The sequence below is a fragment of the Dipodomys spectabilis genome, unplaced genomic scaffold, assembly GCF_019054845.1.
Source record: "Dipodomys spectabilis isolate Male_0828 unplaced genomic scaffold, ASM1905484v1 ptg000296l, whole genome shotgun sequence".
Lineage (NCBI taxonomy): Eukaryota > Metazoa > Chordata > Mammalia > Rodentia > Heteromyidae > Dipodomys > Dipodomys spectabilis.
This window is the reverse complement of record NW_024870973.1, coordinates 1-107,500: the sequence shown is the minus strand read 5'-3', so window position 1 is coordinate 107,500 and position 107,500 is coordinate 1. Positions and strand designations below refer to the sequence as shown.

At 54.9% G+C, this 107,500-nt stretch overlaps 4 protein-coding genes across 6 annotated transcripts in view; 2 read left to right on the top strand and 2 right to left on the bottom strand.

Annotated features, from left to right (window-relative positions):
- Positions 1-9,021, bottom strand: part of Mfap5 (microfibril associated protein 5) — a 13,091-nt gene extending 4,070 nt beyond the window's left edge. The window contains exons 1-9 of the mRNA XM_042701544.1: positions 9,001-9,021; positions 7,897-7,956; positions 6,024-6,062; positions 4,406-4,441; positions 3,964-3,996; positions 3,024-3,059; positions 2,249-2,278; positions 903-990; positions 57-130 (exon numbers count right to left, since the gene is read on the bottom strand). Coding sequence (XP_042557478.1) covers positions 57-130; positions 903-990; positions 2,249-2,278; positions 3,024-3,059; positions 3,964-3,996; positions 4,406-4,441; positions 6,024-6,062; positions 7,897-7,954 — 394 coding nt within the window. The 5' untranslated portion in view covers positions 7,955-7,956; positions 9,001-9,021. The remainder of the gene's footprint in view (positions 1-56; positions 131-902; positions 991-2,248; positions 2,279-3,023; positions 3,060-3,963; positions 3,997-4,405; positions 4,442-6,023; positions 6,063-7,896; positions 7,957-9,000) is intronic.
- A 42,810-nt stretch (positions 9,022-51,831) lies between these two features.
- On the top strand, positions 51,832-63,826 carry Rimklb (ribosomal modification protein rimK like family member B). Its single transcript, XM_042701529.1, has 5 exons — positions 51,832-52,034; positions 57,352-57,582; positions 60,429-60,515; positions 61,962-62,165; positions 63,294-63,826. The coding sequence occupies exons 1-5, from the start codon at positions 51,860-51,862 to the stop codon at positions 63,764-63,766; spliced, it is 1,170 nt and encodes a 389-aa protein (XP_042557463.1). The 5' UTR covers positions 51,832-51,859; the 3' UTR covers positions 63,767-63,826.
- Positions 63,827-82,474: 18,648 nt separating this feature from the next.
- Positions 82,475-99,016, top strand: Phc1 (polyhomeotic homolog 1). The gene is made up of 15 exons (XM_042701521.1): positions 82,475-82,509; positions 84,710-84,867; positions 86,199-86,309; positions 88,528-88,611; positions 88,957-89,106; positions 89,846-90,010; positions 90,776-91,268; positions 93,244-93,962; positions 95,527-95,641; positions 95,725-95,945; positions 96,467-96,581; positions 97,092-97,200; positions 97,540-97,690; positions 98,199-98,427; positions 98,705-99,016. Exons 2-15 carry the CDS (start codon positions 84,754-84,756, stop codon positions 98,857-98,859), a joined length of 2,931 nt encoding a protein of 976 aa, XP_042557455.1. The 5' UTR covers positions 82,475-82,509; positions 84,710-84,753; the 3' UTR covers positions 98,860-99,016.
- A 677-nt stretch (positions 99,017-99,693) lies between these two features.
- M6pr (mannose-6-phosphate receptor, cation dependent) lies at positions 99,694-106,467 on the bottom strand. Of its 3 annotated transcripts, XR_006151066.1 has the most exons (10): positions 106,390-106,466; positions 104,633-104,700; positions 104,338-104,484; positions 102,694-102,876; positions 102,326-102,492; positions 101,872-101,981; positions 101,539-101,669; positions 100,829-100,955; positions 100,285-100,478; positions 99,694-100,230 (listed from the first exon to the last, which is right to left on the bottom strand). XR_006151066.1 is itself a non-coding variant. In XM_042701523.1 (9 exons), the coding sequence occupies exons 4-9, from the start codon at positions 102,870-102,872 to the stop codon at positions 100,356-100,358; spliced, it is 837 nt and encodes a 278-aa protein (XP_042557457.1). In that variant the 5' UTR covers position 102,873; positions 104,338-104,484; positions 104,633-104,700; positions 106,390-106,467; the 3' UTR covers positions 99,694-100,355. The 3 variants fall into 3 exon arrangements, 2 of the variants coding, with proteins under 2 accessions (XP_042557457.1, XP_042557456.1); XM_042701523.1 differs by having other exon boundaries at positions 99,694-100,478; positions 102,694-102,873; positions 106,390-106,467; XM_042701522.1 differs by having other exon boundaries at positions 99,694-100,478.
- Between the last annotated feature and the right edge of the window lie 1,033 nt (positions 106,468-107,500).

The following is a 107,500-nucleotide window of genomic DNA, read 5'->3' as shown; positions in this document are numbered from 1 at the left end:
GTCATTGTGCGGGAACCGACCATCCATCCCTCCTTTAATCCCGGACACCAACTCACCTTTCATCGCTTCATGTTCTTTACACACCAGGCGGGAGCAGATCTCGTTGTTGATGATGTACATGCGACGCAGACTGCCCGGGCCCCGAGGTCACCACAAAGACAGAGACAGGAAAAAGTCTTTCTTTGTCGTTGTTGTTGCTTGTGGTGGGGCTTGAACTCAGGGCCTGGGCACTCTGCCTGAGCTCTTCTGCTCAAGGCTGGTGCTCTACCGCTTGAGCCACAGCGCCACGTCCATCTTTTTCCATGGCTCATTGGAGATAAGAGCCTCATGGACTTTTCTGCCCCGGATGGGTTTCGAACCACTATCTTCAGATCTCAACTTTGTGACCAGCTGGGGTTACAGGCGTGAGCCACTGGAGCCTGGCTGGCGACTCTTCCTGGCAATTTATGCATTCCAGGGAGAGTCACGCTGCTGTGACTTTCCAGCACTTTCTGCCTGAAGAGCTGAATCTGTTGCTTCAGACTCGTGAGCATAGCAGTCAGGCGCTGGTGGCTCCTGCCTGTCATCCCAGCTACTCAGGAGGCTGAGATCTGAGGATCATGGTTCAAAGCCAGCCTGGGCAGGCTAGTCTGTGAGACTCTGATCTCCAATGAACCACAAAAAAGCCAGAGGTAGAACAGTGGCTTACGTGGTAGAGAGTTAGCTTTGAGCGGTAGAGAGCTAGCCTCGAGCACAAGAGCGGTAGAGAGCTAGCCTTGGATGTAAAAAAAAATGGTAGAGAGCTAGCCTTGAGCACAAAAGCTCAGGGACAGTGCCCAGGTCCTGAGGTAAAGCTTAGTGTACACACACACACACACACACACACACACAACCTTGGTCCTTGTGTGTCTTGGATCGCTTACCTGGTAAAGCAAACCTGGTGGACACATTGCTTGACTGGCCGATGGACCGAATAGAGTCTTGTGCAAGCAAATTTCTCGTCTCTGCACTCTAGAGAGCCCAACACAAAAATCAGAGAGGCCCAGAGAGAAGGGAATGAACACAGGATTTCAGGGCAAGCGAAGGAGGATAGAATAGAAAAAAAAATATCTATATCTATATATACAGAAGCTGGGCACCGTGGCTCACGCCTGTAATCCTAGCAACTCAAGAGGCTGAGATCTGAGGATTGCAGTTCAAAGCCAGCCCAGGCTGGAAAGTTTGGTGAGACTTTAGTTTTTTAAATCTCTAATGAGTCGGCAAAAAGCCAGAATTGTGGCTCAAGTGGTAGAGCACCAGACCGTGAGCAAAATAGCACCCAGGTCCTGAGTTCAAGCTGCAGGATGGGTGCACACACGCACAACACACACACACACACACACACACACACACACACACACACACACACACATCAATAAAACCCTGAAAATACAGAGTAGTCTTTTCAGGACATGGTTTTTCTGCTTTCTAAATACAGAGCTGGGGAAACTGACTCATGTAAACTTTAGGTGCTTTCCAACCCAGAAGCAGAAATAGAGACATTAATCTCCAAAGACGCTCCGATAATGACTTTCTAGGACTCTGGGTGTTGATATGAAATATCGCATTGACACACTGGTAGAGAATACAAAGGTCTCGTTTTCTCTATTCTAGGTCAGAATCGCCAGTACGATTGGGAAAGGTGTGTGTGTGCACGTGTGTGTGTGTGTGTGTGTGTGTGTGTGTGTGTGTGTGTGTGTATAATTGAGGCTTGAACTCAGGTCCACCCATTTTCTTGCTTAGCCTTTTCTGCTCAAGGCTGGTGCTCTACCACTTGAGCCACGCCTCCACCTCTGACTTTTTGGTGAACTCGAGACCACAGTCTCCCAGCCTGGGCTGGCTTTGAACCTTAGCGCCCATCTGGGAAAGCGATTTTAATGCTGAGGTCTAGGCTGGTATGGATTCCTGTAGTCCCGATTCAAACAGCCTGAACCCAGCCAGGTGGCCAGTAGTGCACACCTGTAATCCCAGCTACTCAGGAGGCTGGGATCTGAGGATCACAGCTCAAAGCCAGCCCAGGCAGGAAAGTCTGTGAGACTCTTTATCTCCAGTGAACCACCAAAAAGCCAAAATCTAGCCGTGGCTCAAGTGGTAGAGCACTAGCTTGGAGCAAAAGAAGCTAAAGGTCAGCACCCAGGCCCTGAGTTCAAGCCTCAGGACCAGCATATAAAAAAAGAAAAACAAAAATGGGAAACAGCTTAAGGAGAAGATATAGAGGAAGTAGCCATACCTGCTGTGGTGTTTCGGTCATTGGTTGAGGCTGGAAGAGAGAAATTATTATTATTGTTATTATTATTGTTATTATTTGGCCAGTCCTGGGACTTGAACTCAGGACCTGGGCGCTGTCCCTGAGCTTCATTTTGCTCAAGGCTTGCGCTCTACCACTTGAGCTACAGCACCACTTCCGGTTTTCTGGTGGTTTATTGGAGATCAGAGTCTCACGGACTTTCCTGCCCGGGCTGGCTTTGAACTGCGATCCTCAGATCTCAGCCTCCTGAGTAGCTATGATGACAGATGTGAGCCACTGGTGCCTGGCTTGGTTGTATCGTGTGTGTGTGTGTGTGTGTGTGTGTGTGTGTGTGTGTGTGTGTGTGTGTGTGTTAGTGATCAAAGCTAAAACAAACAGGCTGAGCCCCAGTGGCTCCTGTCTGTCATCCCAGCTCCTCAGGAGGCTGAGATCTGAGGATCGCAGTTCAAAGCCAGCCCGGGCAGGAAAGTCCGTGAGACTCTGATCTCCAATGAACCAGCAAAATGCCAGAAGTGGAGCTGGGACTAAGTGGTAGAGCACCACTTTGGCCTAGGACAGCGCCCAGGCCCTGAGTTCCAGCCCTAGGACTGGTGCATGTGTGTGTGTGTGTGTGTGCGTGTGCATGCACATGCGTGCACATGCGTGCACGTACACACCGTTCACATGGAACTATTGGAGGAAGGTGCCCCTCATCCGTAACCCTGTCTACTTGGGGTATTGCAACAGCTGGCCACCTGCATTCCAGATGTGAACTCACCCAGCTCGTCCACAGAAGGCTGGATATCTGCCAGAACTGAAAGGCACAAAGTGTTAGCATGAGGATGTGTGTGTGTGTGTGCATTTCAGGTTAATGCTCTACCACTTGAGTCACAACTGCACATCTAGCTTAGTTTGGCTTTGGCTTTGATTCTCAGGAGATAAATGTCTCTTGAAAACTTTCCTTCCCCAGGCTGGCTTTGAAATCCTCCGATTTCAGCCTCCTGAGTAGCTGGCATTACAGGCGTGAGCCACAGAGCCCAGCTCCTGAGCAGGGATGTGAATTCCAAGTAGGACTAGGGGTAACATCTTTGTCAGAAAAGGTCAAGACTACTGGTGGCTGATCCTGAAATCCCAGCTACTCAGGAGGCGGAGATCTGAGTACAAGAACTCAGACGCAGCGCCCAGGCCTTGAGTTCAAGTCCCACAACCAACCAACCAACAAAAAGACCTGTTGTTTAAGGCCATCAGATGGCCTAGAAAATTGGGAATATGGTTCTTTTTTTTTTCTTGGTACTGGTCCCAGGACTTGAACTCAGGGCCCGGGCGTGTTACTGAGCATTTATTGTTCAAAGGTGGTGTGTTCTAACATTTGAGCCATCCATGTCTTTTTGGTGGTTCATTGGAGATAAGAGGCTCATGGAGCTGGGAGCCAGTAGTTCACACTTGTCATCCCAGCTACCCAGGAGGCTGAGACGTGAGGATCTCAGTTCAAAGCCAACCAGGGCAGGAAAGTCCCTGAGACTCTGATCTCCCATGAACCAGCAAAAAGCTGGAGTGGGGGTGTGGCTCAAGTGGTAGAGCACCAGCCTTGAGTCAAAAAGCCAAGGAAGAGTGTGACATTCTGAGTTCAGTTCTCAGTACTGGCACACACACACACACACACACACACACACAGAAAACCCCAAAAGCCCAAACACCAAAGTTTCTGGAAAACCTACCAGTGTCATCTGTATTAAGTTCACTGAACAGATCTGCAAAGAGGCAAAATATGGAATGAAAATTCAGGTGGGAAAGCCGGGCGCCGTGGCTCCCACCTGTCATCCCAGCTACTCAGGAGGCTGAGATCAGAGGATCACGGTTCAAAGCCAGCCCAGGCAGGAAAGGCCATGGGTCTGATCTCCCATGAATCACTCGAAAACCAGAAGTGGCGCTGTGGCTCAAGGGGTAGAGCACCCGCCTTGAGCTGAAGAGCTGAGGGACAGCGCCCAGGCCCTGAGTTCAAGCCCCAGCATCAAGATAATAGAAGGTGAGCTGTATATCCATCAAAGATGGACAAATAGACTCAATGGGAATTCACTGCCCACCCTTTCCCCATCTGTACCGATAGCCGGCCTCTAAATGACCATTAAACAAAGAAACAACAGCAGATAAACAGCTTACTCGGGTCATCTGTGAACGTTTCTTGGCTCATGTCATCTGGAAGAATGAGAAAACACATGGTCAGTATTCACCGCCTCACCCCACCCCTGCACACCTCCTCATGAGCCCGGACAGCCCTGCAGACAATGACGCTGAAGAGCTACCTGGCCTGTCTGCGATCATTCACACACACTTGTTGCACTAGCCACGTCTTAGTATTTAAATCAACTTACGCCTTTCATCCCAGACTCAGGAGGCTGAGATCGGAGGATCGTGGTTGAAGGCCAGCCTGGGCAGGAAAGTCTGAGAGACTCTTTTTTTTTTTTTGGTTGGTGGTGGGGCTTGAACTCATGGCCTGGGCATTGTCCCTGAGCTCTTCAGCTCAAGGTGAGCGCTCTACCACTTGAGCTAAAGCGCCACTGGTTTTCTGAGTGGTTTATTGGAGATCAGAGTCTCAGGCGGGAGCTATTGATGCCCGGCTCCAAGAGACTCATCTCCGATGAACCACCAAAAAGCCAGAAGTGGAGTGTGTGGCTCAAGTGGTAGAGCGCCAGCCTTGAGGAAGAAGGCTACGAGAAAGTGCTTAGGGTCGAGTTCGAGCCCTGGGACTGGCATAATAAAAGTTAGATTGCCTTTCTTGGCTAAGAACATTTAATACTCCCTGTCATGACCCAGGGCGACCAGTAGAGGGCAGCGCACTCACAGTTTGCTTTGACATTACTATGACTGTCATTGCTGTGGTCGTTGAGATTGTTATTGTAAAAGCTGATTCCCAGTTGCAGCTGGAATCAGTGCGTTTCTAAAGCACCTCTGGAGTTGTCCGTGGTTGTGAAGGAAGAAGCATTGCATGCATTTTGTAGGCGTGTTCTGTTCTTCTCTACCTCTCAATTCCAATGGAACAAACAGAGCAAATCCCAAAGATTCCTATGTCCAATGACCCAGTAAAAAGGCAGAGGCCCGGAGGCGTGGCTCAGGTGTTTGCGGGCCGCTCTGGAGTCCAAGGCCAAGCATTGAGCGTAAACAGGATCCTGAGTTCAAGTCCTCCCCCTCCCCAACCCATGCGCAAAGTAGTAGCTAACTTTTTCTTCTACCAGTCGATCCACACCCCTCACTTCCTGCCTTTTGCTGGAAGTGAGACTTCCCTGCTGGCGGGGCTGGCCTTGAACCTCGATCCTCCGAGCTCGGCCTCCCGAGTAGCTGGGCCGACGGGCCGTGAGCCACCAGTCCCTGGGCCTTCTTGAGAACTTTGGTGTCCCGGCTGGCCTCCAATCTCGATCCCCCCACCTCTGCCTCCCAGGGGCAGGCTGGATCCCCTGCTCCCAGCTCAGGGGCCCGCTGGGCGACCGGGCCTCCACGTCCCCCCTCCCAGCCTCCTGGGCGAAATCCAGGAATGGTTTCAGGCGGGTGGGGAGGGTGGAGGAGGGATCTGCCCTCCCTCCTGAGACCCGGCTGCATTCCTGGGCAGCCACGCCAGCCAGGCAGGGGTGACGTCAGCCCGAGGACACCCCAGGGCCTGGGGCTGTGTGGGGAGGATCTGCTCAGAACCCGTGTGCGTGTGCATGTGCGTGTGCGTGTGCGTGTGTGTTTTCCTGCTCCCGTGTGCCACGCGCAGACCGCAGCGGGAAGACCCCTCGCTCACCTCCGCGCTGGCCCTCGACCCTTCCCAGGGTGATCCAGTCTGTAGCAAAGGAAAAAAAAAAGAACATGAGTGACCCGGGCCGGGCGCCGGTGCGCACGCCTGTCATCCCAGCGACGCGGGAGGCTGAGGCCTGAGGATCGCAGTTCGAGGCCAGCCCAGGCAGGAACGTCGGTGAGACTCTGACCTCCAATGACCCAACCCAAAAGCCAGACGTGGAGCTGTGGCTCAAGTGGTAAAGCACCAGCTTTGAGATAAAAACAAACCTTCAGGCCGGGGCCTAGGCCCGGGGTGGGGGGGAAGGGGGGGTGCGCCGGGGGGGGGGGACACCTCTCCCCTCCCCCAGCAGAAATGGGGGCCACCCACAGAGGGGACCAGGCAGAGCGAGTCTTCTCTGTATTCACGAGAGAGGCGGGGGGAGGAGGGACAGAGACACAGACATATAGAGATAGGCAAATAGATGGCAGAGACAGACAGACAGACAGAGACACAGACAGACAAAGAAAGACAGAGACACAGAGATACAGAGACAGACACACAGAGACAGACAGAGACACAGACATATAGAGATAGGCAAATAGATGGCAGAGACAGACAGACAAAGACAGACAGACATACAAACAGAGACAGAGACATAGGCAGAGACAGACAGAGACAGACAGAGATACAGAGACAGACAGACAGACAGACAGACAGACAGATAGATAGATAGATGGATAGATAGATAGACTGGGATAGAGTCAGAGAGACAGAGACACACAGAAACACAGGGTTATAGAGAGACAGGCAACTAGATGGCAGAGACAGACAGACAGACAGACAGATGAAACTGGGGAGAGTCAGAGAGAGAGAGACAGAAAGACACAGAGACAGACACAAAAAGACAGACAGGAAGACACACACCCAGACACAGATATAGAGATAGACAGCTAGATAGACAGACAGACAAGACTGGGAATCAGAGAGACAGACTGACAGAAAAGTAGAGTCAGAGACAGAGAGACAGACAGAGACAGAGAGAGACAGACAGAGACAGAGAGAGACAGACAGAGAGACATAGAGAGAGAGACAGACAGACAGAGAGACAGAGAGAGACAGACAGAGAGACAGAGACAGACAGAGAGAGAGACAGAGAGAGAGACATAGAGAGAGAGACAGACAGACAGAGAGACAGAGAGAGACAGACAGAGACAGAGAGAGAGCGCAGGATTTCTTTAAGGTTCTGTGGCCAGCGCTCTAGGTAGATTCTGTGTGATCCGGAGATTCGCTTTCCGTGCGTGGGGTGGGCGTGTATTTCTTGCACACACGTGAGCATGCTTGTGGGTGCACTTGTGCAAGCCTTTGTTGGTTGTGTTTATTTTCCCACCGTGTTCCTTCAGGACTGAAATTTGGTCCCGTCTCCTATTACGCGGCCTCTGTTTGCAGCGATGTATGCCCATTAACCTCTTCTACCTTTAGTTTTAAATTAGAAAATATATATACATTTTTTTTGGGGGGGGGGTCAGTCCTGGGGCTTGAACTCAGGGCCTGGGCACTGTCCCTGAGCTTCTTTTGCTCAAGGCTGGTGCTCTACCACTTGAGCCACAGCTCCACTTCCAGCTTTTTATGTCTACTGGTTGGTTTGAGAGTTAAAAAGTCTCATGGCCTTTTCCACTTGAGGCTGGAAACCTCCAACCTAGATCCTCCAAACCCTCAGCCTCCCGAATAGCTAGGATGGCGGGCAAGGGCCACCAACCTTCCCCCGCCCCCCAATCCCCTTGGCTTGCATCTTGATCTTCTTTCCTTGCCCGTACCCTCCTGTGGCCCACTCCCAACACAACCTACAGCTGAAGTACTATACAGGAGAGAAAAAGGATCCCGGGAGGATCGCACTCACCGGAGGAGATGATCACAGCAGCAAGGCACAGCACGGTCTGGGGTGTCAGGAACGGCATCGCTAACGGGCAGAGCGACAGAGGGTGAGAGCTCAGTGTACGTCTCCACAGCCCTGGGGTGGGAGGGGAGGGGAGGCGGCTTATTCCCGGGCAATGGCCCCCGCCCCTCTTTCCCCCAGGAGCTTCCCCTTAAAGCTCCAGCCCTTGCTTTTCTTCTGAGCCACCTATTCCCGTATTTCTCATTTGTTTTCCTTCCAAGTCAGATTGTGAGTGTGTATGTGTGTGTGTGTGTGTGTGCGTGTGTGTGTGTGTGTGTGTGTGACAGAGACAGACAGACAGAGTGTGTCCTGGGGCTTGAGCTCCGGGCCTGGGTAGCTTTTTGGTGGCTCATTGCAGAGAAGAGTCTCTTGGACTTTCCTGCCCGGCCTGGCCTCCAACCTCGATCCTCCGATCCCAGCCTCCTGACCCGGGAGAGGGTGACAGCCGTGAGCCACAGCCCCTGGCAAAGGCAGTTTTTTTCTTTTTGGAGCCTGTGGTCTTAGGCTGCTTCTTAGACTGCAGACAGGCACCACCGAGCCTGATTTGGGAGCACACTCTGAATTCTAACTAGCGCGTAGCTGGCCCTGCCCTGTGACCCCTTTCATCCCTAATATCTCCTCCTAGTCCTCCTCTTCTTCCTCTTTCTCCTTCTTCCTCCTGGGTCTTTTTATTTTTTGGTCGGTTGTGGGGCCTGGCCGCTGTCCCTGAGCTCTTCAGCTCCAGGCGGGCGCTCTACCCCTTGAGCCACAGTGCCACTTCTGGTTTTCTGGTGGTTCCTTGGAGATCAGAGTCTCACGGACTTTCCTGCCCGGGCTGGCTTTGAACCGCGATCCTCAGATCTCAGCCTCCCGAGTAGCTGGGATGGCAGGCGTGAGCACCGGCGCCCGGCCCTCCTGTGTCTTTCAAGGTCTGATCATGTCTCCTTTGAGTCCCGCAGGTCACAAAGAGATCCGCTCAACTCTGAAGTTGAGGGACATTGCCCATCACTCCCCTCCACCCCTCTAGCACACACGCACACACACATGCACATGCACACGCGTGTGCAGCGTCACAATCAAACCACTCACTGTGGACCGGGCACGCGCACGTCCTTCACTGTGGCGTCCGCCGCTTGGTGTGGGGAAAAGAGAGGCTGAGCCACACCCTGGAGGGAATGGAGATCTAGCCAGAGAGAGGGAGGGGGGAGAGGGAGAGAGAGAGGGAGAGAGAGGGAGAGGGAGAGGGAGAGTGTGCTGTCCTCTTGGCTGCTCCCCCCGATTTCTCCCACACTGTCTGGCCTAGCTTTTCCTTTGGAATAGTTTTAATTTTGCCTAGGGTTTGGAACTATTCAACTTGGAATATTCAGATATTCAAATCAACACCACCCTATTCTTTGGCATGCCTGTCTCTCCCTGATCCTTCCCTCCCTCCCTCCCTCCCTCCTTTCCTTCCTTCCTTCCTTCCTTCCTTCCTTCCTTCCTTCCTTCCTTCCTTCCTTCCTTCCTTCCTCCCTCCCTCCTTTCTTTCCTTCCTTCCTTCCTTTGTTCTTCTTCTTCCTTCCTTCCTTTTTTTTGGGGGGGTATAGTTGGTCATTGGACTTGAACTCAGGGCCTGGGCGCTGTCCCTCAGCTCCTCAGCTCAAGGCTGGTGCTCTACCACTTGAACCACAGCGCCACTTCTGGCTTTTTGGTGGTGCATGGGAGAGAAGAGTCTCATGGATTTTCTTGTTCAAATCCGGGATGGATTTGAACCTCGATCCTCAGATCTCAGCCCCCCGAGGAGCTGGGATGACAGGCGTGAGCGACCTTACCCGGCTGGATGGAGGGACTCTAAACTTTGCTTTTGCGTTTCTTCACGGAGTTGTCGGGCTATGAAAACACCTCCATGTGGCAGTCAGTGAAGTTTGATCACAGACAGTCAAGAGAGCGAAGGTTTTGGCCTTCAGTGCCATAGAAATGGATGAGTCTCCTGTCATCTGCTTGCTCCTGTAATCTCTTCTGGGCATGTCCATACTTGATACTCTAAACTACAAAAGGAAAGCCAGGACTGGTGGCTCACGCCTGTCATCCTAGCTACACAAGAGGCTGAAATCTGAGAATCACGGTTCAAAGCCAGCCCAGGCAGGAACGTTGATGGTCCTATTTCCAAGGAACCACCAGAAAGCCAGAAGTGGAGTTGTGGCTCAAGTGGTAGAGCACCAGCCTTGAGCATAAAAGCTCAGGGATGGCTGGGCAGGTGGCTCAGTGGTAGAGTGCTTGCCTTGCATGCATGAGGCCCTGGGTTCAATTCCTCAGCACCACATCTGCAGAAAAAGCCAGATGTGGCGCTGTGGCTGAAGGGGTAGAGCACCAGCCTGGAGCCAAGTGAAGCTCACGGACAGCGCCCAGGTCCTGAGTTCAAGCCCCAGGACTGACACAAAACAAAGAGAGAGAGAGGGAAACATAAAGAAAGAAAGAGGGAGAGAGAGAAAGCAGAGAGAGAGAAAGAAGAGAGGGAAAGAGAAAAAGAAAGACAAAGAGAGAAAGAAGCAAACAGAGAGGGAGAGAGAGGAGAGAGAAGAAATAGAGAGAGGAGAAAGAGAGAGAGAAGAAAGAGAGAGAGAAGAAAGAAAGAGACAGAAAGGGCAGGAGAGGGGGGAGAAAGAGAGGAAGAGACACAAGGAGAGAAAGAAGAGAGAAAGAGAGAGGGAGAGAGAGAGAGTGAACTAGAGAGAGCTGGAGCGAGCTGGAGCGAGCTGGAGAGAGCTGGAGAGAGCCGGAGAGAGCCGGAGAGAGCCGGAGAGAGCCGGAGAGAGCCGGAGAGAGCTGGAGAGACCTGGAGAGAGCTGGAGAGAGCTAGAGCGAGCTGGAGAGAGCTGGAGAGAGCTGGAGAGAGGTGGAGAGAGCCGGAGAGAGCCGGAGAGAGCCGGAGAGAGCCGGAGAGAGCTGGAGAGAGCTGGAGCGAGCTGGAGAGAGGTGGAGAGAGCTGGAGAGAGGTGGAGAGAGCTGGAGCGAGCTGGAGAGAGCTGGAGAGAGCTGGAGAGAGCTAGAGAGAGCTGGAGCGAGCTGGAGAGAGGTGGAGAGAGCTGGAGAGAGCTGGAGAGAGCTGGAGAGAGCTGGAGAGAGCTGGAGAGAGCTGGAGAGAGCTGGAGAGAGGTGGAGAGAGGTGGAGAGAGCTGGAGAGAGGTGGAGAGAGCTAGAGAGAGCTGGAGAGAGCTGGAGAGAGCTGGAGAGAGCTGGAGAGAGAGCTGGAGAGAGGTGGAGAGAGCTGGAGAGAGCTGGAGAGAGCTGGAGAGAGCTAGAGAGAGCTGGAGAGAGCTGGAGAGAGCTGGAGAGAGCTGGAGAGAGGTGGAGAGAGGTGGAGAGAGCTGGAGAGAGGTGGAGAGAGCTGGAGAGTGCTGGAGAGAGCTGGAGAGAGCTAGAGAGAGCTGGAGCGAGCTGGAGAGAGCTGGAGAGAGCTGGAGAGAGCTAGAGAGAGCTGGAGAGAGTAGGAGAGAGCTGGAGAGAGCTGCAGAGAGCTGGAGAGAGCTGGAGAGAGCTGGAGAGAGCTGGAGAGAGCTAGAGTGAACTAGAGAGAGCTGGAGAGAGCTGGAGAGAGGTGGAGAGAGCTGGAGCGAGCTGGAGAGAGCTGGAGAGAGCTGGAGAGAGAGCTGGAGAGAGCTGGAGCAAGCTGGAGAGAGAGCTGGAGAGAGCTGGAGAGAGCTGGAGAGAGCTAGAGAGAGCTGGAGCGAGCTGGAGAGAGCTGGAGAGAGCCGGAGAGAGCCGGAGAGAGCCGGAGAGAGCCGGAGAGAGCTAGAGAGAGCTGGAGAGAGCTGGAGAGAGCTAGAGCGAGCTGGAGAGAGCTGGAGAGAGCTGGAGAGAGCTGGAGAGAGCTGGAGAGAGCTAGAGAGAGCTGGAGAGAGCTGGAGAGAGCTAGAGCGAGCTGGAGAGAGCTGGAGAGAGCTGGAGAGAGCTGGAGAGAGCTGGAGCGAGCTGGAGAGAGCTAGAGAGAGCTGGAGAGAGCTGGAGAGAGCTGGAGAGAGCTGGAGAGAGCTGGAGCGAGCTGGAGAGAGCTAGAGAGAGCTGGAGAGAGCTGGAGCGAGCTGGAGCGAGCTGGAGAGAGCTGGAGAGAGCTGGAGAGAGCTGGAGAGAGCTGGAGAGAGCTGGAGAGAGCTGGAGAGAGAGCTGGAGAGAGCTGGAGAGAGCTGGAGAGAGCTGGAGAGAGCTGGAGCGAGCTGGAGAGAGCTGGAGAGAGCTGCAGAGAGCTAGAGAGAGCTGGAGAGAGCTGGAGAGAGAGCTGGAGAGAGCTGGAGAGAGCTAGAGAGAGCTGGAGAGAGCTGGAGAGAGCTGGAGAGAGCTGGAGAGAGGTGGAGAGAGGTGGAGAGAGGTGGAGAGAGCTGGAGAGTGCTGGAGAGAGCTGGAGAGAGCTAGAGAGAGCTGGAGCGAGCTGGAGAGAGCTGGAGAGAGCTGGAGAGAGCTAGAGAGAGCTGGAGAGAGCAGGAGAGAGCTGGAGAGAGCTGCAGAGAGCTGGAGAGAGCTGGAGAGAGCTGGAGAGAGCTGGAGAGAGCTAGAGTGAACTAGAGAGAGCTGGAGAGAGCTGGAGAGAGGTGGAGAGAGCTGGAGCGAGCTGGAGAGAGCTGGAGAGAGCTGGAGAGAGAGCTGGAGAGAGCTGGAGCGAGCTGGAGAGAGAGCTGGAGAGAGCTGGAGAGAGCTGGAGAGAGCTAGAGAGAGCTGGAGCGAGCTGGAGAGAGCTGGAGAGAGCCGGAGAGAGCCGGAGAGAGCCGGAGAGAGCCGGAGAGAGCTAGAGAGAGCTGGAGAGAGCTGGAGAGAGCTAGAGCGAGCTGGAGAGAGCTGGAGAGAGCTGGAGAGAGCTGGAGAGAGCTGGAGAGAGCTGGAGAGAGCTAGAGAGAGCTGGAGAGAGCTGGAGAGAGCTGGAGAGAGCTGGAGCGAGCTGGAGAGAGCTGGAGAGAGCTGGAGAGAGCTGGAGAGAGCTGGAGAGAGCTGGAGAGAGCTGGAGCGAGCTGGAGAGAGCTGGAGAGAGCTGGAGAGAGCTGGAGCGAGCTGGAGCGAGCTGGAGAGAGCTGGAGAGAGCTGGAGAGAGCTGGAGAGAGCTGGAGAGAGAGCTGGAGAGAGCTGGAGAGAGCTGGAGAGAGCTGGAGAGAGCTGGAGCGAGCTGGAGAGAGCTGGAGAGAGCTGCAGAGAGCTAGAGAGAGCTGGAGAGAGCTGGAGAGAGAGCTGGAGAGAGCTGGAGAGAGCTAGAGAGAGCTGGAGAGAGCTGGAGAGAGCTGGAGAGAGCTGGAGAGAGGTGGAGAGAGGTGGAGAGAGCTGGAGAGAGGTGGAGAGAGCTGGAGAGTGCTGGAGAGAGCTGGAGAGAGCTAGAGAGAGCTGGAGCGAGCTGGAGAGAGCTGGAGAGAGCTGGAGAGAGCTAGAGAGAGCTGGAGAGAGCAGGAGAGAGCTGGAGAGAGCTGCAGAGAGCTGGAGAGAGCTGGAGAGAGCTGGAGAGAGCTGGAGAGAGCTAGAGTGAACTAGAGAGAGCTGGAGAGAGCTGGAGAGAGGTGGAGAGAGCTGGAGCGAGCTGGAGAGAGCTGGAGAGAGCTGGAGAGAGAGCTGGAGAGAGCTGGAGAGAGCTGGAGAGAGAGCTGGAGAGAGCTGGAGAGAGCTGGAGAGAGCTAGAGAGAGCTGGAGCGAGCTGGAGAGAGCTGGAGAGAGCCGGAGAGAGCCGGAGAGAGCCGGAGAGAGCCGGAGAGAGCTAGAGAGAGCTGGAGAGAGCTGGAGAGAGCTAGAGCGAGCTGGAGAGAGCTGGAGAGAGCTGGAGAGAGCTGGAGAGAGCTAGAGAGAGCTGGAGAGAGCTGGAGAGAGCTAGAGCGAGCTGGAGAGAGCTGGAGAGAGCTGGAGAGAGCTGGAGCGAGCTGGAGAGAGCTAGAGAGAGCTGGAGAGAGCTAGAGTGAACTAGAGAGAGCTGGAGAGAGCTGGAGAGAGCTGCAGAGAGCTAGAGAGAGCTGGAGAGAGCTGGAGAGAGAGCTGGAGAGAGCTGGAGAGAGCTAGAGAGAGCTGGAGAGAGCTGGAGAGAGCTGGAGAGAGCTGGAGAGAGCTAGAGAGAGCTGGAGAGAGCTGGAGAGAGGTGGAGAGAGGTGGAGCGAGCTGGAGAGAGCTGGAGAGAGCTGGAGAGAGCTGGAGAGAGCTGGAGAGAGCTGCAGAGAGCTGGAGAGAGCTAGAGTGAACTAGAGAGAGCTGGAGCGAGCTGGAGAGAGCTGGAGCGAGCTGGAGAGAGTTGGAGAGAGCTGGAGAGAGCTGGAGAGAGCTGGAGAGAGCTGGAGAGAGCTGGAGAGAGCTAGAGTGAACTAGAGAGAGCTGGAGAGAGCTAGAGAGAGCTGGAGAGAGCTGGAGAGAGCTGGAGCGAGCTAGAGAGAGCCGGAGAGAGCCGGAGAGAGCCGGAGAGAGCCGGAGAGAGCCGGAGAGAGCTGGAGAGAGCTGGAGAGAGCTGGAGAGAGCTGGAGAGAGCTGGAGAGAGCCGGAGAGAGCTGGAGAGAGCCGGAGAGAGCTGGAGAGAGCCGGAGCGAGCTGGAGCGAGCCGGAGCGAGCTGGGGGTGCTGGGCAGGGCAGAGCAGCCCAGCAGCTGTGGCGTGTGCAGTGCTATGCAGTTGTGTGGTTCACACAGATGGGAATCTGAACCCCAGCCAGGGCCTGGCCGGGGCTGCGGTGAGCTCAGGGCTGGCTGCAAGGCCGGCGGCGGGCGGGGGGCCTCCTGGGGTCTTGGGAAGGGAAAGAGTTTGCAGAGGGTAGAGGATTTGAGAACAGAATGTTCATTTCGTGGCCAAGGGAGCGGCCAGCCCGGGGCAGACACAGCGCTGTGGGTTCTCTGGCCTTTCCAGAGTTCCTGCGTAGCCAGCCAGGTGTGGTCGTGCAGCTCTGTAGTCCCAGCTACTCGGGCGGTGGAAAGAGGAGGATCGTGGTTTGCGGGAATGAAGACCCTTTGTCCAAAACCAACGACGTGCTGGGTGCAGATGGCTCACACCTGGATGCAACCCTAACTGCTCAAGAGGCCGACATCTGGAGGACTGTGGTTTTGGGGTGTCCTGGGTAGAAAAGTCTGAGGACCTCGGTCTCCAATTAACCATCAAAATGCCAGACTGGAAGTGTGGCTCAAGTGGTAGAGTGCCAGCCATGAATGAGCACAAAGGAGAGGAGAAAGGGAGAGGCCCTGAGTTCAAGTCTCAGTACTGGCACAGAAAAAGAAGGAGGAGGAGGAGGAGGAGGAGGAAGAGGGGGAAGAGGAGGAGGAGGAGGAGGAGGAGGAGGGGAGGAAGAGGAGGGGGAGGAGGGGGAGGGAGAGGGGGAGGAGGAGGAGGAGGAGGGGGGGAGGAGGAGGAGGAGGAGGGGGAGGAGGAGGGGGAGGGGGAGGAGGGGGAGAAGGAGGAGGGGGAGGGAGAGGAGGGGGAGGGGGAGGAAGAGGGAGGGGGAGGAGGAGGAGGGGGAGGAGGAGGAGGGGGAGGAAGAGGGAGGGGGAGGAAAAGAAGGGGGAGGGGGAGGGGGAGGGGGAGGGGGAGGAGGGGGAGAAGGAGGAGGGGGAGGGAGAGGAGGGGGAGGGGGAGGAAGAGGGAGGGGGAGGAGGAGGAGGGGGAGGAGGAGGAGGGGGAGGAAGAGGGAGGGGGAGGAAAAGAAGGGGGAGGGGGAGGGGGAGGGGGAGGGGGAGGGGGAGGAGGAGGAGGGGGGAGGGGGAGGAAGAGGGAGGGGGAGGAGGAGGAGGGGGAGGAGGAGGAGGGGGAGGGGGAGGGGGAGGAGGAGGAGGAGGAGGAGGAAGAGGGGGAAGAGGAGGAGGAGGGGGAGGAGGAGGAGGAGGGGGAGGGGAAGGAGGGGAAGGAGGGGGAGGAAAAGGAGGAGGAGGAGGAGGAGGGGGAGGGGAAGGAGGGGGAGGGGGAGGAGGGGGAGGGGGGAGGAGGAGGGGGAGGAGGAGGAGGAGGGGGAGGGGGAGGAGGGGGAGGGGGAGGAGGAGGGGGAGGAGGAGGAGGGGGAGGAGGAGGAGGAAGAAGAGGAGGAGAGGGAGGAGGAGAGGGAGGAGGAGGCCAAAACAAAAACAAATCAACAAAACACACTAAAACACAGCTATTGAAATGGCTCACGTAGAGCCACTCAGCAAAACCCTGGAGTTCAAATCCCAGTCCTACCCAAACCCAAACCCAAACCAGTCAGGTGCTGGTGGCTCCCACCTGTCATCCCAGCTACTCAGGAGGCTGAGATCTGAGGATTGTGGTTCGAAGCCAACCCTGGCAGGAAAGTCCGTGAGACTCTGATCTTCTAAGAACCAACAAAAAGCCAAAAGTTAAAGCCGTGGCTCAAGTGGTAGAGCTCCAGCCTTGAACAAAAGGAGTCTAGGGGCAGCTCCCAGGCCCTGAGTTCAAGCCCTAGGACAGGCAAAAGGAAAAACAAAACAAAAAGCATCCCCCCAATCCCCCCCAACAACAACAACAAAATCCTCAAAACAAAAGGTCTGGCTTGTGAGCTTTGAGTTCGAATTCTAGTACTGAAAACAAACACACCACCACCAAACGAGACTACATGGACATTCTCCCTGTCTCTGTCTCTGTGTCTGTCTGACTGTCTATCTGTCTGTCTGTCTGTCTCTCTCTCTCTCTCTCACACACACACACACACACACACACACACACACACGTGTTTGAAGGCACTTTGGCTATTTTCTCCTGGCACACTTCCTCTTTGGCCTTTAAAGGTTTCCAAGCCCGGGCAGTAATAAAGTGGTTTTATTACAGGAGAGGCTGTTCCGGTCACAATGAATTTATCGCTTTAGGACATCAAGCGCACACACTCCACTCCAATGGCCACAAACGACCACAAGCTCAGCAGAGATCAACCCTGACCTTTCCTTCCCTTGGGGGCTGCCTTTTAACCTGAGCACCCCAGGCTGATTATCACAAAGGCCTCCTCCGATCCCACGGATGACCTTCGGGTGGGGTTTTGGTGGGAACAGCGGCCTGGGCTTTGTCTGCTGGTGCAGGGATCACGGGGTCTGTGGGCTGCAGGATCTTTGATCTCCTTCTCAGAAGCCTTGCGGCCCTGTGGAACTGGACGCCGGGCTTTGAAAATGGAATGGTGGATGTGTGGGTGGGTGGGTTGGGGTATGGGTGGGTGGATGGATGGATGGCTGGCTGGCTGGATGGGTGGGTGGGTGGATGGATGGGTGGGTGGATGGATGGATGGGTGGGTGGATGGATGGATGGATAGATGGGTGGTGGGTGGGTGGGTGGGTGGATGGATGGATGGGTGGGTGGGTGGGTGGATGGATGGATGGATGGATGGGTGGTAGGTGGGTGGGTGGATGGATGATGGATGGGTGGGTGGGTAGGTGGATGGGTGGGTGGGTGGATGGATGGGTGGGTGGGTGGATGGATGGGTGGGTGGGTGGGTGGATGGGTGGGTGGGTGGATGGATGGATGGATGGATGGATGGGTGGTGGGTGGGTGGGTGGATGGATGGATGGATGGATGGGTGGGTGGGTGGATGGGTGGATGGGTGGGTGGATGGATGGGTGGATGAGTGGGTGGATGGGTGGGTGGGTGGATGGGTGGGTGGATGGGTGGGTGGATGAGTGGGTGGATGGGTGGGTGGATGAGTGGGTGGGGGATGGATGGATGGGTGGATGAGTGGGTGGATGGGTGGGTGGGTGGATGGGTGGGTGGGTGGGTGGGTGGGTGGGTGGATGGGTGGATGGATGGGTGGGTGGATGGATGGATGGGTGGGTGGATGGATGGATGGGTGGATGAGTGGGTGGATGGGTGGGTAGATGGGTAGGTGGGTAGATGGATGGGTGGTTGGATGGATGGGTGGGTGGATGGGTGGATGGATAAGTAGATGGATGGGTGGATGGGTGGTGGATGGGTGGGTAGGTGGGTGGTGGATGAGTGGGTGGGTGGATGGGTGGATGGGTAGATGGATGGAGGATGGGTGGATGGATAGATGGGTGGTGTATGGGTGTATGGATGGATGGGTGAATGGATGGGTAGATGGGTGGATGGATGGATGAGTGGGTGGATGGGTGGATGGATGGATGGATGGGTGGATGGGTGGGTGGATGGATGGATGGGTGGATGAGTGGATGGGTGGATGGGTGGGTGGGTGGGTGGTGATGGATGGATGGATGGGTGGATGGGTAGATGGGTGGGTGGATGATGGATGGATGGATGGAGGGATGGATAGATGGATGGATGGATGGGTGGGTGGATGGATGGATAGGTAGATGGGTGGGTGGATGGTGGGTGGATAACACCACAGAATCAACACGTTTCCTGGGTTCTGGACAACCTTCACAGCAAACTCCTGCAGCTCGAGCGGAACTGCAAAGCCGTCTTGGAGCACACAGCCGTCCTGCCTCCTGGGAACACATTTCCAGCTGGTGGGAGAGCTCCTGGCCGTGGAGCGGGGCTCGAGCGGTAGAGCACCAGCCTTGAACAGAAAAGGCTCAGGGACAGCGCCCAGGCCCTGAGTTCAAGTCCCAAGGACCGGCACTAAAGGAAGGAAGGAATGAAAATATATTTCAAGCCACAATCCTCAGATCTCAGCCTCCTGAGTAGCTGGGATGACAGGCGGGAGCTACTGACCACCAGGCAACGAGTAGGCTTTTTTTTTGGTTGTTGTTGTTGTTTTTTAAGTTGACAGGGAAGCCGGGTGCCAGTGGCTCACACCTGTCATCCCAGCTACTCGGGAGGCTGAGATCTGAGGATCGTGATTCAAAGCCAGCCTGGGCAGGAAAGTTCAAGAAACTCTTATCTCCAATGAACCACCAGAAAACCAGAAGTGGCGCTGTGGCTCAAGTGGTAGAGTGCCAGCCTTGAGCTGAAGAGCTGAGGGACAGCGCCCAGGCCCTGAGTTCAAGCCCCACCAACAAAAAAAGATGACAGGGTTGGAGACATGGCCCAGGTGGTCAAGCACCAGCCAATGAGTGCAAGCATCAGATACTGAGTGAGTTCCAGTCTGGTTCTCGGACCAAAATAAATACACAAATAAATAAAATTTTAAAAAGGAAAGAAGAAGAAGGAGGAGAAGGAGGAGAAGGAGGAGAAGGAGAAGAAGGAGAAGGAGAAGGAGAAGGAGAAGGAGAAGGAGAAGGAGAAGGAGAAGGAGAAGGAGAAGAAGAAGAAGAAGAAGAAGAAGAAGAAGAAGAAGAAGAAGAAGAAGAAGAAGAAGAAGAAGAGATTATAAAAACAAACCAAAAACAGGTTCCAGGAGTGGAGGGGAGGGGGGGGGGACGGGGGGGGGGGCAGGGACGGGGGGGGGGGGGGGGGGAAGAAGGTCGGAGGGAGGGGCCGGCTCTGCCAGACACTGGGAAACAAACCAGAGTGATCCCCAGTGCCAGTTTCTTCCAGGACAAAAGTCTGCGGGCAGGGAAAAGCATCTTTCACATTTGGCTGGTACTACTGTAGTCCACTACACGCCCCTTCCTCTCCCTCTCCAGCGCCCACCCTCCTGTCTCTCCTTTCCTTTTATGGGAATCTCTGTGTGTGTGTGTGTGTGTGTGTGTGTGTGTGTTTAGTCCCTGGATTTAATTTACTCGGCTTGGACTGCAGTGTTTCTGTACATTTGCCCAATGGCCTTCAACTAATGGGTGTATTTTTTTTTTACAGGCCAATAAATGATGAATTAAGTCAGCCTCTCCCTCCCTTGCTCTTTCTGTCTCCCTCCCATCTCCTCCTTTCTTTCTTTCCTTCCTTCCTTTCTTTCTTTCCTTTTCTTTCCTCTCTCTCTCTCCTTCCTTCCTTCATCTCCCACTTTCTCTCTTTCTTTCTTTCTGATCCTGGGGCTTGAACTCAGGGCCTGGGCGCTGTCCCTGAGCTTCTTTTGCTCAAGGCTAGCTAGCGCTCTACCCCTTGAGTCACAAGGCCATTTCTGGCTTTTTCTGTGTGTGTGGCACTGAGGAATCAAACCCAGGGCTCCATGCATGCCAGGTGAGCACTCTACCACAGAGCCACCTGCCCAGCCCTCCCTGAGTTTGTTTTGTTTGTTTGCTCAAAGCTAGCAGTCTAGAGCTGGACGCCGGTGGCTCCCGCCTGTCATCCCAGCTACTCAGGAGGCTGAGGTCTGAGGCTCAGGGTTCGAGGCCAGCCCAGGCAGGAAAGTCCATGAGACTCTTATCTCCAATGAACCACCACTGAAAATGGAGCTGTGGCTCAAGTGGTAGAGCACCAGCCTTGAGCAAAAGAGCTGAGGGACAGCGCCCAGGCCCTGAGTTCAAGCCCCAGGACTGACCAAAGGAAAAAAAACCAAAAACCAAAATGAACAAAGCTTGCCCTCCACCACCTGAGTCCCGGGTCCGCCTGTGCTCTTCCTTTTGTGGTTAGTTGGAGAGGAGAGTCTCACGGGCTCTCCTGGGATCCAAAGCCCAGGGCTGGCTTTGAACACAATCCTCAGATCTCAGCCTCCCCAGTGGCTGGAACTACAGACGTGAGCCACCAGCACCTGGATCCTTTTGAGTCTTTTTAGATGGGGTCGTGGCTATGGTGCTGTCCAGACTAGTAGAGGCCCAATCAAAATCCTCCTTCCTTACAACCTCCGGAGGGCTGGGATTACAGGCGCGTAGCACCATGCTTGGCAGAGCTGTTGGTTGTTTTTCTTGTGCCTGAATATCTGGCCCTGAACTTAGGGAGGGGGTGCTCCCTTTGCTGGGGGGCTTAGTTCCTGCTGCACAAATATCTTAACCGCGTGACAGACCCGCCCCACTCCCAGCCAGTTTACCCAGAGTCATAAGGTTAAATCTCAGAGGCCTGTTTTGGCTGAAACATTTCTCAAATGATGGCCGTGACTTTGTGCAGACCTGAGCAGGCCCTGACTCAAAGACCGGCGTAATTACAACACGCCGATCACACGGCTTTTTTTTCTTAGTTCTTTTGGTCGGTCGTGGGACTTGAACTCAGGGCCTGGGCGCTGTCCCTCAGCTCTTCAGCTCAAGGCTGGCGCTCTACTCCTTGAGCCACAGCGCCACTTCCGGTTTTCTGGTGGTTCAGTGCAGATCAGAGTCTCTCAGACTTTCCTGCCCAGGCTGGCCTTGAACCGCGATCCTCAGAGCTCAGTCTCCTGAGTAGCTGGGATGACAGGCGGGAGCCACCAGCGCCTGGCTTCAGGTTATTTTTTACATGGGGTCTCACTGTCTCCCATCCACAGCCTCTTGCTTGTAGCCGAGATGTCAAGCATGTGCTACTATGCCCATCTTGTTTGTTGAGAGAGGGTCTTGATAACTAATTTTTTCTTGGAGACCCACTCTCCTGGATTAATTCTCATCCCTGCCTCCTCTGTGCCTGGATTAGAGGCGTGAGCTACCACTCCTGGAAATCCAGCCAGTCTTGTTCTTTAGTCCTAGACTTTGTCCTAGCAGATGACCTTCCTTCCTTCCTTCCTTCCTTCCTTCTTTCCTTTTTTCCTTCCTTCCTTCCTTCCTTCCCTCCCTCCCTCCCTCCCTCCTTCCTTCCTTCCTTCCTTCCTTTTCTCCCTTTCTTTTCCTGATAGTTTATGACTTTTACAAACATTAGTTATATTTGTAGCAGAAGATAGAACGGACTGGAGAATAGCGTTTCTTCTCCAAGCGGCACCGTGACAATCCCTTGATATTGTAAAGAAGCTGGGTACTTATCACCCAGCTACTCCGGAGGTTGAGATCTGAGGATCGTGGTTTGAAGCCAGCCCAGGCAGGAAAGTCTGGGAGACTCTTTATCTCCAGAAACCCTGGAAGCAGAACTGTAGCTCAAAGTGGAAAAGCACTAGCCTTGGACAAAAGAGCTCAGAGACAGTGCCCAGGCCCTGAGTTCAAGACCCACGATGACCACCACCAAGAACAAACTAGCGGTCAGTTTTGAGTCTACCTCAACCCAGTCCCAGAATAATCATCCATGGTTGTGAGCCAGTTTGGCGAGCCTCTGGAGGTCGCAATTTCTGTGTGTGTGTGTGTGTGTGAGTACTGGTGCTTGGCCCTTAGCTTTCCACTCAGGCTGGTGCTCTACCACTTGAATCATCCCTCCAATGAATCTGGTGATTCATTGGAGACCAGAGCCTCTTCCCAATTCTTCTCCTGTTCCAGCCAGCCTCCAACAGTGATCCCCAGCGCCCGGCCTCCGCGCAGCTAGTGAGGTCAGCTGTGAGCTATTTAGGACTTCGCCACCTCTGAGAATTTCCCTGTGGAATCTTCTCCCACCCTGGGGTGGGGGGAGGGAAATCCAGAACTCTCAGTCCACTGTTTCTCTTTGGACCACCAATAAGGCTATGACCTTGGGTGACCTTGATGCTTTCTCTGGCCTTGCCGGGCTGGGAACTCTGTGGAGCCCCCCGGTTCTGCAGCAACGCCCCCCGCTCTGGCCGGCGACATCAAACCATTGCTTTCCCTGAATGTCCTGGATATTTGCTTTCTTTCTATTCTTGGTGTTGGTTTGGTTTGGGTTTTGGTGTGTTGGCCCTGGGGCTTGAACTCGAGGCCTGAGCTTTTAGTGTCAAGGCTGGCGCTCTACCACCTGAGTCACAACACCACCTCCAGCTTTGGGGCGTTGAGAGGAGATCAGAGTCTTTTGGACTTTCCTTGGTGCTGGCTTCGAACCCTGATCCTCAGATCTCAGCCTCTGGAGTAGCTGGGAGCCACAGGGCCCAGACACTATATTTGTGGTGTTTCTTCTTCTCTGCACAACTCCTGAGGCATGCTGGGATTTCCTGTCTCCGGCTGGGAAAGAGTTGCCTAAAGGAATCAGCACCTGAGCCTATGCTAATGAGCTGCTCCAGGGGGCCGGGCCTGGCCAGCCCGGCCGGGCTGTGATTGGTGGGGCTAGAACTTCAGCCCCGCCCACTGAGCTGCAAGGTGAAGTTCTTATAGAGCTTGGGGATTGTGGAGGGTTGGTGGCTGGCAGGGAGACAGGACCTCAGCTCCAGGGTCGCAGACACTGAGACCTAAGACTGACATCAGCTCTGGGCCATCTACCTGGTTGTCTTTGCTCAACTAAACCAGTAAGCCATTTCTATTTAGTCTTTCTTTCTTTCTTTGAGTACTGGAAGGAGACTTGAACTTGGGGCTGAGGTGGAAAGGGAAGGGGACGAGGGGACTGAGTTCTAGATCTCTCAGATCTAGGGCATTGGTGCTGGATTTTAAGACATCCACATGGAGTCAGAGGTTTGGTGGCCGTACAGGCAAAAATAAATTAAAAAATCTGCCTGTCGTATAATCTGGTCAGGGGCCAGTAGGTCACGCCTGTAATCCCGGCTACTCAGGAGGCTGAGATCTGAGGATCATGGTTCAAAGCCAGCCCAAGGCAGACAAATCTGAGAGACTCTTTATTTCCGATTAACCAACAAAAAGCCAGAAGTGGAGCGGTGGCTTAAGAGGTAGAGCTCCAGCCTTGAGTAAAATAAGCTCAGAGACATCGTCCAGGCCCTGAGTTCAAGCCCCAAGACCAGCACAAAACAAAACAAAAAACAACCAAACAAACTGGGCGCTGGGTGGCTCATACCTGACATCCTAGCTACTCAGGAGGCTGAGATCTGAGGATCTCAGTTCAAAGCCAGCCCAGGCAGGAAAGTCCGTGAGACTCATGTCCAGTGAACCACCAGCAAAAAGCCGGAAGTGGCGCTGTGGCTCAAGTGGTAGAGCACTAGCCTTGAGCAAAAGAGCTGAGAGACAGCGCCCAGGCCCTGAATTCAAGCCCCATGACCTACCAAACAAACAAAAACCAACAGATCTTGGAATTCCTGTGCGAAGAGAAGGCTATAGTTCTCAAAAACCAACAGCAGAGGGCGCTAAGTAACTTCTTTTCCTCCAGCCAGTTTCTAATTCTTGGTAGATCTTTTCCTTACTGGGATTTGAACTCAAGACACTGGGCCTTGCTAAGCAGGCCCTCTACCACTTGAACCACGCCACCAGCCTTTTTTACACTCATTATTCTCTTTCTTTGCTGGAGACAAGGACTCTGAAGAAAGAATTCAGTATCTGACACTTTTGCTCGCCCGCTGAATCTTGCCTCTAACCCAGGTTCTTTATTTTTTCTTTCTTGTTTCTTTGTCTTTCTTTTGGTTATTTGCAAGATAAGGCTCACTTTATGCCTGAGCTGGCCTTTTCTTGGGGCAGGGCAGGCTTGGTTGAGTTTAGGGTTTGGCTCTGTATCACCTCTGGATTTTCCATACAAGGCTGGTGCTTTACCACTTGAGCCACAGCACCACTTCTGGCTTTTTCTGTGTAGGTGGTCCTGAGGAATCGAACCCAGGGCTTCATGCATGCTAGGTGAGCACTCTACCATTAGGCCACATTCCCAGTCCCTACAATTTTTTTTTTTTTTTTGGTACTGGTACCAGGGTTTGAACTCAGGGATTTGAACTCAGCTTTATGATCATAGCTGGTACCCTACCACTTGAGTCACACCTCCAAGTCGGCATTTTGCTGGTTCATTGGAGACGAGTCTCTCCGATGTTTCTTCCCTGTGCTGGCTTTGAACTGTGAGTTCTCAGATCTCAGCCTCTTGGGGAGCTGGGACTAAAGGCGTGAGCCACTGGCTCCTACTGTGTGGTTGGTTGTTATTGAGACTGGAGTTTCCTAATATTCAGGTTGGTGTTGAACTCCAGCTCTGTGAGGCTCCTTCCTGCTTCGAGGGCTGGGATTATAGGCAGGTGTGACCAGGCTTGGCTTTCTAGGAGTTGCAATGTTTTGAGGTTTGCATACAAGTGCACGAGACAGTCCATTTTGTTTGTGGGTTTTGTGTGCGCGCACACACCAGTCCTGGGGTTTGAACTCAGGGCCCGGATGCTGCCCCGTAGCTTTTTTACTCAGGGCCGCTGGTGCTCTGCCTCTTGAACCGTACCTCTACCTATGGCTTTTTGCTGCTTCTATGGAGATCAGAGTCTCACAGACTTTCCTGCCCAGGCTGGGTTTGAACCACAACCCTCAGATCTCAGCCTCCTGAGGTGCTGGGATGCTGGGCGTGAGTCACTGGCTCCTGGCAATACTTTTTCTTTAACCATTTGCTGTTATCTATCTTCCTGTTTCTCTTTTCAGGTCTGAGATTTGAACCCAGGGCCGTGCCACGAGGCTGCATCCTCAGCTTTTTGCTTTCTTTTTTCTTTTTGCCAGTCCTGGGATTTGAACTCAGGGCCTGGGCGCTGTCCCTGAGCTTCTTTTGCTCCAGGTTAGCACTCTACCACTTGAGCCACAGCATCACTTCTGGCTTTTTCTGTGTCTGTGGTACTGAGGAATCGAACCCAGGGCTCCATGCATGTGAGGCGAGCGCTCTACCACTGAGCCACCTGCCCAGCTCCAGCATTTTGCTTTCTGAGTAGCTAGGATTACAAGCTTTTGCTTGTTTTGTTTTTGTGCTGGTCCTGGGGCTTGAACTCAGGGCCTGGGCGCTGTTCCTGAGGTTTGTTTCCTCAAGGCTGGTGCTCTACCACTTGAACCACAGCTCCACTTCTGGCTTTTTGTTGTTGTTGTTGGTTAAGTAGAGCCATAAGAGTCTCAGTGACTTTTCATTCTGGGCTGGCTTTGAACCATGAGCTTCAGATCTCAGCCTCCCGTGAGCAGCAAGGATGGCTGGTGTGAGCCACCAGTGCCCGGCTTATTCTAGACATTTCTTTTGGCATTGCTCCTTTAACCAAATGTCAGCTGATCATAGTAGAGCCAAGATTGAACTTTGAGATCAGTTATTCACTGATGATCTTTGTGACATTAAAAAATAAATAAAGACAAGATCAAGAGGCTGAGATCTGAGGATCGGGATTCAAAGCCAGCCCGGGCAGGAAAGTCCGTGAGACTCTGATCTCCAATAAACCACTAGAAAACCGGAAGTGGTGCTGTGGCTCAAGTGGTAGAGCACCAGCCTTGAGCTGAAGAGCTGAGGGACAGCACCCAGGCCCTGAGTTCAAGTCCCACAACTGACAAGAAAAAAAAGTAGATTTATTTATTTACTCATTTATTTTTTTTTTCCAGCCCTGGGGCTTGAACTCAAGGGCCTGGGCGCTGTCTCTGAGCCTCTTTGTGCTCAAGGCTGGTGCTCTACCCCTTGAGCCACTGCACCACTTCCAGCTGTTTGGTTTTTTTTCTGCTGGTCCCAGAGCTTGAACTCTGGGCCTGAGCGCCGTCTCTGCACTTTTCCAGCTCAAGCCTGGCCCTGTCCCACTTGCATTTTGCGAAAGGCTGAACACCCACCTTGGCGCTCTCCCACCTGAGCCACGCCTCTGGCCCAGCTTTTTGCTGGAGACGTTGCAACTCTTCCACGCCAAAATTTCCCTCCGTAGACCCAAGTTAGGGCACCGGGGACCCGCCTGCAACCTGGGGCCTGCGTTCTGTCAGGTTGGTAGAGCCAAGTCACCCGGTGAGGGAAGGAAAAGTCTGTCTTCTTTCAGATGCTGGGTCTGTGAGCGCTGCTGACGGTCTGGGAGCAGCCCTGGATGGTTGCAAATGCCGATGGCTTCGGGGTTTTGCCTTGTGTGTGGTGGTGTGGAATGTGTGATCTGAGTCCTGGCCAAATTCTGGCTTCTCTTTCTTGCTTTGATCATTTCAGGGCAGGCGAAGAAAACTGAGACTCAGCGAAGTCAGAGTGTGGAAGAAAATACCAGAAGCAAACGGGGGGGGGGGGGGGGGTACACAGGGAATCTGGTACAAAGGGAGAGGCAGGGAGGAGAATTTAAAGAGGGAGGAATGAGAAAAAGAGAAAAGAAGAGAAAAGAGCACTAGAAACTTCAAGCTGGGTGCTGGTGGCTCCTGCCTGTCATCCCAGCTGCTCAGGAGGCTGAGATCTGAGGATCGTGGTTTGAGGCCAGCCTGGGCAGGAAAGTCTGTGGGACTCTGATCTCTCATGAACCACCAGAAAACTGGAAGTGGTGCTGTGGCTCAAAGTGGTCGAAATATCTAGAAATAGCTCTAGAAATATATATGGCAGGCAAAGTTTGGTTAGACCAAAATGTTCAAATCATTTAAGTATAGTTATTAATACGGTTTAGCTGGGCACCAATGGCTTACACCTGTCATCCCAGCTACCCAGGAGGCTGAGATCTGAGGATCACGGTTCAAAGCCAGCGTGGGCAGGGAAGTTTGTGTGACTCTGATCTCCAAGGAACCACCAAAAAGCCACTTCAAGTGGTAGACTGCTAGCCTTGAGCAGAAAATGCTTAGGGATAGTGTCTAGGCCCTGAGTTCAAGTCCCAGGGGTTGCATACACACACACACACACACACACACACACACAGTGTTCGTGGTTTAAAACCTTACCAGTTATTCAGAGAAGAGCATTAGTAGTTATTGGAGGAAGCCATCCATCCATCCATTCATCCATTTATGTCAGTACTGGGGCTTGAACTCAGGGCCTGGGTGCTCAGCTGCTTGATTCATTTTAAAAACTGGCATGCTGACCAATACCCGATCTCCACATTCCAAAAATGGCTGTTCTGATCAAATCAGTGGGTACAATGTAGATCGGGAGCAACATATTTGAGTCAGCCAGGATGCTTATTTTCTTCTCTATACTCGTGTGTGTGTGTGTGTACTGGGGCTTGAACTCAGGGCCTCATGCTTTGGCTTAGCTTTGTTTGCTCAAGGCTGGTGCTCTATTCTTGAGCCAAGCAACTCTGAGTAGCAGGGATTATAGGTGTGAGCTATCAGACCCAGCCTGCCTGCCTGCCTTCCTTCTTTTCTTCCTTCCTTCCTCCCTTCCTTCCTTCCTTCCTTCCCTTCCCTTCCTCCCTTCTTCCCTCCCTCCCTCCCTCCTTTTTTTTCTCTCTCTCTCTCTTTCCTTTATCAGTCATGGGACTTGAATTCAGGGCCTGGGCACACTCCCTGAGCTTTTCTGTTCAAGTCTAGCACTCTACCCCTTGAGCCACAGCTCCACTTCTGACTTTTTTGAGTCGTTTATTGGAGATCAGAGTCTCACAGACTTTCCTGCCCAGGCTGGCTTCGAACCTTGATCCTCCGAGCTCAGCCTCCTGAGTCGCTGGGCTGACAGGTGGGAGCCACTGGCCCCGGCTTCTATTTTTATTTTTTTCTTTGCATCTTGTGAATCGTGTCTTTTATGTCTTCCCTCATCCTTCTCTGTCTTAGCAATGTGTTTCTGGGGTGTCATCTTTTTCCTCCCTTGCTTTCAGGGTGTCTTTTTCCTGGGGGAGCGGGGCACAGGAATGCAGAGGATGCAGCTCTGCCCCCACCTTCTGCCTTCAAAGGGGCTCCCCACTTCTACACCCCCCCATTCCCCGGGTGATCACATATTTCTCTGCCAGCTGGGACTTCTAGGGTGATGGCCTGCTTTTAGTTAAAAGGCTTTACGCACCGAGTTCCCCACCAACCTGTTTTTCTGCTAAACTCTTTTTGGCTCAGGAAGTCAGAGAGCCCCTTTGTAAAAAGCAGAAGGAGCTGGGCGCCAGTGCTCACGCCTAGAATCCCAGCTCCTCAGGAGGCTGAGATCTGAGGATCGAGGCTCAAGGCCAGCCCAGGCAGGAAAATCCGTGAGACTCTGATCTCCAATAAACCACTCAGAAAATCAGAAGTGGAGCTGTGGCTCAAGTGGTAGAGCACTCGCCTTGAGCTGAAGAGCTGAGGGACAGCGCCCAGGCCCAGAGTTCAAGCCCTATGACTGACAAAAATCAAACAAAAAGAGCAACTTCAACTTAAGAACAACTTGAAAAGTTTCGATCAATTTCATAGTCTTATGTGTGTGTGTGTGTGTGTGTGTGTGTGTGTATGTGTGTGTGTGTGTGTGAAGATAGTGGGACTTGAACTCATGGCTTGAACTCTCTTGGCTCATTTCGGTCAAGGCTGGTGGTATTCTAATACTTGAACTACACTTCCATTTCCGAATTTTCGGTGGTTCATTGGAGATCAGAGTCTCACAGACTTCCCTGCCAGGGCTGGCCTCAAACTGCGATCCTCAGATCTTAGCCTCCTGAATAGCAACGATGAACCACCCAGAAGGAGTGGCTGGAGATTCATCCGAAAAAGCCAGAAGTGAGTGGAGGTGTGGCTCAAGTGGTAGAGCACCAGCCTTGAGCACAAGAAGCTCAGGGACTGTCCCCGAGGAGCACAAAACAAAACAAAAAGATCCTTTGTTTTCCCAACCCTGAGATTCCTTTGTGTTCCCTATCAGCAGTCTTAGTGAAGAGGTCAAGTTCAATGTGTAGAAGTGGAGTTGAGACCAGGGTTGGGAGACGTGGATGGGGGGGGGTGGGGGGTGGGAGGCTAGGCCGGTGTTTGGCTGTTCTAAAGAGATCATTGTATTTCAGGCTGGTTTTAGCCGGCTGGCGCAGGCGGACAGCTAGATTTACAGCTTGGCCTCTTGTGATTCGCTGGTGAAAATCTTAAATGCTCTCCACCTTGTTTCCAGCTGCAAGAATTTCCCTGTCACCAGCATTAGGTACTTGGTAAAAAAAAACAACAACACTATTTTGTTTTTTGAAACTGATAACCATTCGGAATTCTAAGAGATTACATTCTTCTTCACCGATTTCTTGTCTTTTGTCCCCTGTGTCAAATCTTTCCATTTTGATCAAATTTCCACCTTGAAACTCAGACAGAAAACAGTTGGAACAGATGAGGTCTAGGGAAGCACTTTTTAAAAAAGTACTTTTTAAAAATTGATCTCTAAGCTAGAAATTCAACCAACCAACCACAAACCTCTCCTTGAGTCCAACGCTGGTGGCTCATGCCTGTAATTCCGGCTGCTTAGGAAGTTCAGATCAGAGGAGTCAGCTCAGGCAGAAAAGACTAAGAGACTCTTACTGCCAATGACACCAAAAAGAAAGGTAAAAAGCTGGAAAAGGAGCTGCAAGAATGGGCACTGATCTTCAGCCTCTATGAGCCTCCCTGCCTCTACTTTTAGGTTTGTTTTTTTCAGGGTGGATGTGGGGCTTGAACTCAGGGTCTGGGCGCTGTCCCTCAGCTCTTCAGCTCAAGGCTGGCGCTCTACCACTTGAGCCACAGCGCCACGTCTGGTTTTCTGGTGGTTCCTTGGAGATCAGAGTCTCAGGGCCTTTGCTGCCTGGGCTGGCTTTGAACCTCGATCCTCCGATCTCAGCCTCCTGAGTCGCTGGGATGACAGGCGTGAGCCACCACTGGCTGACTGTTCTCTTTTCCTGTAATCTTCCTGCTTGCCTGGAGATGGCTCGTTCTTTTCCTTTGTGGTTTAACCTACTCCCTGTGTTTGCCTACAACTGGATAGGTGCCTGCACCCTCATTTCTCTCTTCCCTCCCCGCAATAATCCACCCCCTCCCCTCCCTGGCCCGTGCCCCATCTTCCATGCTAGCCACGTTTTTCTCTCTCTCTCCATCCAACCCTTCCAGTGCCATTGCCAGGCTATCCCAATCGATAGCTGTTTTGTCCTATTGAGGATGAGGGCAGGGATGGGACTAGGCACAAGGGGTCTGGTTACATCTCTTACTATTACAAGCCCCTCTCCATCCACAGGGGGACTCTGTGAGCTATCACTCGACGATCGATTACAATCACAGTCTGCCTGTCTAGGGCCACAAGCAGCTCTGCCTTCCCGTGGCTCCTACCATTTGTGGGACACCCCCCCCCCTCCCATTCCTGGTCATCCTGGGTCTTCTTTTTGGACCTCCGCCTCTGTTTCCATTTGCCTGCAATTTCTTCCAGAAACATCGGGAAGTTTTCCCCAACCAAACATTTAAATCTGACCCTGTCCCTGGGCTATCAAGAAGCATCTAGATAATGTCTACCCTTCTGCCTCTTATTTGCCAAAACCTATAACATAAAAACCTGTACGTGCAGCCAGGGCTGGTGGCTCACGCCTGTCATCCCAGCTACTCAGGAGGCTGAGATCTGAGGATCGTGGTTCAAAGCCAGCCTGGGCAGGAGAGTCTGTGAGACTTTTGTTTTGTTTTTTGCCAGTCCTGGGGCTTGAACTCAGGGCCTGGGCGCTGTCCCTGAGTGCTTCTGCTCAAGGATAGTGCTTTACCACTTTGAGCCACAGCACCACTTCTGGTTTTCGGGTGGTTCATTGGCGATCAGAGTCTCACAGATGTTCCTGCCCAGGCTGGCTTCGAACCATGATCCTCAGATTTTTCTGGAGGAGCTGGAAGCCACTGGGGTTAAATGGTGCTATGCTGTATCATTCCATTGACTTTGATCTTAAAGTAGTCTTGCTTTCTTGTCTTCCTCTACCCCCACCCTCCTCCTGCCCCGCACATTCTAATTTCCAGATGTAGAATTCATGAAAGCATTTATTTATTTATGAGTCCCAGCATGGGACTTGAACTTAGGAGCCTGCATTCTTGCTCAGGCTTTTGTTTTTCCTCTCAAGGCTGGCGCTCTGCCACTTGAACCATACCTCCACATCTGGCTTTTTGCTCATTCATTTAGAGTTCAGCATCTCTTGGGGTTGTCTGCACTGGCTGATTTCAAACTAGGATCCTGAGAGCTTACCCTCTTGATATCATGGCCGATTGGAAATCAATAAGAGACTCAACCTTCTCGTTTTCCTCTAAAGCGAGTATGATTGCTTGTAATAGAATTTGCTGCTGGGGCATTATTTGGGATAGTCGGTCTATATCTGTGGACTGAAAATATCTACATTCAGGAGTGTCATTTTCTAACAATTAGTCTCCCAAACGATGGAGCAGAAAGCCTTTTTTGTTTTGTTTTGGTTGGTTGGTTGGTCGTGGGACTTGAACTCTGGGTCTGGGCACTGTCCCTCAGCTCTTCAGCTCAAGGCGGGTGCTCTACCACTTGAGCCACAGCGCCACTTCTGGTTTTCTGCTGGTTCATGGGAGATCAGAGTCTCACAGACTTTCCTGCCCAGGCTGGCTTTGAACCGGGATCCTTAGAACTCAGCCTCTTGAGTAGCTAGGATTACAGGCGTGAGCCACTGGTGCTCAGCTCAGAACGCATCTTTACATGGTATCTGTCATATATTAGCTACTGTTAAGTAATCTTAACATTACATACAAATGGGACCTGTCATTTTTTTATATCTAGTACTTAAGCATTCCCAGGTTTTGATGTTACAAGAAAGGTGCTGGAATTTGATCTCTTTTGGATTCAAAGGAATTTATTAACAGGGATGACGATGATCACTTGGAGCCACAGCTCCACTTTGAGTTTTCTAGTGGTTCATTGGAGATAAGAGTCTCATGGACTTTCCTGCCTGGCTTTGAACAGCGATCCTCAGATCCCAGCCTCCTGAGTAGGTAGGATGACAGGTGTGAGCCCCTGGTACCCAGCAACACGTGTTTTTATTTAAACAATTGAACAGAATAGGAGACAAGGAGGTTAACTTAGATCCCACAGGTGCTGGAAACTATTGACCCAATCTAAGCAAGTTCAAATCCAGCTGGTCTCATCCTAGATCAGTTACTAAATTAGACTCACTTGATCCAGGAGACCAGAAAGTTCTCCATCTTGTCCACTAAAGAATTCAAGGACAAAGCAGTAGACGGGTTTATGAATGTAGATAGGAGAATGGATGTCAAGAAAGGACTGGATTTCTTAAAACCTCAAATGCTTTTTGTTTTTTGGGTCCGGTTGTGGGGCCTGAACTCTGGGCCTGGGCGCTGTCCCTCAGCTCTTCAGCTCAAGGCTGAAGCCACTTGAGCCACAGCACCACTTCCGGCTTTTTTCTCTTTGCTTATGTGGTGCTGAGGAATTGAACCCAGGGCCTCAGGCATGCAAGGCAAGCGCTCTACCACTGAGCCACCTTCCCAACCCCAAAACTTCAAACTCTTATTGAGGTTTGCAGCTCTGATTAGTGGTTAGTCCATGATGAATATTCCTGAGACTTCTAGAAACTGTATTTTTATGTCTCCATCTCTCCAGAAGCTGTGTGTGTGTGTGTGTGTGTGTGTGTGACGTGCTTTGGGTTTGTAATGGCCAGAGTAGAGAGATTGTTTTTCTTGGGTCAGCAAGATACTGTTGGTCTCTTACGTGACTCCTTTAATGTCAGCGGGCAGGATCTGAGTCTCAGCCTTCCAAATCTCTTTCCTAAGTCCCTGGCTTAATTCCTCCATCCGGTTATATTACCCTTAGGGAACAAAACTAGTCAGGACATGGTTTTATTTCTAGGCTGAGCTTTGGGGATCGCCATTGGTTCAAAGCCAGCCTGGGCAGGAAAGTCTATGAGGCTCAATATCAATGAATCAGCAAAAACCGGGAGTGGGGCCGTGGCTCAAGTGGGAGAGCGCCAGGCTTGAGCAGGAAAAAAGCCAAGCGAGAGAACAAGGCCCTGAGTTCAAGCCCCGATGTCCTGGGAATGGCACTGCACCCAACCGCCTTGCTTTGCTTTTGCTTTTCGGTGGGAGCCTGGAACTGGAGCTTGCCCACTGACCCAACTGAACCGTGCCCTCAACCCCATCGTACGTAGGCTTTCGCTTTGCCTACAACTTACAGCATTTACAGTCTCAGCGCTTTCTGTGCTCAAGGCTGGCGCTCTACCGCTCGAGCCACACCTCCGCGTCTGGCTCTTTGCTTTTTGATGGCTTAACCTCGGAGGTTAAAAAGAGTCGCATGGCCTTTTCTGCCCAGGCTGGCTTCGAACTTGCCACCCTCAGATCTCAACCTCCTGGGTCGCTCCGCGGGGCTTTCCGAGCCTGGCGGTGCTGGACCGTCGAGCAATCTGGGCCACCGGATCTCAACCGTTGTGACCCAGGTGGGCCTCGAACTCGCCCGCTGTGGCTCGGCGGCTCCATCACGGACAAAGGCCTGGATTGTCTGGGCTGCAGCGGATCAGGATCGGGATCCGCACTCCCGGGGGTGGGGTGGGGGACCCCGGGCGGGGTGCGGGGCCCAGGCCGGGGTCCCCCCGCCACCCCCCCCCCCCAGGGCTGGCCGAGGGGCTGCGGTGGGGGCGGGGAGGGCACAACGGAAGGCAGGGCCGGCTCTCGCTCTTCTCGATCGCTCGCCCTCCCCCCGCCCCCCCACACCGGTTTCCCCTTCTCAGCGAGGACGGTTTGGGGCGGGTGGACAAGCGCGTCCTCGTGGCGCGCGCGCGCGCATGCACGGATGGAGGGATGGAGGGATGCAGGCAGGGATGCAGGCAGCGGTGCACGCACGCACGCGCGGGGCACGCGCGGGGCTGGGCGGGTGCACGCATGCAGGCACGCGCGGGGGCACGCGTGGATGCAGGCTTGGCGGGGATCCGGGAGGGCGGGTCCGCGCCACGCAGGTGTCCGGTCCGCCCAGCGGCCGCGCCCCGCCCTCGTCCCCGCCCCCTGTCCCCACCAACCAACCAATCACCCGACCTCGCTTCCCTGACCCCGCCTCTTGGTCCTCCCCCACACTCCAACCCACCAACCAGCCTCGCCTGGGACCACGCGCGCCCGGCCGGGTGGGCGTGTCGGGAGGGCCGAGGGCGGGGCAGTGCGCGTGCGCGCGCGCCCGGGCGTCGGAGCTCGCGGGCGTGGAGGCGGGGGTCGCGCGCGCGCCGCCGCCGCGGTGGGAGGGAGCGCGCGGAGCGGCGTCGCGCGCTGTGTGTGTGTGGGGGGGGGGTGAGAGCGCGCACGCGCGCGAGCGAGCCGTGGCGTGTGTGAGCGACAGCGCGGGCGGCGGCGGCGCGCACGCGCGCGGGGGAGGGAGCGCGCGCGCGCCGGAGCGTGTGAGGGAGCGAGGAGCGGCCGGGCGGCAGCGCGCGCGCGCGTGTGCGTGTGTGAACGTGAGTGTGTGGACGCGTGTGTGTGTGTGTGAGGGGAGTGTGTGAGGGAGCCGGCGCCCCCCGCTCCCCGCGAGGCCGTGGAGGACGCGCGGCCTGGCGGGGCCGCCGGCGGCGGAGAAAGGAGGCGGCTCCCGGCGCCCGACCGCTCCCCGCCGCCGCCGCCGCCGCCGCACCGCGGCCCGCGCTTCCCCGCGGCCGCCGCCCCCAGGTGAGCGACGGGGCCCGGCGGGGCCGGGGCGGCGGGCGGCGGGGCCGGGGCCGCGGTGACAGCGGCGCGGGCCGGGCGGCGGGGCCCGGAGGGGCGGCGGCCTGGCGGGGCGGCCCGCAGGCGGGGCGGGGCGGGGGGACCCCGGAGCCCCCCGACCCGCGTCCTCCCCTCCCCGGACGCCGAGCCCCCCCGCGGCGGGGTGGGCGCCCCGGGAGCGCGGGGAGCGGGGGGTCCCCACCTCACCCCCTCCCCGCACCCCCGACCCCCCCACCGCACCCCCTCCCCGCACCCCCCCCGCACCCCCCTCCCCGCACCCCCCCCGCACCCCCCCTCCCCGCACCCCCTCCCCGCACCCCCGACCCCCCCACCGCACCCCCTCCCCGCACCCCCCCCGCACCCCCTCCCCGCACCCCCCCCGCACCCCCTCCCCGCACCCCCCCGCACCCCCCTCCCCGCACCCCCTCCCCGCACCCCCGACCCCCCCACCGCACCCCCTCCCCGCACCCCCCCCGCACCCCCCTCCCCGCACCCCCTCCCCGCACCCCCCTCCCCGCACCCCCCCCGCACCCCCCCACCGCACCCCCTCCCCGCACCCCCGACCCCCCCACCGCACCCCCCTCCCCGCACCCCCCTCCCCGCACCCCCCCCCCGCACCCCCCCACCGCACCCCCGACCCCCCCACCGCACCCCCCCACCGCACCCCCCCACCGCACCCCCCTCCCCGCACCCCCCTCCCCGCACCCCCCTCCCCGCACCCCCCCTCCCCGCACCCCCCTCCCCGCACCCCCTTCCCGCACTCCCCTCCCCGCACCCCCTCCCCGCACCCCCCCCTCCCCGCACCCCACCGTCCCCCCCCTCCTCCTTCTCCCTTTGCGCCTTTGACTGCCTCGTGGGTGGAAAGAGGGGCGCCCGCGGGGGTCCCCCGTTTCTTTTGAATTAAAACGGTGATTTTTTTTTTTAACCCTCACCCCCCCCCCCCTCCAAGCAGCGTTTTGATGGTGCTGTGGGCATCTTCACCCCCATGCCAGGCGACGGGGTGCAGCGCCCACCCGCTGCCCAGCCCCCCCCTCCCATGTGCAGCCCCAGCATTTGTCCCCCCCCCTCCCCCCCGTGTCTGTGTTTCCCCCCAAATACAGATAATACCGGGCTGTGTGTCCCGCTGGCGGATCGCTTTCCAACTAGAATGGGAGAATTCTTCCCCTGGATCGGTACCTGTCAGTGAGTCCTTAGGACACAGACAGACAGACACACACACACAGACAGACACGGACACACACAGACACACAGGCAGACACAGATACACACAGACAGACACACACACAGGCAGACACACAGACAGACACAGATACACACACACACACAGACACACATACAAAGACAGACAGACACACACCCACAGCCAGCCCCACGTCTTTGTGAGTTCCCTTTGAACGCCTCACATCTGTGGGAAGTACCCCAGCTTGAGAGACACAAAAATAACATCCATCTCCCCCTCCCTTTTTTTATTTTTACTCACTTGACTTTTTATTTATTCATTTTTTTGGGGGGGGAGGACGTACTTAATTATTTACTATAACCATTAAAATTTCAGTGATATTTAAAGCGTTTCCCTCTCTCTCCCCCCCCCCTTTGGAAATATCGGGTAACCAAAGGTCATTTCTTTTGTTCTTTCTTTAACACAGTTTATCACAAACAAATGGATTGTCTCCCCCCCAAAAAAAACCAAAAAACCCCCAAAAACAAAAAACTACTTTCCCGTAAGATACTCGTTTGGAATAAAACATTGCAATTCCAGTCCTGGCGATGGTGAGGAATATTTGTAGGTATCTTTGCATTTTTTCAAGTGTCGTAGGAACTATTAGGAGTTGTTGGAACTATTGGAAGAAACTGAGTAGTTACAGTCTGTTATTTGTTAAGAAAGAAGGACGGGTTTGTTTTTGAAGTAATCTTGTTTCTGTCTTATTGCTATGAATTTCTTTCTTTCATGGCTTCTTGGCATTGATTTAATTTAGGCTACATGGCTGTTAATGTTTGTTTTCTCTTTCTCCCTGTTTTTCTTTTTTTTTCCCCTCCCTGATGTTACTGAGTCTTGGACTCAGGGACTAGGTACTGCCCCTTAGCTTTTTCTACCCAAGACTGGTGCTCTACCACTTGAGCCACACCTCCACTTCCAGCTCCCCCCCCCCCCCCCCCAGGTTCATTGGAGATAAAATTCAAATGGACTTTCAAGTTCTGGCGGGCTTTCTACCTAGATCCTCAGATCTCAGCCTCCTGAGTAGCTAGGATTACAGGCGGGAGCCACCGATCCCCACCCCTCTTCTTTGCTTACCTCCTCTCCTCTCCACCACCAAGTTAGAATTCTTCCCTCAGTGAAGAGCCCCGTTCCTCTGGCCTCCTTTCTGCTGTAAAGGGGTGTGTGTAACCTTTTGTCCATTGTTTGCAAGCTGTGATTCTATTTATCTTGGTTTATAGTGGAGATAACTTTTTCATTTTTTCCCATCTTTCAGTCCCTGTGGATATATTTAGTTCAGTAGCTGCATCTAGGAGTGGAGAACAGTCTGGTGATTCTCGCTTTTCCCCTTCCATTCAGCTTCTTTCTCTCCAGAAGAAGATAGTGGAAAAAGCTCAGAAATCTTCACCCGTTTCTCAGCAGTGTGGGAAAGAAACACAGTGAATTGAGCGTTCTTTTTTTTTGGCCAGTCCTGGGGCTTGAACTCAGGGCCTGGGCGCTGTCCTTGAGCTGCTTTGGCTCAAGGCTGCCGCTCTACCCCGTAAACCACAGCACCACTTCTAGCTTTTTTCTGTGTATGTGGACCTGAGGAATCGAACCCAGGGCTTCATGCATGCTAGGCAAGCACTCTGTCCCTAAACCACATTTCCAGCCCTGAATGGGCATTCTTAATTTTCTCTGATCATAGATCCAATACATACTGAGGCTCAGGCATAAATTTGGGGTGTATACAGGGACAAACTGCGTGTGCATGTGTTGCATCTGTATGTGCATATGCTAGTACCAGGACTTGAACTCGGCCTGGGCACTGTACCTTAGCTTTTGGCTCAAGACTGGCACTTTACCACTTGAGCCATAGCTCCATTTCTAGCTTTCTGTTGTTGTTGGCTAATTAGAGATAGTCTCAGACTTTCCTGCTCAGATCATCCTTGAACCACGATCCTCAGATCTAAGCCTCCTAAGTAGCTAAGGGATTACAGGTGTGAGCCAATCAGCACCCAGCAGACACCTCTTTTTTGAATTCTTCCTTGGCCTGCCTTTCAGTTCTCCTGGGAACTGGCTTCGGGCTAACTCAACTAGATTTATTTCTCCAAATTCCTCTTTCTGTGAACAGAATGATGGATGGGTGGAGGGAAAGAAACAGGGCAGATAGAATTGTTCTACATGTCGGGGAGCAGGGGTAGCTTTTCATCTGTCTTCTGGAAGGCAAGTATGAGCATGAATGGAAAATTGAGGGGGGTGGGAACTATACCTCACATGTTTGTGAACTGAGAGAAAGCAGATATAAAGTATAGAGGGGAAGTTCTTTTTTCTCTTTTGTATGATGCTTGCTGTCAGTTTTTGGAGGGGATATTTTAGAGATGTGAACTCTTAGACTCTTATGTCAGGTGATTTTTTTTTTTTTTTTTTTGGCCAAGAGTTGTCACAAGTGACATTATTAGGTCATAAGCATGAAAGAACTTTCAGAAATTCCAGTTAGTTACATTATTTTTAAATCCCAGGGAGAAAATTATAATGGGAGCTGTAAGATAGATAATGTTTTAAAATGTTACCTTGTAGCGGGGCACCAGTGGCGCATGCCTGTAATCCCAGCTACTCAGGAGGCTGCAGTCTGAGGATTGTGGTTAAAAGTCAGCCCGTGCAGGAAAGTTTGTGACTTTTTTTGTTGTTGTTGTTGGTCATGGGGCTTGAACTCTGGGCTTGGATGCCCTGCGCTCTTCAGTTCAAGGCAAGCGCTCTACCGCTTGAGCCACAGTGCCACTTCTGGTTTTCTAGTTGTTAATTGGAGATCAGAGTCTCATGGACTTTTCTGCCTGGGCTGGCTTTGAACCATGATCCTCAGATCTCAGCCTCCACAGTAGCTAGGATTACAGGCGTGAGCTACCGGCACCTGGTGGCTTGTGAGACTCTGGTCTCCAGTTAATCGCCAAAATAACCAGAAGTGGTTCTGTGGCTCAAATGGTAGAGCACTAGCTAGTCTTGAGCACAAAAGCTCAGGGACAGTGCCCAGGCCCTGAGTTCAAGCCCCAGGACTGACACACAAAAACATGCCTTTGTTCATTCTCTGTGCATTGCTTTAAGACATTGGTTAGGTAGTTTAGGTAGTTTCGGTGTAGATGCTGGGAAAATGGTCCTTCATTATTGGGGCATTTTCTTGCTTGTCATACTAAACATTGTTAAGAAATAATGTACTACCTCCAAAAATATCTGTACACATGTATTTTAAATTCTTGTGCCATATGTGTGTTGTACGCTAGGATTGCAGACAAGGACTGATTTTTTTTTCTTCTGGCTTTATACTAACTAATGCCATGCTGTTATTTTTAATTTTCTACTCCCTCCCTCCCCCCCTCAGTTTCCAATTTGGCTTAGAGGACAAAGCCACAGAGCTAGTTACCTCTCTTGGAGACAACTTCTATAGAACCCATCTGCTGACATCTTTTTTTTTCTTCTTAACTGCCATTTTCTTTCCTCCTCCTCACATGAGTGATTTTTCACATCATTGGGATGATAAAATGGCCTTCGATTGGTTGGTTGGTTGGTTTTTGCTGGGCTCGAACTCTGGGCCTGGGTTCTTTTGTTCAAGGCTAGTGCTCTACCACTTGAGCCACAGCTGTGGTTCCTTGGTGATAAGGACTCCCCTGCCCGGGCTGGCTTTGAACGTTGATCCTCAGATCTCAAGCCTCCTGAGTAGCTGGGATTACAGGCATGAGCCACCAGTGCCAGACTTATATTTAGATCTACAGGGGATGTCTGGTATTTAATCCTGATTTGTCACAGTCCTTTAGCTTGTGTTTTGTGTTGCCTATTGGGAATAGCAGCAAAGACTGGAGCAGGTACACGTTCTGTTTTCATGGAGTTTTTGGTCTACTTTTATCACTGTGCTTTTTTGTTGTTGTTTGAGACTGGAACACTTCATCTGGCACTTGAGCTCAGTGGCTGGCGCTCTACCACCTGAACCACGCCTCCAGCCCTAGTCTGCCAATCGGTTTCTCCCAGCAGTGTCTGGAGGAGGGAAAAAAAGTCCCACGAGATGTGTACCAACTTGTGAATTGGTCCTTTGGGTAAGCAAAATCCATGGTTGTCAGTCTCAAACATGAGCTTGTAATGTTCCTTTTTTTTTTTTTTGCTTTTGTTTTTGTTTTTATTTTTGTCAGTCTTGGGGCCTGAACTCTGGGCCTGGGCGCTGTCCCTCAGCTCTTTAGCTCAAGGCTGGCGCTCTACCACGTGAGCCACAGCACCACTTTTTTTTTGCTTATGTGATGCTGAGGACTCGAACCCAGGGCCTCATGCATGCAAGGCAAGCGCTCTACCACTGAGCCACCTGCCCAGCCCCTAATGTTCCATTTCTTTCTGGCTCAGTGTCATGCTCTTTCAGATTTTGGCAGAAGGTCTTAAGTACAACCCGGCATTGCTCTGTAAGACCAAACAGCGCTCAACTCTGCTCTCCCACTTGGGCAAATATTTAGTTGGTACTTTGGACCACATTTGGTACTTTACAAAAACTACATCTTGAAAGTTCTTATTTGGCTAGGTGCTGGCGGCTGAAGCCTATCATCCCAGCTCCTCAGGAGGCTGAGACCGGAGGATCACACTTCAAAGCCATCCTAGACAGGAAAGTCTGTGAGACTTGTTTTTTTTTTTGCTGGTCCTGGGGCTTGAACTCTAGGCCTGGTCAATATTCCTAAGCTTCTTTTGCTCAAGGCAAGTGCTCTACCACTTGAGCCACAGCGCCACCTCTGGCTTTTTTGGGAGTAGATTTTTGGAGTTAAAGAGTCTCAGGGACTTACTGGCTTCAAACCAGGATCCTCAGATCTCAGCCTCCTGAGTAATTAGGATTACAGGCGTGAGCCACTGGTGCCCGGCTGTGATTCTTATCTCCAGTAAACTGTCAAAAAAGCCAGAAGTGGCGCTGTGGCTCAAGTGGTAGAGCACTCGTGTTAAGCAAAAGAACTTAGTGTGGTCCAGAGTAATTTTGTCATATTTCCTCCATGAATAGGAACACTGTACCTTCTGTTTGAATTTCAGAGAATTCCCAGCCAGTGTTTTAAAAACTAATATTTGAAGGTGTTGTCTATTATAGACAATTTGGGGGAATTTAGGAACTAAGCTACATATGTTTTGGGGAAAAAGCAACTGGTTTTTTTTTTTTTTTTTTTTATCTGCTTTGAAGTGTGTAAAAATGTGCAATGAACAGGATTTTTTTTTTCTCTTTTACGATTCTTGTTGTGAGAAAATACACCACGTCGCCATTACAGTCATTTTTAGGTGTGAAGTTCGGGGGGACTAAGAACATTTGTATAAGCCTCTATTTCTAAAACTCTTGTGGGTCTTGTGAAATGGGAACACTTACCCATTGAACAATAACTCTCCCATTTCCCCAAGCATCTGCCAACTACCAGACTACCACTTTTTCCTTTTCCTCCTCTTCCTCCTCTTCCTCCTCTGCTGCTCTCCCCCTCTCCCCCCTTCTTTTTTTTCTTTCTGTTGGTTGTAGGGCTTGAACTCTGGGCCTGGGCACCATCCCTGAACTCTTTTTACTCTACCGCTTTGAAACACAGCACCACTTCTAGGTTTGGGTGGTTCATTGGAGATTAGAGTCTCATGGACTTTTCTGCCCCTGGCTGGCCTTGAACTGCGATCCTCGATTTCAGCCTCCTGAGCAGCTGAAATGATAGTTGTGAGCCACCGGCGCTCAGCTGCTATTATGGGTATTTGGTTGTGTTTTGAGGTTAGGTCAGGCCTTGTAACCCAGGCTGGCTTGAGATGGAAGATGAACCCATGGTGATTTTGGATTGGCATCTCTTTTAACATGGGATGTTAAATTTCTTACCCATTACATTTTTATTCTCTTTAAGTAGTTGTAAAAAAAAAAGGGGGGGGGTTCAATTTATTAGTACCATGCATCTTGATATCCATTTTACTATCAAAATCTTCTCATTTCTACGTACACTAACATCCTTTTTTTAAAATTTTAACCTTGTGGTATCTTTAGATTCTGTGTATCGTAGGTGCTTGAATAGTAAATGAATGGTTATATAACTGAATAGTCTTGTATTCTTAATGGTTTCCATATTTGTTTATTTAGTCTGGGCCCCGGGGCTGGAATTCAGTATCTGATGCTTTCACTCACTGGCTGGTGCTCTTCTGCCTGAGCCACGCTTCCAGCCCCTGGCTTTTATATTTTTACCTGACCTGGAATTGTGACTAATTCTTGACTTAGCACGGTTGGCTAACGTCTTGGTTTTGTGGTTGTTTGTAGTTGTGAGGCTTAAGCTCGGGGCCTGGGCGCTGTCCCCTGAGCTCTGTTGCTCAAGGCTTTTCTGTCCAGACTGGCTTCGAACTGCGATCCTCAGCAGTCAGCCTCCTGAGTAGCGGGGAGAGCAGGCGTGAGCCACTGGCGCCTGGCTTGGACTTCTTGCTCCCTCCTGCCCCAGGTGTGTGGGATGGCTAGGATTAGGTTCAGCCATGGGTAACAAAGAATGGCTAAGTGTGGATTTGTTTCTCTCTGATTTCAGGGTACCCGCCGCTCAGCTGCGTCGCCCCTGGCTCTGACCTGTGAACTCGGCTTGTTAGGGCTTACTCAATCTCAGCTGGGTTGCAGGCCTCGGCTAAAAGAAAAGCCAGGGGAGCGCCTATCTCTGAAGCCTAGCTTCTGGAAGTTTCGATCTCTTAGCTGACCACATCTAGCTGCAAGAGATTCAGTGGCATTAGGGTACGAATGGACCTATGAGCACCGAAGTGGTAGAAAGGGCTGGGCAGGTGGCTCAGTGGTAGAGCGCTCGCCCAGCAGGCATGAAGCCCTGGGTTCGAGTCCTCACTACCACAGACAGCAGAAAAAGCCAGAAGTGGCGCTGTGGCTCAAGTGGTTAGGGCACCAGCCTTGAGCCAAGGAAGCTCAGGGACAGCGCCCAGGCCTTGAGTTCAAGCCCCAGAAAAAACAGAAGTGCTAGAAAATGCTTTTAGGGAGCTAGATGGGTGTCAGCCTGCATCATAGAAAGCTATGGATTCGGGAGTCGCTGCGACTGTCACTAACTGTGATTTGAGCCGAGTCCCCCGTCCTGTCAGGACGCTTCTTGGCTAGAGCCAGGCAGAGCGGCTTCCGAGCGCCGACAGGAATCACATGGCGCTTGCTTCGGGCACCCCTCAACCTGTGAGTGTCTCCCCTTCACCCCACATTCCCTTTGTGGCCTTCAGCGTGTGGCAGGAAAGCAGAGAGCAAAGCCTCGTTCTGGCTGGCCTGGAGTGGCACCTGTTTAAAATGGTGACGTTTGCCTGTGTTCTTCACGTCATTTCGATGATAAGCTGATTTTTTTCTTCTGTGTGCGCTAGATGGGGGGCTTCAATTCCTGGTCTGAGGACATCTCTTGGAGCTTGTTGGCGATAAGAGTCTCGTGGACTTTTACTGCCTGGGCTGGCTTTGAACTTAATTCCTCAGATATCAGTCTCCTGAGTAGCCAGGATTACAGGCGTGAGCCACAGGTACTTGGCCTCTGTGTCGATTGAGAAAATGTATGTGGAAAGCATCGTGTCATGTAAACACACCTGTGTGTATTCTGAATTTGTTCTGTTCTCTGTGAAGAGGCGACCAGTGTAGACATTGTGTGTGTGTGTGTGAGTGTGTGTGTGTGTGTGTGTGTGTGTCCCCTTGCAGTAACTCCAGTACTTTGTTTTTGTCTATACTGGGGCTTGAACTCTGGGTTTGGGCGCTGTCCCTGAGCTTTTTTGCTCAAGGCTTAAGCTCTACCACTTAAGCCACAGTGCCACTTCCGGTATATTGGAGATAAGAGTTCCACAGACTTTCTTGCCCAGGCTGGCTTCGAACTGCGATCTTCAGATCTCAGCCTCCTGAGTAGCTAGGATGACAGATGTGAGCCACTGGCATCTGGCTCAGTTCCAGTCTTTTGATAGAGGTACTATCTTGACTTTGGATAGGAGAAAAAAAAAAATATATATATATATGTAGATAGATATAGATCTATCTATATTTGTATCTATATGCTTGTAGTTATGCTCCTGGTTAGAAGTATAGGTCAGGAATAGTTCCTGTTGAGAGGGATCCTAAGTTCAAACCCAATAACAAATTTAACACACCCATCCCTAAGAAGAGAATAGGAATGAGAACTTTGGGAAGTGAAATGCGCAGTTTTTGTGGTGTCTTGTTGAATACCGAGAGGAACCTTTGCCGAGCACCCTTGATTTCTGCCTGTGCTCAAGTCTTTAATCTTTGATCCGTGTCACTTTGCCTCCTAGTTCTACAGTAGTCAATCTTGATTTAAATCACAGTGGTTAGTACAGTGGCGTTTGTTTTAGAAACCCCTAAGAATGACATTATTTTCAGTGATAAGATTATATAGGAGTTCTCTCCACTTAAAAGGGACCTTCAGGGCTGGGAAGGTGGCTCAGTGGTAGAGTGTTTGCTTGCATGCATGAGGCCCTGGGTTCAATTCCCCAGCACCACATAAGCAGAAAAAGCCAGAAGTGGTGCTGTGGCTCAAGTGGTAGAGCGCCAGCCTTGAGCTGAAGAGCTGAGAGACAGCGCCCAGGCCCAGAGTTCAGGCCCCACGATTGACAAAAAAGAGAGAGAGAGAGAGAGAGACCTTCAAGGTTGTGTATTGATGAACATTATTAGCAGGTCATAGCTGAGCTCACCGTCTATAATTTGCTTTTTTCTGAGACTCTTCCCTGAGAATTTCATCTAATTAGTAATTTCTGTTCCTTTTAGAGTTGCAGACCCTCTCCAAGAGGGGTTTTCTTCCTTTCTTTACTTTTTTTTGGGGGGAGGGACGGGGGGAGGCTTGCTGGTTCTAAGGATTGAACTCAGGGCCTTGGCACTGTCCCTGAGCTTATTTTTTTGTCCATTGTGGGACTTGAACTCTGGGCCTGGGCGCTGTCCCTCAGCTCTTCAGCTCAAGGCGAGCGCTCTACCACTTGAGCTACAGTGCCACTTCCAGTTTTCTGGTGGTTTGTTGGCGATCACAGTCTCGTGGATTTTCCTACCTGGGCTGGCTTTGAACCCCGATCCTCAGATCTCAGCCTCCTGAGTAGCTGGGATTACAGGCGTGAGCTACCGGTGCCCAGCTGTCCCTGAACTTTTTTTTGCACAAGGCTAATTCTGTACTAATGCTCTATCACTTGCTACAGCCGTGTGTGTGTGTGTGTGTGTGTGTGTGTGTGTGTGTGTGTGTGTGTGTCTGTCTGTCTGTCTGTCTGTCTGTCTGTCTGTCTGTCTCGGGGGTGGGGGGTGTTAATTGAAGATAAGAGTCTTACAGAAGTTCCTGCCTGGTCTGCCTTCAAATCGTGATCCTTTAACTCACAGCCTCCTGAGCACTAGGACTCCAGGTGTGAGCCATGACTCCCCGCTCCTCCTCTACCGTTCGTACATCACTTGCTCAGATCTGCACTTTTTTTTTCCTTCATTGTGTTTTGTTTTGTGATGCTGAAGGTTGAATCTAGGAGCTTGTCCTGAATGCAAGTGTACTTTCTCCCACTAAGGTGTACCTGGGCTAGAACTATATTTCATACAGCCTTTTTGTTGTTGGTGGTGGTCGTCGTGGGGCTTGAGCTCTGGGCCTGGGTGCTGTCCCTCAGCTCTTCAGTTCAAGACTAGCGTTCTACCACTTGAGCCACAGTGCCACTTCTGGCTTTTTCTGCTTATGTGGTGCTGAGGAATCGAACCCAGGGCCTCATGCATGCAAGGCAAGCGCTGTACCACTGAGCCACCTTCCCAGCCCTTGATAGAGACTTTGATGCAACGGAAATAGTAAACATTTCTATATATACCAACTTTGGTTTTTACTTGCAGATTAAAAAGAATTGCAGCCAGGTGTTGGTAGCTTACCCCTATAATCCCAGCTACTCAGGAGGCTGAGGTCTGAGGATCACAATTCAAAGCTAGCCCAGATAGGAAAGTCTGTGAGATTCTTATCTTGAGTTAATTCCCCCAAAAGCCAGAAGTGTTGCTGTGGCTCAAAGTATTAGAGGGCTAGCCTTGAGCACGAAAGCTCAGGAACAGCGCCCAGACCCTGAGTTCAAGCCCCAGGACCACCACCAGCAGCGTGCGCATGGGCGCATGCGCACACATACACACACGCACACTAAGAATTATACACATTTGGATCCATTGAGATCTCTGGCTAAGACCTAAAGTGTTAATGTTCGAAGGTTAAATTTTACCAAGTATAGTAATAGGCCAGTAGTATGATTTGGAGGGAGATTATTGAGATTTAGAACCTGAAACTCCTGATATCTAGGCAATGCTACTGAAAGTTGCTATTATTTTGGGGTGGGGGGGGCAGTGGTTAATCACATCTGAAATTCTGGGCTTCTGGTTGGAAGTACGTAATACAGCCATGTTTCCATAATAGCTTCGTGCATGCTAGGCATGTACGCTACCACTAAGCTACCTTCTTAGCACTATTTAACAATTTTTAAGAGGGGAAAAAAAATAAAGCTGTAGGCCAGGCCCTGGTGGCTCCCAACTATAATTCTAATTCCTCAGGAGGCTGAGATCTGAGGATCATGGTTCAAGGCTAGTCGAGGCAGGAAAGCCCAAGAGACTCTTGCCTCCAGGTTAACCACCAAAAAAAAAAAAAAAAGCCGGAACTCAAGTGGTAGAGCACTAGCCTTGCGCAAAACAGCTAAGGGACAATGCCCAGGGTCCTAAGTTTAAGCCCCAAGCCTGGCACAGAAAATAAAATACAAAAAGAATGACGCTCTAGCCTAATGCTGGGGGCTCACATCTGTAATCCTAGCTATTCAACAGGCTAGAGTTGAGATTCAAGGCTAGAATACACAGGAAAGTTCCCTAGACTCCCTCTCCAAAATAGCCAGCAAAAAGCAGGGCTGGAGCTATGACTGAAGTGGTAGAGCACCAGCATCACCAGCATTGAAACCCTGAGTTCAAACTCCAGCACATCCCCTTCACGACCCCCTCCCCCCACCAACAGCGACCAAACCCCGAATGCCCTGAGCTACGTATGGCTGTGCACACCTACGATCCCAGCACTCTGAAGGCTAAAGCGATTTTGAGTTCAAGGTCAGGCTGGACTATTTAGCAAGATCTTGTCTCAACCCCAGTGATCATTGCTGTGAGCACGATGTACAAGAGAGGCGAAAACTCAAACACACACATTTGCTAGTCTCCCCCAAGCCACCAAGTCCACCCAAGTGGACTGAGTTCAAGCCCCAGGACTGGCACAAATAACAAAGTGTAGGAGAGAAGTTGGTCTAGGTTCTAGGCAAAGGAAGGCTTGCATTTGTGAATCTTGTAGCCCAGGGTGGGGGGGTGGGATGGGGGAATTGGGGGGGTGAGGTGGGGGGGTTGGGGGTTGGAGTGGGGGGTTGGGGGGGGAGTGAGGCGGGGAGGGGATGCAGTATGGATCGTGTGGATGACCAGTTTTCTTGCTCCACCTTTACCCATTTGGATTCGAGTTCATACGTCATCCTTATCTGAAATATAACATTTCCCCTGTCCTCAAAGTAAGAGGTGTCACACTGTGACCCCAGGATTGTTCTAGAACTGGTGATCTGCCCCCTCCCCCCATCTCGTGGGGGCTGGGATTGCAGGCTGGCATGTTGCCACACACAGCTGATACTTCTTTCTTCTGATGGCTTTGGGGTTTGAATCGGAGCAAGTCCCCAGCCTCTCTTTTCTATTTTTTACTGGTGAAGGAAGGACTTCACCAGAACATTTGGTGTGGCCGGCCTCCTTGGTCTTTATTTCTTTACCCTGTGTTGGGGTGTAGATCTTTCCTTGTTTTGTCTATCATTCCGTGGGCAACCGATTGACAGATACATTTGGAAACTGTAAACTTTCTTGGTGTAGTTGACCTTTCATGCGGTTTATAGCCAGGAAATCTGAACTGATAAGGAACAGTTACCAAGCTTTAGATCTCAGAATGTTTACTGGAAGTGACTTGAAAGGTAGAAAAGGAACTTAATCTCTCGGTTGGGCTCATATGCAAATGACAATTCAAGGAACTATCTTTTAAAATATCTTAAAAAATGACCGGTGCTCGGCACACTCTTGGCCCTGAGTTCAAACCCCCTACCATCTGCTCTGCACCCCCAGAAAAAGACTCTAGCGCTGGTGTGTAATTCCAGTCCTTTACAGGGACGGAGGCAAGGAGGCTCTGGTTTTGAGGCCAGCCTGGGCTAAATAGCTGATCCTTTCCAAAAGCAAAAGTCTTGGGAATCCTAAGCTTTAAGCCCTGAGGTTAAGTGTTCATTTCTTGTTGTCAACTTGTTTTTAATTCCTGAAATGTGAGGGCACGGAACCCCAAAATGTTGGAACAAAAAGGTCGGTATTTTCAAATTGTGTGAAGACAGGACATCGCTGTGGCCCAAGGGTGTGTGTGTGTGTGTGTGTGTGTGTGTGTGTGTGTCTCTGTCTGTCTGTCTGTCTGGATCGGAGTGCCCTGGTCAGAAGTGGTCATCCTCATTCCCGGGCGAAGGCTTTTGGAGATCACTGGAAAGCTATTGCGGATTCAAACTCTGGTTCAGGGTCCCTGTGGAGCAGTTAAACCCGTGGCCTAGTGTGTTACGATGTCTCTTCCGTGGACAGGAAGAGCAAGTTGAGCACACCTTTCAATCTCCACCGAAAAGGCAAAGCATTAGGGGCTGGGCACGGTGGCACACGCCTGTAATCTCAGCTCTTTAGGAGGCTGAGGTCTGAGGACAGTGGTTCAAGGCCAGCCCAGGCAGGAAAGTCCAGGAGACCGTTATCTCCAGCAAGCCACCAGAAAGCCGGAAGTGGCGCTGTGGCTCAAGGGGTAGAGCACCGACCTTGAGCTGCAGAGCTGCGGGACAGTGCCCAGACCCAGAGTTCAAGCCTCACGACCACCACCACGAAGAACAAAAATATGTTCCAAATGACCAAAGGTACCTTGGAAGGTTGGAGACCCGCGAGATTCCCATCAAGAGCCAAGGCCTCCGTGGAAGGTCAAAGGCAGAATGTTTCAAAATGAGTAGATACATTTTCTCCCCTGTTCAGTAGAACCCCGGGTTTGACCCCCCCAGGGCCATTGACTCCACCCTGGTGAGCCCCACATTTTTCAGATAAGGTTTTCTTGGCCCCTGCTGGCCTGGGGCTGCTCTCCTCCTCCATGATACCTCCCAGGAAGCTGGCATTACAGGCGTGCGTCACCCAGCCAGCCTCGCACTACAAACATGCTTCCAGGGCGTTTCTACCATTCTCCCTCAGGGAAGTAAAGGGTGTGCTGGCTCAGGCCCCATGCAGGGACCTTTTGTGGGACTGCCAGGGCCAGCGTGACCCCAGCCTGTCTTCCTAGGGGGTACTGAGGGTGCTCAGGAGGCCTTTGCTGTGGGAACCCACAGGAAAGAGATGAGAACACACGGGCCCATTGGGAAGCATCCGGCCTGCTGGCTCAGGTCGTGATGGCGGTGCAGGTCTGCGTGTACCTTTCCCACACCCCGGGAGGAAGATGGAAATCAACAGCAGCGTCATCCGATAAAAGAAAATGATCAAAGACATTCTGCTGGCCGGCCCCCTGCCGTAGTGCACGCCTGTAATGCCCGACACGGAGGCAGGAGCTGGAGTTGGAGGCCCGGCTGACCTACTTAGCATATACAACTATACATGCAAGAAATTAAGGCAGAAGAGACCCAAGTTTATAACTTCTAAGGTGCACAGACTACTTTGCTATGCAGAATTTTGTATGTATCTCATTTTTAATCAGTCTAATGGTGAGCTTCTGAAATGCAAAAAAAAAAACATTTATTTTTGGTCGGTCCTAGGGCTTGAACTCAGGGCCTGGGCGCTGTCTCTGAGCTTTTGTGCTCAAGGCTAGCACTCTACCACGTGAGCCACAGTGCCACTTCTGGCTTTTTCTGTGTCTGTGATACCGAGGAATCGAACCCAGGGCTTCATGCATGTGAGGCGAGCACTCTACCACTGAGCCACCTGCCCAGCCCCTGAGATGTAAATCTTATACACAGTATGCACAATAGCATAGAGAATGCCAGTTATAATCTAGAAACGATCCACAGGACAGCTTCGTGTGACTACTGTGCTATTGTGTTGTTAGCCGTGTCCCTTCCCAGCATTCACTTCACTTGGGGGGGGGCAGGAAGAGGGGGCTGCAGAGTGACGTCAGTCTAAGGCCGGCCAGAGCTAGCAGAGTGTGCCCCATCTCAGGAGATCTCTATGTGCTGTTTGAGCAGATCTTCCTTCTCTTTAGTCTTTAATGCAGTGTGACAAATGTCTTAACCAAGCATTTGAACTTGTATTCAATGTGAGCAATCTGCGTGGTGGACAGTATGCAGAGCGAGTGTGGAGGTTAAATGAAGACCACCCCCACATTTTCTATGTACCCCCTTTTTCCTCCCCCCACCCTTCCATGACCCTCTGGATACTTGGGGAAAAAAATGGTTGTTTTCAGTTGTGGGACTTGAACTCAGGACTTGGCACTCTGCCACTTGAATCAAAACTCCACTTCTGGTTTTTAGTGGTTTCATTGGCAAGAAGAGTCTCACAGACTGTCCTGCCCGGGCTGGCTTTGAACTGTGATCCTCAGATCTCAGCCTCCTCCTGAGAAGCTGGGAGTATAGGTGTGAGCCACCAGCATCTGGCTCAAGTTGCAATTTGGTGGGGTTTGATTTTTTTAAAACCCCAGCACACCTCAGGCAGACTGCTCGCAGCTATTGTCGGGATCATGATTCATACTCAAAAGTAGCACTTGTATCTTTGCACATTCTAGCAAACAGCTTACAATGTCTATTTAGAGGCGTGTAAACAGTGAGTAACTGCTTTCCTCCGCTTGAGCTGTGCTGAACGCGCTAGTGAATGAACCCGCAACACTTCCTTTCATTACTTGAGATCGTTTTGGTCCATTCTCCAATTATATATTTTGATTCAAAGTCTTCTATACATAATGGCAGCATTTGGCTAGTTACAGTAGCTCACACCTGTAATCCCGGCTACTTGGGAGTGGGGTGAGGATCGGGACAACTGCCAATTAACAAAACAAACACCAAACTGAGTACTGGTGGCTCACACCTATAATCCCAGCTACTTTGGAGGCTGAGATCTGAGGATCACGGTTCCAAACCAGCTCAGGCAGGAAAGTCCATGAGACTCTTAACTTCCAATGAACCACCAAAAAGCCAGAAGTGGAGCTGTGGTTCGAGTGGTAGAGAACCAGCCTTGAGCAACAAAAGCTTATGGTCAGTGCTTAGATCCTGGGTTCAAACACTAGAACTAGCATCAAACCCCCCCCCCCCCACACACACACACACACAGACGCACACAGGTGACAGAATGAACTTAATTAGGACACGTAGTGCTAGGAAATGGAGTGTCTCATTCAATGTTTGGGATCTCATGGAAAGGAGTTAAAACAGAGGTAGATGATCAGGCTGGAGCTAATTCCTAGAGAGTATTTATTTATTTATTTTGTCGGTCGTGGGGCTTGAACTCTGGGCCTGGGCGCTGCCCCTGAGTGCTTCAGCTCAAGGCTGGCGCTCTACCACTTGAGCCACAGCGCCACTTCTGGTTTTCTGGTGGTTCATTGGAAAGCAGAGTCTTATGAACTTTCCTGCCTGGGCTGGCTTTGAACCCGGATCCTCCGATCTCAGCCTCCTGAGGAGCTAGGATGACAGGCGGGAGCCACCCGCGCCCAGCCCACTTCCAGTCTTTGAGTGGTTAACTGGCGAGAAGAGTCTCACAGAGACTTTTCGGCCTGAGCTGGCCTTGAACCGCGATCCTCAGATCTCAGCCTCCTGACTAGGATGCTAGGCGGGAGCCACTGTGCGGGGGCCCTAGGCAGAATGAATATGGGGGCTCCATAAAGATACACTGTGCTGCCAGCTGCCCTGCCCTGCCTTGTGCGGTTGGCACACTCAACGCACGCATCTCTTCTTCTAGATAAAGGCTTGACTTGGAGCGAGGAGGAGCGAATCCAGGAGGCACGATCAAGATGTGCAGCGCCATGGCCGCCAAGTTGTGGTTTCTGACCGACCGGCGCATCCGGGAGGACTATCCCCAGAAAGAGATCCTGCGTGCGCTCAAGGCCAAGTGTTGTGAGGAGGAGCTAGACTTCCGGGCGGTGGTGATGGACGAGGTGGTGCTAACCGTGGAACAGGGAAACCTGGGTAAGTCCGTGGCCAGCCAGCAGCGGCATGTGCACTGGGAGTGGCAGGCCCGTGCCGCTGGGCGATGGCGCTCTCTCCTTGCGAAGTATCAGAAGAGGGGCTCTGTTGGCACCGTGTGGGAAATCCTTGGGAGGGAAATGTAGCTCACACCTGTAATCCCAGCAACTCAGGAGGCTGAGATCTGAGGATCGAGGTTCAAAGCCAGCCCGGGTAGCAACCAAATGTTGGGTACAGTAGACTGAACAGATCCTTTAACTTGGCAGGGAAGTAGCCAGCCCTTTCTTGGGCCAAAGGTGTGAGTGCTCACTGGACTTCATTCCTGAGCGCCCCCGCTCCCCACTCTTGCTGCTGTCTCTGATGACAAGTGAATTTTCACGGCTGGCTTCATTGCCAGTGACAATCATTTCTCCACTTGGTTTCTGTAGACTTTTTCTTTGCCATTTGTGTAGCCATGGCTATTTTATAGGGAAAGAAAATATAATAATTCACATACATATAATATACATAGGGTTTTTGTTTTGGTTGTTGTTGTTTTTGAGCTGTTCCTGGGACTTGAACTCATGGCCTGGCCACGGTCCCTGAGCTTTTGCGCTCAAGGCTAGAACTAGACCTCTTGAAACCATAGCTACACTTCCAGCTTTTTGGTGTTTTGGAGAATAGTGTCTCACAGACTTTTCTGCCCCGGCTGGCTTTGAACCCACGATCCTCAGATCTCAGCCTCCTGAGGAGCTGGGATGACAGACGGGAGCTACTAACTGGTACCTAGTGCAATTTTTTTTTGTTAGTTGTGGGTCTTGAACTCAGGGTCTGGGCACTGTCCCTGAGTTATTGTTGTTGTTATTAATTATATGAATATTTTTTGCTGATGTGGTACTGAGGAATTGAACCCAGGACCTCAAGCATGCTAGACAAGCACTGTACCATGAAGCCACATTTCCTGCCTCTAGATTCTGTAGTTTTTGGAAAAGAACCAGTTAATCATTATATTGAATGAAAGATGGTTGGGAAACAAAGGCCACAATGCTATTGCCTGTTTGAGTGCTTTCTGTAGTGGTCTTTCTCTCTTTCTCTTTCTCTCTCTCCCTCTCTCCTTCTCCTCCCTTCCTTCCTGTCTGTCTGTCTCTCTTTCTTTCATTTATTTTATTATTATTGTTGTTGTTGTTGTTAGTTGTGGAACTTGAACTCTGGGCCTGGGCGCTGTCCCTGTGTTCTTCAGCTCAAGGTGAGCGCTCTACCACTTGAGCCACTTCGGGTTTTCTGGTGGTTCACTGGAGATCAGAGTCTCACAGACTTTCTTGCCCAGGCTGGCTTTGAACCACGATCCTCAGATCCCAGCCTCCTGAGTAGCTGGGATTACAGGCGTGAGCCACCAGCACCCGGCCTTCTCCCCTCTTTAAATTGCAACGTGGCAGAGCTGGGCAGTAATGAGGGGTTTGCTGTCTCCCTTTGTTCTCTCTAGGACTGATGGGAAAGAAGGGATTTTTATTGGCTTTCTCATTCCCCAGATAGCACATATGCATCCCTTCTGAGATAAAAATTGCTTTTGCCTGTGCCTAGATAAGACTCAAAACATATTCAGAAATTGCAAAAGCAAACCGTCACTCACGGTGTTAGGAAATGAAATACGTCTGGTTAAGGAGCAGCCACACAAATGAGAACGTCAGGCTTCTACATGATCAGCATTTCCTCACACTCGTCTTGCTCTTTGTGGCTTTGTAGTTAGCGTACGAGTTCTTCTTAGTCACCCATCATAAAGAGTTTGAAAAGTTTTATGTCACTTTTGAGATTTATCTCCCTCTTGGTACCACAGATCTCTATTTTCACTGTTTTCAAAGCCACGAGAGACCCTGTAATACGTGTCACACATGGGAGACAGATCCTCGTTCCGTGCGCCTGTTGTGCTGGTGGAGATTCTTTCTGTGTGTGTGTGTGTGTGTGTGTGTGTGTGTGTGTGTGTGTGTGTGTGTGTGTGTGTGTGTCCGTGTGTGTGTCCGTGTGTCCTAGGACTTGAACTCAGGGCCTGGGCACTGACCCTGAGCTTCTTTTTTGCTGTCAACTAGCACTCTACCACTTGAGCCACAGCACCACTTCTGGCTTTTTCTGAGTATGTGGTACTGAGGAATTGAACTGAACCCAGGGCATTATGCATGGTAGGCGAGCACTCTACCACTGAGCCACCAGCCCACCCAGCCTTGCAGAGATGCTTTATTCACAAATGTGGTAGAGCAGATTCATGGGCAAACAGGCTCCAAAGGCTCCTTGAATTTCTTAAAAGGTTCAGGATTCGTGTGTGTGTGTGTGTGGGGGGGGGGGGGGCTTGAGTTTAGGGCCTGGGCACTTTTTGTTCAAGGCTAGTGCTCTACCATTTAAAGCCACAACTCCGCTTCTGGCTTTTTGGTGGTTCATTGGCAATACGAGCTTCACCAACATCCTGGGCTGGCTTTGGATCTTGATTCTCAGATCTCAAGTCTTCTGAGTAGCTTGGATTGCAGGCAGCAGCCACTGGTGCCTGGCTGCTTGCTTGCTTGCGGCCTTCCTTCCTTCCTTCCTTCCCCTCTCTCTCTCTTTCTCCCTTCCTTCTTTCCTTCCTTCCTTCCCCCCCCTCTCTCTCCCTTCCTTCCTTCCTTCCTTCTTTCTTTCTTCCTTCCTTCCCCTCTCTCTCTCTCTCTCTTCCTTCCTTCCTTCCTTCTTTCCTTCCTTCCTTCCCCTCTCTCTCTCTCTCTCTCTCTTCCTTCCTTCCTTCCGACTTGATTTTATTTTTCTGTGTGGCAAATGCCAGTTTTGGGGAGAAGGTAGAAGAAATCATTGTCAAGCAATAGAGCAGTTTTCTGGGCTTTTCTGTGACTATATACTATAGACGTTTTATTTTTTTATTTTTTGGGTCCGGTCGTGAGGCCTGAACTCTGGGCCTGGGCGCTGTCCCTCAGCTCTTCAGCTCAAGGCTAGCGCTCTACCACTTGAGCCACAGCGCCACTTCTGGCTTTTGTCTTCTTGCTTATGTGGTGCTGAGGAATCGAACCCAGGGCCTCAGGCATGCAAGGCAAGCGCTCTACCACTGAGCCACCTTCCCAACCCACGACTATAGACGTTTTTTAAAAAAATCAGTCATAGTGCTTGAACTCAGGGACTGGGCACTGACCCTGTGTTCTTTTGCCCTCTACCTCTACCATAGCTCCACTTCCTGTTTTTAGGTGGTTGATTGGAGATACGAGTCTCATGGCCTTTCCTGTCCAGGCAGGCTTTGAACCAGGATCCTCCGATCTCAGCCTCCTGAGTAGCTAGGATTACAGGCACAAGCCACCAGCACCAGCTTACAACAGATCTATAAATATAAATATATCTATATAATGTGTATGTATGCATGCATAGGTTATTGTTACTGTAAAGGTCATGTACAGAGGGCTTATATAAGTCAGGTAATAAGTACATTTCTTTTTGAACAGTGTCTCCCCTCCCCTTTTTCCCTCCTATCCCCAACCACAAGTTGTGGAGTTCATTTTCAGCATAGTGTCTAGCGATTACCCCTGTTGCATTCATTCCCAATTTATCCCTCCTTTTCTGCGCCCCCCCCCATCCCAAAGGCAGCTAAACGTACAAATAAGACAAAAGGTAAAGAAACAAAAAAAAAACAGCAACAAAGAAAAAAATAACTCTTTTGTTTCCATTCCTTGGAGTGCACCTTGATAAATATCATAGCAACATATTGCACGTAGATATTGAGCCTTTATGGTCCTCTCCTAAGAATATCCTCCTCCGAGCTCACTGTGTGCATGTCTAGAGACCTGGGTAATTGATCATGTCTCTGGTTTTTTGTCTTTTACCGTCCAGTGTGTTTCTAAATCTACTAGTCTTCAACGTGACTACTGTCGATCCCTTATTCTACCTCTTGTCCAACTTGAACTCATAGCCCAAGAAAGAATATGTTCATTTTGGTTCAAGATTGTTTGGTTCTGTTTAATTTAGCGGGCTGGTTTAGCTTTCTAGCTCTCAACAAAGTGAACTAATGTGGGCGGTTTCACAAGTGTCCCTCTCCTCATTCTACTCTTTTTTTTTGTACCTTTAGAATCTTGTGGGATTATCATTTGTCTTAAAAGGGCTTCTTTTTAGCTGGACACTGGTGGCTTGTTCCTATAATCCTACTGCTCAGGAAGCTGAGATCTGAGGATCAGGGTTCGAAGCCTGGAAAGTCCAGGAGCTCTTAATCTCCAATTAACCATCCCCAAACTTGGAAGTGGTGCTGTGGCTCAAAACTGGTAGAGCACTAGCCTTGAGCATAAACGCTCAGGGACAAGACCCAGGCCCTGAGTTCAAGCCCCAGGACTGACAAGAAAAAAAAAATATAATTTAAAAAGTGCTTCTTAGCTGGGCACCGGTGGCTTTCACCTGTAATCCTAGCTACTCAGGAGGCTGAGATCTGAGGATCACAGTTCAAAGCCAGCCCGGATGGGAAAGTCCATGAGACTCTTATCTCCAGTGAACCACCAGAAAACCAGAAGTGGCTCTGTGAATCAAGTGGTAGAGTGCTAGCCTTGAGCTAAAGAACTCAGGGAACAGTGTCCAGGCTCAGAGTTCAAGTCTTACAACCACCACCAACAACAAAGTACTTCTTTTTACACATAAATGACAGGAAAAGTACATGCAAGTGGCACTAACTATGGAGGGAGATAGATGGAATGTGAATAAACAATGTTGAAATTTGAATATGAGTGTTTGAAAGAAATACATATTTTAAAAAATAGAAACGGGGGAGGGGGGTAAGCAACATCTTGATCTTGTATTCCTTGACATTTTCCTAACTAGAATGAGGTCGGATAGAAGCTGGAGGAACTACTCCTTCAAAACAAAAACAAAAACAAAAACCTGCACTATAAGATCAAATGAGCTCATTAGGAGAAACATATTTAGAAATACACGCATGTGTTGTGAGGAAGAAATTACAGACATCCTGCAGTTCCTTATTCTGCTTTCTTCCCTCCCCAGGTAGCATCAGAAGAAATGAGGATATTTATCCTTTCCTACATTTTATATATCCATGGACACCCGTTCTCAGCTTTTTCTCTTAATAACAACAGATAGCTGTGTGGAAATCATTACATCCGCATAAACTGTGATGTATTAGATCGTGGGGGTTGAACGTGGGGTCTGGCTAGTTTATTGGAGATCCTTCATTGGAAATCAAGTTTATGGCTTTTGAACCACGATCCTCCCATCTCAGCCTGCGTAGCCGGGACGACAGGCGGGAGCCACAGCGCCCGGCTTGGTGGCTGTTGCTGCCTGTGCCCTCGTAATGGTCTCGCTTCCCGCCGGTGTGTTTCAGGCGTGCGGATCAATGGAGAGCTCATCTCTGCGTACCCGCAGGTGGTGGTCGTGAGGGTCCCCACACCCTGGGTGCAGAGCGACAGTGACATCACCGTCCTGCGCCACCTGGAGAAAATGGGCTGCCGCCTGATGAACCGCCCCCAGGCCATCCTCAACTGTGTGAACAAGTTCTGGACGTTTCAGGAGCTGGCCGGCCACGGCGTTCCTTTACCAGACACCTTCTCCTACGGTAAGATTGCACACAAGGGGGAGACCGCTAGACGAGATATCAGTGGGGTATGGTGGCGCACACCTGTAGTCCCAGCCCTTGCCCCACAGACCTTTGGTTTGAGGTCCAAGAAGACAGAATTTGGTATTTCTGTTAGTATTTTCATAATCCCTTCATAGTTTTTTTTTTTTGAGTTGTTTTTAAAGAAAATGACTAGTTAATCTTTTAAAAAGATAAAAGATCGTTCCCCCCCCCCCCCCAAAAAAAAAAGGTCAGTGTACTGTGCATTAATAACTCACTGGCAATGTGGTGATCAACATTCCCCTTGGGTACTAACTTGCTCAGAAAGCACCCAGTGCTCATTTACTGGCTTCCCAGTCATAGATAAGTCCAGGCGGGCACTTTGAGAAGCGTGCTGGTAAACAGTGTTATGCTAATCTACTTCCTGCCTTTCCAGTTCTTCTGGGTAGGGAAGGTCTATACCAAGTTTGAGAGTCTTTAACTAAGGTATTTCTTGAAAATAAATGTCCAGGTCCATGACTGGAGGTTTAATGAAGCTTTAAAAAGAAGTCTCTGTCCTCTTCTCGTAAGGACATTTCAAAAGGGTCGCTTTCCCCTCTCCCCACCCCCATGGTACATGGTAGCCCCCAAGCATGAAGCACTGAGTTCAGATCCCAGTAATTCCCTCCTCCTCCCCCCCAAAAAAAGATACAACTGTTGATGTTAGCAAGTGCACAAACAAAAGTCCATTAAAATCATTTGTACCCATTGAATTCTGACTTTCACAGTCTGCAAGAGAATGGAAAAGAGAAAAAGGAATCAAATGAGCACATCAGAGGGCCCTCTTCAGGGCTGGGCAGGTGGCTCAGTGGTAGAGCGCTTGCCTTGCATGCATGAGGTCCTGGGTTCGATTCCTCAGCACCACATAAGCAGAAAAAAAAAAGTTGGAAGTGGCGCTGTGGCTCAAGTGGTAGAGCGCTAGCCTTGAGCTGAAGAGCTGAGGGACAGCGCCCAGGCCCAGAGTTCAGGCCCCATGACCGGACCCATAAAAAAACAAAACAAAACCCAAAACAGTCCTTTTCACTCGGATGTTGATTGATGGATTGTAGTTTGGGGTGTTGGTCATCTTGATTTCTCAGAATTTGCAGTACCGTCATGAACCTTTTCCTGGCTTAGTTTTTCCTTTATCATCGCATTGATTTAAAATTTATTGATTTTTTTACAAATTAGAATCCACTTGGCCTAAGATTGCTTCTTATCATTTACTCCTGGGCTGGGAGGCAAGCCAAATGTCAGGCAGAATGCAGAACTTAGTGTTTAAACCTTGCCTGGCTTCCTAGCTATATACAAGGCTGACATCTGAGGCTCAGGGTTCAAAGCCAGTCCCAGCAAGAAAGTCCATGAGACTCTTTTTTTTTTTTTTGTCAGTCCTTGGGCTTGAACTCAGGGCCTGGGTGCTGTCCCTGAGCTTCTCTGTGCTCAAGGCGAGCACTCTACCACTTGAGCCACAGCGCCACTTCAGGCTTTTTCTGTATATGTGGTACTGAGGAATCGAACTCAGGGCTTCATGTATGCAAGGCGAGCACTCTACCACTGAGCCACCTGCCCAGCCCCCTGAGACTCTTATTTCCAACTGACTATCAGAGAGCCAGAAGTGGAGCTGTGGCTCAAAGTGGTAGAGTGCCAGCCTGGAGCACAGAGAGGCTCCAGACAGAGTCCAGACTCATGAGGTTCAAACCCCAGGACTGGGGGGGAAAAAAATGGATGTTTTAACTGGATCAACCTTCAATGTATATTCGTTGTTTATCGATTCATATTAGTTTTCTTCCAGAAAAATACAGTGTAGTTGTTAGGTTTTTAAAAAGAGGTAGCCCAGTAAGACCTGCGCCACGCACGTGGTATTCAGGTAAGGGGTAGGTTTATTCAGTAGACCTGCTGGGACCAGGCCAGGTTGGCACTCCACGCGGCTGGGAAAGGCCTGGGAAAGACAGAGCTGGGAAAGAGAGAGGAAAGAGCTAGAAAAGAGCAGAGAGAGCACATCTGGGCCTGGGCTAGGCCTTATCTAGGGTATGGGCGGAGAAAGGTGTGGCCACATCAAATTCAGATGTGACCTCTGCGGATGCAGATGTGACCTCTTCCAGGTGTGCCAGTTGCCTAGGTAACGCAGGTCCTGGGCGGAGACTTTGCTGCGAGGGGGGTGGAGTCTGCTGGAGGAGGGTGGAGTCTGCTGGAGGGGGGTGGAGTCTGCTGGAGGAGGGTGGAGTCTGCTGGAGGAGGGTGGAGTCTGCTGGAGGAGGGTGGAGTCTTCTGGAGGAGGGTGGAGTCCGCTGGAGGAGGGTGGAGGGAGTCTGCTGGAGGAGGGTGGAGTCTGCTGGAGGAGGGTGGAGTCTGCTGGAGGAGGGTGGAGTCTGCTGGAGGAGGGTGGAGTCTGCTGGAGGGGGGTGGAGTCTGCTGGAGGAGGGTGGAGTCTGCTGGAGGAGGGTGGAGTCTGCTGGAGGAGGGTGGAGTCTGCTGGAGGAGGGTGGAGTCTGCTGGAGGAGGGTGGAGTCTGCTGGAGGAGGGTGGAGTCTGCTGGAGGAGGGTGGAGTCTGCTGGAGGAGGGTGGAGTCTGCTGGAGGGGGGTGGAGTCTGCTGGAGGGGGGTGGAGTCTGCTGGAGGAGGGTGGAGGGAGTCTGCTGGAGGAGGGTGGAGTCTGCTGGAGGGGGGTGGAGTCTGCTGGAGGAGGGTGGAGTCTGCTGGAGGAGGGTGGAGTCTGCTGGAGGAGGGTGGAGGGAGTCTGCTGGCCATCCAGGAGCGGAGCTTACAGTAGCCCTGAAGCTCTTGGCCTCTGCCTTTCTCGCTCACAGTTTACTCTTTGCTCATTCCAGGCGGCCATGAAAACTTCGCCAAAATGATCGACGAGGCGGAGGTCCTGGAGTTCCCCATGGTGGTGAAGAACACACGAGGCCACAGAGGTGCGTAGCAGCTGTCGGCACAGTCATTCTAAAGGTTGGCCTGCTGGGGACCGTCCAGCTTCTAGAAGGTTACCATAATAAGCTCAGTATGAGCCCAGAGGGTTTTGTTTTTATTTATTTATTTATTTATTTTGCCAGTCCTGGGGTTTGAACTCAGGGCCTGGGCGCTGTCCCTGATTCTTTTGCTCAAGGCTAGCACTCTACCACTTGAGCCACAGCGCCACTTCTGCCTTTTGCTGTTTACGTGGTAGTGAGGAATCGAACCCAGGGCTTCATGCATGCTAGGCGGGCGCTCTACCACTGAGCCCCAGCCCCAGCTGTGGCCAGAGATTTTACCAGCCCTACTTAGAACCAAGCATCCTCAGCTAGCCTAGACCTTACGAAAGAGACCAAGGTGAATTCTACTTTACCCTAGGAGCTTGAGAGCGAGGGAATGCAATAGAAGATTCTTGATCTTCATACATGGTTTGTCTGGGACTCTTGCACTATTTCACTTACTCTTTTTTTTTTTTTCCCAGTCCTGGGGCTTGAACTCAGGGCCTGGGTGCTTCCCCTGAGTTTCTCTCTGCTCACCTTCCCAGGTCCTTGCTTAATCTTAACGAAATTAATGTGGTGTAAACAATGGACGACATAAAAGAATGAAGTGTGCTTGATTCTCAGAGAGCTGGTCGGGTTACAGGAATGTGTCGGATCTATACATCAACATTTACATATGTACTTACAGGGGCTCGGGATGTGGCTTCGTGGTAGAGCACTTGTCTAACATGCAGGAAGCCCTGGGTTCGATTCCTCAGAACCACTTATGCAGAAAAAGCCAGGAGTGGCGCTGTAGCTTAAGTGGTAGAGCGCTAGCCTTGAGCAAAAGAAGCTCAGGGACTGGAGCTGGGCAGGTGGCTCAGTGGTAGAGTACTTGCCTTGCATGCATGAGGCCCTGAGTTCGATTCCTCAGTACCACATATGCAGAAAAAGCCCGAAGTGGCTCAAGTGGTAGAGCGCTAGCCTTGAGCTGAAGAGTTGAGGTGCCCAGGCCCAGAGTTCAGGCCCCAGGACTGAGGGGAAAAAAGAAGAAGTTCAAGGACAGTGTCCAGGCCCTAAGTTCAAGCCTCAGGACTGGCCAAAAAAAATCATGTATGTTTACATATACATGTACACGCATACATGTACACGTTTACATATATGCATATACACATGCCTACAAGCAAGCACACATACTCAGCTGCCCATGGTTTGATGGTGCGCATGTATTATATATTCATATTATGTACGTACATGTTATAATGCACATAGAATATGTGATGTAAGTGCATATCTGCATGTGTATATCATAGGTACATACACTGTAGATGCCATATGTTAAATGGGTATATATACTGCTGCTGCATTGTGCTATAGATCAAATACGCCTATGTAATATATGCAGCTTTACTTTGGATCTTTCGATCACAGGCAAAGCTGTTTTCTTGGCACGAGATAAGCATCATTTGGCCGATCTGAGCCATCTTATTCGCCACGAAGCGCCGTACCTGTTCCAGAAGTATGTCCAGGAGTCTCATGGGAGAGATGTCCGGGTCATCGTGGTTGGCGGGCGCGTGGTTGGCACCATGTTACGCTGCTCCACCGACGGGCGCATGCAAAGCAACTGCTCACTAGGTAAAACGCGGCGCGAGTGTTTGTGCACCTTGTCCACTGGGCTCGTGTATAGCCACAGGTCTTCTAGAACTCAGGGCCTTGTGATTGCTTTTTAGCTTAAGGCTGGCGCTCTACCACTTGAGCCACACCTCTACTTCCAGCATTTTGCTGGCAACTTAGACATAAGAGTCTTAGGAATTTGTCTGCCTCGGCTGACCTTGAACCCAGATCCTCAGATCTCCGCCTCCTGAGTAGCTAGGATTATAGGCGTGAGCCACCAGCACCTGGCTAGAGACACCCTGTTAACTTGAGTCCATTCAAGCTGTGGCCTGACCCATATAGTCGGTGGAGCAGACAGGGGGAATGAGAGCTAGTGTGCTGTCTGTCTGTCTGACTGTCAGTCTGTCTCCCCCCACCTTGCTTGCTTGCTCTGGAATTTTCCTAGTCCTAATTTCTTAGTGCCCTAATTTAACTCATGCTTTATACATTGCTTTGTTGTTGTTGGTTTTTTATGTTGGTTGTGGGGCTTGAACTCTGGGCCTTGATGCTGTTCCCCGAGCTGCTTTTGTTCAAGGCTGGCGCTCTACCAATTGAGCCACAGCGCCACTTCTGGTTTTCTGGTGGCTCATTGGAGATCAGAGTCTCATGGACTTTCCTGCCTGGGCTGGCCTTGAACCGTGATCCTCCAATCTCAGCCTCCGGCGTGGCTGGGATGACAGGCGGGAGCCACAGGTGCCAAGCTTGAAGGCCTTCATTTCATTCAGAAAAAAGAGAGAGAATGAAACCTAGCCAACCCCCCTGCGTCTGTGCAGCGCCGTGAAATCCCGCGTGGATGTATTCCTGGTGGCCTCTCTTCAGGCCTGCCACCCCCGGGGCGTGGCAGTCAGGCGTGGGAGCCCCGTGGGGAGCCCCTCCCCCGGGATGTGCGGAGGCCCCGCGGGTTCGAGCCCCAGCCTTGTCAAGAGCAAGCCCCAGCGGGGCGTGGGTGGCCCCGCCTGTCATCCGGGCTGCGCAGGAGGCTGAGATGGGAGGATCGCGGTGGAAGGCCAGAAGTCCATGAGCCTGAGCTCAGCAAACCGGAAGTGGCGCTGGGGCCGCCGCGGCAGAGCGCCCGCCGACGGCCCCCGTGCCCCCGTTTGTGTCGTGCAGGTGGCGTGGGCATGATGTGCACCCTCAGCGAGCAGGGCAAGCAGCTGGCCATCCAGGTGTCCAACATCCTGGGCATGGATGTGTGCGGCATCGACCTGCTCATGAAGGACGACGGCTCCTTCTGCGTGTGCGAGGCCAACGCCAACGTCGGTTTCATGGCCTTCGACAAGGCCTGCAATCTGGACGTGGCTGGCACCATAGCGGACTACGCCACCTCCCTCCTGCCCTCGGGCCGCCTCACCCGCCGCATGTCCCTGCTGTCCGTCGTGTCCACGGCCAGCGAGACGAGCGAGCCCGAGCTGGGGCCCGCCGCCGGGGCGGCGGGCGACCCCATGAGCGCCAGCTCCAGCTCCAGCTCGGTCGACAGCGACCCCGAAAGCAGCACGGAGCGGGAGCCGCTCAGCAAGCTCCCCGGGGGCCTGTTCAACATGAACCAGCTGCTAGCCAATGAGATCAAACTCCTGGTCGAGTGACCCAATCGCTTGGCCACGCTCGCCCTGGCTTGTTTATTTTTGGGTCCCTCCCCCTCCTCCTCTCCCTTTTCTTTTCCTTCTTCTTCTTCTTATTTTTCTTCCCCCCCCCCCCTTTTGCTTTTCTTTTTTTTTAAAAACCAACTTGCAATGCTGTTCATGTAGGACGCTCAGGATAAGAGAGCATGAGTTAGCTGGTGGCCGACAGAGGAGAAGCATTGACTTTGGTCTTTTCTTTCGCAGCCGCTGCTGCTGCTGCTGCTGCTGCAGGGAGAGGCGCAGGGTGGGGTCCGGCTAGCGAGATGGGGGCCCTAAGAGCCAACCTGGAAAATTCTGCCCCAGGCCCCTGCTGTGGGACCAGTCCAACAAGGACTCACCTGAGTCCTTGCTGTTTATTTTTTATACAACCACAACAAACCACCACCACCATCACCCCCAAAACCCCCAACTGTTTGGTTTGGGCCAAAATAGCTCCTAGCCATAACTTTCTGGGCCTGATGTCTATCTAGACAGCAGGTGGAAAGGTAAGCTGTCTAAATTACCAGCATTTTGCCCAGGCAGATGCAACAATCTGCCATTTTCCCCTGTTGATCCACTAGCAGCCTTGGCTCATTGTTGATTCCATCTCCAGGGGCTCTTCTACTGGAGTTTCTCATTTTTTTTGTGTGTGCGTGTGTGTGTTTTGTTTTTGTTTTGTTTTGTTTTTTTTTGTCTTTGGTTCCCCGCCCCCACCCCTTAATTCGGGTGGGAGGGACTGAGCGATTCTCACCAATAAAGTTTGTCCATGACCGAATCGGCATGATTGCATGGTACAGAAGCGGGTGTGAACAGTATTGCAATGTCTGGTGTAGCAAAAGTAACCTGTAGATAAAGTCACACTAGTCGCTAGGATGTGCATTGGCTTGTATTTGTTCAGTGTTTTTAGTCTTTTTTTTTTTTTTTTCTGGAAGGATGATCCGCTCTGTTAATGTTGCTTTTGCATTGCTTTGCTGTTTTAATACATGCAAGTCTTAACATTTCCCTGTTCCACACCTGTCTCTCCAACCACGGCCAAAGCGAAATGAGTGAGCTGCTCTTGGTGACCTGATACTGATCGGAACTGTCCCTGGCAAAGTTTGCCTCTCCCTTTATTTATTTGTGTGGTCGGTCGGTTCTTTTTCTTGTGTGGTGGGTTGGACATTTAAAAGGTGAGGACGAGGAGAAGTATTCTTAAGAGGTCCAGAAGGCTTGTTGGGTTCTTCAGGATGGCGCTTCTGAGGCCCGAGGCACACGGACCGCTGCGCTTTTCACGCTCCATGGATGCACGCATGTGTGGCTGTGCTCTTGCTTTCCTCGTTACCCCAGCCCAACTGGAAAGATAGCTTCTAGAGAATGGAGGATGATGGGCGACACAGTTTTTCTCTTATAATTTCGAAAAAGGGGTTGTTTTTAGCGACTTAGGCTCTTCAGCGGGGTAGAGATTCTCACCTAAAGACAACAGAGGCTAGAACTATTTCTTAGGCCATTGTGTGCACGTGCGTGGTGCGTGTGTGTGTGTGTGTGTGTCTGTGTGTGTGTGTCTGTGTGTGTGCGTGTGTGCGCGTGTATGTATATGTGGTTTGGTTCCCCCTTTGCTTCTAGACTGTTCTAGATTGTTCTAGACTGTTCTAGACTGTTCCAGATTGTTCTAGACTGTCAACAATTTCTTCAAGGCTCTGTGCTTTCCTTCAGTGCTATGGCTATGCATTTTCTCTTTTTACACATAGGCCTTGGGGGGGGGGTGGGGGCGGGTGGGCGCCATGTGTTTTCCCTGGGAAATTTCCCCGGCCATCTCGAGTCTCAGCCCTCTTCCTTCCCTTCAGCCTTCGATGTTGACCAATCTTTCTAGTCTCTTCAAAAGCCCCAAACCTGCCTACAATATGAGTCTTTCGAACCCTGGGCACAGTACACCCCCCCCCCCCTCCCCCCGTGGTGGGCACCCGAGGGTCATTAGGGGAGCAGCCAAAGTGGCCATCGACCGATCAACGTCACTCAGTTTTTACATGACAGCAGCGGGCAGCCCCTGGGCCCGCGCCTGCGCCCTGGCTGCTGCCTTCTTGCCTTCCCACGACTCCTTTTCCTCCAGACGGACCGCACACGTAATTTCGGACACTGCTAGAGAGACAATAATAAAAGATCAGTATTAACCAGCTCTCACAGAGGTTTGATCATGCTTCATTGTACAGTTTTTGCCCCATTTTCCAAAAGGATGTAATAAACAAAAACGTGGTTTCCCCACCCTCCCCCTCCTCTTTCCCCATAGAATTAAATACTATTAAAATTGAGTGAAAGGTTGATCGTTGACAAATAGCATAGTAATTTGTGAGCCGTTCTCATTTCACTGCAGAAGAAAGGCACTCCAGACACCTTTTAAAAAGGGAGTAATCCCATCTGAAAGAAATAGCCTTTTTCAGGACCAAGTACTTCTGACCACTACCAGAAGGAAATACTTTGGTACTTTTCCCAAACAATCATCTCTTGGTGGGTACATACTATTTGGTGTAGAGAAATCAATGAAGAGGTGGTTAATCCCATCATCTGGGTGGTGGCTACCTCCTACGATCCACACATTAAATAGGACCCACCAGAATAGCACACGGCCTCTCCATATAGGTTCATACATTCAAAAGCAAAACAAATCGAAAAACCTCTTTGTCTTGTGTTGGTGGGGGAAGAGGTCCAGGAAAAATGTAGCTCTGACCCTATTCGCCCTTCTACCAAGTTAAGCAGACATAAGCAGACATATTTCACAGTACTTTCTCTGACTGTTCATATTTTCCGTGCACTACTAGCACCATATTCCGACATAGCCAGCAGCCTCCTGGGGAACTTTTACAAAGAGCAGCAAGGGTCATTTTAGCAGGGTGATCTTTTTGAATTCTCTCAAATTCAGGTAAAGAACAGATGTTTGTAAAAGAACTCAAAAGAAACACAGCAGATACTTAAGGGATTCTTTTTTTGGTGTGAATTGCTTTTGCTCATTGTTTTAACCACTTGTATGATCTTTGTGACAATTATGAGATACAGTGTTTTGTTTTTTTTTCCCCCCCTTTTAATCAAACGTGTGTAATAATGATTCCAAAAGCTGACTGAACTGTAAACGTGTTCGTATATGTTCAAAGTTGTATGGATAAATTGTATTTTTTACAGTAAGTCTTTTGGATACTGCTTTTATGTTCCCCCATGATAAAAACTGGACTTTGAATCTCTGTCCCTTGAAACTTCCCATTTTTAATAGTCTTTTATCTTTTGGGGGTGCTCTTCATTCATTGGCCCAATTCCTGCTGGTTTTTCTCCAGTGAACTTTTGAGATCTTTCTGTGTGGGTGCTGTCCTAAGAAAACCACCCTGGGATATTTATCGCTGGCTCTTATCCTGCGTGTTATCAGACTGTGAAAGACATGAGCGACAGCATTGAGAAAGCCCACGGACTTTGAGCATCGTCGTCTTTTTCCTCAAGATCGGAGCCATGGAAAAACCAATTCTCTTCATTCAGTTGAACCCCTTATTTGGGGCTGGGGGAAATGGGGTGTTAGAGACATTGTACCAGCAACCCTGTGTCCTGTTTTCTTCTCCTGGCGCACGTGTTTTGTTTTGTTTTGGTTTGTTTTGTTTTGTTTTGAGAAGGTTTGTGAGCTATATGGCTGATGAGACAGGATTCCCTTCTAAGAAAATGTAGGTGCGCAGACAGGTAAACCCACTGCTGCTACTGTGTTTGTTTGTTTGTTGACTTTTATTTAAAATGTTGTTTCTGTTGTACTAGGATTTTTTTTTAATGTAATATACTGCAGGATGGATCACCAGGTTCACCGCTTTCTTTTTTCCTGTTTTTTGTTTTTTTTTTTTTTAAAGCAACAGTTTTGATTAGCCTCTAATTTAGGTGCCTGCAAAGCTTGGAGTTTAGAATGTTTCAGTAGTGGACAGAAATCTGCTGTTGGAATCTTCTAGTCTTCCAGGTTTCATTGGAAATGTTTTACTTTCATTTGGATTTATTTATCATTATTATTATTATTATTGTTTGTGTGTGGTATTTTATTTGCTTTCTTCCCAGTGCCATTTAAAACAACAAAAACCATGCCATGTGGGGTTGGCTGTCTTAACTCTAGTGACATTTTTTTTTTCTATCTTAATGAAAGTTTGACTTTAAAAATTCCTTACATGTTTTGCAGTTTATTTTTTAGACCTGTTTTCTAAAAAGAATATTCTTCTAACGATGTGTACTGTTACTGTTCTTTGCCAGCCTTTTCAGGAGCCAAACTCCCCCCCCCCCCAAAAAAAAAACTCAAAAAACCAAATACAAACAAACCAAACACTACCCAGAGGAAAAAAAACTTCCCTTCTTCTTCTTCCCCTTTCCTGATGATGATGATGATGAGCGAGAGAAGTAATGACAGCTTTTGGGGGTCAGTACCCTCCCAAGTCCTTGGCCCCTCAATATGGCAGCTGCCTAATAAGTGATCATTCTACAGTTTGGACCAGACCCAGCCCAGCCCAGCTCGCCAACAGGTAATTTCATTCTAGCTCTTTCTCGTACACCACTGCCTAACTTTTGCTTTATTTTCTCAAGTTTGCTTATGTGCGCTTTAACATCAACCACGGGTTGGCCTACTTCTTACTTGGGGGAAGCAAACAAACAAAAAAGATGGTTAATTAAGTATGCTTTGCAAATAATCTGATTCCCAAAGAGCTTTTGGGGTGGTGGGAGGAGATGCAATTGGAATTGATTGGGATTGAAAATCAGATCTGGGGGGCGTGGATTTTGTTTGTTTGGAACTTTTCCATGGCTCCTGTTCCCTTGCTTGGCTGTAGATACGGAAGTATTGACCGAGGGTGACTTTTTTTTTCTTTTTGGCTTTCTTTTTGTTTGGGGGTCTGTTTATTTCTCCTGTTGTGCGACTCTGGCTGAAGCTTTTTCCAGGGGTTGGTGTTTGGAACACACAATGAGCTCACAGTAGAAAGACATCAATTAGGAATGGAAGGTATGGAAAACTAGAGATTGTAACAAGGTTGTCTCTACTTACATCTATATGTTATATTTCTATATATATTCACTTAGGAGAAAAACCTTAGCGAGAGACAGTGGTGACCCACAGATCATAAAGGATCGGTTGGGGGACAGCAGCAGAATGAATCCCTGTAGCACGTCGGACCCCTCCCGTTCCCTCTTCTGATAAAGAATGGAGCCGTTTGAGCTGATTGTCAAATTCGTATGATGACAGCCATCAGCTGACCCCCAGGGGAGGGCCTAGCCTTTCCCCAATGATCTGGTGAGCGGAAGTTGGCTGGTGGAGGCTTTGCCAGCTGCTGGCTGGGCTAGGAGAGGGGTTTGCCCAGCAGATCCTACAAGCTCCCTCCTTGATGCTCCCCGTGAGAATCAGCAGAATGTGGGTGCGCATGGGGTACCCCCACTGGAGCATGACGGGCTTGGCATTCCGCTTTTCCATCGTTACCATTTTGAGGCTGCTCCCCTAGCCCATCCGCCTTGGCTGTGGTGGTGGGGTTTGGGGAACCTTGGGGTGGGGGGGTGAACTGTTGTTGTTTTAGGTCTCAGTCAGACAGCCCTGTACCCCAGGTCCCAGAAGCCTCTAGAAGCATCCGTGAACACGGCGCAAGCCTGCAGCACCAGCTTCTCCTGCTCAGGTGCATCCCCTATGCAGAGGTCAGAGGGCGCATCCCCTATGCAGAGGTCAAGGGGCAGGGCTTGGTGGGGGAGGAGGAGTCAGGGAAGCCATCCCCTTGGGCATTGGCACTAGGGGGTCAGCTTTTAGTGCCACTTCCCTGTCTCTTAGCTCCTGACATGTTTGTTTTGTTTGGGGGAGAAGGGGGGGGGGAGGTTCTGAATGTTAATTGCATCTAGTTTTCTCCACATCAACAACCTAATCCCTTAAGTTTCTAGAAGTCTCTTTTGTCTTGATGCATCTTCCCACAGTTCTTTGGGTGGTCTTTGGACTTCCTGTGTACAGGATGATGTATGGATGTGTCCAATGGAAGGCTAGGGAAAGATCGAGACTAAAACTGAACAGAAGTGTATTTTAGTTAAGATGACCCCCTGCGTGCCCATAGCTTTCTCTGTTTTAAGTCTTCCTTCCTCCGCATGAGCATTGACCATACAAATTGTTTAGCTTTTCTCTGACTAGGTTGATTCCCCCCCCCCCCCGATTTTTGGAACTTTGGGGGGAGGGCTATGGGGGGGGCAAAGATGGAAACATGGGTGCACATGTGCAAATGTGAAATGTCAAAAAGATGGAGTGCATTTAATCGGGATAGTAAGCGAGAACTTTCTCTATATGCCCTTCGGCTTCAGCAGAGAAATAAACTGATAGGTAGCAGCAGAGAAATCCTTCAGATGGCTGACTTCCGCCTTCCACCTTCCCGCTTCTGCTGTGGCATTTTCCTGGGGACAGATAAAGCAGGCATGGAGGCCAGGCCGACGTTTCCGTGGTGAGTGACGGGCCCTGGCCAGCAGCTGCGCATTGGGATTTCATGGTCTATATTCTGTGCGATCGCAAATCCTTAGGTTGAATTGGACTTCCAGCTCATTCTTGGAAAACAAACTAGGAGTATGTAAAATTAGAGGGTGGGTTGTTGGTGGTGGTGTGTTGCTTGAGTGAGCACATTGATGTATGTATGCAGAAATTATGCTGTAAGTCTAATTTCTTTCTATGATGATGATGATGATGATGATTTTCCTGTCTTGGGGCTTGAACTCAAGGGCCTGGGCGCTGTCCCTGAGCCTCTTTGTGCTCAAGGCTAGCACTCTACCACTTGAGCCACAGTGCCACTTCCAGCTTTTCCAGGATCGTTTCTTATAGATAAAGAGTTACGGCCTTCCTGCCCAGGCTGGCCTCCAACTGTGATCCTCTGATCTCAGCCTCCTGAGCAGCTGGGATGACAGGCTGGAATCCCTGGTGCCTGGCTTCTCTAATGCTTTGAAGTCTCACTGCTTTGCTCTCCGTTTCCTATGAACATGGAGACCGTGTGAACGGTGATCAAGTGAGCATGCTTTCTCCCGCAGGTTCTAGAAGTCACCAGAGGGTTCTCGGCTCACCTCCCTGACCGGATGGATGCAGACGGACTTGAGTCAGCTTTTTGTCCAAGCAGAGACCAAGAAAGCTCTAGCCTGTTTAGCCCAGGGTGCTTTCTGAACTAAAAACGACGACACGTAGAGACGCACAGCTGCGTGCGGCTGGTTCTTTGGGCCGTGCGCGCTCCCACCCCGTCCCGTGGCGATCGGAATTAGTCCCGGTACGTAGCGACTTCAGTTCCGCTGGTTTTTCTTTCCCTTCTTAGCTTGGGCTCTTTTTGTCCCTCACAGAAGGACTCTGCTGGTGTGTCTCCCTGTAGTCTCTCCCCAGGCCTACTTTTTCTTTAGCTAGACTTTGCTGTCGTGTGTGTGTGTGTGTGTGTGTGTGTGTGTGTGTGTGTGTGTGTGTGTGTGTGTGAAGTCTGCTTTCTGACAAAGCCCTGGCTGCGTGGTCAGGTCCTATTTTAACTCCCAGTCCCGTTCCTTCATGGTGCTTGGCCTTTTGGATCTGTTGGGGCCGCTGCAGGACGTAGAGGAGTTCTTGATGAAAATAGCTCTAACTGTGCTTACACACTAGCCGAGGGGGCGAGGACGCCATGAGTCACACATGTATTGTGCTGAGCACCGAGGAGACTGTTCAATAAATACTGTCCGTTCTGTGCATCGTGGCTCTTGATGCTTTATTTTAAGGCTTCTGAGTCTTTGTGTTCTTTCATTTTTTTGTTTTTTCCCTTTGGTCCTGGGATTTGAACTCAGGACTTGGGTGCTGTCCTTGAGTTCTTTTGCTCAAGGCTGGTGCTTTACCACTTGAGCCACCACTTCCAGTTTTCTGGTGGTTTATTGGAGAGCAGAGTCTCACAGACTTTCCTTCCATGGCTGGCTTTGAATCACGAGACTCAGATCTCAGCCTCCTGAGTAGCTAGGATGACAGGTGTGAGCCACCAGCTCATGTCTGGCTTTTTGCTGGCTAATTGGAGAAAAATCTTGGGAACTTTCTTGGACCCTGGGGTCACACTGCAGGCCTCAGATCTCAGGCTCCTAAACAGCCGGGATTACAGGAATGACCTACAGTGCCCAAGGCATATACATTTGCATAGAGGTGTTAGAGTAGAATAAAATAGCCAGAAGCTGGTGACTTGCACTTGTAATCTTAACTACTCAGGAGGCTGAGATCTGAGGATCTCAGTTAGAAGCCAGCCCAATTAATCTCCAATAAACCACCAGAAAACCTGAAGTGGCACTGTGGCTCAAGTGGTAGAGCACTTGCCTTGAGCTGAAGAGCTCAGGGACAGCACCCAGGCCCAGAGTTCAAACGCTAGGATGCTCCCTCCCCCCACCCCCACCCCCCAAAAAAAGATAGTGACATCCTTAGGATAGAAGCAGATAGAAGCAGGAAAAGCCACGTCTCCTGCTGGGTATGGTGGGACATGCCTGTAATCTCGGCTTCGGGGACACTGCATAGTTGAGTCCAGCCTGGGCAGTTTAATAACACGGGATCTCAAAAGGGCAGTCATCAGCAATCAGGTTTCGGATCCCGAGATAGCAGACAAGGCAGATAATACAACCCTAAAATGACAGGCACCCCAGAGAAGAACTCATGGCTGGGATGATAGGAGAATGCTTCTGCACCCAGCCTCCTCCGTTGAGAGGCGTCCCATGAGCCCATGATCTGTCCCCCGGCCTGGCCTAGCAGTGCCCTCCCCCCGCCACACACCCCAGCAAGGCCAGGGTGACAGGCCCACCACACCTTGCCCAGCCTTTTGTTGAAGTGGGAGGAGTCTCCATGGTCTGCCAAGGCCCCCATTGGACCACAATCCTCCTATTATAATGCTCAGCCTCCTCCTAAGCAGCCGGGATTATAGCTGTGAGCCACTGGTCCGGGACTTCAAGGTCTCTGGATACATTGAGGTGCATCCTGATTAACTGAGAGTTACCACACTTGCATTACTCTTTTAGGGTGTGGATTCTGGGCCCTGACATCATCAAATTCTTTGGGTTGCCGAGAATATATTTTGATACAGTGGAGCATGCTAGTGTTCACCGGAGGGTCAGTTCTTTAAACCTGGTCAGCACTGTGGCAAAGGGCCCGAATTCAAGCAGCAGTACTGCACAGGCTTATTTTAGATGGCCTTATTCTAGATTATTCTAGATGGCTGTGTTCTACCTGTGTAGGCTCTTTGGATTTTTTTCCCCAACAACCTTATTTTAAAAAAGGAAAAACAGGCTAGAAGTGTGGCTCAGAGGTAGAGTGCTCGCCTAGCATGCCTGAAGCCCTGGGTTCGATTCCTCAGCACCACATAAGCAGAAAAAGCCAGAAGTGGCGCTGTGGCTCAAGTGGTAGAGCACCAGCCTTGAGCAAAAGAAGCTCAAGGACAGCGCCCAGGTCCTGAGTTCAAATCCCAGGATCAACACAAAAATAGCAACAGTGAAAAGATTCTTAACTGTAGGAAACAGGATTAACTTTTTTTATTTTTTTTTTTTGTCGGTCGTGGGGCTGGAACTCTGGGCCTGGGTGCAGTCCCTCAGCTCTTCAGCTCCAGGCTGGTGCTCTACCACTTGAGCCATAGAGCCACTTCCGGTTTTGTGGTGGTTCATTGCAGATAAGAGTCTCTCGGACTTTCCTGCCTGGGCTGGCTTTGAACCGCGATCCTCAGATCTCAGCCTCCTGAGTGGTTAGGATGACAGGCAGGAGCCATGGGTGCCTGGCTCAGAATTAACTCTTGCTCTAAGAAAATAGGGGGTTGAATATACCTTAGGCAATCATCTAAAAGTAGTAATGCTTCCCTAAATTGAGAGTTTAGTCACAGTTTGAGGTCATCTGCTGTGGTCAGACAATGGATATGTTGAAATGCTCTCCAGCAGACCAAGAATGGCGCTTTAGCTGGGTCCCAGTGGCTCATGCCTGTCATCCTAGCTTTTCAGGAGGCTGGGATCTGAGGATCAAGGTTCAAGGCCCTACTAGGTAGGAAAGTCATTGACTCGTATCTCCAGTTAACCAGCAAAATGCCAACCATGGAGCTGTGATTCAAGAGATAGAGCACCAGCTTGGAGTGAAATAGCCCAGGTTCAGAGATGCAGCCCTAGGACCCGCACCAAAAGAAAAGAAAAAAAGTCCTTTGCTCTCAGCTGAATATGTGGACACGTCCTTGGGGATTATGAGGAAAATCCAGATTCAGTGTTACCAAATATGAGCCCATGATAAAAGCCCGAAAGAAAAAGTCTACTAACAAGTTAGTATTTCCCAAACAACTTTTTGTTAATTTTTGGCAGGTCTTGGTGCTTGAACTCTGGGCCTGGGCGCTGTCCCTCAGCTCTGCAGCTCAAGGCTGGTGCTCTACCACTTGAGCCACAGCGCCACTTCGTCTTTTTCTGTGTATGAGGCACTGTGGAATCGAACCCAGGGCCTCATGCACGCGAGGCAAGCGCTCTACCACTGAGCCACCTTCCCAGCACTAGTCTTCAGTTTTTCAGTACATTCTCTCTTCCAGCCCTCAATTTGTAGGAAAATCCATTTGTGTACAAACATGCCTAGATTTACATATTTAAATACGACACACACAATGAGTAATAATTCAGTTAATATTGAAGCAGAATTAAATTGTTAGACATTGGTGGCTCACATCTGTAATCTTAGCTACTCAGGAGGCTGAGATCCTGAGGATCACGGTTCAAAGCCAGCCCGGGCAGGAAAGTGGGTGAGACTGATCTCCAATAAACCACCAGAAAATTGTAAGTGGTGCTGTGGCTCAAAGTGGTAGAGTGCCAGCCTTGAGCAAAAGAGCTCAAGGGCAGTGCCCAGTTCTTGAGTTCAAGCCCCCAAATGGCACACATTTGCATGCATACATGCACACGCGTGTGCATACACGCACACACACCACTTCTATGAGGTGCTACATTTGTGAGGAAAATAGACTATAAGGTAAATAATGTCTCACCCTTATCTTAGGTAGATTTCTGTTAGCCAAATACAGTAGCAAGACACAAGGACCGGGTACTATGGCTCCTGCCTGTCATCCCAGCTACTCAGGAGTCTGAGATCTGAGGATCAGGGTTCAAAGCCAGCCTGGGCAGGAAAGTCTGTGAGACTCTGATCTCCAATAAACCACCCGAAAACTGCAAGTGGCATTGTGGTTCAGGTGGTAGAGCACCAGCCTTAAGCTGGAGAACTGAGGGACAGCGCCCAGGCCCTGAGTTCAAGACCCACAACTGACAAATATCCAAAGTTGGGCACCTGTGGCTCACGCCTTTCATCCCAGCTACTCAGCAGGCTGAGATCTGAGGATCACAGTTGGAAGCCAGCCGAAGAAGGAAGGTCCATGAGATTATCTCCAATGAAGCACCTAAAAGCTGAAGTGGAGCTGTGGCTCAAATGGTAGAGCACCAGCCTTGAGCACAAAAGCTCAGGGATAGTGCCCTGGAGTTTCAGTCCCAGGACTGGTACTAAAACCCAACAATGAAAAACAAAACTATATTTCACAAAGATCCTCCATTGTATCCTAGCCCAAAGACAGTCTTCCTGGGAAGCAACTTCCTAATGTCTGCGCCCACGTGATCCACCCACTGGGTTTAGTTCTCCCCCAGCCCCACCCCAACCCATCCTTCTCCTTTACTCTGTCTCCACCTACTGGACAGAGTCCGAAATGACAGCAGGGTCTCAGTCTCCTGCAAAGTAGAACTTGTTATTGATAAGCTATGCATCTACCTTCAAAATCCAGATCACTTTCCTTAGCTTTTGAAACATCTTGTGTGTGTTTGTGCGCCAGTCCTGGGGCTTGAACCTAGGACCTGAGTGCTGTCCCAGAACTTTTTCACTCAAGGTTAGAGCTACAACTCCCAATATCTGGCTTTTTGGTGGTTCATTGGAGATCAGAGTCTCACGGACTTTCCTGCCCCGGCTGGCTTTGAACCGTGATCCTCAGATCTCAGCCTCCTGAGTCGCTGGGATGACAGGCGTGAGCCACCAGTGCCCAATGGATACTTCCAAGTTTCCACCAATTCTTTTCAAGTATCTTAGCAAAGCTGAACGGCAAGACATTTTTTAGAGAGACATTCTTAGCTGGGTTAAGAATGGTGGCTCCCACCTGTCATCCCAGCTACTCAGGAGGCTGAGATCTGAGGATCGCGGTTCAAAGCCAGCCTGGGCAGGAAAGTCTGTGAGACTCTGATCTCCAGTGAACCACCAGAAAACCGGAAGTGGAGCTGTGGCTCAAGGGGTAGAGCGCCCTCCTTGAGTGAAATCTTGTATTGTTCTGTTCAGCCTTTTTTAAAAGACTTGTTTTAATTGGGTTTAGACGAGCCCTGAGGGGCTTTGATGAAGATCAACCTTCACTCATTTTTATCTTCCTGGAAGGGTCTTTTGAGCACTACATTAGTTCCCGCTGAAGTTATAATCAATAATACAGCTCTCCTACTTCACCTTGATCTTTGCCACAATGCCAAGGTCCAATTAGACTTTATTCCTTCAAAAATGTGCCACACTTCTGCACTTAATTCCTTTTTACTCTTGATGAAGACTGGGCAGGTAAGTGTAGTATGGTAGTATGTACTCAAAATCCTAGCATTTTGGAGGCTCTGGCTGGAGGATCAAAAGTTGAGGCCCACTTGGGTTACACAGCAAGGCCCAAGTACTTTATGCTCTGTCTTAAAAAAAAAAAAGTGGAACAAAATGAAACAAAAACCAAAAGAAAATCACTTTTGAAATAACAGAGGAAAAAAAAAAGCCTGGTACAGGCGGTTCACACCTGTCATCCCAGCGACTCAGGAGGCTGAGATCTGGAGATCGCAGTTCAAAGCCAGCCCTGGCAGGAGAGTCCGTGAGACTCTGATCTCCAATGAACCACCAGAAAATCAGAAGTGGTGCTGTGGCTCAAGTGCCAGCCTTGAGCTGAAGAGCTGAGGGACAGCGCCCAGGCCCAGAGTTCAAGCCCCATGATGGACCAAAACAGACAAAAATGGCCATGAGGACAAGATGGCGTTACTTGGATCCACTACTGTATTTTAGTTTGAACTTGGGACCTCTAGGTCCCAGGCTAGGCAAGCCCTGTCCCACAACTCCACCCCCCCCCCCCCCCCCAGCCACTTGAACCACAGCGCCAATTCCGGCTTTTTCTGCTTTTGTGTACTGAGGGATCGAACCCAGGGCTTCATGCAAGCTAGGCAAGCACTCTACCACTGAGCCACCTGCCCAGCCCACTCTGTAATTTTTGTCTTGGCTGGCCTCAGACTGAGGGATTCCTAACTTTGCAGCTTCTTGGCTGCCCTGGTGGCTGGAACTACAGCTGTGCACTACCTCACTGGCTTACTGATTGAGATGAGGGGTGGGGGGAGGGGGGGCGGGTTCCTAATATGTTTGCCCTTGCTGATCCTGAGAGTTGACATCCTCTTGATCTCTGCTTCCTCCGCAGGTAAGAATACAGACAGGAATCCCTCATCCAACCTCAAAAATAATGGGGCTCTTTCTCCGCCTTTCAAATTATTTTTTCTTTCAATTTTTTCTTCATTATTTACTGTAAAGCTTATGTATGTGTGTTTTGTCAGTCATGGGGCTTGAACTGTGGGCCTGGGCACTGTCTCTGAGCTCTTCAGCTCAAGGCTGGCGCTTTACCACTTGAGCCACAGCGCCACTTCCGGTTTTCTGGTGGTTCATTGGAGATCAGAGTCTCACAGACTTTCCTGCCCGGGGTGGCTTTGAACCGTGATCCTCAGATCTCAGCCTCCTGAGTAGCTAGGATGACAGGTGTGAGCCACCAGTGTCTGGCTAAGTAAAGCTTATTATTATTATTGTTATCATTATTATTATTTATCAGTTCATTTGAGGAAAAAGGGTCACTGGGAAACTAATGAGAACTACATCTTTATGAGTCAGGATTGGTTAATTATTAAAATTATTAAATGAATCAATTAAATTATTAAAATAAGCTTGGGCTGGGCGCTGGTGCTGTCTTCCTAGCTACTCAGGAGGCTGAGATCGGAGGATCAAAGTTCAAAACCAGCTGGGGCAGAAAAAGTCCATGAGCCTCGTATCTCCACTGAACCATCAACAAGCCAGAAGTGGAGCTGTGGTTTAAGTGGTAGAGCGCCAGCTTGGAGCAAAAATGCCAAACACACACACACACACACACACACAATTCGGGGTTCCTTGGAAGTATCAATTTGCTTCATTTCTTTCCATTTGGCTTTTATGGGGGCCAAATAAAAAAAATTCGGAGCTTTCCTTGTACAGATGTTTCCTAGGGGGAGGGGTAACCCCCCCCAAACCAGCACCCACCATTCCTGCTAAACGACTTAGGCAAATGGCCCTCAGTGTTATTCAAAGAATTCAGAGTGCTCAGGGTGATTTGGAAAAGAAAAGAATAATTCCAGGCCAATCCTGGGAGGGGGAGGGAGCCAAACATTTAAAAAGCAAGAGGAGCCCGGGGTGGGGAGAGGGGTGTGTTTTTCTCTGGGGGGGGGGGAAACCCCAATTGTTTTTTCTCATTTTCAACCAGAGTACCAGACTGGCTTCCAGCCAACGTAGTGGAAGACAAGGCTTTTCCTATGGATGGTGGCATTCTGGTAAGTTCGATGTGCTGTGGATGTTATTTATGTTGGTGGATCCTGGGATTTGAACTCGGGGCCTTAGACACAGTCCCTGAGATTTTTCATAAAGGGGGTTCGCTGGAGATCAGTCTCATGGACTTTTTTTTTTCTCTCCTGATCCTCGGAGCTCAGCCTCCTGAGGAGCTGGGACCAAGAGTCCTGAGTCATCCGTTACCTAAGTTTGAACCCATTAGCTCTGTAGCCAGATTTCCCAATTTACCCCCCAGCCAATAGCTGTCACCTTCGGCCTAGCACCATAGCCGTGGGGGTTGACTTCTGCTGCTCCTTGGCTTCCCTCAGTTTACCCTCCTGCAATTCCGGTGTAACTGGTTCCTAGAAATTGGTCAGAGATCTCACCTGCTGTAACTCTGGCTAGGACAGATTTAAAAACACCCAAGGCAAACTACTCTGTCAAGACACGTCTAAATGGATCTAATGTATCCATAAGGAGAACTTACTATTATTATTTGGCTCGGCTTTTTGTTTGGGTCGGTTGTGGGGCTTGAACTCAGGGCCTGGGCGCTGTCCTTGAGCTCTTTACGCCCAAGGCTGGTTGCTTGCTCTGTCACTGTGAGCCACAGCTCCACTTCTGGTTTTCAGGAGTGTCATGGACTTTCCTGCCCAAGCTGGCCTCAAACCACGATCCTCCTATCTCAGCCTCCTGAGTAGCTGGGTTTTGGGCATGAGCTGTCAGTGCCCAGCTTGCTAGGTTGTTTTCTGTGTTCTGGGGCTTAAATTAAGGTCTGGGTGCTGACCCTTAGCTTTTTCTAGTCCAGTCTGGTACTCTGCACCGCTTCCCATCTGACCTTTTGATGGCTGGTTATAGGAGATATAAGAGTCTCACTGACTTTTTAATCTCTGCTGGCTTCGAACCAGGATCCTCAGATCTCAGCCTCTGAAGTTGCTAGAATGACAGGTAGGACCCACGCGTGCCTGGCTACACCTGAGCTTTTAAAACGCACGGAGGAAGAGTCGGTTTTCGATGGACAAAACAGCTGGTCAGAGATGACTGAGAGGCCAAGACGGCAACAGATGCAGGGTGGGTGCTGGTGCTCCGCCTGTAATCCCAGCTTCCCGGGAGGCCCAGCTCTGAGGCCCAAGACTCAAAAGACAGCCCAGGCCGGGGGTGGGAAGAAACCTGGGCGCTAGAGACAGCTGTGGTTCGAGGGGTAGCGCACCAACCTTGCGTGGCAAGCACTGCCAATAACTGAAGGGCCCTCGAGGCGCAGGCCCCGGGGCCAAGGCTCGCTGCTGGCCCACACCTACCAGAAGGTTCCAGCACCCCTGACTGTCCTGGAAGAGTTGGTGAGCAGCGGGAAAATCAGAAATGGAGTAAGGGTGCCCCCCAGCGCCCCCAACCTTCCCCCAGCCCCCCCCCCCGGCCTCGGTCCCCCCTCCCCAGCCCCCCCCCCCCGGCCTCGGCCCCCCTCCCCAGCCCCCCCCCCCGGCCTCGGGCCCCCCCTCCCCAGCCCCCCCCCCCCCGGCCTCGGGCCCCCTCCCCAGCCCCCCCCCCGGCCTCGGGCCCCCTCTCCAGCCTCCCCACCCCCGCCTCGGGCCCCCCTCCCCAGCCCCCCCCCCCGGCCTCGGGCCCCCCTCCCCAGCCCCCCCCCGGCCTCGGGCCCCCCCTCCCCAGCCCCCCGCCCCCGGCCTCGGGCCCCCCCTCCCCAGCCCCCCGCCCCCGGCCTCGGGCCCCCCTCCCCAGCCCCCCGCCCCCGGCCTCGGGCCCCCCTCCCCAGCCCCCCCCCCGGCCTCGGGCCCCCCTCCCCAGCGCCCCCCCCCCGGCCCCGGCCCCCCTCCCCAGCCCCCCCCGCCTCGGGCCCCCCTCCCCAGCCCCCCCCGGCCTCGGGACCCCTCCCAGCCTCCCCCCCGCCTCGGGCCCCCCCTCCCCAGCCCCCCCCCCCCGGCCTCGGGCCCCCCTCCCCAGCCCCCCCCCCGGCCTCGGGCCCCCCCTCCCCAGCCCCCCCCCCCCGCCTCGGGCCCCCCTCCCCAGCCCCCCCCCGGCCCTCGGGCCCCCCTCCCCAGCCCCCCCCCGGCCTCGGGCCCCCCTCCCCAGCCCCCCCCGGCCTCGGGCCCCCCCTCCCCAGCGCCCCCCCCCGGCCTCGGGCCCCCCTCCCCAGCCCCCCCCCCCGCCTCGGGCCCCCCCTCCCCAGCCTCCCCCCCCCGCCTCGGGCCCCCCTCCCCAGCCTCCCCCCCCCCGCCTCGGGCCCCCCTCCCCAGCCCCCCCCCGGCCTCGGGCCCCCCTCCCCAGCCCCCCCCCCGGCCTCGGGCCCCCCTCCCCAGCCTCCCCCCCCCCGCCTCGGGCCCCCCTCCCCAGCCCCCCCCCCCGGCCTCGGGCCCCCCTCCCCAGCCTCCCCCCCCCGGCCTCGGGCCCCCCCTCCCCAGCCCCCCCCCCGGCCTCGGGCCCCCCTCCCCAGCCTCCCCCCCCCGCCTCGGGCCCCCCTCCCCAGCCCCCCCCCCGGCCTCGGGCCCCCCTCCCCAGCCCCCCCCCCCCGCCTCGGGCCCCCCTCCCCAGCCCCCCCCCCCCGCCTCGGGCCCCCCTCCCCAGCCCCCCCCCCGCCTCGGGCCCCCCTCCCCAGCCCCCCCCCCCGCCTCGGGCCCCCCTCCCCAGCCCCCCCCCGGCCTCGGGCCCCCCTCCCCAGCCCCCCCCCGGCCTCGGGCCCCCCTCCCCAGCCTCCCCCCCCGCCTCGGGCCCCCCTCCCCAGCCCCCCCCCCCCGGCCTCGGGACCCCTCCCCAGCCCCCCCCCGGCAGCCTCCCCCCCCCGGCCTCGGGCCCCCCTCCCCAGCCCCCCCCCGGCCTCGGGCCCCCCCTCTCCCGGCCTTGGGCCCCCCTCCCCCCAGCCGCCCCTCCCCCGGGCCCCCCCCCTCCCCAGCCCCCCCCCCCGGCCTCGGGCCCCCCTCCCCAGCCCCCCCCCTCCCCCGGGCCTCGCCCTCCCCCCGCCCCCCTCCCCCTGCCCCGTTCTGTTCTGATTCTCTCTTTGGAAAGTCAGTGTGTGTGTGGGGGGGGGCTGGGGGGTCCCCGGATTTCCCTTCCCGCCTTCTGGGAGTGGGAGCCGGGGGGTGAACACACGGCCCCCGCCGCGGCGGCCTCCCCGGCTTCCAGATGGTTCCTTTGATGCTGGCGGCGCCTCCGCCGCGCCCGCCTGGAACCCGGCCCCGAGCGAGCGGGGCGAGCCGGGCTCAGACCCCGCCACCCCCCGCAACCCACAAAGGCGCCGGACGGAGGGAGACAAAACCAGCCCCCAGCGCGCACGCGCAACGCGCGCGTCCCCTGGAGGCCGGCCCGCGGCGAGCCCGGAGCGCCTGCGCCTGCGCGTGCGCCTGCGCGGCCCGGGCGGGCGGGGGGCGGGCCCCGGAGCGGCGTCGCCATGGCGACGGGCGCCGGCCGGAAGCGGGCGGCGCGGGGGGCGGGGCGGCGCGCGGGCGTGTGAGGCGGCGGCGGGGTGGGGGGGCAGGGGGAGGGGTCCGCTGCCCCGGAAGCACCTCCGCCCCCTCCCCCCGCGCGGCCGCGGCGCCCCCCGGCCCGCAGCCCCGCCCCCTCCGCGCCCACCGCCGCGGGCCCCGGGCCGGAAGTGAGCGGCCCCGGCGCGAGCCCGGACGCCAGCAGCGGAGCGGGGCGGGGCTGCGGGGCGCCGCGTCCCAGCCGGGTCCTTCCCCCCCCCAGCGCGGGGGGCGGCGCGGGGCGCCCGCCGCGCACACCCCCCGCCCGGCCGCGGCCCCATGCGCGCGGACGCCCCCCGCCTCGACGCGGGAGCCGCGCGGCGCGCCCAGGTAACGGGCCCGGGGGCGGGGCGGGCCGCCGCGTTCTCCCGCGCCCCCGCTCCCCTCCCCGTCCCCTCCCCCCCTCCCCCACCCTCCCCTCCCCCCCTCCCTCCCCTCCCCCTCCCCCCCTTTGTGCCCATCCTGGGACTTGAACCCAGGCCCTGGCGCCCCCTCGGAGCGGACCTCGGGGGCTGGGCCTCGAACCGCGATCCTCAGGCCTCAGCCTCCCCTGGGGGGAGTACCCGGATGACAGGCCCGCCCCCCCTCCCCGGACCCCACCCACGTGGGGACCTTCCCACTTCCTGGCAACTTTCTGGCGCTGGCTGGCCCTGACCTCGGGGCCTGGAGTCCCCGACTTCTTCTCTTCGGTCTGTTCCCGCCCCCCTCCTCCAGGCCCGGCGCTCCACCGCGCGCGCCACGCTCCACCTCCAGCTTCTTGGCCCCTTGGAGGCCTTCGCGGACTTTGCGCGCCCGGCCTGGCTTTGAACCGTGATCCTCCGGATCTCCAGCCCCCCGAGTGGCGTAGAGCCGGCAGGCCTGAGCCCCCCGCGCCCGGCAGGCCCGCGCTTCTTGCTTTTCCAGTTTGATTCTGAGCCGTTCCCTTCTTTCTCCCTCCCCACCCAGTTTCCCGCCTTCGCTCTGTGGTGTTGGTCACGGGTGGATAGATTTATAGGTTCCATAATTGATGATCTTTTTTTTTTGGGGGGGGGGATAGACTTTTGGGGGGGTCTTGGTCTGTAATCCAGCTTCATTTCTGTGTTTGAATTTGTGTGTGGGGGAGAATAAAACCTGGGGGAGCTGATGAGTGATAGCGATAATGATGAGGCAGTGTCTAGAGAAAGGAATGAATGATTCCCCTTGACTCTCCTGTCCCCGAAGGGAACCCTCAACCCCCTTTTTTCCGCCCATGCTGATTGCTAGGGTTCAGGGGTCTGTATCTGTTGAGTGCATATTTTGGAGCAGGTAGATTCAGCTGGGGCTGATAAGATTTCTTTCTGGCTCCCTTTTGGATTAAGTCCCCTAAAAGCAAATCTCAACTTCATGATCCAAGCCAAAGGGTTTCATTGCTAATTTTCTTTTTCTTTTGTCAATCGTGGGGCTTTTTCTTTTTCTTTTGTCAATCGTGGGGCTTGAACTAGGGGCCTGGACACTGTCCCTGAGCTCTTTTGCTCAAGGCTGGCACTTTGCAAACACTTTGAGCCACAGCGCCACTTCCGGTTTTTCTGGTGGTTCGTTGGAGATGAGACTTTGAATTGCGATCCTCAGATCTCAGCCTCCTAAAGCTGGGATTACAGGCATGAGCCACTGGCCCTGTTGCTTTGTTATTTACTTTGTTATTTGTTATTTACAGCCTGTTTGTTTGGGGTGCAGTTTCTTAGGTAAAATAACAGATAAATAATAAAAATACGATACAATAATAATAAAAATGGTGACACCTCTTAGGGGATGTTCTTGGTTGCGTTTACATTTTAAAGCAAAGACTGTGTTGGTGATCTAGTATTTCTTGGTGGCCCAGTGTCTTAGAAGAAGAAACTACAATGAACGTCTTTTAAGTTTCACAAAATAGGAAAATATAAGAAAAAGTAAATTGTCACTTTTTGGGGGGGCTGGTCTTGGGACTTGAACTCAGAGCCTGGGCACTGTACTTGAGCCTTTGTGCTCAAGTCTGGTGCTCTGCTGCTTGAGCCACCACTCCCCTTCCAGTATTTGGCTGGTTCATTGGAGATAAAGTCTCATGGACTTTCCTGCCCAGGCTGGCTTTGAACTGTGGCCTTCAGTTCGCAGCCTCCTGAGTAGTGTTAAAGGCACCTGGCTAAATTGTTATTGTTTTATAAATGACAGCCGGAATGACTAAATCAAAATGATTTTTTTTCCTTTCTTTTCTGTCAGTCGTGGGATTTGAACTCTGGGCCTGGGCGCTGTCCCTCAGCTCTTCAGCTCAAAGCGAGCGCTCTACCACTTGAGCCCCAGCGCCACTTCGGGTTTTCGGGTGGTTGATTGGTGAGAAGAGTCTTTGAATTGCGATCCTCAGCTTTCCTCCTCTTGAGTAGCTGGGATTACAGGCGTGAACCAGCAGTCCCTCCCCTCCCCCAAATGATGCCTTTAGAGACAATGATCCGTTTTCCAAGGTGGATGGAGACTGAATGTGGCTGTGTGATTGTATTGCATACTGGGAGTTCTGGGCTCTACTGGGAAGGTCTGGAATAACTTTGAGATTAACCAGGGAAACTCCCATATCAGGAGCCTGAAAGATAAATCAGGAGCTGGTGCTCACACCTGTAATCCCAGCTTCTTAGGAGGCTGGGTTCTGAAGGATCACGCCTCCAAGCCAGCCTGGGCAGGAAAGCCAGTGAGACTCTTTTATCTCCACTTAACCAGCAAAAAGCCAGAAGTGGAGGTGTGGCTCAAGTGGTAGAGCACCATCGTTGAGCAAAAAAAACAATGTTTAAAGGAACAGTTCCTATGTCTTGAGTTCAAGTCCCAGCACAGCTACAGAAAACAAAACAACCCCGAAAGGACCTGTCTGGGAGCCAGGAGTAAAGTGGATTTGGTGTTCTTCCCATGTAGGAGCTGAGGTGGAACTGCATTCCCGGGCACCGCACACCTCTATCATGGAGACCGAGAGCGAGCAGAATTCCAGCTCTGCCAGCAACGGTGCCAGCTCGGGCAGCAGCTCCCGGCCCCAGATCGCACAGATGTCCCTGTATGAGCGGCAGGCGGTGCAGGTGGGTGCCATGGGTGGTGGGGGTGGTGGGGGGGGGGGAGGTGAGGGGGTCCCCCTCCATTTCTTCCTAACAGTCGGGTCAGGGCCCGCCCAGCTGCAGCCTCTTGAGAAGTTCCCAGGAAGTGTGTGTGTGTGTGTGTGTGTGTGTGTGTGTGTGTGTGTGTGTGTGTCATCCGGGCTACTCGGGGGGCTGAGATAGGAGGATCATGGTTCAAAGCCAGCCCAGGAAAATCTGTGAGACGATCCATCAAAAAGCTGCAAGTGAGGCTGTGGTTCAAGTGGTAGAGCGTCAGCCTTGAGAAAGAAAAGAAAAGAAAAAAAGCCCAGGGACAACACAGCGCTCAGGCCCTGAGTTCAAACCCCAGGACCGGCACATACAAAGCAGATAAAGTAGACTTTGAATGGTGTTTATATAAACATCCGTTAGCATGATGCTATAGAAACCTGACAACTCCCAAGTAATTGAAAATTTACCTATTGTCGGTCGTGGGGCTTGAACTCTGGGCCTGGGCGCTGTCCCTGAGCTCTTCAGCTCAAGGCGAGCGCTCTACCACTTGAGCCACAGCGCCACTTCCGGTTTTCTGGGGGTTCATTGGAGATAAGAGACTCTTGGACTTTCCTGCCCGTGCTGGCCTTGAACCGCAATCCTCAGATCTCAGCCTCCTGAGTAGCTAGGATGATGGGCGTGAGTGAATTCTTTAGAAGCCAGTCTTCATTTTTCTTTTCCTTCCTTTCTCTTCTTTTCCTTTTGTCTTTTCTTCTTTCCTTCCTTCCCTGGCTTCATCCTTCCCTCCTTTCCCTCCTTCCCTCCCTCCCTCCCTCCCTCCCTCCCTCCTTCTTTCCTTCCTTCCTTCCTTCCTTCCTTCCTTCCTTCCTTCGTTTTCTGGAGCTTGAACTCAGGGCGTTATACTCTCGCTTGACTTTCACTTGAGGCTAGTGCTCTACCACTTGAGCCACACCTCCACGTGCGACTTTTTGCTGGTGAATTGGCTTTCTCTGCCCAGTTGATCTCCAGTCTCAGCTCCCGCCTTCTAGGATTCCAGCTGTGAGCCTCGGGCCCACCTTACTTTCCCTCATTTGCATATGAGATCCTATTTATCCGTCGATGCCCAATTCCCTGGCAGGTGATCAAGGCTTAGGCGTTGGAACAGGAAAAGGGTCAGGCCACATGGAGTACAGTCTCCCGTCCCCTCCGTTCCTCTGTCTCCTTCCGAGATTACAGGGAGTGGCGGAGAGCCTGAGCCAGGCGTGCTGGGCCCGGTCTGGTGTCCTTGGGTCCTGTCCGTGGATGATCTGCCCTGAGTCTCGCGTGCTGTCCGTCTGTTTTCACAGGCGCTGCAGGCTCTGCAGCGGCAGCCCAACGCCGCGCAGTACTTCCACCAGTTCATGCTGCAGCAGCAGCTGAGTAACGCGCAGCTGCACAGCCTGGCGGCCGTCCAGCAGGTGAGCATGCGCGGGAGGGAGCGGGCACGTGACCAGGCCAGGGCCTTCTGCCCACCGGGAGCCAGACCCCTCGCTGTCCATCCTCCAGGTTAAGAAGGGGAGGAGCTCCATGGCTGCTGATGCAGCCGGAAGGTGCTGTGCGCACCCCTGTCATCCCAGCTACTCAGGAGGCTGAGATCTGAGGATCGTGGTTCGAAGCCAGCCCGGGCAGGAAAGGCCATGAGCCTCTTTTATCTCCCTTGAACCCAGAAAACCGGAAGTGGTGCTGTGGCTCAAGTGGTTGAGCGCCAGCCGTGAGTCAGAACCCAGGCCCTGAGTTCAAGTCCCAGGACCAGCACCAAAAAATGGGAGAGTCACCTTGTAATGGTTGAATGACTGATGGAGATCTGGGGTGTGCAGTATGGCTGTCACTCTCCATGTGGAGAGAGAGAGAGAGAGAGAGTGTGTGTGTGTGTGTGTGTGTGTGTGTGTGTGCTGTGTGCGCATGCGCTCACACACATCTGCCAGAACTTGGGGCCTGGGCGCTGTCTCTTGGGTTTCTTCACTCAAGGCTGGTGCTCTACCACCTGAGCCACACCCCACTTGCAGCTTTTTGCTGGCTGATTGGAGGTAGGCGTCTTGGGTTCGTCTGCCTTGGCTGGCATTGAACCTGTGGCCTCCTGAGTGTCTAGGATGGCAGGTGTGAGCTCCGGGCCGGGTTCCGCAGGTAGCTCTTGAGCACTTGAAGTGTGGCGAGTCCAAACTGAAGTACAAGTATACACATAAGTATTCATAGCATCTCCAGCAATAGGTATATATACATAATGTGCAATATATAATACGGTATACTGTGCTATATGTAGGATATGCTATAAATGAAATATACTATATACATGAAGTACTATAAGTGATATAAATTATAGTGTACAGAACAAATTTACAGCACACATAAATGTATTATTTATTTATTCATTTATTTATTTTTGTCGGTCGTGGGGCTTGAACTCGGGGCCTAGGCGCTGTCCCTGAGCTCTTCAGCTCAAGGCTGGTGCTCTACCACTTGAGCCACAGCGCCACTTCTGATTTCTAGTGGTTTATTGGATCGAAGAATCTCACGGACTTTCCTGCCCGGGCTGGCTTTGAACTGTAATCCTCAGAACTCAGCCTCTTGAGTAGCTAGGATGACAGGCGTGAGCCACCAGCACCCATACTAGTATAAATATGTACTAAATACATAGTATATGTGTTAAATATATATTGTTTACGCTAAATATACATACATATACAGTAATGTATATTTACTATACATCTATACTATGTATAGTTTGTCATACATAGGTTTACTATGCTTACTATAATCTATGATATACTGTAAGCATATAGTATGTATAAATATATACTAAACACTGTATATAGACAGTAGTAAATCTGTTTATAAATACTATGTATTCTACGGTATATCTATATACTATAGATATGATGTATGTTTGTAGATACAGTGTACATATCTATAGTACAGTGTACATTTAGAATATGTAGTGTGTTTGTATTATAGATAGAGCATATGTAATACAGTGTATGTGTACTATATATAGTGTATATGTATCTATTGTACGTCTGCAGTATAGTATGTTTATAGTATGTCTGTGATAATGCTTTGGTGCCTGTACTAGCTGCTGTAGTACATGTTTACATACTAGCACATCTACCTGTATCGTACGCCTGTATCTGTAAGGTACCCATTGTTTAATAGAGTCATAGAATGTCTATGATGTACTGGGAATGGACACCCATAAACTTACTGAAGCTCACACCTTGTGTTGCTTCTTGGCACACACGCAGGTGTGCACACGACTCGCGTGCACTTGTGTGAGCTGGCTGTGTCCTGGCCGTAGCTCCTGGTGGACTTGCCCGCATGGCTCTTGGGTGAGAGATGGGAGCCGGGAGGCCGGCGGGCCCCGGGCCCTGTGCGCAGCGGCCGGGCTTGGCCTGTGCGGACGCGCGCTGCTGCGGTAGTGGGTGTGTGTTTCCCTGTCCGGAAGGACTGTGCTGTGAGTCCTATCAGGGAGCCGGGAGGCCGGCGGGCCCCGGGCCCTGTGCGCAGCGGCCGGGCTTGGCCTGTGCGGACGCGCGCTGCTGCGGTAGTGGGTGTGTGTTTCCCTGTCCGGAAGGACTGTGCTGTGAGTCCCATCAGGGAGCCGGGGCTGCGCCTCACGTCTCCCTCCATCTCCCCTCACAGGCCACGATCGCTGCCAGCCGCCAGGCCAGCTCCCCGAACCCCAGCACAGTGCAGCCGCAGCAGGCCTCCACCACCCAGGCCTCCGTGAGTTCCCCTCCCACCTGGCCTCCTCCCTGATATTTGCCTCGGCTCCTCTCAGAACGTTGACCTCACCATGTTTACTGAGCCAGCGTGGGAAATTTCTTGCTCCCCCCCCCCCCTTTTGTGCCTATATTGGGACTTGAACTCAGGACCTTGGTTTTTCTTTTAGGTTTTTCCCTTCCACCCCCTCAAGGCTGGCGTTCCACCACTTGAGGCACAGCCTTCTTTCCGGGTTTTTGGAGGCGGGAGGTTCACAGCCTGGCCTCCTGGGTAGCTGGGATGACAGGCGTGAACCACAGCTCCTGGCTTCACCTTTCCTTTGACCGGTTTTCTTGGTGTGCCTCACAGATGAACGTGGCCACCACGTCGGCCGCCCAGCTCATCAGCCGATCCCAGAGCGTGAGCTCGCCCAGTGCCACCACCCTGACCCAGTCTGTGCTGTTGGGCAACACCACGTCCCCCCCGCTGAACCAGTCCCAGGCCCAGATGTACCTGCGGGTAAGTGTCACAACCGGCCTGGGCCAGGGCCGCGGGTTCGCATCCTGCTTTCGCTGCCAAGGGTTGAGCTGTGTGTGGGGAAGGAAGCCAGCCTGCCGTGGGCACCAGCCTCCAAGCTGCAGAGCTTTTTTAAAATGCTGATCCTGGGTCTTGAACTCTGGGCCTGGGCGCTGTCCCGGAGCTCTTCAGCTCCAGGCCAGCGCGCTACCACTTGAGCCACAGCGCCTCTTCCGGCTCTCTTGGGGGTTCATTGGAGATGAGAATCTCGCGGGCTTCCCTGCCCCAGGCTGGCTTTGAACCGGGATCCTCGCATCTCAGCCTTCTCTGGGGAGCTGGGATGACAGGCGCGAACCACCAGCGCCTGGCTGAAAGCTGTTTTCTTTCCCTCTGTTTACCCCTGGTACGTGTAGCGGGGCTCAGGATTATATTGCTAGAAGATTCGCCCTGAGTGTCAGAGGTCGTCTAACATTTAAACTTAGGGCTCGAGTACAAAATCTCCTTTTTTTAGTGCCAGTACTGGGGCTTGAATCAAAGTCAGTTAGTGCTCTACTACTTGAGCCACAGCTCCACTTCTGGCCTTTTGCTGGTTTACGGGCGCTAAGGCTCTCGTGGACTCTTGCTGCCCGGGCTGGCTTTCAGTGTGATCCCCAGCTCTCAGCCTCCTGAGGGGCTGGGGTGACAGGCCTTGTCTTCTCGCTGCTTCCGTCTCCTTCACGCCCCTTCTTGCTCTCCTTGCCAGCCACAGCTGGGGAACCTGTTGCAGGTAAACCGGACCCTGGGCCGGAATGTGCCTCTCGCCTCCCAGCTCATCCTGATGCCCAACGGGGCGGTGGCCGCGGTGCAGCAGGAGGTGCCCTCCGCCCCGTCCGCCCCGTCGCCCGGGGTCCATGCAGACCCCGACCAGGTCAGTGGCCGCCCTGCTGGCCGGCGCCCGCCTCCGCCTCCGCCTCCGCCTCCGCCGCTCTCCCTCCTCCGTTTCCCTTCCCCTTCCCTGCCACTGTCCATTCCTTTCCTTTCCCTTCCCTTTTCACTCAGTGTTCCTTTCTTTCTCTTCTCTTTTTTCCTTTCCTTTCCTTCTCCTTTCCCCTTTTCCTTTTCTTCTCCTTCCCTTCCCCCTTCCCTTCCCTTCCCTTTCCTTCTTTCCATTCTCCTTTCCCCTTTTCCTTTTATCCTTTCCTCCTTCTTTCCTTTCCTTTCCCTTCTCCTTCCTTTTCCTTTTTCCTTTATCTTTCCTTTTCCCTTTGCTTCTCTCCTATCATTTCCTTTTGCCTTTCCTCTTCCCTGTTTTTCCTTCTCTTTCTTACTTCCTCCCTGTCCCATTCCCAACCCCTGCAGTGCGTGGATCCCTTTCCACGCTGCTTTCATTTGGGAGAGACGAGTAGGATTCCCTCACATATGTACATCTGGAGAATGTTGCTTTAGTTTTTTGTGCTGGTGCTAGGACTTGAACTCGGGGCCTAGGTGCTGTCCCCTTAAAGCTTTCTCACTCACGGCCAGGGGTCTAGTACTTCCTGGAGGCACACCTCCACTCCGGCTCCTGGGAGATAAGGCTCACACAGACTCACCTAGCCTGGTTGGCTTTGAACCGCGATCTTCCCGTCAGCCTCCTGAGTGGGCTGGACTGCGGGTGTGAGCAGCTGAGCAAAGTCCCGTTTGCAATGTGTTTCAGGTGCAGAACTTGGCGGTGAGAGCGCAGCAGGCCTCAGCCCCCGGGGCCCAGATGCCAGGCCCCGCGCCCAAGGCCGTGGCCCCCGGGGCCTCCCCGGCGTCGGCGCTGTCCCAGGCCTCCAGCCAGGCCCTGGCCGTGGCCCAGGCCGCTTCGGGGCCTTCGGGCCAGTCCGTGAACCTCAGCCAGGCTGGCGGCGGCGGCGCGAGCAGCCTGCCCGGGTCCCTGGGCCTCGGGGCGGGCGGCCAGGCCCCTGGGGGCTTGGGCCCGTTGCCTTCGTCCGCCTTGGCCGGGGGCGGCTGCCCCAGGAAGGGCACCGGGGTGGTGCAGCCCCTGCCTGCGGCCCAGACCGTCACCGTGAGCCAGGGCAGCCAGACCGAGGCGGACAGCGCGGCTGCCAAGAAGGCCGAGGGGGACGGGGGCGGCCCGCAGAGCGTCGGCGTGAACCTGACCCGCACGGCCACGCCCGCGCCCAGCCAGACCCTCATCAGCTCCGGTGCGTGAGGGAGCCCACCCGTTGCCGCGCCCTCCCTGCGGGGCGTGGGCCTAGGGGGCGGGCAGGCGCTGACCACACCGGGATGGACAGAGCGGCACCAGGCTGCCCCGTCCGTTGCAGTCCTTCTGTGCTGGTCCTGGGGCTGGAGCTAAAGGCCTAGGACTTGAGCTTTTTGTGCCGCAGTGCTCACACCTGCAATCCTAGCTACTCTGGAGGCTGAGATCCGAGAATGGCAGCTCGAGGCCAGCCAAAAGTAGGAAAGTCTGTGAGACTCTTAGCTCCCAGTAAACTCAGGAAAAGCCCGAAGTGGCGCTGTGGCTCAAGTGGTAGAGCGCCCACCTTGACAGCGCCTGGGCCCTGAGTTCAAGCTCCAAGATTTGTAAAAAGATTAAAAAAAAAAAAAAGACTTAAGCGCTCTACCGCTTGAACCACAGTTCTGCTTCCAGCTTTTTTTGCTGGTTCATTGGAGATAAGAGCCTCAGGGATGTTCCTGCCTGGGCTGGCTTAATGCTGCCATCCTCAGAGCTCCGCCTCCGCAGTATCTGGGATTACTTACAAGTGTGAGCCACTGGTGCCCAACTTTTAAAGTGTGTATTTTTTTTTCTTGGTTGTGGGGCTTGAACTCTGGGCCTGGGCTTCTGTCCCTCAGCTCTTCAGCTCACGGCTGGTGCTCTACCACTTAAGCCACGGCGCCACTTCCGGTTTTCTGGGGGTTCATGGGAGATCAGGGGCTCACAGACTTTCCTGCGTGAGCTGGCCTTGACCCGCGATCCTCCGATCTCAGCCTCCTGAGCTGCTGGGATGACAGGCGGGAGCCACAGGGCCTGGCTGTATCTCTGTGTGTGTGTGTGTGTGGTTTGTGTGTGTGTTGTGTGTTGTATGTGTGTGGTGTGTGTGTGGTATATGGTGTGTGTTGTATGGTGTGTTGTATGTGGTTTGTGTGTATGTTGTGTGTGGTGTGTGTTGTATATTGTATGTGTGGTTTGTGTGTGTTGTATGTGTGGTGTGTGGTTTATTGGTGTGTGTGTGGTGTATGGTGTGCTGTGTGTGGTATGTGTGTGTTGTGTGTGTGGTGTGTGGTGTGTGTGGTGTATGTGTGGTGTGTGTGGTGTATGTGTGGTGTGTGGTGTGTGGTTTATTGGTGTGTGTGTGTGATGTGTGTGTGGTGTGTGGTGTGTGTGTGGTGTGTGGTTTATTGGTGTGTGTGTGGTATGTGTGTGGTGTGTGTGTGGTGTGTGGTGTGTGGTGTGTGTGCTGTGTGTGGTGTATGTGTGGTGTGTGTGGTGTGTGGTGTGTGTGTGGTGTGTGTTGTATGTGTGGTTTGTGTATGGTGTGGTGTATGTGTGGTGCATGTGCAGTGTGTGGTGTATGGTGTGCTGTGTGTTGTGTGTGTGGTATATGTGGTGTGTATGTGGTGCATGTGCGGTGTGTGGTTTGTGTGTGGTGTGTGGTGCATGTGCGGTGTGTGGTGTATGTTGTATGTGCGGTGTGTGGTGTAAGTGTGGTGTGTGTATGGTGTTGTATGTGTGGTGTATGTGTGGTGGTGTGTGTTGTATGTGTGGTTTGTGTGTGGTGTGTGGTGTATGTGTGGTGCATGTGCGGTGTATGTGTGGTGTGGTGTATGTTGTATGTGTGGTGTGTGTGGTGTGTGCGGTGTTGGTGTGCTGTGTGTGGTCTGTGTGTGGTCTGTGTGTGGTTTGTGTGTGGTGTGTGGTGTATGTGTGGTGCGTGTGTGGTATATGTGTGGTGTGGTGTATGTTGTATGTGTGGTGTGGTGTGGTGTGTGTTGTATGTGTGGTTTGTGTGTGGTGTGGTGTGTGTGGTGTGTGTGCGGTGTTGGTGTGCTGTGTGTGGTCTGTGTGTGGTTTGCGTGTGTGGTGGGGACGGGGGGGGGGGGGATGAGCTGGGGGGGGGATGAGCTGCGGGGGGGGGGGGGCGGGGGGTGTGATCCTGACCCGGCCCCTCCCCGCCCCAGCCACGTACACGCAGATCCAGCCGCACTCGCTGATCCAGCGGCAGCAGCAGATCCACCTGCAGCAGAAGCAGGTGGTGATCCAGCAGCAGATCGCCATCCACCACCAGCAGCAGTTCCAGCACCGCCAGTCGCAGCTGCTGCACACGGCCACGCACCTGCAGCTGCAGCCGCCGCAGGCCCCGGCCGTGGCCTCCCCGCAGCCCCCGCCGCTGCCGCCCGCGCCGCCCGGCGCGCCCTCCGCGCAGGCGCAGCCGCCGCCGCCGCCGCCGCCGCCCGCGCAGGCGCAGACGCAGACGCTGGTGGTGCAGCCCATGCTGCAGGCCGCGCCGCTGCCGCCGCTGCCCGACGCCAAGGCGCCGGGGCCCATCCCGGCCAAGCCCGCCGCGCCGCCCAAGCCGCCCGCGCCCGGCGCCGCCAAGCCGCCCGCCGCGCAGGCCGCCGCCGCCGCCGCCCCGCACATCCCCGTGCAGGTGGTGGGCGCGCGGCAGCCGGGGCCCGCGCACGCGCAGGCGCTCGGCCTGGCGCAGCTGGCGGCCGCCGTGCCCGCCCGCGGCCCGCCCGGCCCCGGCCCGCCCGCGCCCGCGCTCGCCGCCGCCTCGCCGCCCTCGGCGCAGGCGCCCGCGCCCGGCCCGCCGCAGGAGCGCGCGCAGCCCGCGCCCGCGCCCGCGCCGCCCGGGGCCCCCGCCGCCGCCTTCTACCTGCAGCCCGCGCACCTGCCGGTGAGTGAGCCAGCCGCCCGCCCGCACGCACGCACGCACGCACGCCCGCGGGACGCCCGCGCCGCGCTCGGGGTCCTGGTGGGGCCCGGCGCCCGTCCGGCTCCGCGGGTCTGGAATCGGCGCAGGGCGCCCCTGCCGGGCGGTCGGAGCCGCGGGCCCGCGGGGCGGCGGGCGCAGGAACCGAGCTCAGCCCTGGCCTCGCCGTGGCCGGTGACGGGCGGGTCTGGCCCCACGGAGGAGGCGCTGCGGGCCCCGTGCAGATGGGGGCTGGGTGCAGTGGAGGGGTGTGCGGGTGGCAGTGTGCGGGTGGAGGGGTGTGCGGGTGCAGGAGTGTGCGGGTGGAGGGGTGTGCGGGTGGAGGGGTGTGCGGGTGGCAGTGTGCGGGTGGAGGGGTGTGCGGGTGCAGGAGTGTGCGGGTGGAGGGGTGTGCGGGTGGAGGGGTGTGCGGGTGGAGGGGTGTGCGGGTGGAGGGGTGTGCGGGTGGAGGGGTGTGCGGGTGCAGGGGTGTGCGGGTGGAGGGGTGTGCGGGTGGAGGGGTGTGCGGGTGGAGGGGTGTGCGGGTGGAGGGGTGTGCGGGTGGAGGTGTGCGGGTGGGGAGGTGTGCGGGTGGAACTGTGAGGTGCGGGGTGTGCAGCGGGAGTGTGAGGTGGGTGGGAGTCAGGTGTGGGTTTAGGTGCGAGTGTCGGGTGTGGGCGGGGTGTCGGGTGTGGGGTGTCAGGTGTGGGCGGGGGTGTCAGGTGTGGGCGGGGGTGTCAGGTGTGGGGTGTCAGGTGTGCGGGTGTGGGGTGTCAGGTGTGGGCGGGGGTGTCAGGTGTCAGGTGTGGGGTGTCAGGTGCGGGTGTGGGTGTCAGGTGTGGGCGGGGTGTCAGGTGTGGGCGGGGGTGTCAGGTGTGGGGTGTCAGGTGTGGGGTGTCAGGTGTGGGGTGTCAGGTGTGGGCGGGGGTGTCAGGTGTGGGGTGTCAGGTGTGGGCGGGGTGTCAGGTGCGGGCGGGGGTGTCAGGTGTGGGGTGTCAGGTGTGGGGTGTCAGGTGTGGGCGGGGGTGTCAGGTGTGGGGTGTCAGGTGTGGGGTGTCAGGTGTGGGCGGGGGTGTCAGGTGTGGGGTGTCAGGTGTGGGCGGGGGTGTCAGGTGTGGGGTGTCAGGTGTGGGGTGTCAGGTGTGGGCGGGGGTGTCAGGTGTGGGGTGTCAGGTGTGGGCGGGGGTGTCAGGTGTGGGGTGTCAGGTGCGGGTGGGGGTGTCAGGTGTGGGCGGGGGTGTCAGGTGCGGGTGTGGGGTGTCAGGTGTGGGGTGTCAGGTGTGGGCGGGGGTGTCAGGTGTGGGGTGTCAGGTGTGGGGTGTCAGGTGTGGGCGGGGGTGTCAGGTGTGGGGTGTCAGGTGTGGGCGGGGGTGTCAGGTGTCAGGTGTGGGGTGTCAGGTGTGGGGTGTCAGGTGTGGGGTGTCGGGTGTGGGCGGGGGTGTCAGGTGTCAGGTGTGGGGTGTCGGGTGTGGGCGGGGGTGTCAGCTGTGCCGGTGGAGGTGGCGCAGGGGTTGGTGCGCATGCGCCCTGAGCGGCTCTTGCTCCGCAGGCGAAGGCGCCGTCGCTGGCGGTGAAGCGCAAGGCCGAGGGCGAGGAGGAGCGGGCGGCGCTGCCGGGGCGCGCGGAGGACAAGGGCGGCCTGGGCCTGGGCCTGGGCCTGGGAGGTCAGTGTCCTTCCCCTTGGGCCTGGGGCGGCGGGGACCCGGCCGGGGCGCGGCCCTGACTGCCGCCCTGGCTTCTCCTGCAGAGAAGGCGGAGGCCGCGGGCGGCGGGCCGGGCGCGGCGGGCGGCGACCCGGAGCTGGCGGGCCTGGGCCTCGGCCCCGCCGCCCCCGCGCCGCCGCCCTCGCTGGCGCTGGTGCCGCGGCCGGCGGGGGACTCGAGGCCGCCGCAGGCCATCGTCAAGCCGCAGATCCTCACCCACATCATCGAGGGCTTCGTCATCCAGGAGGGGGCGGAGCCGTTCCCGGTGAGGGCGGGGCCTTTTCTATGGGGGCGGGGCCTCCGGGGAGGGCGGGGCCTGGGAGGCAGGGTGGAGCCTTTTCTATGGGGGCGGGGCCTAGGGAGGCGGGGCCTCTGAGTGGGCAGGGCCCCTGGGAGGGCGGGGCCTCGGGCCCTGAGTGGTCGGGTTTTACAGCGGAAGTTGGAGCTTCCGGTGAGGCGTGAGGAAAGGAGGCGGGGCCGGGTTCGTGGCTCTCCAGTTAGGCTTGCTCACGCAGGGCGCGGGCGCGGTGCTCCTGGAACCGCGCCTCCATCCCTGGCTTTTTGCCAAGTGGAGCTGAGGCTCCCGGGCTTCGCTGCCGCGGCTGGCTGCGAGCCGCCGCCCTCCGCGCTCGGTCCCCGCAGCGGCGATGCCAGGCGTGGAGCCGCTCGTGGGCGGCTTCGCACGAGGCTCCGCGCTGCGCCCCGGCCGCCTCCAGCCCCGGCCCGGCCTCGCCGTGGCGGGGCCGCACTGGCCGGGCGGCCGCCCTCACCCACACCCTCTGGCAGGTGGCGTGCTCGCAGCTGCTGAAGGAGTCTGAGAAGGCGCTGCAGACCGGCCTCCCGCCGGCGCTGGGCGGGAGCCCTGCGGGGGGCGCGCTGGGCGGGGACAGCCCCTCTGCGGGTGAGTGCCCGCGCCCCGCGGATGAGATGGGGTCACGGCACAGCTCGGGCTGGGCTTGAACCCGAGGCCTTCGCCTCCGCCTCCCGAGTCGCCGGGCTCGCAGGCGTGCGCTGCCGGGCCCGCGGGCTCCCCGCGCCCCTTCTGCCGGTGGCGGGGGGGGGGGGGGGGGGGGGGGCGGGGGCGCGTGAGGTGCGCGGCGCGGGGTCCGACTGCGGGTCCCGAGGGTTCGGGCCGGGCCGGGCCCGGGCTCCTGGCTTTGTTTTGCTCTGTTCCGCCCGGGGCTCGAACTCCGGGCCTTGCTGTCTCGCGTGGCCGCCGCACCGCCCTTCCAGCCTGGCGGTGCCTCGCAGGTCTGCCGGGCTGGGCTCGAATCGCGGTCCTCAGATCGCAGCCGCGCGCGCGGCTGGGGGGCCGGGACGACAGGGGTGCGGACGCATCCGCTACTCGGAGCGTCGAACTCGGGTCGTGCGCGGCGCGGCGCGGGTTCTCCACGGCCCGTCTGCCTTGCAGAGCCGGACAAGAAGGCGAGCCTGCTCAAGTGCGAGTACTGCGGGAAGTTCGCGCCCGCAGAGCAGTTCCGCGGCTCCAAGAGGTTTTGCTCCGTGACCTGCGCCAAGAGGTGACGGGGTCCGCCCCGCCCCGCCCCGCCGAGGCCCCCGCCCCTCCCCGGCCGCCCCGCCCCTTCCCCGCCGAGGCCCCGCCCCTCCCCGGCTCCCCGCCCCTCCCCGGCTCCCCGCCCCTTCCCCGCCGAGGCCCCGCCCCTCCCCGGCTCCCCGCCCCTCCCCGGCTCCCCGCCCCTTCCCCGCCGAGGCCCCGCCCCTCCCCGGCTCCCCGCCCCTTCCCCGCCGAGGCCCCGCCCCTCCCCGGCCGCCCCCGCCCCTTCCCCGCCGAGGCCCCGCCCCTCCCCGCCTCCGCGGCTGGCGGCGGGCTCACGCGGGGGCCGCCCTCGCCACCGCAGGTACAACGTGAGCTGCAGCCACCAGTTCCGGCTCAAGAGGAAAAAGATGAAGGAGTTCCAGGAGGCCAGCTACGCCCGCGTGCGCCGGCGCGGGCCCCGCCGCAGCTCCTCCGACCTGGCCCGCGCCAAGATCCAGGGCAAGCGCCACCGGGTGAGGGGCCGCGTGCGCATGCGCGCGCTGTCCGGTCCTGGGGTCCGAACTCGTGGCCCGCGCTCCACGCCTTGAGCCACACGCAGCCCCGCTGGCGGCGTGCTGCGTTCACTGGCGAGGCGTCTCCCAGACTTTCCTGCCCCGGCCGGCCTTGAGCCGCCATCCTCGGGTCGCAGCCTCCGAGGGGCGGGGCCGGAGCGCCGCTCCCACGATCCCACGCGAGCGCGCGCGCGCATGTACGCCTAATCTGCACATGTGCGCGCGTGCACCACGCAGCACCTGCTTACATACGTGTGCTGACGGGCCTGTGCGCACGTGCGCCCCGCCCCCCGCCCCCCCCACCGCGCGCTGCCCCCGCCCCCCCGCCCCTCCCCCCCCCCCGCGCTGCCCCCGCCCTCCCCCCGCCCCCCTCACTCCCGCGCCCCGCCCTCCCCGCGCCCCGCCCCCCTCACTCCCGCGCCCCGCCCCCTCCTACGCCCCGCCCCCTCACTCCCGCGCCGCCCCGCAGGGCCAGGAGGACTCGAGTCGCGGCTCCGACAACTCGAGCTACGACGAGGCGCTGTCGCCCACGTCCCCCGGGCCGCCGCCCCGCCCCGGCCACGGCGAGCGCGAGCTGAGCGGCGGCCTGGCCGCGCCCCCCACGCCCGAGCGGCTGGGCGCGCACCCCGACTTCCTGCCCGCCAACCCCAGCCGCTGGAGCGTGGAGGAGGTGTACGAGTTCATCGCGTCCCTGCAAGGTGGGGACCCCCCCCCCCCCCCACGGCTCATCCGGGCCCGCGCGGGGAGGCCGGGCTCCCGGGCGCGCCCCAGGCCTGCGCCTGCGCCTCCCGAGGGGCGGCTGCACGAGGGCGCGCGCCCCACTGGCGGGAGCGAGGGCGTCTGGCACCCGCGTCGCCCCCCCCACTGCGGCTGCGCGGGCGGCGGCATCGCCGGGGTGGGGCCCGGGGCGCATGCGTGTCCGCCCCCGCCCGCCCGGCCTGACGCCGTCTGCGCCTGCGCCCGCCCCGCCCGCAGGCTGCCAGGACATCGCCGAGGAGTTCCGCTCGCAGGAGATCGACGGGCAGGCGCTGCTGCTGCTCAAGGAGGAGCACCTCATGAGCGCCATGAACATCAAGCTGGGGCCCGCGCTCAAGATCTGCGCCAAGATCAACGTCCTCAAGGAGAGCTGAGAGCTGAGCGCGGCCGCGCCTGCTCGGAGCAGGGGACGGCAAGGCTGGCGCCACCGCCGCCAGCGCGCAGCGCGCAGGCGCCGCCCCACGGCGAGGACGGCGTGACCACGCACAGCGCGCAGGCGCCGCCCCACGGCGAGGACGGCGTGACCGCGGACAGCGCGCAGGCGCCGCCCCACGGCGAGGACGACGTGACCGCGGACAGCGCGCAGGCCCCGCCCCACGGCGAGGACGACGTGACCGCGGACAGCGCGCAGGCCCCGCCCCACGGCGAGGACGGCGTGACCACGCACAGTGCGCAGGCCCCGCCCCACGGCGAGGACGGCGTGACCACGCACAGTGCGCAGGCCCCGCCCCACGGCGAGGACGGCGTGACCGCGGACAGCGCGCAGGCGCGGCGTTGGCGCCTTCGAGGACTCCAAGCAGGCCGCGGCTCGAGCGGTAGCGCAGCCAGCGACCCAACAGGGCGGACACGGAGTTCGAGACCCGGCCTGGGACAGAAGGAAACAAGACGGGGCGCAGCCGCGGAGCGGCCGCCTGTCTGGGACCGTGTCGGGCGGGCAGGAGGCGGGGCCTCGGCCCGGTCCGCGGGGTGGGCGCGCGGCTGTGGCCGGGGCGGCCGGGGCTGCCTGGGCGGCCGCGCCCCGCCGGTCGCCGCCCCGCCCGCGCCCCGCCGCCGGCCGCCTCGGTGCTGCTCCCCACGCCGCACAGAGCAGATATTTTTTTCTTCCTTAGTAAAAGGTGAACACGGACCCGCCTCGCTCCCGCGCCCGCCCGCAGCGCCGCGACGCGCACGCGCACACTGGCCGAGGCGACGCGCAGAGCAGCTTTCGGTTTCGGTTTTTTAAAATAACATTGTTTGTGTAGAAAGGAACAAACCCGCGCCCCCATCCTGCCCGCCCCAGCGCCGCCGCCCGCCGGCAGCGCGGCTTCCCTGAGCCTGCGGGGGGCGCGGCCTCTCCTGCCCCCACTCCCTTTCCAGACGTTTCCAGGGCGCCGGGGTGGGGGGGTGAAACCACAGGCCTGGGAGAAGCTGAGAAACGAAGGCCCTCCTCCCAGGTCCCGCCGCGCGCGGGGCGGTGCGGGGCGCGGGGGCGGGGCGGGGCGCGGGGCGGGACGCGAGCCTCCGCCCGGCTCAGGGCAGCAGCAGCAGCAGCAGCAGCAGCCGCAGCCGCGGGAGCTGAGCGAAGTCGTCGTCGATCCGGGTAAACGCTGCCAGAGCTGCTGCTTTTTGGCGGAGGGAGAGAAGCCCCGCGCCTCGGCCCGCCCGCGCGCGCTGGGTGTCGGGGGCCGCGCGGCTGCCAGGCGTCGCCAGGCCGGGTCCGCTCGGTGCCGGCAGCGCCGCGCCTCTGCGGGGGGGACGCGGGGAGGCGGAGACGCCCAGCAGGCGGCGCTCACGGGCAGCAGGCGCCGTCCGCTCCTCCGGCTCCTCCCCGCGCCGTCCCGCGCTCACACGGGCAGCAGGCGCCGTCCGCTCCTCCCGCGGGTCCCCGCGCTCACATGGGCAGCAGGTGGTCGTCGCGCTCCTCCGGCTCCTCCCCGAGCTGGTCGTCGCCCACGCCGCGGTAGGCGGCGGGCGCGTGGCGGGGCTTGGAGCGGCACACGAAGTCGCAGCCGTCCTGGGGGCGGGGGAGAAGGCACGGGAGGAGCTGGGACTCGCGCCGCCGCCCCGGCTCCTGCCCGGCACGGAGGAGGCCGAGGGGGGAGGATCCCAGGCGGAGGCCGGCACGCAGGGGCCTCCGCTCCAGCGCCGGGCGCTCTACCGCTGCGCGCTTAGCCGGAGGGAAGAGGCTCACGGGCTCTCCTGCCCGGGCTGGCCTCAAACCGCGACCCTCCATCTCGGCCTCCCGAGGAGCCGGGATGGCAGGCGGGAGCCGCGGGGACCTGGCGTGCGGGTACGTGTCCCAGGCCCCAGCTGCCGCCCGTGAGCAGGCCGGACCCCCAGCGCCCCACGGACCCCACCACTCACCGCGACCAGGTTGCCCAGGTCCTGCCAGAAGGCCAGGTGCGGGAGCTGCTCCATGCCCTTGGCGCCCACCACCAGGCGGCGGTACAGGAACCCCCCGGTGACGTAGACGGCCGCCAGGGACGCGAACCTGCGGCCAGGGGACGCCCACTCTTAGCAGGGCAGCGGCTCACGCCTGTCATCCCAGCCACTCAGGAGGATCGAAGGCAGCCCAGGCGGAGAAGCCCCGCGAGACCAGGACCTCCAATCGGACCACCCAAAAACCACAAGTGGCGCTGTGGCTCAAGCGGGAGAGCGCCAGCCCTGAGCACAGTGAGGCTCAGGGACAGCGCCCGGGCCCCGGGTTCAAGCCCCAGGACTGACAAAAAACAAACCCCAAGAAAAATAAACACCAAACAAATAATCTAATAATGCACTGCCCTGAACACTGCCTGCCTTCCTTCCTTGCCTCCCTGGCCCTGGCCTAGGCTGTCTGTCCTGGGGCTTGAACTCAGGGCCTTCTGTTCTTAAGCCTTTTCACTCAAGGCTGGTGCTCTGCCACGTGAGCCACGCCTCCCCGTCCAGCTTTTTGCTGCTTCACTGGAGGTCGGAGTGGCTCAGCTTCTCCCGCCCTGCCGGGATGACAGGCGGGAGCCACGAGGCTCGGCTGCAAGCTCGGTGCGGCTCCTGTGGCCTTCGGGGCGGCCTGGCGGGGTGGGGGTGTCGCCACTCACGTGAGCAGCAGGATGGAGCCCACGCTGAGGCGGGAGGCCTCGGGGGCGCACGCCAGCCTGCTGTCCATCTCGAAGAGGTAGAAGCAATCTTGCACCTTGCCCCGCTCCTCAGACACCGGGGTGAAATTGTCCTGGAGAGGGGACGGGGAGGTCTTCGTGGGCCGCGCGCGCGAGGGGCGGCCCCCGGGCTTGAACTCAGGGCGCTGCCGCTTGAGCCACAGCTCCACGTCCGGCGGGACCGCAGTCCGTGTCAGCCGGGCTTCCAGGCGTCACCACCGGTGCCCGGAGGGCTGGGCCGGTTTGCCCGCGCCCCCTCCCCGGCCCCCTGCTCACCGCGAGCGTGTGGCGGCTGCAGGAGATCATGACGACGGCCCTGCGCTGCTCCCGGCCGCAGTGGTTGTCGTACTCGTCCCCGCCCTTGTAAATCAGCATGATCCAGTTGCCTGGCAGGGACGCGAGGTGGGCTGAAGCGCCCTGGGAGGCCTGGATGGGGGGTATTTTTTTCCCCCTCTTCTAAAGCTGGTCCTGGGGCTTGAACTCAGGGCCTGGACACTGTCGCTGAGCTTTTTCTTTTTGCTTAAGCCTAGTGCTCTACCGCTTGGGCCGCAGCGCCACAGCTTTTTGCTGCAGATGAGAAGCGCAGACTGGTCTGCCCAGCCTGGCTTCCACGTGCGATCCTGCGATCTCAGCCTCTTGATGAGCGGGGATTACAGGCGTGAGCCGCAGTGCCCGGCCCAGCTGAGGGGCCGAGCTGGGGGTGGGGGTCGGGGGAGGGCGGGACACTCACTTCCGTTGAAGATCTGTGTCTCGTTGAGCCTGCCCACCACCGTCTCCTTGCCGGTGCTTTTGTTGATCTGCACCAGGCCGGCTCCCGAGGTTTGGTTGCTGGCTTCGCGGCACACGCGGAAGATGTAGAGGTATGAGTCTGCGCCCTGGCCTACCGTGCTCTCGAAGCTGCAAGGCAAAAGTGAGGGGACCGGTCACTGGTGGTCAGTCCCACGCGGCCGGCCACCTGCTCATCTGGGTGGACCTGACCCGACCCAGCCCGACCCGCTCAGTTCTAGAATGCCATTTTTTTTTTCAGCTGGGATTACAGGTGTGCGCTACCGTGCCCGGCCAAGGCAGTTTCTTAAGCGGTCCAAGGCGCTCGTTTACCTTTTATTGAACAGCGGGTCCAGTCTCTTGAGCAAGGCCAGCTCCTTCTGGGATTCTTTCTCTTTTTCGCCAACTAAGTCGCAGGTTTTTTCTTCTGTCTGCCAGGATTTGTTCACCTCCATGGCCAGGAGCGCGAGCAGCAGCGGCCCTGGCTTCCAGCACGCGAGGGTGGGCCGCATGCTTCTGGCGGAGAACGCAGAGCAGGGGGAGAGGAGACACACAGGAATTACGGAATAAACCACCAGCGTGACTCGCGGAGCCACAAACAGAATGTTCTAGCCTCTCATGGAGACCACTGTAGAAGGAATCCATGCGTGTAACTTTTAGTCTAATCCATAGGCGAGTCTTTTCAAACAGATTAGGGAAGGAAGGAGGAGGAAGGGAAACGAGTTTATTATGATCACTGTTAAACTGCTTCTTTACAGGGTTCTTTTTTATTTTTAGTTCCAAGAACAGGACTCGAACTCAGCACCTGATGCTTTTGCTCACTGGCTAGCACTCTACCATCTTAGCCACACATCCAATAACATTTTTTTTTTGTTGTTGGTTGTGGGGCCTGAACTCAGGGTCTGTCCCTGTCCCTCAGCTCTTCAGCTCAAGGCTGGCGCTCTACCACTTGAGCCACAGCGCCACTTCTGGCTTTTTCTGCTTATGTGGTGCTGAGGACTCGAACCCAGGGCCTCATGCATGCAAGGCAAGCGCTCTACCACTGAGCCACCTGCCCAGCCCCTCAACACCGCTTCTTTACAGTTTGGAGAGTCACTCAGATTAGCTGGCTCATTATGCAAAATGTAATGCTAGTTGGAAAGCAGAGTTTAAAGAAGCGGCCTTACCCAGGGCCAAACGGAATATTACGGTCTGAAAACAGTTATTCAGATGCAAAAGAATCCAACTGGAACACTCTGGGGCCCTAACTTTTCCTACCAAAATTCCAGGATCATCTAACAGTCTCTTTAGTCATTGTAACAATGGTAAACAGAAACATGGCCTACTATCTCAAAGTGTGTGAGTGTGTGTGTGTGTGTGTGTACTGGAATTTAAACTCATGGTCTCCTGCTCTCACTTGGCTTTTTTTTTTTGTTCAAGTGGGTGCTCTACCACTTGAACCACACCTCAATTCCAGCTTTTTGCTGCTTAACTAGAGCAAAAGAGTTTCACAGACTTTCCTGCCCAAGCTGGCTTCAAACTGCGATCCTCGGGTCTCAGCCTCCTGAGTGGCTGGGATTACAGGCGGGAGCCTGGTGTATGGTTTACGGTTCACGTGCTATTTCCCATAATCCAATGGGGCAAGTCATGTGATTTCCTGTGCCATTCACTACGGTCATATTAATACAAAATTGCAGACAATAACCAGGGCTGAGGGTCCCACGGATGCTCAAAAACACAGGCAAAGGGACCCAGCGTGTGAGAACAGGACTTAGCCAGAGCGGCAGTACTGGGTCAAGCACCGTGGAGCGCCGAGCTTGGAGGAACCAAGTCATCTTCGCAGAAACGCTAAGCAGTTCTGCAGGGATCGTGGCACGGGGTGAGCTCAGCACACAAACACCAACGTGAGTCGGCGGAACTCATGACCCACGCGCAGCCAGCGCACGCAAGTTCTGCCATGAGTATGTTCTGGAAACGAGAATCAAGGAGCAAACTCACATGCTGCCTGGGTCGTTTGGTTTTCTTTTTTCCCCCCAGAGAAAGGGGAAGTGAGCGTTCCCAAGGCTCCCGGAAGGAGAAGAAAGAATTCAGCTCTAAACTTCCCACGCCTCCCTGGGCTCAGTATGGACGCAGCAGCCCGCCTTACTGGAAGAAGAAAGCTTTTGTTAGCTAATTAGCAGGCCAGATGCCTCGGGTCCCAAATTTCAAATGCTCCCATTTTGGGGTTTTGAGATCTCCTTGCCACCCGCTCCCCCTGGGTCTCCCCAACCATTTCTGGGGAGCGCGATCTCACCAAATGCTGTGTTCTTTGGCCTTACAGCGAATGCAGAGCAGACGTCTCCTCTGCTTCCTGTTCGAGGTCTGTGGGTTAAGTGGAAGGTTGGGGTGTAACGCTACTTTGCTCACTTAAGATTTGAGTTGTGTTCATTTTTGGGGGGGGGGGGCAAGGCAGAAAAAGGAGGTGCTAGATCCCCCTCATTTTTAAAGGTGAAGAGAGTTGCACGTGAACTTTCCCAAAGGGGAAGTCAGCTGGGCAAGCTGGGAGGATTGTTGGACACCCAGGTGTACAACCATCAGGACAGAGAAAGACCAGAGGTGGCGGGCCTCCCTCCGGGCCTCCCTCAACGTCAGATAATTAAGACTTGAAACGCTATTCCCAAGGTGCCAGCCCCTGTCTGCTTGTCCCGGGGCTTGAACTCGCGGCCTGGGCGCTGCCCCTGAGCCTTTTCTCCAGCCTCCACCACCTCAGCCACGGAGCCACTTCGGGCTTTCTGTTGGTTCACTGGAGAGAAGCAGTTTCTGGGCTTTCCTGCCAGGGCTGGCTCTGAACCACGGATTCCCCTGAGCAGCTGGGACGCAGGGCGGGTGCGACCAAGCCCGGCCACACCCCAGACCTCAGGGGAAGAGGGGCCTGCTGCTCCTCCCGCCGCCCCAACCAACCCGCCCCAACCCCACCCCGACTCCCCTGCACCCCAACTACCGCCCCAAACCCTCTGCACCCCGACTCCCCTGCACCCCAACTACCGCCCCAAACCCTCTGCACCCCGACTCCCCTGCACCCCAACTACCGCCCCAAACCCTCTGCACCCCGACTCCCCTGCACCCCAACTACCACTGCCAACCCCACCCCGACTCCCCTGCACCCCAACTACCGCTGCCAACCCCACCCCGACTCCCCTGCACCCCAACTACCACTGCCAACCCCACCCCGACTCCCCTGCACCCCAACTACCGCTGCCAACTGCACCCCGACTCCCCTGCACCCCAACTACCGCCCCCCAGTCCCTGCCCCGACCCGCATCGCCCCCCCCAGCCCCGTGCGGGGTGGACGCGGAGCCCCCGTGCCCGGCCCCCTCCCCCCGCCCCCCCCGCCCCCCCCCCCGCCCTCCACCCGCACTCACGCGCCCCCTTCCCCCCCTCCCCCTCCCCCCCGCACTCACGCGCCCCCTTCCCCCCCTCCCCCCCCCCGCACTCACGCGCGCGCCCCCCTCCCCGCCCCCCCGCCCTCACGCGCGCGCCCCCTCCCCCTCCCCCCCGCACTCACGCGCCCCCCCCGCCCCCCCGCCCTCACGCGCGCGCCCCCCTCCCCCTCCCCCCCGCACTCACGCGCGCGCCCCCTCCCCCCCGCACTCACGCGCGCGCCCCCTCCCCCCCGCACTCACGCGCGCGCCCCCTCCCCCCTCCCCCTCCCCCCCGCACTCACGCGCGCGCCCCCTCCCCCCTCCCCCTCCCCCCCGCACTCACGCGCGCGCCCCCTCCCCCCTCCCCCTCCCCCCCGCACTCACGCGCGCGCCCCCTCCCCCCTCCCCCTCCCCCCCGCACTCACGCGCCCCCCCCGCCCTCCCCCCCGCACTCACGCGCCCCCCCCGCCCTCCCCCCCCGCACTCACGCGCGCGCCCCCTCCCCCCTCCCCCCCCGCACTCACGCGCCCCCCCCGCCCTCCCCCCCGCACTCACGCGCCCCCCCCGCCCTCCCCCCCGCACTCACGCGCCCCCCCCGCCCTCCCCCCCCGCACTCACGCGCGCGCCCCCGCCCCTCCCCCGCACTCACGCGCGCGCCGGCGCGGAGCCCGCGGAGCCCGCGAGCGCGGCGGCGGCAGGCAGGGCGGCCTCGAACCCGGGCGCGCGGCTGCTGTCAGAGCCCGGCGCCCCCGCCCTGCGCGCTTCACCCCCGGAACCGGAAGCCGGAAGCTCCGAGCCGCCGCCGGCGGGCCGCGGCGCCTCCCAGCCGACCCCGCGGCGCGAGGCCGCGGAGCCATGCTTCCGGTCTTCCGGGCCACGCCAGCCGCTGATTGGGCTGAATCCTCGGGCCTTAGCGCCGCCCCGTCTCGCCAGCACCAATCGCGATCGAGATTGGCAGTGCGCGTCCCTCTCTAGCCAATAGCGTGCCGGGGTCCCGCCTCCCTGAACTCTCGCCTCTCATTGCCCCAGTCCCGCGGGGTTACGACGTACGTCAGCTTCTGATTGGTCCTATTGGAAAGGGCAGGGACGGCGGAAGCGGAAATACGCAAGGCCGCCCCTGCGCCCTCTCGGGAGTTGTAGTCCTGGCCGCCCGCGTTCCCCCGGCGCCGCCCGGCTCGGCCTGTGGGCGGCGCTGTGGAGCGGCGGCGCTGTGGAGCCGCGGCGCCGCGTCCGGCTTCCGGCGGGCTCCGGGCGAGCCGAGGCCGCGGACACGGCCGCGCGCGCGGGCTTCGGCCTCCGACGCTTCTTGACAGGAAAAAAAAAAAAAAAAAGTCGAATCGTTTTCTACAAACAGAAGCGCGAGATGCCCGGGAGGCCGGGAAAGCGGCGAGGCCCGGGGTCCGAGGCCCGCCCGGGAGGCCGGGTGCGAGGCCAGCCCGGGAGGCCGGGAAAGCGGCGAGGCCCGGGGTCCGAGGCCCGCCCGGGAGGCCGGGGTCCGAGGCCAGCCCGGGAGGCCGGGTGCGAGGCCCGGGGTCCGAGGCCAGCCCGGGAGGCCGGGAAAGCGGCGAGGCCCGGGGTCCGAGGCCAGCCCGGGAGGCCGGGTGCGAGGCCCGGGGTCCGAGGCCAGCCCGGGAGGCCGGGTGCGAGGCCCGGGGTCCGAGGCCAGCCCGGGAGGCCGGGTGCGAGGCCCGGGGTCCGAGGCCAGCCCGGGCAGCAGCCTCCAGTGAACCAGCAAAAAGCCAGAGTAGAGCCGCGGCTCA

Excerpts from the sequence above, each read along its gene's own strand:
- Rimklb (XM_042701529.1), top strand. The coding sequence starts at position 51,860 with ATGTGCAGCGCCATGGCCGCCAAGTTGTGGTTTCTGACCGACCGGCGC. Across the intron at positions 52,035-57,351 it reads CGTGGAACAGGGAAACCTGG|GCGTGCGGATCAATGGAGAG; the intron begins GTAAGTCCGTGG and ends GGTGTGTTTCAG. Across the intron at positions 62,166-63,293 it reads GCAAAGCAACTGCTCACTAG|GTGGCGTGGGCATGATGTGC; the intron begins GTAAAACGCGGC and ends TGTGTCGTGCAG.
- M6pr (XM_042701523.1), bottom strand. The coding sequence starts at position 102,872 with ATGCGGCCCACCCTCGCGTGCTGGAAGCCAGGGCCGCTGCTGCTCGCG. Across the intron at positions 101,982-102,325 it reads GACACAGATCTTCAACGGAA|GCAACTGGATCATGCTGATT; the intron begins GTGAGTGTCCCG and ends CGTCCCTGCCAG. Across the intron at positions 101,670-101,871 it reads GCAGCCGCCACACGCTCGCG|GACAATTTCACCCCGGTGTC; the intron begins GTGAGCAGGGGG and ends TCCCCTCTCCAG.
- Phc1 (XM_042701521.1), top strand. The coding sequence starts at position 84,754 with ATGGAGACCGAGAGCGAGCAGAATTCCAGCTCTGCCAGCAACGGTGCC. Across the intron at positions 95,946-96,466 it reads AGGGGGCGGAGCCGTTCCCG|GTGGCGTGCTCGCAGCTGCT; the intron begins GTGAGGGCGGGG and ends ACCCTCTGGCAG. Across the intron at positions 97,691-98,198 it reads TCCAGGGCAAGCGCCACCGG|GGCCAGGAGGACTCGAGTCG; the intron begins GTGAGGGGCCGC and ends GCCGCCCCGCAG.